Source organism: Sturnus vulgaris, chromosome 22 (genome assembly GCF_052056855.1).
Source record: "Sturnus vulgaris isolate bStuVul1 chromosome 22, bStuVul1.hap1, whole genome shotgun sequence".
Lineage (NCBI taxonomy): Eukaryota > Metazoa > Chordata > Aves > Passeriformes > Sturnidae > Sturnus > Sturnus vulgaris.
In genome coordinates this window covers 9,415,295-9,543,282 of record NC_142264.1, presented here as the reverse complement: position 1 = coordinate 9,543,282, position 127,988 = coordinate 9,415,295, and the positions used below count along the sequence as shown (strand labels likewise).

The window sequence follows — 127,988 nt, the reverse complement described above, 5'->3', positions numbered from 1 at the left end:
GAAATTGGATTAATTTCTCTTTGCTGGAAGAGCTGAAGCAGTTGCTGAGGCCTGAAGGATTCATTGTGGGTGAGGAGGAAACAGAGCTTGTTCCCAGAGCAAACCTGATGCCAGCCAGCACCAACCCTGAGGCAGCAGGGTCAGAGCAGGACCTGCACTGGGAATGCTCCACTCAAAACCTTTTGGTGACACATCTGGTGGGAGTAAAGCCTTGACTGAGCTTTCAGAAATGTGTCCCAGTGATGGATTCACAGCAGACCAAGCCCCCATCCTGTGCCCCTGCCAGCAGCTGGGCTGGGGGAGCACCCCCAGGTGTGTCTGCAGTGACTGCACCCAGGGGACTCAAGGCAGGGATTTGGGAACCAGACTCCCTCTGGAGAGGGGATGCCATGGAGGGGGGAGGATGTTTGGGGTTGTCAAGAGCTGGTGGCAGTGGCACTCCTCTCCCCATGGGACTCGGTGCAAGCAACAAACTCAGCTTAAAGTGGCCACATGAGCTCTTAGAGAATCTGCAGTGGGATTTAGAAAGAGGGGACAGGTGGCAGCTGGAAGCACCTGTCCAAACCCTGCAGCAAGCCCTGCCCAGGCTGGGGGAGAGTCTGTTCTGAGCTGTGGGACTCTGGCTCGTGTCCCATCGGGTTGTGACAGCTCCCGCTGTGGCTTCTCAGGTTTCTGTCCCTGTGTGGGGCCGATGTGTCCGTGCAGCCCCTCCGGGCTCTGCTGCACAGGCAGGGACAGCCAGGCTGGGGCGGGGGACAGCGATGCTCCTTCCCTGGCACACGTCATTCTGCCTGCGTGTCGTTCCCAAATTAATCTCATCCTATTCCCTCGTGCTCCCTGACCTCCCCCAAGGTGTGATTTTCCCTGTGTGCTGCCCGAGGGCTGTGTTTGAGCTGTCGAGATGCGGGGGCTTGGCTGCGCCGCTGGGTTCCACTCGCTGTCGCTGCAAGAGCTGGTGAGAAAATCAGCAAACAAGAAATACATGGAAAATATTCTTCTCTCCCTCCAGGGCTCCACGTGGCAGAACTGGCACCTGCCACTGCCACTCTCCTGAGAGCCCCACCAAAAAAAACCATGGCCATGGGCTGCCAGCTTTCAGCATGGGACAGTGGTGTCCCAGGGCAGGAGGCACTGGCACTGCCAAGGTGGTGTCTGATGAACAGAATTTTGGGATGTTTTGCTGGCACCAAAGCTCTGGCTCCCATAAATATCCATTCCCAGCTGATGGCTGGTTCTACTCCCACTAGGACTGGTGGGATTTGCATTTGTGCTCTTTGTCCCTGTCCCCTCCTCATGTCATGGAGGGTGTGACCCTCTTTTTCCGAATGGCCTTAATTTGGGTTTTGGAAGAGAATATACCATAAATACCCATATGTGTGCCAGGATGGTTCCTGGAGGGTCCTTGCAGGCAGGAGGAGCAGCATTCCAAACACTGGGAAGGCACCTGTGGCCTGAGCATCCCTTAGCTCAGACATGGCATTTGCACACGGCAGAGCCACAGTCACCACTCACCACTGCCACCAACATCAGCAGGGACAGCTTTTAATCAAGCTTTATGCACTCAGGGGTTCTGGACAGGAGTGAGCTTCCCTCCAGGAGGCAGCTGGGCCCCCAGCTCTGGAGAGGCAGGGGTTTATCTGTGAGGACATTTGTGTCCATCATGCCCTCCAGACAGAACTGTGCTGAGTCCTGGATGGCACAGAGTCCTCTGGCACCAGGCTGAGGTGCTGGTGAGGAACAAATGCTGGAAGTGCTGCTTGAAATCCTGATTTTTGGGAATTTGTCCCTGGCAGTTTGGCTGCCAGGGAGGGAGGCTCAGCAGCGCCGCTGTCCTGGCAGGGCCGAGCACAGCTCCCCGTGCAGGGGCTCATTTGGGATCAGCAACAAAACCAAATGTGCATTAATTTTAAATGTACCATAAATGGCACATTTTTTCCTTGGATGAGGCACATTGGATGTGATGCATAGCCCCAGGGGAATGTGTCAAGTAAGGCTGGTGCAGCTCAAGCAGCCCTGACCTGGGGTGAGCTCTGAGCTGTGCCCAGCAATGCTGAGCTCAATGCTGATGCTGGGCCCCTCTGGGGGTCACAGGTGACCCCAAATTCCTGTTTGTCCTTGGCATGGCCTGCCAGGGAGCTCTGCAGCCCTCTGGACCCAGTGAGGTGCTCTGTGGCACTGGCTGGGCCTGCAGCTGTGTTTGCATCCAGTGCAAGATTTTGCTCCATCTGCCACTGAGTGTCCAGCTCTGCGTGGGCTGAGCTGGCAAATCCTCCTCCCAGTGACCAGTGGTGGCTCAAGGCACAGACTTGGGGGAAGGTTTCAGCTGATCACTGCCGGAATGGCTGTTTCTGAGTTTAGAATGAGAATTTGTCCGGCTTGTGTGGGATGTTGGCCCTTGCATGGTTGGATGAATCAGGGAAGGACACGTGTGTCAGCTCTGCTGTCCTTGGTGTCATTATTCTCAGCCCTGTCTTGTCTTGTCCCTCCCCTCTCCCACTGCTGGGGGTCTGCTCCCTCAGTGTGTGACCAGGTTGTTGCTGCTGTTCCTCTCCCCAGTTAGGTGCTGGATGAGCTGGAAGTGGCTGATAGGTGACTTCTCTGCCTCTCTCCTCACCCTGAAACTACTGCCCCATGGCTCATCCCCAGCACTGTCACCTGGTGGCTGTAACATCCCTCCCCTCCACTTGCATCCTTGCTGGAAATAGAAAGCTTTTAACACAGCAAAGTTCAGAAAAGCTTCTAGAGCTGGGCTGGCAAAGTGATGGACCCCTGGGATTTCGGGAGTAATGAGCAGGAAAGAGCTGGCAAGGAGGATGTTGTGCCAGCCTCGTGGATCGGTGCCAGGGCTGCAGCCACGAGTGCTGGCACGGGGCTGCACAGCCCGGGCAGCCACAGCCACCCCGAGACTCGTGCTGGGACACCTGCCTGGGGCTGCAGGAGAGGGGAGAACTGAGCTTTGCAGGGATTGTTGGGGTGAGTGTCTCCCTTTCTGGAGCTCTTCTGTAAGCACTGAACCTTGTCATGAACTCCAAGTGTCAGGAAAGGTTTTCCAAGTGGCCAAGAGAGAAGAGAGGACAGATTCATCAGCTGCCCAGTGACACTGGGAATGAGCCTGCTCCCTGATGAAGCTGTGGGCAGGGTGGACACGAGAGCCTGGGCATGAACCACACATCCCATCAGCTCCACTCCACATCTCTGCAAGTGTCCAAGGCCAGGCTGGACAGGGCTTGGGGCAATCTGGAGATGTCAATGTATCAGGACAATGAGATGCTTTAAGGTACCTCTCAACTCAGCCTGATTTTATGATCACCAGAGATGGTCTGGGGGCTCCGAAAGGTCCAGCTGGGCTGGCTACACCGCTTGGCCCACTGGAAAGCTGAATTGTGGAGGATAACTCCCTTGGGGACCCAAATCCAGGCTGTGCCTGTGCCAACCTGGGAGCTGCTGATTTTTTCTGAGGCAAGGGAAATGTGGAAATGCAGAGCCCAACCAAAAGGCTGTTGAGTCCCTGCAGAGCAGCACCCACCTGGGAGCCCTGCACATGTCCCTGCTGCAGACAGCCCTGGTCTCACAGGACCCTCCTCCTCCTCCTCCTCCCCAAAATCTGCCCCTGGGTTCTGTGCAGATCCACGGGAAGCCAAGCACCACGTGCTGGGAACAGTGTGTCCTGGGGGGGCTGTTCCCAGGGCCAGCAGCATCTTCCAGCACGTGGGGACCCAGTGGGGCGAGAGCTCTGCCTTCCCAAAGTAGGTCACGCCATGAACTCGAGCGATATCGTGGGCAGAGCTAAAAATACCAGCGGAGCCGAGCGCTTCCCCAGCAGCTGCCAAGGGCACGGCCTGGGCTCGGGCTGTGGCCAGGAGAGGGTCACCAGGGCCCTCACCGGGGCTGTGGGGCCAGGCTGCATGAGGAGCAGCTGATAGAAAAGCCCCTCTGGGGCTGCAGGTGCAGAATCCACAGGAAATATCTCTCTGCTGATGGTGTATAAATCATTGCAAGTCACCTGGCAGGTGGGACCCTGCTCCTTGCACAGACCCTTCTGTGAGCCTGGGATCTCATCTCCAGCCTCCTCATCTGCCCCTCAGAAAATCCCCTCAGCTCCCCCTCATTCCATGTTAACAGCTACTGGCAGAAAACGATGGGGAGAGGAATGTAACCCCAGCCTGATGCAAGAGCTGAACAAAACAATTCTTTTTCTCTTGGGACAGTGAGTGTTTCTCTTTCAGTGTCATGCTTGTGGAGGGCACTGAGAGGATGAGGACAGGTGGTGCTGCAGGGACTGCATGGGAGGGTCCCTGTGCTGCTCTAAGGTGGAGGTGACAGCAGGTTTGAGCTGGAGCTGTCCCCATGACTTGCACTCCATGGGGTGTTTGCAGCTCAGGGACTTTGTCCATCTCTTCTCTGGGGGCTTGTCTGCCTCCTTTGCCACTCCAGCTGTCCCCTGGACACCTCTGGTGTCCTCTGCCCACCATTCCTTGCAGTGCAGGACTGCCCTGCTTTCCTCATCCTCATCCTCTGCCTCCAGTCTCTGCACCTGGGGCCAATGCTGTGGTTTCTGGAGTGATGTAAAACCAGCTGCTCTGAGTTACTTTCCCCTGCTGATGTCTAAATTTTCTGTATCCCATCTCCTTTTGATGAAACCTTTCCTCCCATCCTTTTTTTTGGATAAAATGTTTCCTCCCAACTCTTCTGGAACCTTTCCTCCGTTCCTGTTTGAGAGCTGGCCTATTTTAACACTGCCAAGTGAAAATGGGTTGTGCACAGAAAAGATCCCAGTCACTCTGTAGAACTTCTCTGTCATAATTATTCACTGCCAGTCCTTCTGCTCCCAGCAGCTGTATAATTTATCAGCTGTGTTTTGTGCTCATTCCTCAATCAATGATGAAAACATTGATTAGTGTCAGGCTGGGACTGACTCTGGCAGAATCCCTCTAAATCATCTCTGTTCACTGACGAGTCCTTGTTTTGGAGCTGGATTTGCAGCTCTCCATCCGTTTAATGTGGGCTTTATTGGGATTGTATAGCACTAAATTTGTAATTAGGGTGTCATAGGATATTAAGTCAAACACGTTGCCAAAAGCTAAGCAAATAATGGCTACATGGTAACCTTTATCTACAAACCTGTAATTTTCTCAAAGGATGAACTGAGGCTCATTTGACAAGACACTTTCCATTACACCATGCTGAGGGGTGTATTTTTAATCCCTGAATTCTATATTAATTGAATCCTTTGTGTCCTCTCCATTTTTCCATCTGGATGTGTTGTGCTGGACTGAGCAGCTGTTAACCAGGGCAGCTGAGCATCCTGTCAGCATCCTGCCAGAGCTGGCATCTCCCAGGCTTCCAGGCCCTCAGCAGCAGGAGGAGGTGGCTCAGCTCAGCTCAGCTCAGCTCAGCTCAGCTCAGCTCAGTGCACTGCTCGAGGGCCCTCAGGTGCAGCTCACACAGCTCTGCTGCTTCAGAAACCCCACAGATGGCACCCGAGATGCTCTGTGTTCTAATTAGACCACAGACAATTTCATCACCCTCATGTCTGACATTCCCATCCTTTCCAAACACAGAAGGGACCCACTGAGGGCTTTGGCACTAGCAAACCTCCTCATCCAGGAATGCTGGGGCCTCTCCATGCTTGGAGAACTTCAAAATTCACCTGGGCAATCTGTGAGCAAGGCAGTGTCCCTTGGACATCAGTCCTGCTCCAAGCAGGATGTCAGACTGGAGACACCTGAGGTTGCTCCTGACCAAAGTCCTTCTATGTTTGTCTAAGTCTATGAAATGAGTCTGTAACATCATTAGTGTTTCTTTTGTTTCTAATGTATTTAGTGGACAACTCTTTACTGGTTGTGCCTTTGCCAGACATGGATTTTCCTCTGTCCATTTTCCCTCCTCTGTCAATAGCTCTGCTCCATAGCTCGATGTGGCTGTTGCATATTGATCAGTATCTATTCTTCTCTTCCTCATCATATTTTGTGTCATTTTTCTTCCAATGGCTGTTTTCAGGATTACCAATTTACAGCATGGGCTTTCAGCCAAACTTACAGTTTCTTTACTCTGCAATATCAGCTTTTCTGCCCTGTCACAAGCTTGACTCAAAGAACTGCTGATTTCCCACTCTACAGAAGGTTTTTTCTCTCGAATTCTCAGAATTGCCACCATGTCCATGAAGTTTGTGAAGCTGCTGGTTCCATAAGTGATGCAGAACCCAGCAAGCCCTGTCAGGCCATGCAGGGTTAGGTGACTCTGTGGCATGTCCCAGGCAGGAGCAGAGTGCTGAGCCCATCCAGTCTGACCTGGTGCCCAAGGGAGGTTCTGCTTCACCTGGCCACACCTCACTGCAAGTCTGTTCCACTGCCTTACAATCCTCACACAGTTTTTCTCCAGGTGGAACCTGAATTTCCCCACCACAGTATAACCCCATTGCTCCTCGCCCTGTCCTGCCTTCAGCCTTGTACATAACCAGAGTGTGTTGCTTCAGTTTCCTGGGGTCAATCAGCCCCATTTTCAGCCTTTGCTCACAGCTTGCACTCTTGCACCATCTGACCCCTCCTGGTGCTCCTCCTGAGCCCTCTCCAACCAGTCCAAATCTCCCCTAAGCATCACAGGCTGGAGCAGTCCCAGCCCTGCACAGCCCCCACAGGGCTCTGGCACTGTTATTTCTCATGCTATGACATTCACCTGTTCTGCACAATCACAGCACTTCTGGCTCTGGTTCCACTGAAGATTTGCAGCAGCATCCAGCTCTTTTCCTGCAGAATGGGTGATGGATTGAGCTGCTGCCCATCCCAAGCTTACTGCTAAATCCCACTCAGCACTGCTTTGAATCACTATGAACCTTTCAGGGCTGCTCTTCTTCCTCTCCACAGGACAGCTTGGAAGTGGGGCATGAGCAGGGACAGCAGAACCTGAATGTAGCTGTGGCCACTCCTCTCCTGTGCCTTGGGCTATTTTGGTAGCAATTTTGTTATCCTTGCCAACAGGGTCTAAGCTAGAGGCTCTTTACTGCCTGTGCCTTTGTGTGATGCTCCAGCCAAAACAGATGGCACCTATTTTGTTACACCCTCGCCATGGCCGGGATCTGCTGATGGCCCTGAATGTGTGTGCATCCCTCCTCATCCTCTAGCTGAGCTTTCTGAGTCATCCTCCCTGAAGGTTTCTCCGTGCTCTGTCCCTGCTCCTTGCTCTGGGCAGGATCAGTCCCCTGACTGCTGCTCCCTTGTTCAGCCTCATGGCAGAAGCACCGTGTCACAGGGGGCTGTTCCTGCCGTGGCCTGGGCTCCGCGGAGAGTGGGAACTGCATTTCCAGCTCTTTGGGTGTGCCCTCAGAAGCTCTTCCAGCTTCCCTCAGGTGTGTCAACCGCACCCCTTGGTGGCTGACCCCACAACTGCTTGGTGTCATCTGCTGGAAACACCCTCGATCCAATGTCTGTGTCACTGGTGAAGATCTTTGACAGCACTGACCCCTTACAGACCCCTCAGGGACACCACTTGTAGTGACAAGTGACATTGTAGTGACTTGTAGTGACATCTGGACATTGAGCCATTGACCTCTGAATGTGACTGTCCAACCAATTCCTCATACACTGTCCATCCATCCAGTCCATATCTCCCATTAAGACAGAAGGATATTGTGGGGGACTGTCTCAAAGGTCTTACAGAAGTCCAGACAGACAACATTTGCTGTAGTCCCCTTGTCCACTGATACAGATGATCTGAGCCCTTCTGCCAGCAGATGCTTCATTTCAGTGGTTTCATTTCTGCACTTTTAGGTACAGCAAGGGTTGGTGCAGGGTAGGGCTGGAGGAGAGTTTTGGGAGTGAGGTGTTTCCAGGGACACAGTCACACAAACTTTCCCATAATCATAACATTTTTCCTTCCATCTTAGATATGACGCAGTCACTTCAAACTTCAGCCCTTCTTGTGCTGCGTGGTGCCAATGTCAGGACAAAGTCAGGCTGATATTTTGCCAAACAATGAAATACTGAGATGTGGATGGAGCAAAAACTGAGTAATCACTGAATCATTGAGCAATCAATTACCACCCGATCTGTTCCTGGAGCTGTTTCTGGAACCCCGACCTTGAGGAACTTCCATCATAAGAGCCAAGTCCTGCACCTCCCCTGAGCTTTCCCTGGGATCCCTGGGATAAAACATGTCTCTGGTAGGCACAAAATTAGTTTCCCTTCACCAGAAAGGTGGTCAAGTGTGGGAACAGGTTACCCTGGGAGGGATCCAGAAAGTGCCTCAGTGTGGCCAAAAGAAGTTGCTGTGCCAGATTTCCAGCAAAGACCTCCAGAGAGCCTTCACACCAGTGCTTCCAAAATTCTGTGGAGCAGTTAAGGAGTCTTTTCTCTATATGGCACATCCATATTGTTATTTCCTTTGTTATATCAATTTGTTTTATTATTTATTGTATTTTATTCTGAGGCTTATGCCAATTTGATGTAGGCAACAGGACTGAAATGACATTACCACCCTGCTCAAATCCTCCTTCCTGCTACAGCTCATGCTCCTTGCTTTTGTTTCTCTCCATCTGCTGGATCATTTTAAGGGGAAAAGAGGTATCTAATATTATGCTGCTCTTGAAATGCTCACTTTCCTGTCAGCTTTCCTGACTCAGAAACATGGTCTCACCCAGAGTCTTTCTCTCCTGGGCAGAGGGAGTTCCCTTGCAGGGATTTAGGATCATGCTTTTGAAAAGATCCCGCTCAAGGGATGGACACCAACCACAGCAATCACCCATGCTGAGGCTGTGTCATTTCTTTGATTAATTGGTGTGTGCCCAGTGCAGTGGTGGAGCCACCACCCCTGGAGGATTTTAAAAGATGTGTAGATGTGGCACCTGGGAAGATGGTTTGGTGGTGGCCTTGGTAGTGCTGGAGGAATGGTTGGACTTCGTGATCTGAGAGGCCTTTTCCAACCTCAGTGATTCTGTGATGCTGATACTTCACGTTTCAAGCCCTCAGTCCTGACAAGGCTTCCATTTGAGATACAAATCTAATAAATAACAGGCATGGCTGAGTGCTGAGACATCTTTGTGGCTTGCCTGTGACCTGGTGTCACCTGGCCATTGTAAGGCCAGTAAGGACCAGATGGAGCAGCCCTGTCAAGAAGGCAGCTCGAGATTTCAGCCAGCAGAGTAATAACTAATTGAGTGATTTCAATCATGAGATCCACAGAAGGAGAGCAAACTCCGCAGAGTAGAAGGAAATTGCATCTTAGAGTAATCTGAATGTGGGTAGATAATTAGGCCTATATTTCATGGGAACATTTGCTGGGCAACATAATGAAAAGGCCAGCAACATAATTTTCTTTAAGTAGTGTGATGCCTCCCACTGGGGTCGTGCTGTGCCAGCACTGGTGCTGCAGTGCAGGGAGCAGGAAAGGCAGTGCCCAGGCAGATGCTGTGGCACACTGGTGCCAAGCTGGAGCCTGTCCTCCCCATCTCTAATGTCTGCTCAGAGAAAACTGCTCAGGCTCCTGCCTTGCAAAACAGTGGGAACCCCACAGCCCCATCACTTTTCCATCTCTCCAAACAACACACAAAATCTGCTCAGGTTGTGTTTGCAGAGCCAGGCAGACCCAGTGCTACCCCAGGACTCTCCCAGTGGGAAGCCAGGCTGCTGCTACTGACCGAGTTTGGAGCTGCTCATGCTCTGAGTCCTTGCTGATCCAGCCTGGGAGGTCAGTGGAGGTTGAGGAAGCAGCTCTGGCGCTGGGATTTGAGGAATACCCGGCTGTGTGTGCCTGGGAAAGGCTCTCATCCCCAGCAGGAGCACGCTGTGCCCTCCCAGCCACGCTCCCTCTGCCAGACACAGGCTGCTGCTCTCACCAGGAGGGTGCACCCACCCTCAAGTCCCCCCGGACTATGACTATGTGTGGGAAGTAAGCCCCCAGGACCTTTTTTCAATGCTTTTTTCCAAATTTGGGATAAAAAGCTTTTCTTTCCCTATTCTCTGCCCTCAGCTGAGCACAGAGCCTCCCTTCCAAATCTCCAGTTTGGGAGAACTGCTCTGGCTTGCTCTGCCAGGACCTTGCTGCCTTGTGCAGGAGCAGACAGATAATGTAAAACAGTATCTGACCTCTTCATAATGCTGGCAAAATTAGAAGACTTGGGAAAATGCTATTTTCCCAAGGAGGAAGGAGGAGAGAGTTTAATCTTTGAGCACAGGTAGCCCTTTGCTCAGAGTCTCAGGGGGCTGAGTTCCCCTCCCAGCACTCGGGGACATGTCACGTAGCAGAAAGCAGGGCTGAAAGGTTGTACCCAGCCCTGGCAATTACTGATTAGGCCTTTTACTAAAAATAGCTGGGGGTGAGCTGGCCAGCATGGGGTCTGAGTGCATCCCAGCTGGTTCAGAACTGTTCACCCAGGGACTGAGATTACCTTTGGGACTGGTTTTGAACAAGCTTTGCTTGCTTTGGTGCCAGATGCTTGGCCATGTAAGAACAGCTCTATACAAATGAATCCACTCAAAGAAAAAACGTAATTCTTGGCAAACTCCAACTTGTTAGCTATTGATATTGCTTCAGTGATATATGGCCTAATTTCAATTATACCAGTGTTGGGAAAGTTATTTTCTTACAGTGCCTCATTAGAGTGAAATTTGGACATGATGCATTTAACAGCAACATCTTGAAGAGACTAAACTGGCCATGCAGGAAGGTGGAGAGGTGATACTTGAGTGACCTTATGGCACCCAGTAGGCCTTGAGCTTCTTAGGCACTTGGTCATAACCATTGTCCTCAAACTCTTTTCCAGTGCTGTGTGAATAAACCTCATCACTCCTCCAGCTGCCTCAGTGTTGTGGGTTTATCACCAGCTCTCAGGGCTGCTGTGGCTTGTCAAAAGAGCTTAACTGGGGCAGAGTGTTTAAGGACAGTGTGCACATCCATTTGTCTTCTCTTTTCAGTCTTGTGTTTTGTCCCTTCAGTATGAACACACTCGGGCCAGTATTTTTGTGCAGAGCAATGGAAGCAGAGGGCAGGGAGCTAAAAAACATCCCTGCCCTGTCTTGTCTGTGCCACTTCTTTGGCACATCGTGTTCCTGGGGAAACATCTGCACCTTGGCTTAAGCTGTGGTGTGAGCCCTGGGAAATGTCTGTGGAGAGGGGTCTCACTCCCTTGGCACTGCTGACCCTGGCACTTTGCCCTTCCCAGGACCTGAGTGACTGACTGTGCTCTCTGCAGGGACCACAAACAATCCTGAATTGTCCAAATCAATTTGGACCACAGGAACTGCAGTCATCTCACATGGGCCATTAAACTCCCCCTTTTATCCTGGTTTTATGCTTACCACACTGCTGAGTCCCTTCCCTTCTCCTGGGTTTATAGTCTCACAAAAGCCAGGAGCCAGCATGAGGCACAAATGGAGCTGAGCTGGGCAGGATGATATTCAACTCACCCCGGAAAAAAAGAGGCTGTTTCTGAGGATCAGTGCAGAGCCCAGTGCTTGAGGAGCTGGGATTGTTTTTCTCCTGTCTTTATCTTTGTAATTATCTCCTCTGGATGTCCTCAACCCATTGCTTAGTTATTTGCTATCATGAGGTCCTTGTATAACTCTTCAGTGTCTCATGTATTTATAACTCTGAATGCCTTAACATCAGCTGCAAGCTTTGTCTCTCCTTTTTTTTTCAAATTAATTTTCAGGATTATTTCTGAATATACTGAAGTGAGCAGAGCCCTGCCCAGGTCCCTGCGGGGCTCCTTTCCAGTCGTCCCTCCATTCAGGAGCATGCCTATTGAGAGCTGCTCTTTGGGAATCTTTTAACCAGGTATTCATCTATTTCAAGTATTTTTTGTTAATCCCATGGTAGCTGCATTCGTGTAAGAAACTCTTGTGACAGACCTTTTGGAAATCCAGGCAGACTATACCACACATTTATCAACCTCTGTAAAGAGCTGTAATATGCTTTTTCAAGCATTCCTTTTTTCCAGAAAAATCAACTTTCTTTTCTTCCCAGTATTTCAAATGTATCCAACTCTGCACTAATGAGATTCTTAGTGACAATTTCACTTTGCCCAGGAGGGAGCCTCAGACTTCAGGGTCTGTCTTAACCCCAAACGCTTTACATTTGTCACCTTGAAGCTCTCAGACAGTGAGGCTGTTACACACAGTGATTACATGCCACAATTAAGTAATTAAACTGTTTCACCTTTGAGCTCTCAACTGGGCACTTAGGTGAACCATCTCAGCCTGGTGCATTTGCACTCTCTAGTTTGGCTATTTATTCCTCAACTTCTTCTGCTGACATTTGAACATGAGCCAAATCCAATGCCACGTCCATATAAAGATGACTTTTGGCACAGGAACATCTCCAAGCTTTTCTTCACTGACTACAGATGCAAAATATTCATTGTTTTTCTGTTCTGACCTTATCTCCTACGAATGCTTCTCTTGCACCATAGCCAACTTCTGACTCTCCAGCTTGACGTGCTTGAAGAAGTATTTATTATTGTTTGCCTCTCCCTTTTGCAGGTTGCTGCTGTGACTGGTTTTGGCTTGCCTTATTTCTCCTTTTTTGCATTTAAATTGTCAGGATACACAGTTTTTGCTCATTTAGACAAAAATTACTTTTCTAAACATAAGAATAATACTCCTTAAAGTCTGAGTATCAGAATCTGATCTGAGACCTAGACCTAATGAGGTTTGAGGTTCTGGGTTTTCTGCTGGCAGAGATGTGCTGTTTGGTTTGACAGGATGCAGAGACACCAGATTTCAAGTGTGATGCAGTTCTCTGGACAAAACCCATCACTGGTTGGGATGAACTTTGCCTGGCTTGGGCTTCAGGGCAGTGCACCTTCCCCAGTGGAAGGAAGGAACATTCCTCTGGCCAGCTGTGGTTATTTTGGAAGGTGTTTTGGAATGAGAGTCCCATGAGTGGAGGTTTGAGGCTCCGCTGGAGGGGCTGTGATGCTCCTGGCCCCCTCAGCCCGTTTTTCCTGTGTGTGTGTGTGTGTCTGGGAGGCCCTGTTGCCATGGAGAAGCTGTGGGAACTGTCTGCCTGGCTCGCCTGACTTTTTTCCTAGCACGAAGCAAAGGCATCTCTCCAGCTGTAAAGAGCTGGCTGCCTCCTCTTCTTGGGTAACCAGACCCACAAATGCCTGAGATAAACAGAGTCACAGAATCACTGGGCTGGAAGAGACCTCCAAGATCATCGAGTCCAACCCATGCCCCAACACCTCAACTAACCCATGGCACTGAGTGCCACATCCAGTCTTTTATTAAACACATCCAGGGGTGGTGACTCCATCACCTCCCCGGGCAGACCATTCCAGTACTTGATCACTCTTTCCATGAAAATTTTTTTCCTAAGAATCCAACCTAATTTTCCCTTGGCACAGGTTGAGAGTGTGTCCTCTGGTTCTGTCAGTGCTGCCTGGAGAAAGGGACCAACCCCACCTGAGCACAGCCACCTTTCAGGGAGCTGTAGAGTTGATAAGGTCACCCCTGAGTCTCCTTTTCTCCAGGACAAACAACCCCAGATCTCTCACAGGGTTTGTGTTCCAAGCCCCTCCCCAGCCTCGTTGCCTCCTCTGGATGTGCTCAAGCATCTCAATGTCCTTCCTAAACTGAGGGGCCAGACCTGGACACAGCACTCGAGGTGTGGCCTCACCAGTGCAGAGTTCAGGGGAAGAATGACCCCCCTGCTCCTGCTGGCCACACCATTCCTGATCCTGGCCAGGAGCCGTTGGCCTTCTTGGCCACCAGGGCACACTGCTGGCTCATGTTCAGTCGGTGTTCACCAGTGTCCCCAGGTCCCTTCCTGCCTGGGCACTGTCCTGCCACTCTGTCCCCAGCCTGGAGCACTGCAGGGGGTTATTGTGGCCAAAATGCAGGACTCGGCACTTGGACTTATTAAGCCCAAAAGCAGGGAGGAAACCCTAAAAGAAGTCAGGGAAGAAGCAGAGAGCAAGAGGAGAATGTGCAGGGATTCTGCAGGGCTCCTGAGGTGCTGCAGAGTGATGGAACTGGGTGCTCCTCCAGGGCACACAGATCAGCACAGGAGATTCCCAGTGGATCTATGGAAATCTTTCCCTGTGAGAGTGGCTCAGCCCTAGGACATGGACCAGAGCATGGTTTGCATCTCCATCCTTGGAGGTGTTCAGAACCCAGCGGGCCAAGTCCTGAGCAGTCTTCAAAGTGAGCCCTGCTCTGGGCTGGACCCTCCCCATCCTCCAGGAGGGAGACCTTGTTGGGGAACGGGCAAGGGAGAGCAAGAGGCACAAGTAAGAGCAGTCTGAACAAGAGATGGAGGCATCCATCTGGATGCTTTTTAATTCTGGGAATCAACAGCACTGGGCACAGCTTCATGGAGACTGTAACTGCTTGCATGGCTCTAGTTATCTACAAGTGGCTTTTTTTTTTTTTTTTTCAGTTACTCATTCAAAACAGATGGGTTTTTTCTCCTTTTCTGTTGTAGGAACTCTTTGGTGACATGACTGTACAGGGTAAGGGGATAGTCATGAGTAGAAATTTAATTGGAGTCATATTCTGGGGGGAAAAATCCAATATACTGAGGTTGGGTTTTGTTTTGTACATAAAAAATATCACTGTGAGCAACTTTGGGGTGCTTCCAGGTAGATCTGGTGGGAATTGTGTCATGGATAGAGCAGACTTGACTGTTAGTTTGGAAGGTGAGTTGTATTTTTAAGGAATAGCATTTGCCTCAACTGGCAAAATATTTAAACATAGAAATAAAGAACATTTCCCCCATCTAGTTTACACACAGGGGAAAAAAGAGTTGGGAAGTATAGGTTGACCTTATTTGTTAAGTATTTCTATGTCTTTATTGTGCACACAGCTTGGGCCTCAGCAAAGATACAACTCTGAAAATTTGTTATTCGTAGTGAATTGTTCAGATTGTGATAAAATTCTGCTTGGTGAGGTGTTTGTATTCTGCTCCTCGTGTCCACACAAACCAGGGGAATTGGGTACCTTCTCCATCTCTTTTCCTCTCTCTATAGAAATTAGTTCATTTTTCAATGGCTAGATTAATAGACCAAATAGACTTAATTTGTTCAAATCCAATTATATTTTCTTGCAGATTTTACTTTAGAGTCTATGGAGAGAGAGGACTGAAGCTTTTCCCCAACTTTTGGTCTCTTCATGCACAGTTTCTGAAGAACATGAAGCTTATGCTACAGCCCTTCCTCAGGTACAGATAAGACAAGGTGTGCCTGTCACTCCCTCCTTCAGCTGCCTCTTTCACAAAGCCTGTAGGAATTTTAATTATCTAGAAAACTTCTACCCCTCTGTCCAATGTCATTGAATGAGTGGCTCTGAGTTCCTGGGATTCCCGAAGTCACCTGTGGAGTCAGGGGGACAATCCAAGTGCTTTTGCTGTATGTATTATGAATAATGTGTAAGAATTTGCTTCCCCACTCACTTAAGTGCCCTAGAAGCAGATTTATAAAATACTTTCCCAAGGAAAAACACTTTTCCAACCCTCCCTAGGGATCAAAACCTACACCCACGAAATTGATCTGGCTGGACCCCCTCTGCTGTGAAGAAAGGCTGAAGGAGTTAGGAGTGATCAGATGGAGAAGGCTCTGAGGAGAGCTTCTTGCAACCTTTATATATTGAAAGGAAGTTTATAAGGAAGATGGAGGGAGACTTTTTATCAGGGCCAGGATAAAGGGCAAAGGAATTGATTTAGGATAGGAAGAAATTTTCTGTTATGAGGGTAGTGAGGCCCTGGCACAGAGTGCCCAGAGCAGCTGTGGCTGCCCCTGGATCCCTGGCAGTGCCCAAGGCCAGGTTGGACATTGGGGCTTGGAGCAGCCTGGGACAGTGGGAGGGGTCCCTGCCATGGCATGGAGTAAGTGGTCTATGAATGTTCCTTCCAACCCAAGCAGTTCTGTGACTGTGTGAATTGAAAATCCTCCAAGGCTGGCTGATTGATCAGCTCCTTCTGTTGGGTTTGTTTTCAAGCACTCGATGACTTCAAGGCGGGTGTTTGCTCTGACAGGTGACACTGGGCACAAGGAGGTTTCTGAACATCGATGTCCCCTCATGGCTCCACTGCCTCCAGTCACTTTGGGAACAGCTGTGCTGCCTGCTGTGGGACAACGGTGGGGAGCAGTGCTCAGGGGACAAAGCCAGCTGTGTTTGTGTCACTCCTTCAGAGCTGTCGTGTCCAAACCCCGGTAGTCCGACCTTCATGACTGTATCCACCCCACAGGGGGATGCGGCTGCACTCATACACTGCCCTGCTGTGAAAAATAAACCCTGTGTGAAACCTTTCACCCGGCCTGCCAAAGGCAGTTTTGTGTCAAAATGACTGATTTTTTTTTCAGGTTGTACATCTGCTTCCTGACAGGAGCCTGGAGGGAGCGACCCCTGGGCCTCCCTTTGCAGCCGAGTCTGACGGCTGTGGCTGGATGTTCCCTCAGGCAGAACCGTGGGATCACAGAATATCCTGAGCTGGACGGGTCCCACCAGGATCACCCAGGGCAGCCCCTGTCCCTGCCCAGACCCCCCAACAATCCCAGCCTGTCCATCCCTGGCAGCGCTGTCCAAACGCTCCTGGAGCTCTGGCAGCCTCGGGGCCGTGCCCATTCCCTGGGGAGCCTGGGCAGTGCCCAGCACCCTCTGGGGGAAGAACCTTGCCCTGAGCTCCAGCCTGAGCCTGCCCTGGCCCAGCTCCAGCCGTTCCCTGAGTTCTGTCCCTGTCACAGGGAGCAGAGATGGGTGCTGCCCCTCGGGAGGAGCTGCAGCCCCGGAGCTGTCCCCTCACGTTCCCCTGCTCCGCTGCAGCCGCACACCGCCCATGCCGGGGTCCCGCCGCCCCGCGCGGCCCCTGAGTCGGGGCCCGCGCCCCCTCCCCGGCCATGATGTCAGGCGGGCGGAGGAGGTGCCGCTGGCCAAATATAGCGGCGCTTCCTGGGCGGTGGGGCGGGTTCGTCCCTCCTTCTCTCCATCCCTCCCTCCCTCCCTCCCTCCTGCCGCAGTCAATGGGGCGGCAGCGGCCGCGGTGGAGCGCAGCGCGGGCTGGGGCCGCGGGCCGGGGGCCGGCATGGCGGGGCGCTGAGGCGGCGCGGCGGCGAGGGGCGGCGGCGCGCCCCGGCATGGGCAGCCGCGGGGCCCGGCGATGAGCGCTCCCCCGGCCGCGACCCCCCGCGCGAATATGGGCACAGCCGTGTCCAAAAGGAAGACGCTCAGGAACGAGGCCATGTCGTCCGTGGCGGCCAAAGTGAGGTGGGTGCCGGGGGCGCGGCGGGCGGTGTCTCGGGGGTCCCCGCGCTCGTCCCCGGCCGCCTCAGGGGCCGTGCCGGGCTGGGATGAGCCCCGAGACCCTCGGGACGGTGCGGACACGACCCGGGGTTTGTCTGCCAGGACCATCCCGGGGCTGGGGAGTGGCAGCTGCCGGCTGGTCTCTGTCGCTGGCCGCCCCGATCCCCCAAAGCAGCCGCACACTCGCGGCCGTGCCACCCTGCACCCCGCGCACCCTCTGGAGAGGTGACTGTCTCCAGAAGCGTCCTCGCCGCCGGCCTGGCCACAGCACCCGCAGGGTTTTTTTATTTGCTGGGTTGGCAAAGAGCGTGTCAGAAGTGGATTTGTTAGGGATGGATCTCTATAATCTTCGGGAATTCGGAAGCGCGGTCAGTTTGCTCGGTGGTTTCTCCGCGGCTGAAATGCCTTGTGCGTGTCCGAGGGCAAAGTCAGCAGCATCCTTCAAGGGGTCTCGCTCCTTTGAATGGAAAAATTGCTCCGTGAAAATCTGCACCCACCACGTCTGCCCTCCCCAGTAGTGTCCCAAGCCTCTCCATGGACCGGTTACGGGATTTGGGTTCTATACTGTGCCTGTTCTGCATTTATATTGCTTGTCCTACAGCGTAGCATTTCGCTCACTGCCTGGTCCTGATGCTTTTCATTATCGAACATGGGAAGGTCTGAGAAAATACATTTGCTGCTTGATGGTACTTAGGTTTGAAAAGCTGTCAAAGATGAGCTTTGCCTTAGTGACCTTTCCCAGATGAAAGGACCCTTCTCCCACGCTGCAGTGCAAGTGTCACAACAGTCACCGGTGACTATTTGGGGACACTGGCGCAGCTTTTTAGCTGCTCCTTCAGCACAGCTGTGCAGGGGGTAGGTCTGTCACTGTCTCTGCTTTAGCTAGACTGTCTCTTTGCTGCTGGGGAAAAATTGGGAGAAATTAAACTTTTCAGCTGCATTATGTAACACCTTTGTGTTGTTAGACAAAATTGCATTAGAATAACCTGGAGTGGTGTGTAGGACTCAGTCCGTGTTGCTGAAAGATCTCAGTCACCTCTCTCTGTAACTCAGTGTTACAGCATCTCTGCTGTACTGGGAGGAAGGAGAAGTCTTACGGCTTGAAGAGATGCAAAGCTGTCTGTATCTTGCCATCTGTTTGAGTTGTAAAGAAATCCATCTTTCAAACTCTGGAGTATCTCGAGGGAAAGCTCTCCAGGCATCCAGGCAGAGCCTGCTGCTTTTACCCACGTTCTGTTGCACCCTGTACATAACCAGGAATGAAAACATTAATGCTTTCCATGGCATTCAGAGATTTGGAAGTGGGATTCTTTGTGGTGATGTCAGCCAGGTGCATATACAGAAATGACACGTAAAGCACCATAAGTGCTGTGGTGGGGTTCTGGGAGTGGGATTAGGCAGTCACACAAACAACACACTCAGTAATTGGTAGGATTTCAAATGGTAGTGTGGGTGTTTGGGAGCGACTAATGTGTTTTGAATGTAATGACTTGTTAGCCTACACCAGGGTGGGCAGATGCTGCTCAGGCTCTATCAACTGTGTGGAGTCCAGGAGGTGCCTCGGGGGTTCTGCTTTGCTCCATTTCTGCTGTGACTGCTGACAAGCTGCAGGTACACGTTTGTGGGAGCTCTGAGGTGTCTCTGGATGGTGTGAATTAAGGTGGTTTGACCAGAAAATTTATGAGTGATTTGGGTTGGGTCCCCCCATAATGCCCTTGAGGAGCGTCTGGTCACATAGACCACGGCACAGGACAGGTGCTTTTATGTGTCTCCCTGTTAATGCCCATGCTAGAAATTCCTGATCCAAAAATCATTTGAGGAGGTCAGGGAACATGCCCAGGGGCTCCTTGCAGAGCCCCTTTGCATGGAGAGCGTGCTGGTGGTGACAGGTGCTGTCCATGTGCCTCCATCCTGCCGCTCCAGGCACGGCTCAGTCTCTGGTCCCGTGGGCTCTGTCATGCTTAGAATTCCTACAGTGGCAATGACCCACCTGCTGGAAGGTTTCCTGGAGCACATCACACACAGCTCTTCTGCTCTGCCCTGCGTCCTCCTCTATGTATCTCTCACATCCTTATGCACAGCAAGGGCTCTGTAGGACACTGGATAAAGCTACAGAGAGACTGTTCTGTCCACTCCATGAGGGCTGGGCGCTTGGGTCACCTCTGTGGTAGCACTGCTGCAATGATAATGTGCCCTGTGGGTGTAGGCAGCTGGGGGATCCTGTTCTTGTGCTGCAGGAGATGCCCTGGGATTGCTTCTTTGCATCTTCTGGGCTCTGTCCTGTTCATATTTCTCATTACTTCTCTTCAGAGAGAAAAATCATCTCCTGGAATTCCGCTGCAAGTCCAGGTGATGACAGTGTGTGTTTCTTAGGTGTGGCTGGAGTGTGTGTGCACACTTGGCTTACAGAGCAAGGAGCAGGGCTTGTTCGGTGGTGTGAGTAATGGGATCCAAGCAGGAGGTGCAGGCTCCCTGGGCTGTTAAATTAAAACCTCTGCGGAGAGGCTCAAGGGAGTCTTGTGTCCCAGGAGCATTAATTAAGCTCCATGCAGCTTGTTGTGTGCTGGGTCTTTTAAGTAGCTTCTTACAAACTAAGGATACAATTGCTCGGTGCCAGCACTGTGGAGAGCACCCAGGATGCTGCTGACTTTGGTCTCTGTGGTCATCTCCTCCTGGGGGAGTTGCAGCGCCCTGCACACCTGGGAACGGGCTGTGCTTGGTGCTGCTGCTCTGATCGCCTCTGAAGGGCTTGGATGCAAGATCTCCGTGTCAGGAGGGATTGTTCCCTCCCGGCGTGTGCTTTTATTGCCCTGCAGCTCCTGGGCCCCAGTGCTGAAGGCAGGGCTGACGCAGTTGTCCTTGAGCGGTGACCTTGGTGCTGCCCCTCTGCTGACAGCCTCTCCAGGGTCCTAGCTGTGGATGGCTGACCTGTGCTCCTTGGCTTCCTTAGAATTTTTCCAGGGGTGCAGATGAACCAAAGCCCTTCAGAAATGGGCTTTCGTTGCCCTTGCTGCCTTGACACCTACAGGAAAACGCTGGCACCCCAAATGAGGCAGTAAAGCAGATGTTTTCCTGCAGCTCTGCTTTGTATTGTGCTGGCCTACAGCTGTTCTTTGGGAGAGCGTGACGTGAGAGCAAACAGACATGAGGCTTTTGCTGGGTGTTCCAGAACCATCTCTTCTTGCAGTAGTTAGCACAGGAAATACTTGAGTACAGAGTGTGTTTCGTCTTGCCCAATTCCATCACCTTGGCATCTAGTCCAGGATAGCCCACAGAGGGATAGGAATGTGGTCTCACTGCCTCTCTTCCTGCCTAGAGAGGGATGAAGAGTGGCTTTGAACATGGCATTAGTTGCTATGGAGGGCTCAGTTTTTCATTGATGAAATGCAGAGGTAAGTGACCATATACCTTATCCCAGGCTTCTTGCTGCGTGAGTGATTTTTGGCTTAGCTTGGGGTTCTTCATGGAGTCTAGATTCTTCTTTTCTGCTTGTGAATTTTCTGATGAGTGGTATGAACTGTCTCTTTGATTGCCTTTTTCTTTTAACTTCTGCCTGCTCTTCCTCTCTTCTCCTGTCCAAACTTTGTGATCATAAATTGCTCCAGTACTCTGGGGTCTGTATGACCCATTGCTGACATCCAGTCTCCCTTTACTGGGTGTGAGAATTTTAAAATTAAAATTTTCCAGCTACCATTTCTCTACATAGATATTTTAAAAAACTAATTTTTGTCAGGTTATTGTTACTATTAGGCTTAAATAACGTAGGTGTCACCAGTCTTTAGTGACTGAGCTGTTAACTCTGGATGTGCTGGAGGTGTTCCCTTCTCTGCTTGGTGACAAGAGCAGGGTTGCTGCTGTAGGAGGACGTAGGTCCTGATGATGCAGGTCTCTTCTCTCCTGTATGCCTCAGATACAGCACTGTCAGATGCTGTCACAACAGATTTCTGCTGCAACTCCTCTGGGCATTACTTCTGAAGGAGCACGAGGAGGTGGTGGGTGTTCTTTATTTTTCCATGTAATACTCCTGAATAGTCCAGGTTTTGCTTAGCTTGCTGCTGTGCTCTAAATGGAGTTATCTAAGGTCTTTTCCTGTATCTCTGAGTGTTTCAATCTGCATTTCTTCACTCTCTAAGTGTCAGTTTGGTGGATAAATTTATGTGCATCAGTTTCTCATAGCTGCTCGTGTGCATCAAGGCCCCTTTTATCCCGCTGATGTGATTATTTCAGAGACATGAAGGCCATTGCTTGCTTATTACATTGTAATTGAGATCTCTGTTATTTGGCGGCTTTGCTCCTTCGAGCAAATCTCTGTCTAGACTGTCTGTGCTTCTTCACAGTTCTCTTGCAGACCCGAGTGCTGCTCTGACATCTGAGGCACAGTGAGTACTGGAAGATGCCCCCAGAAGGGCAGCTGCCTTTGCTGCCTGTGCTGTGCTGCCTTGTCTCCCCTTCCCTCCCTGGAGCCGTTCTGATGGAATGCTGGAGGAAATGCCGGTGTTTTCTGAGGCTGGTTAGACTGAGCAGCACAGTGTGCTGGAGCCCTGATCCCTGCTTGATGTCCTTTTGTTAAATCAAGCTGTGCTGACTGTGTGACATGCAGGTCTGGTCTGCCACTAAAATGAAAACCTCTCTCCAGATGAGTCAGGGCTAAACTTGTCCTGTCATCAGCTGATCACCCCTCAGTGCTACCTGCTCATTTGTATGCAGCTTTTGCAGTGTCATACACTCAGGGTTATAGCTCACCGGCCCATGGAGCTGTAAGGCACCTTGTACTTCATCTCATTTATGTGAAACAAGTTTTCATTTTTCATCTCTTGCCAGTTAAATTATCCCAAGGTGTCTCTGCTCAGAGCCCAGTTGAAGGGGTTTATATCCAGTGCTGTCCAACGATGTGATGGGACTTCAACTCCATTGGCAATAGCGGAGGCAGAGCTGAGCTGAGAGAAAAGTCTGATTGTGTGACTTGTGGTAGTAGATAAAAGAGAGAGAAAACAACGAGATGAATAGAACAGCTGCCATCTGTTTGAATTTTGCCCTGGCTTTATTTTGATCAAGCCGATGGGTAGCCAAGGAAAGTGGAGAAATGGCACAATAACAACCCAGGCAAGTGCCGGTGAACTGGAGTGACTGGGAGGGCAGGAAAAGAGCACAAAAGGCTTGGCAAGGGGCAGGTAGCCATAAGGAGCAAGTGTGGCCATCAGAGTCCCCTTGGCAGAGGGTGTGTGCAGACATCTGCGGGAGATCCACTGAGCCGTGGCCGAGGAGAAGCCAATGGCAATCAGAAAGCAGGAATGTAGAAGGGAACCACTGAGATAATAGGCAGAATAATTAGTGTGAAGTTTGCAGTGTAATTGGCTGGAAACCCCCCGTTGCACACTGTGCTGTGCAGGCAGGGCTGGGGAGCTGTGCCCAGTGCCCACATTTGTTTGCTCTTGGGTTGGCTGAAGGGTCTGAGAACCACGGGGTGGAACGGCCAGGACAGAGCTGCAGGTTCAGCCTGAGCTGCTCTGTGCTCCTTGACTGTGCTACTGACCTGCACAGGAGCTCTGGGGATGGCCTGTTCTCTGGGTGTGACATGTGCTCTGGCACCTGGGACTGTACCTTCCTCCCTCCTCTGCTCGGGGAAAGCAGAGTGTGAGGTTAGAGACACTGCAGCACCTTCCAGCCTGGGCTCTTCTCTGAGTGACACTGTTTGCACCATGGAGTAAGATGGGCTGGAGGGCTGCAGTGCTTCTCTGCTTCTGTCTTAGCCAGTTGTCAATTTGGATCTTAGGAAATGCTTTGTACTGGTTTTTTGAGCCTGTGGTTTGCAAGCTAAAGGTGAAGCATTGGTTCAGATTTTCAGACAGTCAAAACAGCCTCGGGCATTGGCAAAGAGATGAATGGAGACAATGACAGATGAATTTGGAGCTTTTGAGCTAGTAGCAGGCTATCATCATATTTCAGCATTTTTTGTGTAAATCACCATGTTCTCTCACTGATAATTTACCTGAGAACTTGCTTGCTGGTTTTTTTTTTCTACATGGAATGACTGCTGAATGTAAAAGAGAAGCTTCAAAATTTTTTCCAGTGGTCTAAGTGCATGCCCTGTTTGTGAATGGTGTTGGTGATGCCTCACAAGGACAGACATTTCTGTGGGATACCTTGGAGTTCCAGAAGTTTTGGTGGAAGAGATCTTGGAATCTCATGCCCAGCCATCTTATTCAAGCTGTGCTGTTACCAGTGGTGTGCAAGATCAGCCATGGCTTTGGCTGAGCTTTAACCACCTCTGAGATGGAGTACAGGAACAGCTCGGGAATTCTCTTGCAGCTGAGTAGCCTAATATTAAAATAATAGAATTGTTAAGGTTAGAAAAGACCTCCAAGGTCAATGAGTCCAGCTGCAAACTGAACCCTGCCACATCTACCACTAAACTGTGTCCCCCAGTGCCACATCCACACTCCAGGGACGTTGACTCAAGCACTTCTCTGAAGCAGCCACACTCCAGTTCCCAACTTTGCATGAGTGTGTTGCTCCAGGATCAAGTCCTGCTTTTTGCTTGGGCAGAAAGGCTGAGGGTGCCAGGAACATCCATGAGGTGCTTGTCTTCCTGGATGGGTGAAATGGGAGATGCTTGTCCTCCTGGATGGCTGAACCACGATGGTCACCCCTTTGCTCTTCACAGTGGGGTTTTGAGCTGGTGGTAGAGCTCCCCATGTGACAGCCTGTGTGTGACCATCTCTGGGGGTGTTTGGCTCTGAGGAGCACAGTTTGGGCAGCTGCCACCCCAAGCCGTTGTCTAAAGGTACAGCCTGGGACTGGACACATAGAAATCCAAAAACAGGGAAAATCTCAGTGTTGTCTGTTAGTCTGAAAAGATGCAAAAGCTGAAACCTTTTTTGTACAGCTCCAACTGTGCTGCTCCAAAGCATTTTGCATTTGACTGTGCTGAAATTTAGTCCTGGGGAGATTAAATTACTCTTTCTTCATCGTTCATATTGATCTTGTGTTGCCGGCTGTGGATGACAAATGGACTTCCCACTCCTTCCAGCCCGAGTCGTCTGGGAAGTGCACTGGAGCCTTGTTAACTGTTTTTCCTCTGGGAGGTGGTGTGTAAAAGCAGTGGGGAAGATTCTGGCTACACAAGTTGGGATATGCAAAGCAGAAGGTGGTTTTGGAGGGCAAAGCCATTTTCCACTTAGGTGTTTGATGGTCATTATGAGCCTTTTGCAGCAGCTTGAACTGGAGAGGGTGTTCTGAGGCTGAGCACCTCTGAAGGAGGAGGACAGTGGATGTGATGCCTCAATATGGAGAGTCTTCCCTGTTACAGCAAGTCTGGTTGTTCCCCAGGAGATGCTGATGTGCTTGAGGGCTGAGGGTGCTCAGCTCTGTGTTTCTTGGCTTGGCTTGGCTTGGCTTGCCAAGGAGGTGAGTGGCTGTTTCACCTCCTTCTTTGCCAGTCTCCACCTGGGCCACCCAATGGCAGCTCAGCCCAATTGGGATGCTGCAGACCTTGGAGAGATTGTTATACAATACATGGGAAAATGGGTGGCTGGGGAAAACCTGGCTCTGGTGTTGGCTCTCTTGAGGCACAGTTCTATTGGGTACAGAAGAACAATCATGGCATCAGGAAATTACAAATGCCCTGGCAGTTGGAGTCTGGAGGTTACTGTATTCCATGCCTTGACCAAGGATTCCTTTCCTGTGTGGGTTGCAAGCAGAAAGCTCTTCCCTGGTTGGAATATTCATAGGTCTGCTCTCTTACGTAGGCCTGGATGTGTGATAAGGGTTGAGCTCACCCTGCTTGCTTGATTCTTAATATATTCCAGTAAAATCTCGGTCATCCGCAGGACTGGAATCCACCAGAGAAGCAGGATCTGCATTTGTGGGAGGTTGTGGGTGTCTCTCAAACAAGCTTGTCCAGTAATCCAAATAATGACATAGCTGGGGCATGAGAACTTAGGGATCAGATAGGTAAAATGGGCATTAGCATCCACATCTGAGCTATGATGGCTCCCAAGTGGGAGCTTTTAGGACCTGTAGGAGCCTGGAGTGGTGGTTGGCTCTGGGGTGGAGATGCCTGGAGGGGCTTAACTCAGGGGCACTGGAGACAGTAATCCAGATCCTGTGTGCGTCACAGATTTCATGCAGGTGCATTTCAATTCTATTTTTTCATTTTTATAAGAGAGAAGCTAAAGCTTAAACTAGTCCTGGACTTTTAGTCTAGCTCTGTTTCCCCCATTGGCCAGGGAAACACTGATGTTCCACCAGAAGCACTGGAGCCCTGGTGTGTAATGAGGAAACCTCACTGCTCTGGCAGTGTATTTCCATGGCTGTCACTGGAGGTGAGGGAATGGCAGCTGCAGGAGCACAGCAGTGCTACTGAACTGTTCCTTCTTTCCTTGGCCTTTATGCATCACAAATCTCTCTCTTTCTCTCCTTGGCTGCCTCCTGATGCTGGCACACAGAGCTGCGAGGGCTTTTGGAGAATACCTTTCACAAAACCATCCTGAAGGCAGAAACGGCTCAGGTAAGAGAACTGATGTGCCTTGGTTATGTCCATGTGTGCCTGCACCTATGGTTAAGAGCCTTAGAATGAAAGTGCATTTATTTATCTGTCAGAAACAGAGTGAGATCTCAGCAGCAGAGAGGCAGGAGGAGTTGCCCCCAGGGAGAAAAGGCAATTTGGTGACCCAGGGTTTGGATGGGCTGTGGGGATGAGTTTAGTTAGGGGACAAGGGCCCTGTCATAAATTCACCCCTGCAGCTGATGTCTTTAGGAGAAGTTGCAGCTGGGAAGTGACAGCACTGCACAAGACTTCTGCACTGCTTTGTGACTCCTAGGTCTTGATTTCACTGGGATAGCAAAAACAGGTGAGTTATATCCTGTTCACTGATGTGAATCCTTGCTGGCAAAGGTGACATCTGGATTTATTCCCAGTGTTTGCTTCAACAGGGGTTAAACTGAAATTTGCTTAGATGAGGTCACTACATGTGCTGTCTAATGTGTCAGTATTTTCCATGTAGATATTGTCCCCATCAGCTTATCCTGAGTTCTTCTTGATGGGCAGGAGAGCTCAGCATAAACTCACCTGACTTCTAACAGGGCTGTGTCTTCTCTGTGGCAAAAGAAAGTATTATGCAAGCAATAAATTCATTGCAAAACCTACAGAAAATCCTGTGGAATCCACAGAAAGTCTGTGTGAACAAGTAGCAAATTGTTCTGTGCTGTTGAACTGTTGTGTGGGGGATAAAGTTGTTAAATAGAATGTAAGGTAGAGTGATGTTATCATTTTAGGTAAGCTGTGTGTGTTTAAGCCTGCACAGGAGATGCCTCTTGCTATAAGAGCAGTCACACAGTCTTTGGCAGCCAGCTGAGTCCTTTCCTTTTTTCTTGGATCTGTTCTAATGACCTTCAAGTTGTCCTTGGCTGAATCGTGCTAATGTTGTGAATGCAAAGGCTCTAAGACAATGTACTGAGGTTTTCTTGGTTTCTTTTCATTAATAACTCCAGTGACACTTCATTTAAAATTCTTGATCTGAGAGCAGCATGTGGAGGTAGGAAGGGAAGGGGAGAGAAAGGCTGGGGTTTGGTGCAAACCTTTTTTTTTTTTCTTTTCTCCTTCCATCATGGCCATTTCTGCAGCTGCTTCTGTCACCTGGAGTCTTTGCCAGTCCTTTTTACAGCCCCCCTACCCCAGTTTCCAACAGGGAGAAGTGTTGGCTCCTGCTCACTTTGTAGTGCCCTTGTAGTGATGCCTTTAGTTTTAAGTTTTCCTGTTCTCCTTGGATGTGCTTTTCTGATGTGCTGGGGTGATGTAGACAAAACAGTTCCTATTCTAGTTAAGAACTCAAGGGCAGTTTCTCCAAACTTCAGGCCCTAAGCACAAACTGCGTGGAAAGGTGGAGGGTGGGTTCATGCAAATAAACCAGAACCTATCAAAGTGTGAGATTTTGTGACCAACCCCTCCTTTCCTTCCATCTTGGAGCCATCCAGGCAGGGGCCACCACTGTGGCACTTCTATTGCTAGGGTGTGGCTTTTGTAGGCCTCACAATAAACACCCATTTTATTTCCTTAACTCTGTGTGTAGCCTCTGTTCCAGCTCCTCAAGGCATCAGTGGTACCCGTGGGGACATGTTGGGGCCAGGCAGAGAATAGAATGTGTGATGGAGACAAGAGGAAGTTGCAGATCTGTTCAGGTGCCCGAGGCCTGGTGCAGGGACTGGATGTGATGTGCACTCAAAAAGCTGCTCTTGAGCTCATCCTTGGGGGACTCCTGGTTGCTCTGACTGTAGGTAAGCAGGGCATGGAAAGGGAGCTGATGTGACTCCTGGATCATGTGCCACAGCCAGGCTGTCCAGAGCAGCCTTTCAGCCCTGCCTGTGCTTGTGGCATCCATAAGCTCTCCAGGGAAGCCTTTTCAGCCACTGCCCCTTGGTGTATCAGCCCTGAGATTTTTTTTGAATCCAGGAGAATTTTAGTTGCCACAGGCAAGAATTAAGCTGTGAAAGACACACTTGGAAATACCACAATACTTTTGGGATCCTTAAGTATTGACTTGGAAAGAAATAAAATTCCCTAGAAATTACTCTATATTCTGAGGAAGAGAGGAGGGGAAAAAAAATCGTAATTTTTAAGTCATCTTTTGAAATTCTGCAATGTATAACTTAACACAGTCTGTAACACTTCTTTATAAATAACCCCAGTAGGAAGGTTGCTATCCAATAAAAAACACTGCAAGTAGAAAATTTGGCTCCTTTTAGTTCATCCCAGCAGCCCAATCACAGGGAAGTCACGTCTTTCCTTCCTGCAGAAATTCCATCTCAGCATCACTTGTGCAGCTTCTGGAGGCTTCACCTTTGGCTGGGCAGGATGCTGGAGCTGCAGCATGAGCTGTCACCCTGTGACTCCAGGGCAGCAAAGGAAGGGTTTCTGCTGCAGAAGTTAAGGCATAGTACAGATCCAGTGTTGGAACCCAAAGCCAAAGGGAATTTTAAACTTTCTGTGCTGACACTGACCCCCAGGAGAACACTGCTTTTGACTTGAGGCCTTGGAGAAGACTTCCAAATTTGAGTGATGGAGCTAGGCTCATGAGTGTGTAGTTAGAATAAAAGGGTATAATTTCACATAATGAAGAATTTGGAATTTAGAATTTTTAGAATATAATAGTAGGTATAGGACAAGATGGAGGATTTTGGGTGTTGTCTCTGTCTTCTTCCTTCTTCATACTTGCAGGTAGTAGTTTTTGGTTGGATAATGCTACACTGCAAGTCACAGGAGTTCAGTTATTGGGTCAAAAGTAACAATAATACAAGTGTTAGTTCTTTATTGAACTGTTTAGCTTTAAAAAACTTTGTGACTAACTAGATTCACCTCCATTTTGCTCACTTTTAGCTTGTACCTAGAAGTGTTGCACAACACTCTACTTTAGGTAAGATTTAATAAACAACGAAACCCAAACATTAAAAAATTCGTCTCCTTCATGTTTTTAATCCTGACTCTAAGTGAAAACAAAAGAAAATAAAAACAAGCCACTAATTAGGTAGGGCAACTAACCCATTTACAGTCCAGAGGGAGTGAATTGGCTCCAGCTCCTCAGAGAGCAGGCAGGGGCAATGTGAGCAGGGAGGAGCTCACCTGCAAAGCCCACCTGTATCCTGTGGTTGAATTCCCATTGCATGTGTTGGTGCCTTAGATCCTGAAAGCTCAATGCTCCAAAGAATCAAGTGCCTGTGTCTGTCAGCTCTGAGCTTTCCCCTTGAGTGTTGTGCCTGGTGGGACAGGCCTGTTTCTGCTGTCATAACCCCAGCTGTGCACCCAGTGCTTCTTGCACTGCCAGCACACTGAGCTGGGATGAAGGCTCTGGCCTAAATATGACTGGAAGGACGCAGGCCTTGATTCAGTCCAGAAAAAAATAGTTTAAGAAATGTTTAAAGTCACTGTTGAATGCAGTGAGGGAAAAGAGTGTGGATTTTGAGGAGCAGGAAGGTGGTAGAGCCATCAGTGGGGCAATGAAGGCATAAATGGAGGAGGGAAGGGCTGGATCCTCCTTTTCTGGTACCAAGAGCTGGCACCCTTCTCTCTCCCTGTGCAGGACAGTCCTCATGCAGAAAATGAGGCAGGTGTGAATCTTTGGGATGTCAGTTCTTTGCTGCTTTATGTGCTGGTTCAGCTCCTCGGCAGAGGGGTGAAGCTCTGACACCCCAGGCAGCCCCAGGAGATCATGGAGATGTGGAAGGAGATGCCAAGTGTGCAGACACTGCCTCAACTGGCTCCACTTCTGCTGCACTTTGTTCTCTGAGGATTGTCCATTTTAGTTTGCCTTTTTGAATCTTTTTAGTCCCTTCAAGGAAAGGAAAAGATATGATGGCTTTTGCATCCTTCATAACTTCACATTCCACAGCTGATCAAAGAGCTGCTGCTTCAGTTGTAACTTTTATTTGTGGTGGCTGCTCTGCAGAGTTTGTGTGTTTGTGTGTGGAGAAATGGGGGAGTGCTCATGAAGAGCTGCAGAGGGATTGTAGATGAGCAGGACAGGCCAGCTGCTCGTCCAAGGGCTGACTTATGTGCCAGGCTGTGTTTACCTTCTGTTTTCAGTAAAAGTGCAGGGTGTTCATGCTCTGCTTGCTTTGCTGGGCCAGGGGGTGTGGAGCTGCACAGCTGCACGGGGTAGAGAGGCTTGCAGGTGTTGCAGGGTGTACCTGGAGGGAACAAAGGTGAGGGAGAGCATTTTTTGGTTACAACTTCTGATTCTTCCTGATGTGAGGCCCTAGAATTTCATGGCTCAGAAATGCTGTGTGACTATTCCTATGCAACTCTCCAGTGTCTTATTCTGGAAGAGATTTTTCTCAGGTAACTGGGGAGGTGCATTTACCTCTCTTCTTTCTCAGGGGTTATGTCAGGGATGATGACAATACAGAGTTTTCTGCCGTTTGTTTCCCCTTTGGAGCAGGGCAGTTGCCTGGTGGTGGGCTATGAATGCAGAGGATGATGGGGTTGTCCCTTTGGGATGACTCAGATTTTTTTCCCCCTGATCTTTAAAATATTTTGAAGAATTAGAAAGAAAGGAAGGGTTGGACCTTGCTGCAGGTGACAGGATATGGATGTGTTGAGGGAGCTGGTGCCAGGGTGGTGATGCATCTCCTGCTCTCTTCCTGCCTCTATTAATTGCTGGCTTATTCATGCAGGCTGGAGGTCTGGGAAGGTTTCCACCAAGAGCACTCTGACATACTCAACATTCATTCTGCCTCCAAGGCTGTGGCCAGAGTCTCTGCTGACTTTTGTAGCTTTCTGGTACCTTTTAATGTAGGAGTGGGTGTCTCTTAGGACAGACTTAGATGAAAGATGCAGAAAGGGATTGAAATATTGTGAAAGAGAAGTGTAAAAAGGCTGCAGAGAATAAAGATTGAAGAAGTAATCACTCAGAGTCTCACAGAGCTCATGGAATTTTGGGCATTCTCCAGCTTAGGTGTCAGAGGCTCCACACTGAGATATTGCATTAGATTTTATCTCCATGTTCTGGAACTGTGAGAGGAAAAGGTACCAGGGCATGGGGCAGGGACATTAGAAAGGACAGCAAGCAGAGCCTTTGAGAAATTCCCTGGTGCTGGGGAGCAGAGGTCCAAGCTGGGATTCAGACACAAGGATCAGGAGGCAGCTGTGGAGGTTTTTTCCTGTTACTTTTTAAATCTGTTTTGCTCAGTGGGGTTATTGGGAGGGCAACTGCTGCTGCTGGAGTGGGGGCTGTAGGATGCAGCACTGGGATGCCCACTGTGATCAGCTGCTCTGGGCAGGCTATGTGGGAAAGGCTTTGAAAACGAGAGAGAGGGAGAGCTCAAATGTGAGGTGTCCTTGGTGCTGCGGAGGTGATGGGCCTCGGGCAGGAGCTGCTGAGCAGGCCTTGAGCCAAATTCTCCATGGCTCCTGCTAAACCAGCATGGCTACTGGTTTGCATCAGGACAAATCAAAGGGGGCAGTTACCTGAAACTGGAAAAGCTTCTTTTAAGCTCAAAAAAAAGTTATCTTTGTGTCTTTCCTTTGATTTTTGCATGTTTCAGTCAAGATTGTGAGTGTGTAAGGAGAAGAGGGCCCTTGTGAGCTGCCCCAAGCCGGGTGGCAGTGGGAGGGGGTGGCTGTGAGTGTGTGTGGGGGGAGCAGCCAGGCACAGAGGAGCTTCCTGCTGCTGCCAGAAACTGGCATGGGCTTAGAGAAACCCCAGGTGAGGCTTCACAGGTGCTTCAGGCTGAGTAACCTGTGAGCTGAGCTTTCTGTGCCACCAGCAAGTAAAGCTGTAGCTGTGCAGTGCTCTGAGAGGGACATTCCATTTCCTGGCTTTAGACTGTGGAGCTGCCAGCCCAGCCTGCTTCAGAGGAAGCACCAGGTTGGCCTTTTTCTCTAGAGGATGTTTGCCCTGTCCCCAGGACAGACCTAGCAGTGCAGCTGGCCCTGCTCTCAGTGTATCCCTGTGCTGATGAGGTAGAGGTGCCTTTTTGGGAAGGGCCCATGCTCTGGAGGGAGGTGTAGGTGGCCTGAGCTCAGGACAGAGCAGGGATGGGAAATATCATCTCTGAGGGCTTCAGGTCACTTCCAGCATCAGGCAGTGCAAGGATGGTGTGGGTGTGTCCTGAAACTTGCTGTGGAATCTGTTGTTGGCTTAGAAAGGGAACAAAGGCTTGGGTCAGGGTGTTACCATGGAGATGCTGAGGCCGGTGATGGAGCTGCCACTTTGCTCCTTTGGGTCGTGTCTCACAGTAGCAATTTCATCTGTTCACATTAATGTTACAGGCCAGACTAAAAGGTTACTGACCTATGAGACTCCAGGTCAATGCTGTCTTGAGTTTGTTTGTTTTTGAAGCCCATTTGAGCAGGGAAGACTAATTGGAACCATTTTGTCATAGTTAAGTGACCTTCTGGTTTCTGAGAGCAGCTCCCTTCCAGAAGCAGCCTTTGCCTGTTCCCTGTGGCTTTGCAAGGAAGGGTGTGACGTTCCCTCTGTTTGTGTGACGTTCCCTTCTCAGAGCAGTGGGGTTGGGGTGTCCAATGAAATCATGTGGGGCTGGCTTGGTCAGGCCTCAGGTAACCCACAGTGAACACTGTGCAGGTCCTTGTGCACTGTTCAAGAAAGACAAGGAGCTGCTGGAGAGGGTCCAGCAGAGGTTACAAAGTTGATGAGGGGTCTGGAGCATCTCTCATATGAGGAGAGACTGCCAGAGCTGGGTCTGGTTAGTCTGGAGCAGAGAAGTCTCAGAGGGGATGTGATTAATGCACATAAATATCTGCAGGGGGTGTCAGAGGATGGTGCCAGACTCTGTTCAGTGGTTCTAGTGACAGGACAGGGAGCAGTGGCCATAAACTAAAACACAGGAGATTCTACCTCAGCAGGAGGAAGGGAAAAAGAGCTCTGGATCAGGTGCCCAGGGAGGGTGTGGAGTCTGCCTCTATGGAAACATTCCAAACTCACCTGGGCACGTTCCTGTGTCACCTGCTTCAGGTGACCCTTCCTTGGCAAGGGCTTGGACTGGATGATCTCCAGAGATCCCTTCCAACCCCAGCTATTCTGTGGTTCCATCTACTCACTTGGCTCTGAAGCTACTGCATGGCTGAAATGCCACTGTGACCTTTTTTTTAATTGTTGTATCTCCCATTTTTATATCCCTGCCTCATGCTTCAATAACTTGAACAAAATGCCCATTTTTTCCCATGATTATTTCTTGGTCACATTTCAGCCCTGAGCCCAGCAAGGTGGGCTGCTTGTCCTGTGCCAGGGCTCACATTTTTGGGAGAACAGAGCTGGCATGGGGAGAAGCTCTGCATTACATCTCTGAGAGGGAGCAGAGGAGACCAGGACCTGCCAGCACACCTGAGGGACAGTGACAGGCGTGTGGGAGGAATTGAGATTGCAAGAGAAACTTCTCAGCTGTGCCATTTGAATGGTTGTTGGGGGTTTTGCAGCAGCCTTGGCTCTGGCCAGAGCACCTGTCTGCTCCCTTCAGTGAGGGAATCACCTGGATTCCTCCTGGTGCAAGGTAAAAACATCATTAACTTCATTCCTACTTCTGTGAGCTGGGCCATGCACGTACACCCAGAAACTTTGCATTCATCTTCAGCAGCCACAGCAGTTCTTTGATTTAAAGTTGGAACTTAATTGTCATAAACATCAGGTCCAGAGAGTTCCAGCTGAGGAGGAAAAGGGAAGAAAGATCTGTCTCTCTGAATTTTTTTTTGCTGAGATGACAGATGTTCTTTTAATACTTTTATCTGGATTCCCCTTTGCTACTTTGCCTCTGATGCTGGAGCAGAGGCTTTAAATCTAAGGTGCTTTAATCATCAGTTTAGCTGCTAAATACAGGAATAAATTTGGAGCTTCTATCTGTGCCTTGTGGCTATATTCTGCCTTGATTTATAAACTTCTCATCCCATGGGGTCATAAGGCAGTCTACAGGAGATAGAGTTTGGCTCCAGAGTTATGGATGGGCATCAGTCAGCTGGGGCTGATCCCAGCGTGTTCCCTGCTCTGGAGAAAAGTGGTGACAGTGACAGGAAAATGTGCAAGTCCTTTCTCAGTTCCCTAAGTCAGAGTGAGTGCTCAAGCTAGACTTACTGAATGAAAAAGGATGTATTGTAAGTATCTAATACTAATAAATGCCTAATTATCAGGAACTACATGTACTGAGAATGTGGGTTCTTTTTTTCCCAAGACACTGCCAGTTGCCCAGCACAGATTATCACTGCTGGCAGACTTTGGTCATGCATGTGTCCTGTGTCAGGCGAAGAAAGAAATGTCAGACAGAAGCAAGTGAAGCCAAAAAACCGAAAAGTTGCAGTACATAACGAGGGGGGTGAGAAGTGGTTTGGCCCTCAGTTCTGGATGTCAAGCCCTGCTGGATTTGGCCCAGGTAGGCAGGGAAGTGATGGAAATACCACCTGGATGTTTCTGTTTGTGGACACACAATCTACAGATAAGCACTCTGGTCTTCTTCCCTCTGTCTTGCTGCACAGTCCCGCATGCACAACAAATCCACGTAGAGCAGGAATCAAGGTGAAAAGAACCCGAGGAACCTGATTTATCTGGTGCTGAGTAGCTTTGCAGCTGAGTGAGACACAGATGCTGCTGTGAAGGCAGGTGGGGGAGCAGGGTCATTCCCAGGGCAGCTCCACCCACGGCTGGAGAGGAGGGAGCTGTGCCAGGCTGCCCAGTCACGCTGGCCAGGGCTGCCGTGGCAGGTGGATGGAGCAGCTGGAAGTGGGAGAGGTGGCAAGAGCAAAGTGAAAATGAAAAGAAGGGAGCAGCAGCTCGAGGAGAGGGTGTTAACAGCAGCCTGCTGCAGCTGACTCCAGAAGGCAGCTCCAGTCATTGCTGAGCTCCCCTTAGTGTCCCTTGGTTCTCCTCAGCTAGCATCCCTGTGGCTCAGCACTGATTTCTGGACCAGCCTTGACTTCTTTCCCAGCAGAAGCAAACTATTGACCTCAGATGTCATCGTGGCAACTGGTGCAGTGCTTTGGCACCTGAATCCTGTTCACTGCAAGCACAGACAAGGGTCACTGGTCACATCTTGGGGCTGCAGGTGTGTGACCTCGTGTATGTGAGTGCACACACAGACTCCTGAAACGGTGTGGATTCTGTTCTACAGGCCAATAATTCATTATGAGGGATGTTAGAATCTCTTTTCCTTCCACACTATTTTTTTTCTGCAGATAAATTCTTTATTAACGACTACTCTTGAATAAAGCTTCGTATTCCCTTTGCATATGAAGTTCCTTCTCCAGTGTGTAATTACTGAAGGTGTTAAATTGAATGAAAATGAAGAATTATCCAATTGTTTTACAAAAAGAAAGCACATTGGTGTGCTGGCAGCCCTTTGTAGTGTAGATCATGAAAACTCCTACATAGGTGCAAGTGAGGAGGGGACACGTAAGGTAGGAAGAAAGTATTATCCTCACATTTTGCATGCTAGATCAGGTGGGTAGTTTATGTCAAATATATCTGGTCAATCCTGACAGGATTTCAATTAAAAATTGACTCTTACTTGAAACCAGTCATGGCCCCCTGAAATGTCTGTAAATTTTATGGAGCTGAACAGAACTTAGTGCTTACAAAACAGACTGGAATTGGTCTCTTTGCTCTTGTGATCATCAGCATTTTCAGGCATATTATGCTTTGAGGACTTCATTTTTCCATTTAACCACAGATCCCAGGGCTCAGGAATTCCTGGATCTCTGAATTCCAGAGCTGTCAGTGTGTGAGTGAAGGTGACACTCGTGTGTGTTCCCTCTGAGGAGGCTGTGCATCTTCCATGCAAGTATCAGTTTCAGGAGGAACAGGGGCAGCTGTCAGCCACGATTTTGTGGTGTCTTAAGAAATCTGTAGCGTCACTGTGCCCACACAGATTAGTAAATTTGACAAGTTGAGACAAGTACTTGGAGCTGGCCTTTGTTTTTAATTTTAAAAATGGCTTGTTTGGCACTATTAGCGAGCACAGATCTTGGCAGATCTCAGGGAGTCATTTGGTGGTGTTTTCCCAAGACATGCCCACTCTAGAGCACAGTTAATCCTGGAGCTGGGGAGGATCTGAGCTGCTGGAGAGCAGATGCAGGGGACCTGCTGCCTCTTGAGGGGTGACACATGGTTTGAGAGACTCTGGGACCTGTGAGCACTCTCTGCACTGTTTTGTGACGCTGTACCCTGCAGGTGGATACAAGCTTTGGGATGACAGCCTGTGGAGCACCTTCTTCCACTGCAATGGCCCTTGTTGTCCATCAGCTCCTCCTGGTGCAGGTGCAGATGTCCACACTGACCACGGGGCAAGCAGAGCCCTGCCAGCCTTCCACATTACCTGGGCAGTATCTGGGGGGCACTGCCCCTCACTGTGCCTGGACGTGGATTTTTGACTTCATGTGAAGCCTGGACAGAGCATCAGCTGCAGGTTTAAAAGGCACAGCTCTTTATTCAGGACTCCTGTAGTGTCTCCTCCTGGCCAGCTGCACGAGTTACACAGCTGCCAGCTCCAGTATGCAGAGACTGTGAGGACACAAATGAAAGCTAACCTGACTTGTGCCAGCCTGAACAGCCCTGACAGTCACTTCTTGAGCAGAGTGGCCAGACACTGAGTTATTTCCTAGTGGTGCTGGAGGAAGTTGTATCTTAAGCAGAAAAATGAGACAAGGGTGACACCCTGTACTGGTACCAGCTCAGTTCTAGTTGCAAACATAGCAGAGGGAGAGGCCTTGGGCATGTGAGCATGTTCCAGGATGGATTTCAGATTCAAAAGCTGACTGTGTATGGCCTCAGCCTGGGAGGGCTCCTCTCAGGGGGGCACAGGTGCACTTCATGGGCAGCAGAATGTGGCAGCAGTGAAAGGCCCATGTTACACACACACATCACCACTCTTGTCCAGAGATCCTTCTCCTCTTCCTCCTTCACTTCATGGCCAGTTGCAAGGCAGTCAAGCCTTCAAATTGTGATGAGTTCTTCCAGGTCATGACTCAGTAGCTAAAGAAGTTCTGTTCCTTAAATATCCACTGAAGTAAAGGCTGGGATTTGCTTTCTGCGTCTGTTTTAACTGCTTCTGTCTGTGCTGGACACTAATGATTTCATTTTTTGGGTAGTAGTCACATAAATAATACATTCCCTGCTGAGCCTTTTTGCCAGTCCCTGAGCTGCTTCCCATCTGAAGGGAAGTGTAAGAGGTAATTAACAGCCACTTGAAAAAGGATTAGCAGGTGGGTGGGAGCTACTGTTGGGTTCATGCATGGAATTGCCATGGAAATGCTGAGATTTCCTGGCACTTCATCCAGTGTGTGGGCTCCAAAGATAGTTGCACTCATGGGCCTCTCTCCTTTGGATCTTCCTACCCTGCGAGGGGAGCAGCCGTGTTTCCTTACAGGACAGCTCCCACGGGCCGAGCTGTGGCCATCTGTGACACCGGGCCGTGCCGGGAGCGGGGTGCTGTGCTGCAGCTGTCAGCTGAAGTCTTGCTGCATTTCTTTCATGTCAAACCACCTGGCAGAAAATCAGGAGGGAAAAAAAAACAACCAAACCTTGTTGGTTTGCCCCTTTGCCAGTGTTCTGAAAGAGCTTAATATTCCAAGCATTCAGAGTTTGGCACTTGGAGAAGGTGATGCTGGTCCTTTTCCTGCAGGCTGTGACCAGCTCCATCACAGCCCTCGTGTGCTGAACAGGGCTGCAGCTGAACCATGAACCATGTCATGCATGGCAGCATTTTCAGGCTGTGCAATTTGCTTCTACGATTGTTGGGTGGCCACACATGCTTAAAATATTGGGCCTCTCTGTGAGAAATATCTCTTATTTCAATGCCTGCTCTGGAGGTTTTAAAAGGTGGTGATGGGCACACGTTCATCTGAAACAGTTTCTGCAGAGACCTCTGTATCTGTGTCCCCTGCACAGCAGTAGCATAGAGCCTCCTGAATCTGCCGGTGTCTGTGGGGCTTTGCTTTAAGGAAAACGTGCCTTTTGTTTCAGATCACCTGCTAGCAGACTCCTACATCGGGCAGGAGGACTCCCCTGAGATGCAGCAGGTGGCCCAGAACAAGCGCAGGCTCTCGGTCATCTCGGACGGCAAATTCGAGAGGAGCTTCACCGAGGAGCAGGCGGAGAAGATGCCGAGCGAGGGCCCCAAGCCACGGGTGTACACCATCTCTGGAGAGAGGCCCATGCTGTCCGAGCACGAGAATGACAGCATGGAGCTGGTGGTGATGAAGGGAGCTGCCCACGAGGAGTGTCACCACGGCCACCACGCGCACGGCGCCGGCGCCTCGCACGGCGTCCGGCACTGCAAGGCCTGGCCAGGCGGCCGCCAGGGCTCCAAGGAGTGCCCCAACTGCAGCAGGCTGGCTGCCCCTTCCCAGCAATCCATTGAGCTGGAGCAGCACCCACCTGGCGAGGCTGGGTGGCACAGGAAAAGGCTGGAGAGGATGTACAGTGTGGATCGAGTGTCTGGTAAGTGAGTGCTGGTGACACTCATCTCATCCCAGCACAGGGGTTCTGATCCCGGGCCTGCCTGGTACTGCGGTGTGGTCACTGTGCTGCAAAGAGAGAGAAAGGACAGCAACACACACGGAGGTTTTTGGGGAAAAAAGGGCAATTTATTGTACAGACAGCCCGGATTTAAAGTGTGTTAGTGCAGCCAGGACAGGACAGGAGCTCATTGGACAATTGGGAAAAACATCCCTGGGACAGCACCTCAGGATGTGTCCCACGGGAAAGACACCAGGGGTTAATGTTGGTGATGAATTCCACTCTGTTTGTCACCATGTTCTCACCCTGGGAGACTCCTCCCTAACTGAAGCTGCAGTCAGCTTGTCAGCCTGGGAATGGAGCTGAGAGTCAGGAGAAATCCAGGCCTGAAAAGAATTTCCAAGCTGTAATTCCCCAGCTCTCTAAATGTGTGTGTCCACACTGCGGGGCAAAGGATTTTCCTGGAAAGGGGTTGTCAAAGGAGGAGTTTGCAATAAGCTGAGCTCAGTTGGAGGCCAGCTTGTCCTAGCTCCTGGTCATCAGTGGCTGCTCCAGGTGGTTTTTGTGACTCCATGCAGCTCATTTTCTGTGGAGGAAGAGCAAAAGAGGAAGGACTCTGTCAAAGCATCCATGCTCATCCCAGAGGCCATTCAGAACAGAATCCTCTCTCTGCCTCTTGCTGGCCAGGGGAAATTTGTGAACTGCTCTGTGGGAGCCTCAGGTTATGGTATTCTGTACTTCTGTGTGTTCCCAAAATTCTTGTTTGCAGGGCTGGAAGCCACTCATGTAGTGCCACCTCATGGGCTTCCCACAAATAGTAGCAAATAACAGTGTTGGACTTTCTTCCCTCCTTTCTTCCCTGCTCAGTGTTCTCAGGGAATAGGGCTTGTAATTATTCCATTGCATTAAAGAAAAAAAAAAAAGAAAGAAAAAAAGAAAGAAAAAAAGAAAGAAAAAAAGATTGTCTTTAAAAACTGAACCATTAATCAAATATATGTCATGGTCTGTGTGCTTTGAATTATAAACTGATGTGCAGTGCTTTGCCTGTGTGTGGCTGGCAGAGTCTGGCCTAATTTGTCTGATATTTTCTGTAAACATACATCAAGGCATTTAGAGCAGAGAGTCTGGCCAGGAAAGGTCACAGTTTTCTCCTTGAAAAGAAGCTGTGTATAAGGACTGTGGAGATCAAACTGTCCAGCTTCCTTGGTTCATGGTTTTCTGGTAAATGCTACAGTGATGTTTACTACAGGTAAAATCATGGAAAGTTTGGGTCCTGGACCATATTTTCATACCTAGATACCTGAAGTTATGTGGCTACATGAATATATGGCCTAAACTGAAGAATAGTAATGAAAAAATAGCTGATTATGAAATGTGTGGGAAAACTGCAACCCCTGGAATCCTGTGTGTGATTTTTAAGCATTGTTCCTCTGTTCCTTCACATCAGACACTGCAGGGGCCCCATACCAGCTCCTGTGAAGAAAATGAACTTGATCCCAGCCCAAACCAGCACACCTGGATAAATCAGAATTGCACTTTGCACTGTGGGATTGAAGGAAGTTACTTGATACAGAAGCAGGGGAAAGCTCCACATCATTAATGGAGGAGTTTAACCCCTCATAGCTGGAGCTGTGTTTGCTGAGAAACATGTGCTGGCAATTCCTGCAGGGAGATGCTGCTACTGGGCCTTGGAATTCAGTATCTGTTTCCAACCAGGCAGCCATTTCTACTGGGGCCAGTGATCAATGTGGAGTGGAGATTCATCTTCCTGAAAATGTGTCAGAGTAGTTACTTAAATGGGAACAAAGTGGCCAGTGCAGGACCTGTGGATACCCCCGTGGGCATTCCATGTTTCTGCAGCTCCCCTGGGTGCTCATCTCAAGCCTCTGGGTCCTGACATGTGAGGCTGCACAGGCAGGGCTGTGTCCCCAAGCCCAAATCCCAGCACTGGCACCATGGAAGGAGAATTCCTTCAGCTTCTTTGTACTCTCTGTCCAAGTTCTGCCACTCAGAGATAACCCCAGAATTGAACAGCACAAGTGCCACAGGTTGCAGGAATTCCCTGACATGTCCTTCCTGCCTGTCTAGCAGGGAGAAGGGAGCAGAGAGGAGTGCAGGCAGGAGAGGCTGATTTCCCCAGGGGTTCACCTGGCAGTGCTGCTTCTCTTTGCATTTACATCACAAGTTGCTGCTGCAAACCAACACTTATGGCAGCCAGGCCCCATTGGCATCACTGAATCTGGATTTTGGTGCTGAGTTTCTGATGCCTGACACCATTCCAAGGAAGCACAAGCTGTCCTCTCCTGGGCTGCTCCCAGCATCTGGTACAGACACATCCACTCATGGACAGAGGTGCTGGGATTTGGGTGCAGTGGGGAGTGGCTAGAGATGCTGGATGTGGTGGTGGTGTGCACCTCCAGCCTTATCAGGCCCTTGGCTCCTCCACTGTTTCCTCACAGTTGATGGTGACAAGAAAAGAGAACAAGCTGCTCTGCCTGGCCAGAAAGGATGTGCTGCCTGTTCCTGGCAGCAACAGCCTTACCCACAATCTGAATTTTAATTCGGTGAGGGAGCTCTGGAGCTGAGCTGCACTGCCCAGTCTCCACCTGTGAGCTCCTCTGCTGATGGTCTACCCTCTGAAGGGTCCCAAATCCTTTATTCTGCATTGAGTGCTGTGTGGAGGACAGGGATATTTTTCCTAATTAACTCCAGTCTATGAGAAGAGGAAAGAAAGCTCCCAGCGATGGTGCAGGCAAAGCCTCCTAAGGATATTGGCTGTTGTTCATAAGTTCTGCTTTGAACCAAAGCCTGTGGCTTAAAAGCTGTAAAACACATTAAGAGATTGTCAGTCCTTTGAGATGAGTAGTCTCTGAGAAGCCTGTACAGAATTGTTGGCTAAAAAGGAATTTGTACAACTTCTCCTTTGCCACTTCTGTGGGTTGGAGGCTTCAAACGAGTAACTCATTTACAGCCTGAGTTATTCTGCTTTGCTTCTGTCTCTGTGCTTTGGAGAAGAGCAGACTATGGGACTGCATCAGAAGTCTTTAGCATACTGGAATGCAGTTTCATTTAACACACATATTTCCTTGGAGTTCCTTTAAACAAGACTTGATGTAAACTGTGAGCTGAGAAGGAGTGTGGTACAGCTTTCTTTAGATTTCTTGGAAGCTGCACTTCAAAGGAAGGCTCCCCAGGTGCAGTTAGCATTTTTTGCATCTGTAATTGCAGCCATTTCCTGTACTTTCAGGGAATAATCCGTAGGATATGATGATCTGTACAAAACATTTGGTGAGATGGCTTGTCTGTAGTAATTATGGCTGCAGTGGGCATGTGGAGTTTGACTGGGCTTGGGCCAGCAAAAGTGAATTAAAAAATGCCTTGACAATGCCAGAATATGAAACATTATCAGATCTGAAGACTTGAATGACTGAGGCAAGACACAGTCAGCAACATGGAGCAAGGCATTAGGTGAGGGAGCCACAAATTGGGTGTGAAGCAAGATGAAAAATCAGGGAGCCCCCAGCCCCAGGGATCCAGTCCACTGAGATGTCATCAATGTTGTGTCAATATATTTCAATACCCCTCTGATTCCCTGCCTGCCTGACTCCAGCCTGAGAGTTGTCAGCAGGAGCTGCTGCTTGGGCAGGGTCCTCCTCCTGGTCACCACACACTTAATGGGTGACTTACTTTGCTTTTTGTCTTGGTGGTCATTCAGTGGAGGTGATGCAGTGTTCTAATGCCCTGGAATTAGGAAAAAAACACAGTTGGTTTGGGCAGGGCAGTTTCCAAAGAGAGGTGCCTAAATCAGCTCGGTTACCTGCAGGTTGTGGAGCTGATGGGTGGTTTGACTTCCAAACCAGGGGAACTCCTGAAGGCCAAGTCACCAGGAGCAGGTGTGAGAGGGGCTTACTGAAACTTCAGCAAAAAGGGATATTTCAGGCTTACTGTTCTGAGTGGAAAGTAAATGCTCTTCATCTTCTCCTGGGCTGTATCAGAAAGAAATGAAGGAATGGGACCATTTAAATCAGTAAAGGAAAAGGGAGAGACAGGAAAATGCTTTAATGAAAAATGTTTCTTTTCCCTGTTTTTTTTCCCCTGGTTCAAATGTCAGTTCTGTAATTCCTGGATTATTCTAATCTCCAATGCTTAAGATAGAGCTTTTATTCTCCACTAATAGCCTGATAGACGAGCTTAGCACGAATTTACAGAACACTCAGTGGCAGTGTGCATTTATATGAGGAGGATGAGATTTGAACTCCAGTCAGGGCAGGATGCTGAAGGAAAGTCCTGAGAGAAAGAGCTTGGGAAGGAAATGTGGCTGTCTGAAGGATGTCTGTGCCTGCTGGGTGCTCAGGTTTTGCTCTCTCTGTGTCTCTTGCAGATGATGTCCCCATACGAACCTGGTTCCCAAAAGAGAACCTCTTCAGTTTTCACACTGCTACTACAACTATGCAAGCGTAAGTGAAACCACTGCTGTGGCTTTTGTTCTGTATCTCAGAGTCCAGACGTGCTCAAAGCTGAGAGCCTGGAGCAGGAATTGTGTGTTTGGCATCACTGTTGAGGGATGAGAAAGAAAGAAACTTGTCTCTTGTTAATTTTCTTTCCCACTTACTGCTCTCATTTGTTTGGTTTTATCTTCTTTAAATCCTTGGGTTACCCTGCTCTTCTCTGCTTCCCTGATTTTTTGTTGTCTGTGACACTGTGGCCTGGCTGCCTCTGCAGAGCAGGGTCCTGTGGATCACCAGCTGAGACCTCCACCAGCTGCTTCTGCTGCACACACTTCCCAAGGGAAGGTTATTTCAGGCTTGCCCTGCATCCCTCACTCCAGAGTGGATTCCTCTGGGATAAGATGTAGCCCTGCAGCTCTGCCCTGGTCTGCACGTGTGAAAAAGTGTCAGTAAAATCCCTGCAAAGTATGAAGGGCTGTGAGTTAGGAGGAGCCTTTCCCTCCACACTCCATGCAGGTTTGGTGCCCCTGGGTGCTGTATTTTGGGATGAGGCAGCTCTCAAAGGGCTGAGGAGAGTAAGGGAAGCCTTGTCTCCAGGTTGTACCTGGCTGCCTTCCTGCTTTCAGGTATTTCCTACCTGACTGGAAAACCAAGGCAAGCAGTGGGGGAAACGAGATGCTGTTCTGCTTTCCCAGGCCCTTCCCCTGCCTTGTCGCATTTTCCCTGTGTGTTTCTTCCAGTGTTTGGGACACCTTGAACTCTCTGTCTCTCTCTGTTTTCTTCTTGTCTAATCTGATGTCCTTTTTGTACTTTTGTTTCTCTGGCATTTCTTCTTTCCCTTGTGCTTTTTCCTCCCCAAATCCTGAAAAGAGACTGATTATTTCTCTTGGGATAACCCAGACTGGATCAGACTTGGAAGGATTCATGAAGGGAGGACTGAATCTGGAGTTGAGGAGTGGAGTAGCTGCATCTCACAGAAAAAAATCTAAAAATATTGGCTGATAACAGTCAGTGGTATTTCACAGTTGTGATCTGAACCACAAACCATGTGCAAAATCAGCACATTTGGACACAGCTTTTGCTGTCTGAATTTGTATTTTCTGGGTAGATTTGTTGCAGGATGATGGTCCATGGCTTACAGGGCTTGAAGGCCAGTGTGGGGTTGGTTTGGGGAATGATGCCCTGAGGGAACCCTTGAGGAGCACAATTCCCTTGGTTGATGTGGCTTCTTGGATAACATTTCTGGAGCTTCAGAGCTGCCTCTGGAAGTGACAGAGAAACACCTCCAGAAGTTCAGGGCACCTCCCCAAAGTGCTGGGGTGGCTCCCCAGGTGCCTTGGCCTCTGCTCCAGTGTTTCCATCCTGCTGTGCCCACTCCCTTCATGGAGCAGGCAGTGTGGGCCAGCTTAGCAGTGTTTGTCATGGTGGGAGCAGCTCTCCCTGCTCCAGGAGCTCTGGTGCTGCAGCCTCACAGGCTGCACTCAGCTCTTGGCCATCTGCACATTCTCTGGGTTTCCGTGGAGCTCAGTTTGCATCCAAGCCACATGTCAGCCCTGCCCCAGGGAGGATTAAGCTCAGTCAAGGAGGAGTCTCACTACTGAGAAATGTTTAATTTAAAAAGCAGTTTCCTTCCACCTAACAAGCAATACTCCTTCTGGAGTGAGAATTCCCTCAGAACACTGGCTGGGGCTGAGCACTAATAAATTCCTCTTCTCTCTCTTTTTCCCTGCATCTCCTGGAATCTCTAGCATCTCGTAAGTATAATCTTAATTTTTTTATTTCCTTGTCTGTTGGTGTCCTGGATAAACTCTCCTGTCCTGTCCATCACATTCACTCGTGCTTTCCCTGTGCTAGGGGCTGGCAGGAGGTTAGGTAGCTACACCTGCTAGACCTACCTGGATCCCACCAAACCATCCTCATCCTCCGAGTGCAGCCCTCAGTTGCTGGCACACTTTGTCCCTCAGGATGCTGCTGTGCAGAGAGGGTGTGGCTGCAGCTCCCAGGTGCATTCTGCAGAGCAGGGATGGTGGCTGCTCCTTTGGGCCACGTTCTGATGTTTAAGGGAGTGAGGAGCTGTGGTTTGAGTGCCCTGACCCACACGAGGTGCTGCCCAGCCCCCTGGGCAGCTCAACCTGTGTTTTCTGCTGAGAGCTTCCCTCTGTGTGTCCCTTGTCCTGTCCACTTCCAGGCCGTGGACTTGGTTAATGCCTTGAAATGGTTTCCCAGGGCGTTCAGGGGCTACGCAGAGAGGAAGAGACGGAAACGAGAGAATGATTCTGCAGCTCTTATCCAGAGGTAGGGCCCCTTCCCCGAGCTGTGACTGCTGTTGCATGGGCCCTTGGGGTCACTACTGAGCCCTGCTGGCATTGACCGTGGCTGTCCCTGTCTCTGTGCTGTCCTGGGGACGCTGGCAGTGGCTCTGCTGGAGCTGAGGAGGTGAATGATGCTCAGGAGAGCTGATCTCCATCTTCTTAAAGAGCACTGTCTAGTTGCTTTTAGTGTTCCACATGATCTGTGCCTCAGGCAGAAAAATATGTACTTTAAAAATTAAAGATGTAATTTCCACATTCCAGCTTGGAATTCCAGATCATCACGGAATGGCTTGGATTGGAAGACATCTAAAATATGATCTAGTTCCAACTCCCCTGCCACAGGCAGGCGTTTATTTGAGGTTAGATGAATATGTGCCGTTGCTGCATCTACAAATGCACCTCAAAAATCTGAGACCTAGGCAAAATTGACATCTCTAGTGACCAGGAGTCAATTTTTAAGTTTTTTTTTCAATAATAGAAGAGAAATCAAAGTGGCTGGGAACTGAGTTGTTGTCCAGAAGGGCCTGGTTTCCTTCTGTAGGCTTCCTATGGCATGTCACTTACAGTAGGAATGAGAACTGGTTTGATTTTTTAAATGTGCCAAGACTTGTGGCAGCCTACTGAAAAGGATAAGACAGTATCTATGTCATTGGTTTAAAACTGCCATAATCACTTCAGCACTGTTCAAAACTAAGTGGGAGAAAAACATCAGGTTTTCTTAACTGAGAAATATCTTTTTTTGGCAACTTCAGAGTAGTGAAGTTTTTTTCATCAATAACAAAGAGAAATAAAAATCCAAACTAAAGACACTCTAAACAAGTAGACAGTGTATCTTTAAAAAGAGAGATTTCTCAGAATTTGTTAGGCAGAGGCAAGTCTTGGTTAGAAAATGGTTTGTGAGTACAGGAGCAGTTGTGTCACTTGATGGGGCTGTGTAGTCAGGAGAGAGGACAGAGTCACCTGAGCCATGTCCAGCGTGTCCCTTCTCCTGCTGTGCACCTGGGCAGGGCAGGGCAGGCAGCCTGGCTGTGCCTGTCCTGTTCCAGAGAGGAGTGGGACAGCACTGGGGGGGACAGCTCCTGCAGGGAGCAAGGAGAACCCTGCTATGCAGCCCTTGGTGGGTGTTTTAGGGTTCAGCTGTTCTCACACAGCCCCTTCAGTGCTGAGTCCTGGTGTCCAGGGAGGCTGGATTGTGTGGTGTGGCCACAAGGGTGGCCACTGCCTGTGGTCACTGCGCTGCAAAGAGAGAGAAAGGACAGCAACACACACGGAGCTCTTTGGGGAAAAAAGGCCAATTTATTGTACAGACAGCCCGGATTTAAAGTGTGTTAGTGCAGCCAGGACAGGACAGGAGCTCATTGGACGATTGGGAAAAACATCCCTGGGACAGCACCTCAGGATGTGTCCCACGGGAAAGACACCAGGGGTTAATCTTTATTATGAATTCCCTTCTGTTTTTCACCATGTTATCACCCTGGGAGACTCCTCCCTAACTGAAGCTGCAGTCAGCTTGTCAGCCTGGGAATGGAGCTGAGAGTCGGGAGAAATCCAGGCCTGAAATGAATTGCCAAGCTGCAGTTTCCTAGCTCTCTAAACGTGTGTGTCCACAACTGCCTGTGGAGTGAGGGCTGCCCAGAGCTGCCAGAGAGAAGAGTGTGAGAGGTGCTGTCAGGAATTTGGATAATGAAAAGACTTCTGGGCAGAGTGTGGTGACCCACTGCAGTGTCTTGGAGCCCCTCTGGCTGGGATGGATACCCTGGAGGTGCCATGGGCCATGCAGACCATGAGGCACACTGGAGGAGAGCTGTTCAGAAAAGAGAGTGATGAGGACATTTCATCGCTGAAACTTGAGGGATTCTGGTTTGTGTCATGATGGGCGAAGGGATCTTGTAAGGGATCAAATGCCACAGGGTTCCTGGGTGCAGTTGCAGGAGCCAGGCAGGAAGGCTGGGCAGGTTTGGGGAGCCCCACTGCCCATGGGCAGAGCAGCTTTCCCAGGTCCAGTCCTGTCATGCTGAGATGCAGGCACAGAGGAGCCTGAGGAGCCAGGCAGCTGCAAGAAGCCCTCAGAAGGATCTCGATATTCACAGCTCAGCCACATTAGGAGGCAGACCCAGACTTGCAGTACTTTTCCAAAGTGCTGTTTTGTCAATAAGAAAATAGATGGAGCTAAAGATCTTTGTCCCATTCTGTGAGTATTTAGTGCAGTGGTTAATCTTGAAAAGCTGGATTCTCCTTGGATCTTCTCTCAGCAGTGTTTAGATGGTATTTAGGTCTCTTATGGGAGAGCCCAAGCTGTCCAGGCAGCTGGGAGCAACCTTCTTCCATGGCAAAAGCTGCTTTACCCCTCTTCCCCCAGCGTCTGAAGAAACTCCTCTGTGGAGAGGACAGCTGGGCATTGAACAGAAAGGTGGGTTTTACTCCAAAATGCCAAAAGCCCAAAGGATGTGACAGTGGCCTTGGGCAATTAACATTGGTGCTCAGTGTCTGGTATGATATGAGGCTCACAACAGACCATAAAGATTTCCATATCACATATGTCTAAGGCTTTTTTGTGTAAAGAACAGCCCTGGATCCCTTAAAAAGTTGTATTTATTTGGATTTTAATCTCATGCACTGTAAGACCCCAGAGGGCTTTGTACAAAGAGCCAGGCCAGGGATGTGTCTAAAGGGGAACTTGTCTGATCCACAGCACTGAATCTTCATGTACTCAAGTAGAGACAAAATAAATCCTTGGGAAACATTAATAGCCCAAGCATAGACAGAAGTTTGGCATGGAATAATGCTGCTCCTAGCTGCTGTTTTTGTTTCTTGCTGAATTTGGAGCCTGATGACAACAAGGGATCCCAAGTCAAAGAGGGGAGGTGCAGGAGGTGACATGGGTTCTGTCCCATGAGGACTGAGTTTGTGTGGATCTCCCAGACAGGAACAGATGTATCCCAGTTTCTCTGAACAACTTCTTGTCAGTGCTGGAAGTGTCTTTTGGTCGAATCAGTTTGCTAAAGCATCTGCATGGTTGTGCCATGTCCTTACTCACCCCACTTACCTGTGTGTGAGCCAGACAGCTTGTGACTTACCCCTTTCACCAGCTGTGGTGTCTGTTGCCTGGTGTTTGCCCTGTGTGTTGAGGGGCACAAGGAATCCAGGAAGGCTTCCCCCCTCCAGGGGCTCTCTGTCATCCTGGGGCTGCACTGTGGGGTGAAGCCACAGTCACTGAATAGATTCATGGAGAGGTGATGCTGCTCTTGATGCTGATTCTCCCTGTCTGCTCTGGTGTCCTGTTTGTTCTGTCCTGTTCCTGCCTCGTGAGTGATGAGAAACTGAGACACTGGTCCCTTGCACTCGGAGGGGCTGGGCAGAGTCCCTTTGCCGTGGCCTCTCAGGAGTGGCCAGGACATTCTGTTTCACACAGACCTGACTCTGGGGTGTAGCTGCTCCCCAGGGCTTTCCCCTGGAGCTGTGTGCTCTGCAGGCCCGTGGAGACAGGCAGCATCACTGAACTCTGCTGTGCAAGCAGGGAGAACCTGCTTTGGTCCTCCCCAGCTCTGCCTGGAGAGCAGCAGGGCTGCATGGTTAGCAGCAGCACAGGAGGAGCTGTAGGAGCTGCTGTGTTTGGGAATGAGCACAGCCATGAGTGTGGGGTGTGCAGAGCCTGAGCACCCCACGTTCCTGCTGGAGAGAGGAGAGCAGTTACTGCTCTTTACCAGGAAAAAACCAGGAGAGAACACTGCCAGCACGGGCAGTGGGTGTCCTCAGCAAATACAGCACAGGTAAAGCTTAACCAGAGAAAAAGGAAAGCAGCCACGAGCAGGGGGCTGCCCTGTGGGACCCCACTTGCCCTGTACCACCAGCCCAGGGAGCTCAGAACAGCCCCACTCAACAAACATCACCATCCCCAGCACTAAATCACTGCAGGCTGGGGACCTGGGCTCTAGTTTGGAATGCCCAGAAGGAAATATGCCATCATCCCCATTTTGTTTTCTTCCTCCCTGTTTTCACAGTCCTGCTGGGCCCAGGTGTAGTTTTGTGTCACCCTTCTCAAAGGTTGTGTTTGGCCTTTCTTTCAGGAATTTTCGGAAGCACCTCCGCATGGTGGGGAGCCGAAGGGTTAAAGCACAAAGTAAGTGAGCACCTGGAATTGTGGATGTGGGGTTTGTGGGAATTCTATCACATTCAAATGTGAGTTGAAAGGACCTGGCTTTGGGCTGGAGAGAGGATTTGACCTGTTGGTGCCATTTTACCCTACAAACAAGAAGGCCAGGTGGTTGCAGGTGTCCAGGACGTGTGGATTCCTGCAGCAGCCTGAGGCTGTTCCCAAGGACCCTCTGCTGTGGCTGTGGGACATCCCTGGTGCAAGGCATGGAAGGAAAGCTGCATCATCTTTGTCCCCTGTGTGGAATTTGGTGATCACTGGTGTGGAGGCCAGTGAGGAGAACCCAAGCTGGGAGTGCAGCAGAGCTCCTGGCCTCTCTTTGCAGCTGTGACCAGCTGTGGCTCCATGTGCCACACAGACTGCTGGCTGTCCCCTCCTCACTTGTCTTACTGCCATCACAGCAGGACCTGGGGGAGACTTACCTGGTGGGAACTGAGATGATGGTGGAAGGAAGAAAGAAGAGCATCAGAGAAGAGATTGGAACAAGGGGCAAATCAGGGAGTGTTACGCCTCACTGGGAAGAAGTCACCTCTTAGGACTACAAAATGGCAGTTCCCTTTCCCTGGGGAAGGCAATAATCCTCCAAAAGTTGATTGGGCAACTCCCTTAGTGCTGTGAAAGTGGTGTATCCTGCTCCTGGGAGCTGAGGATTGCTCCAGAAGAGAAAGCATCTTGTTCTTCCCACCTCCTGACCAGGCATCATGTACAGAGTGCCCACAGCAAAGCACTGCTGAGTTCAGTTTGCATTCTTTCCTTTCTCATATGCTGTGGGAAGTGATCAGCAAAGAGCTTTGCCCTTTCCAGAGTCTTCATTGGCAACTGAGTTAGCACTGCCTGATGTGGACAGGGCTCACCTCCATGAAACTCAGGCATGCCTCTGTCTGAACTCCTGGGTCATGTTTTCAAAGCTTTCTTTCTGTGCACAGTAGCTAAATGCCTGGGTTTTACTGAAAGCTGAGGATGGAGATCACCTGAAGATGTGGTTTGTCTCCCCAGACACCCACGGTCACCACACTTCAGCAGGGGACAGGCTGCCCTTGTGATGCTGACCTGCAGTGAATTCCTGTGCTGCTGTTACTCAATTCCCTGCTGCACACTCTGTCTGCCACCAGAAATAGGTATTAGTGCCCATAAGTGGCTGTTAATCCTGCCATAATGGCTCTCACTTGGGCTTGCCAAGTCAGACATGGTGGTTGCCAGTTCCCAGGAATTTGCCTGCGGTGCAGCCGTCTGAGCCAAGCTCCCTGGGTTGTGCTTTGGAAATGCTGGTGCAAACAATACAGCACTCCTTGGGAGGAAAAAAAGCTGTGAGTAGTGCTCACAAGAGCACTGCAGGCAAGCAGAGGCTGAAGGATTTCCTCTTTTGCAACAAAATGTAGAAAGCATGAGCTTTCCAGAGACGTCTCCCTGCTGTTTGGTCCAATTCTGACTGGGGTGTCAGTAGAGCATTAAGGGAGAGCTGACTGGAGAGCTACAGCCTTCTTCTGAGCATGCAGGTGCCATTAGCTGTGCAGTGCATGTTTCTGTGAGGCCTTGGAGTCTGAGCATTTGCACTGGACTGGCCTTGGTTAAATTGAGGTTTGAGCTGTGTGCATTTAAGGAGAGACCATCAAGTGTTGTCCCTTTTCTGTGTTCCATGTCCCATCCTGTGCACAAGTGGGCACTTTGTCTCTGCTGTGTGGAAAGGACTCACGTTTGGCAAGTGGAAGGACCAGCCCAGGGGAGTCTGTGATGTGTGGCTTTGGTGGCAATCTGCTGGATGATTTGTTTGCTGGCAGCAGCAGAGGTGCTTTGGGATCTGTTAATGTCGTGCTCTGGTTTTATCCTTTAGCATTTGCCGAACGGCGTGAGAGGAGCTTCAGCAGGTCCTGGAGTGACCCGACTCCCATCAAAGCTGATCCCTTCCATGACTCTCGAGAAAGTGAGTTCTGAGTCCTTTGAGCTTCCTCCTGTGGGTAAACCCTCCAGTAGTTGCTGACTGGAGTCCCACTGGAGTAACTCCTCTGTGCCCTTCTGTCCTGTCTGTGATCCTTTTTTAGTTTCCTGAGATCGGAGCAGGTAACGCTCCAGGTGTATGTACCTGTTCATCTGTGTGTCCCTGTATTTATTTGTAGAGCACCACTCATCCAACCTCAGGTTATTGAGCAGTTGCCAAAGGGTACCCAGTGTACAGCTCTCTTACAGCCCTGTGTTCCCATCATCCATTATCCTCTTGGCACCAAAACAACCTCTCTGGAAGCTCACCAGTCCAAGGCTGCCTTTACCATAGTGGGGCTAACATGGCTTCCCATGCAGGAGCCCCTTCTGAGCTCTTTCCTAGCCTGGAATAGCTCAAGAATACAATTGAGATAGAGCTTTGATTTTCTGCACAGGTGATAGCTTGGGGCAATCTGATCTTCATTTGGGCTGCCAGGAATCCCTCTGGGAATCCCCAGTAATGCTGCCATGTTCTGCTTGAGGGGTCTGAGATGCTGTTGTGTTCATTTACAAGAAGGAATGCCAGCATCTTCTCACTGTATTCTTATAAAGGGAATGGCTGTTTTACACAGATTTTATTGCAAGCTTGTAGGCAGGAGCTTGGTGGATATGAGTTTGCCCATGTTGAAGTGAATTTCACTAATGAAATGATCTGATCTAGCAGGTAAGCATGAGATCTGGCCAGATAGGTGTAGAAGACCCAGGTTGAAGGGGGAGGTGTATGGAAGGCCAGGTTCAAAACATGACCCTGTTGTTTGGCAGTCTGACTCCTCCCTGCTCCCTCAGCTGCCCGGAGGCACATGGAAAAGCCATGGAAAAGCCATGGAAAAGCCATGGAAAAGCTGTGCTTCACACAGGCTCCAGGCACTGCTCAGCGACATTTGGACATCCCCAAAGGCTCAAACAGTGGCACCTCAGTTCTCTTTCCTCAGTCCAGCAACCATCTCTGTTTTTAACCTTTAATGGTCAATTATATTCCTTCCAGATGTTTTTTTCCCCAGGAGCATTGAAGGCCAACAGGTAAGGTCAATTTGAAGAGCAAGTTCAAGTCTACTGTTGCAATATGACTGTGTTTGTTGCAGCTGTCGTCACGCACGCTCTAAGACTTCTCTGCCAGGATCAGTCTGACCAACAAGACAGATTTTCTTTTTAATCCCTCAAAAGATGTAGTCAGAGCAGTAATTACTAGAAGGAGACCAGCTTTGAATTCTTTGGACTTTTGCTTACCAGCCTGGCAGTGCTGAAGTGTAGAGAGTCTGTCTGTGCTCTGTCTCCTTCCCCATTTCTGGAGTGACAGGGTGACTGTTGTGACTTAGCATTTGAAAACCAAGCTTGGTGACTGCAGAGTGATGAACTTCTGTGACACGTGGTGTGAGCTCTCTGTGCACTCTTCATTTGTTCCATGTTTGTCTGTTCGAAGACACCAGCCCCAGAGTGGTGTCTGTCACTCTGTGGGTGACAAGAGGGCACGAGTGTCGTGGCACCTCTTGTGAGGAAGCTGCCAAGGCAGGCTGGAGTGGGGAAGGCTGTTCTGCCCTTGTAATGCTCCCTGTGTTCTGGCAGGCCATGACCTTCAGGATTCCTGTGGGACTCTGGACGGTGACTTTGACTTGAACTGGGAAGCAGAAAAGGAACTTGAAGCCATGGCATGTGACGGAGAAGACTTTATTCCACCAAAAATAATGGTGAGAGTTTCCAGCTTATGCTCTGCCTGTCCTTTCAGTGCTGCTAAGTTCAGGATCTTCATGGGAAGTCTGTTCTATAGGCACTGCCTCAGGTGTCTGTGAGGGTCAGTCAGATGAACCAAGACATGACATGGGTTCAGATCTGTTACTGCTGGGGGTAATGCGTTGAAAGAAAACTAGAAGGAGGGATCTGTAGTCCAAATCACAGCAGGACAGACACCAACACAGAACCAAGACAGCCTAAGGCTTGTTACCCTGAAAATAGAGACCTGAGCACCACTGCCAGCTCTGCACCCACAGCAACGAACTGTGGAATCACAACAGAGCTCAGAGCTCTGGTTGCTGCTGGAGCCAGCTGAGGCTTCAGCCAGAGCTGTCAGGCACTGTCTGACACCTGCAGCCCTGTGCCTGCTGTGCCTGGTGCAGTGCCAGGCCTTGGCTGGACCCTCTGCAGGTCCCACCAGACACTGAACACTCTCTGCAGCCAAAAGGAGGTTTTGCAGGAGTGATCCTTGCTGGGATACAGCATCCATGGTGATGCACAAGCTGCTGCATCCTCTGTGCATCCCAGTCTCCCTTTCCCAGACTGTTCTGGGCCCAGTGCAGCCTGAGGGCAGAGCTGTGTGCTCATGGATTGGGAGTCAAGGAGATGGTGACACTCAGGGGCTCTTGGCAGGCATGGGGTGCTCTGGGCTGGGAGCTTTCTGCTGGGATGTGGATAGACTGGGTTAGCTGTACCTCGAGTAATACCTGAGAACAGCTGAACAGGGCACTGTTTTATGGCCTTTGTGCTTCTGTCCAGACTCTACTGCCTTCTCCTCATGCTGTTGCACCTTTTTTCCCCTTTGCAGCTCATTTCTTCCAAGGTGCCCAAAGCAGAGTATGTCCCAACAATTATCCGCAGGGACGACCCCTCCATCATCCCCATCCTCTATGTAAGTAAATCAGTTCTGCTGTGGATGAGAACAGGAGTCATAAAGAGACTTTTTTATTTCCCTAGTTGCTGTTAGGGTGACTCCAAAATGCTGATGTGATTTGGAAAAGCTGTCAGGAAGGAGCTTGGGGGTGTGTGGAACCCAGCTTTGGGGTCTGGGGTAGCTTTGTGGGGTCTAGGGGGAGCAGTCAGGTGGGTGGAAATGGCACACGTGGGCTCTGGGCTCTGCAGCCCAGCCAAGCTGCATGGGAGGATTATCAAGGGAAGGCAGGGCAGGCATTGCCAGGCTTAGGGCTCCTCCTTATGCTCATCCTTGGGATAAGCAGCACCTCAGAGCCTGGCAGTGACCCACCAACCCCATCACCCCACGTGCAATGGGACATCCCTTCAGTCATTAATTGAACTCTGACTTTTCCCTGGCATTCTGGCCTGAGCAGGTGTCTGAAACAGCAGTGAGGAGTCATAGGTTTCTTTTTCCTAATTGCTGAATTTGGAAGGGAAGGTGAGACTGAGCCCAGCAAGGCCAGTGTCAGTGTGCAGCAGGCAGTGCTGCTGGGCCTTAGCCTTGCTGCTCTTGCCTCTCTTCCTTGGAGGGTTGTTCAGTTGTCCTGATGACCCTGCTATGGCTCAGGCAGCTGTGTTGGGAGCTCAGCCAGCTCGGACAGGGGTAAAGCCAGAGAGAGGCTGCAAAACGTGGGCCAAACAGGCACTGCTGATGTTGGCTGCATCTGAGGGACAGTCTGTGCTTTGGATGTGTCTGCACATTCAGCTTCAAGCCTTCAGGAGGATTTGATCTTCATGGACTGTTCAGTCTTCAGCTTCTGTGCTGAAATGTAATTTAGGGTGAGGGTTACTGCTGCTGTGACCAGCAGCCAGCAGGTGGTGTAAATGTGCTGTTAAAGCATCCTTGGGATGGGACTGTGTGGTTATTAGGGAACTGGTGGAGTGACAGTGAACCTTTACATGTCTTCTGTCTTGGTTTCCAGGACCATGAACACGCCACCTTTGATGACATCCTGGGTACGTGAGTGTTACCTCCTTTTATCTCCTGCCCGTTGCAAATGTAACCATCAATATTTAAGTCACTCAGCTGCCCTGAGCTTCAGCTGCCACTCACAGAGGTGTTTTTGTCACCCCAATGACCCCTGACAGTCAGTCAGCTGCTCTTGGATGTGCTGTTGTAATCAACATTCACTTCTGTGGCCTGTTTTCTGTGCCTAACTCATGGTTTGTGGCAGAGGAGCTGAGGCACAGGGCAGCAGGTGCCTGTTCATTGTACCTGTGGTGGGGAGTGGGAGCAGTGACAGAGGGCCAGGAGGGCTGGGGCTGCTCTGGAGCTGTGGTCACTACAGAGCAATGCCTGGTGCTGTTCATCCTTTCTCTGCCCTGTCCCCTGCTGACATTTCCTGCTCCCACAGCATCTTTGGCAGGTATTGAGCACTCCTGCCAGCTCATCTTCCTGCCCTCAGGACTAAGTGTAAAGAAATAAGATTAATTTTGAGCTTTGTCTGTGGTTCATCTTTTCCAACTTTTTTTTTTTTTTCCCCAGAGGAAATAGAGAAGAAACTTAACATTTATCGGAAAGGCTGCAAAATTTGGAAGATGCTGATATTCTGCCAGGTACGTGAAAGTTGTTAAACACTTGGGTGATTTGTTACAGATTTGTCTTTTTCTATGAGGAAAATGACATAGAGGAACCAATCTTCCAAAGTCAGTTTCCATTAAAGTTGATGCCAAGGCACAGCTTTCACTTCCCATTTCCCAGACATGGAGCAGTCTCAGGTTGCTGTGACAGCAGGAAATGAAATCTGATTTAGTGGGGTCAAGTCAAGAGCTGGACTGATTCTCTCAAGGAACCCCAAACAAACCAGCACTGACCTAGAAAGATACCAGAGACAAGAACAAGCACTTGCAGTGTCATAGTTATGGTTTCCATCCAGCTTCACTGTGACAGTGACAGTGGTGTGTGTTGTGGGCCAGACTGGCAGATGGCTCAGCTGGGAGCTGGAAGCCAGAGGACACGGGAGAAGGGTCAGGCCCTGCTGGATTTGGGGGTTGCTGGGGATTTCCTTCCCAAATTTGCTGTTCCTCGTGGTGGTCAGCTGTGGACTTCTGGGCAGCTGTGCCTTGAGAAGTGAGGGAGGTGACCAAACTGAACTCCCTCCATGTGCCCAGTGCTGCAGAGGAGCAGCTTTGCTGCACACTGACCTGGAGATTGTGTCTTTTAATGTTCCTGGTGTTGTGTCAACCTGTTCATGCCTCCTGCTGCCCAAGTCCAGTTCCTCTGCAGTGCTGCTGTCCCTGCTGGGCTCAGCTTCTCTACTGCCCACTCCCAGCATCCCCCAGTGACAGGGACTTTCTTGTCTTCCCTATTACTCTCCAGCCACCCACAATGGCGTTTTTAATCTATTATTGTGCCTTTCTAGAGTGATGCAGGCACAGAGCAGCAAAAAGCAGGGAATCCAACCCCCAGCACAGTGCCCGTGTGTGGATGTTCCCTGAGCGTGCCCGCAGTGCGGGGCTGCCCTGCTCCCTTGTGGCACTTCTGGGAATGGCTGGGCAGGACAGGAAACGCATCCGGGGTTTGTTTCCTCAGGGCCTGTGCACAGGGGTTTCCATCTGTCCGTCTGTCTCTTGCAGGGAGGCCCCGGGCACTTGTACTTGTTAAAGAACAAAGTTGCCACTTTCGCCAAAGTGGAGAAGGAGGAAGATCTGATCCTGTGAGTGGCTGTGTTGTGTTCTGGGCTTGCGTGGCGTTTTTCTGCTGGGTTTGCTCAATGTTTGCAGCACGTGGTGGAGCAGGAGAAGTGAAGGGAGCTGGGGTGGCTTGGTCAGGGGATGAGGAGGCTGAGGAGGCACTGAACAGCAGCTCACAGCTCATTCAGGGACAACAGCAAAGGTGGCAGAGCTGAGCTTGTCCCTGGAGTGCTGCAGCCCTGTCACTGGGAGATTTATACTTCTATCTGTTTAGTGTTTATGTGGATAGAGACTGTCAAAAGAGGAGGAAAAAAAGGATATTTCTTCTACTGAAAACAACTTTGCTGCCCACAAATGAGAACATGCACCCCGAGCCTCTGGTGCTGTGATACCATTGCTAAGCTGGTGACTATGGCAGAAATCCAGAGTGTTCCCCCACAGCTGACTCTGGCCAAGGGGAAATGGAATTTGTCTCTGCAAAGCCTGCTCAAAGTCCAGCCTGTTACTGAGGAGGCTTTTCACTAACATACCAGCCTTCAGCTGGGAGTGCTGAGCAATTTTGCTGCTCCTTGCAGAGAGTAGAGCTTTGCTTGTTTTGCTGCCTACTCGCTTGTGCTGGCTCAAACTTGCTTGGCTAACAGTGCCTGGCTGTGGGGGAGAGGATGTACACCAGCCTGTTCCTACACAACTTCTTGTTGGCATGAGAACTGAGTATTAAAATCAACATCTGCTCAGCAATCTCATGCCCTGGCACAAACACTGGCTGTGGAATTCTCCAGCACGTGTGCACATCCACGATTCTGAGCACATCCCAGGCATAGCTGCTCCCAAGCTGATAAACCAGGGATCTGCACGAAGCTGTAAACACAGAGCTGAAAGTCTGGGAGCTTGGAAATTAACGTCTTTATCCAGCTTGTGTGTTCCTGGGAGGCAGTGCTGAGGAAAGCTGAGGCTGCAGTCTGGTTGGAACACCCATGGAGGAATTTCTGGGCTTTAGAGCCTCCCAAAAGTCTGCTCCAACCCTCTGCCCAGGGGAGGGGATCGTGTTTCACATCCCTCAGGCACCAGTGCCTGGTCACAGTCAGCACACATCAATTGGGGTGACTGTGAGCAGCACCAAGCACAGGCTGACATGGCTGGGCTGTGTTGTCTCACTCAGAACAATCTCTCCAGCTGTTCCCTGCTGATTTCATGCCCTGGAAATGAATCAGTGCACTGATAACCCTCGTGTTCAGAAAGGGCAGTTGTTGCTGGAAATGGGAGAGAGGAAGCTGGAGGGGATGATTGGTAAAACTCATTCCAGAAGCATTCCTGGGGGACTTTGCTCCTTCCTCCTCACCTTGGAGCTCCCTTGGCTCCATGGGCTGCTCCTCCTTCTCTGCCACCTGACTTGGACCTGCTCCTCAGGCCCTGGATCTGCCCCTGTTCTTTCTTGTCTGAGATCCAGTGGCTCTTCCTGAGCAGTTTCTGCCCAGGCTACAAACCTTGTGCCGTGTCTAAGTGCTTTGTGCACACATCCTTGGCATTAATCATGCCTATGTGGAGAAATTTTTTTTTAATCGTGTGCTCTGTTTTTTCCAGCTTCTGGAAGAGGTTGAGCCGACTGATGAGTAAAGTCAATCCTGAACCAAATATCATCCACATCATGGGCTGCTATGTTCTTGGAAACCCCAATGGGGAGAAGGTAGGAGCTTGTGGGTCACCCCTGGAATGTCAGGGAGGTCAGAGTCACACTGGGAGCTCTAAACCTGCCTCTTCTGCTGGGTGGGAATGTGTGGGAGATCCACCCTCTGGACTGTGGGCAGGGGAGGAAGGATTAGTGATGTGTAGGACAAATAACTGAGACCTTTGAGGAGAAGAGTTGTTCAAAGCACTTGGTTTATTTATTTACTGCTGAGATAGATGTTTTAAAGGACATGGGTGGAAGGTTTTCCAGAAAAAATGTGGGCAGTTCTGGGTGCTCAGGACTCACCATTGTTTTCACTGTTAACTCTGATATGTTTTCCTTTCAGCTATTTCAGAATCTGAAAAACTTAATGAATCCTTATAGGGTTGCCTTTGAGTCTCCACTTGAACTATCAGCTCAAGGTAATTTATTTCCTGTACAAAAATGCACACACACACACAGACACACACCTTGCTAACCAGTCTGTCTCTTTCAGAGAGCATCTTCATCAAAAAGCAGTTTGACTCCCTTAAGTCCTGCCATGGTCTTTGTTTAGCTTGTAACCACCTTGTGTAGTTCAGCTGCTGCTCCTGGCTTTTCCCTTGCAGTTCCTGCATCTGTTCACATCATTTCAGATGCCCTGTTTGTTGTGCCTGAGGCTGTAGAGCCTCTCCTAGGATCCTGGCAATGCAAAGGAGACAGCTTTCCAGGCTGAGTGTAGGAGAATCCATCGTTATTAGGGCATGAGGAGTCTGGGGGGGAAATGCCCATGGAGCAGAACCTTTTCTGTAGCCAGGTGTGCTGGGAGCTCTTCTCCAGAGCTCAAACCACTGGCACCAAGTGAATGGTGTCAATAAGCAGCTGGGATATGGCCCATCAGAGCCATTCTACAGCTCAGTGTGCTGGCCCTTTTCCCTTTTTTGTTTCCTGTAGCTCAGATATTTCAAGGAGCTACAGGATTTTTCCTGTTTGTTAATCAATGTCAGTAATTCACAGTGCAGTTTCACAAGCAACAGATTCTGAGTTTGCCTCTGTTCTCTAATCTTTGCTGTAGGTCTTGGCAGATAAAACCATGCAGGATTCAGCTGTAGGCATTTCTCTGCTGCCCCCAGCTCTGGTCTCAGCACTGCTGGATTTTTCTTACCTCCCTTCATCCTCAGGAATGTGCAGGAGTTGAGCACATTGGTGCTCAACTGTGCAGAGCTCACAGAATCCCAGAGTCACAGATTAGTTTGGATTGGAAAGGTCCTTAAGGATCACCCAGTTCCAGCCCCTCCATGGGCAGGGACCTCCCCTAGCCCAGACTGTTCAGTTCTCTGGGTGTGATCAGTTCAGCTGCACACGGTGCCTGCACAGCTCCCAGAGCAAACACTCTCAGATGTGTCCAGGAGCTGCTTGCAGGGAAATTCCCAGGTTTGTGGGCAGCACAGCAGGCCAGGCAGTGGTTCTGTGTGCAGGCATTAAAGCAGCTGAGCTGAAGAATACGTCTGAATTTATCCCCTTGATCAGTCTGGGACGTACTGAGAGTGTACCCTTGTAATCCTTTGCAAAGTCATCTAAAACTAATCTTAATCAGACCTCACAAGTGAAAATCCCCTCCTTGAGCCCTGTCTGCAGGGCAGGGTTGTTTGCCCTTGTGTTCTCAAATGCAGCTCCTGGCTGCCTGTGAGACTCCCATCAGTCAGAGGGGCTGGGGGACACAGCTGGCACTGGTGTGTGCTGGGAGGTCATTGCTGGGAGCACAGGAGGAGGACAGGGATGGCCTGGTCATTTAAAAAAAAATGTATTTTTTAATCTGAATTTTCAGTGTTAATTATTTTTAGTGTTTCTTTACAAGGAGTTAACTCTTGGTTTACAACCTCTGAAGTCCCTGTGCCTCACACAGGCTGTGGCTGATCCTGTCCAGCCCCCAGCTCCCCTCAGCACTCAGAGCAGAGAGGTCAAAGTCTGGAGAGAGACTTTGTGCTCAGTTCCTGCCCCTGGGGACAAACCCTGCCAAGGGATTACAGGAGCTGTTCATGGTTGAGGAGATCTAAAAAGATGTTTGTTTCTCACGGGCCCCTCCACGTGCTCAGTGTCAGTGTTTGCCATGGATGGGTCGCTGTGTCCTGCCCCAGCCAGGCTGGGGGTTTGTGCTGCCGTGTTCTGTCCCCTCTCCCTCGTGCTCCTTGCAGGGTGTGACCTCTGTGCCTCGTTTCACTTCTAGGTAAGCAAATGATTGAGACTTACTTTGACTTCCGCCTTTACCGCCTCTGGAAGACCCGCCAGCACTCCAAGCTATTGGATTACGATGACATTTTATGAGCTGGAGAAGACTTTGCAAGAGGAAGCTCATCACCAGTGTCCAAGAAGTCATGCTTTATTGCAGAGAGACTTTTTTATTGGCACAGGGAGCCCTTCACAGCCCTACAGGAGGCAGCAGTGCTAAAGGGAGGGAAGGAGGAGCCCTCGGAAGTGTCGGGAGGAAAAGTGTCCTGGGCCAAGAGAGACTGGAGGGAAGGGGTGACAGTGACACCTCGCTGGCCTCAGTCCGAGCCCTGGGGCCTCAGGAGGAGCTGTGTGAAACGAGGACAGGATGGAGTTCCTGGCAGAACTGAGCTGTTTTGGGTCAGAATGGGCCAGATTTGATTCCAGGTCCTTTTAAAGACTTTTGAAGCTCAGGTTTTCTTACAAAAAAACACAAACCCAGTTAACCCATGCACTACAGTGAAGAAGTCACCAGAGCACAGAGGAAGCAGGGGGTTGTCCTGGTGGGACTTTCTGTGCTGGGAGTCCTGGAGAGCAAGGACTGCTACACCTACTCCTGCAAGCTTAGAGCAAGATCATCCCGTTTCCATGTGAATATATACTGGGATATAGAATTGAAATATTCTTTTTTGTTTGTTTGTTTTGTTTAATAGAAAATAAGTGCAATTTTTATAGCGAGGGAGGGGGTAAAGTCCCTCCCCATATTTAATTAGTTAAAAATAACACACCATAACCAATAGATGAGGTATTTTTGGTCTGCTTGAAAATATATTCAGAATGGTAATATATCTTCTGTAGACATATTTAATCACCAGCAAACATGGTTTTAACATAAGTTAGCAGACCCTGCATGTCTGCTGCATTGGTTTGGTTCCTTTCAGAGTAGCTGTGCTGCACTACCTGTACGTGCTCTCACGAATGTATAGTTCTCCTCCAGTTAGCCACAATTTCATTACTTTCTATTTTGCTGCTTGCAAAACTATGGAACTTTAGTTTTGCTGAAATACTTTAGGTTAGAAACACGGGACCTGGCTGGGAAGCCTCGGTCAGGCTCGCTTTGGTATAAAAATGAATTAGAAATTAATAGCCATGGTAATTAATTGTTCATGCCAGTGTTTTGCTGTGTGTTGGGAGAGGAGCTCTCTTCGTGTGTGGAGACCCCTCTGAGGGGGTCTGAGCACTGAGGCATTTGGGAGAAATGCTTCTGGAGGGACACAGCACAGGCTTGGAGCATGACTTTGACTCCTCTCTGTTCACTTGATTGCCAGTTGTTTGTGCATAACCCACCCCTTTTCTCCTGACCTGTTTCTTGGTCTGAGCTGCTCAGCCCCTTCCTGTGTAGGACAGAGAAAACCCCGAGCTCTGTCAGAGCAGCCTGAGAGCCCAGGTCTGTACTTGATATTTAATGGTATCTTTTGGAATCTATTTATTTTTGTTTGGTTTGGTAAGGGGGTGCTTTTTCAATCTTGGAGATGGGGCTTTTTTCACATTCTGCTGTCCTTTCAGAGGACAAATAGTACTTAGAGCCTGTGTAGGTCACTGGCAATTCTAGGAGGTTACACAAGTTATTTCTTTAACAAGCAAAGGAAGTGACAGGGAAGGGTTACCTTATTTTCCTGATATCTCAAATTTGTTGATTGTGAAGTGAAGGAAAATACATGTAAAAATCTTCTTTTAACTACTTACAAAGAGAACTTGGTGTTCTGATCTGTAGAGTCCTCCTTCCCCTGTGCCATACCTGTGGTTGTGATTTTGGGGAGCAGGCCCCTGGCTAGAACTGCTGAACCCTTTACATTTAGAGCAGTTTTATAGCAAAACTTTTGAAGAAATAATGTACATACAGTAAGGAGAGGAATAGGTGGAGAGAGATGGTTTTAAAGCCACACAGACAGGTGTGGGCTGTTGCCTCCCCCAGGCTGGGAGCTTTGGTAGCCACGTCTCATCCCTGGACTCAGTCAGGCTTGTCAGACTTACAGTGAAGGGGAGAACAGGCACCACTCTGTAGCTTTTGGGAAAAAAATGCCAGAAATAAAAAGAACCCCAGATTTATGCCAATTACTGTTTAACATTGGAGCTTCCACCAGCTCTGCAGTGAGAAGTGGGAGCCAGAGGTGCAATGAAAGCACAAGTCATGTTTTCTAGAGAAGGAAATGGTTGCGGGAAGATTAAAATGCTGACACAAAACTCTCTCCCTTTCTGACCCTTTCACCTCCTAACTGGAGACAGGCAAACTGTTCTTCTTTCTCGAATCCCAATTCAGTGAACTTGGTAGCATGAATGTAGCATTGTGGAACTATTGAAAATCTTACTTAACCCCAAAGGGCCCATTTATGTATCCACTTGAGTGATTTCTCTGTAGAACTGTTGTATATCCTCACTGACCACTTGTAGTACTTGGGGTGCAAAGTAGAAGGTAGATTGTACAGTAATTTCTGTGTTGGAATGGACTATGGACTGTTCTGGTACAGTTTATGGCATATGACAACTGATGAATGCATTTCCCTCCAAAGATCTATATTCCTCATAGCTTGTGATGTTTATGACATGAACATAATTTTTCCTTTGTAGCATTCATTTGCCTAAAGAGATGAAATTCTCTCAGGGCTGTGACTGGAATAGAGTTGTGATGTTTGATGTCCTGTGTGTGGCAGCATCCTTGGAGTTAACCACTGGTGACAGGAACACTTTTATTCCCCCTTTTCACTGGTGGGGTTTTTCAAGTGGCTGCTCGGAAGGGAGGGGGTCAGCAGAGACAAATAAAAATAGTAGTTATTTAAACTTGAGAAGCAAAAATAGAGCCTGGAACTTCCTCAGTCAGGCCAGCCTGTAAAGGATGAGCCCAGCTTGGTCCCAGCCAGGACAGCCCCAAGGCCCAGATTTTCCTCACCCCTGTGCCCCTGCAGCATCCCCTGAGGTTCTGGGGCTCCCTGCAGTGCCCTGCCCGGGGCAGCTGTGGCTGCTGGGCACACAGACAATCTCTCATTCCACTCCTGCCTGTTCCTGCAGCTCTCACCACCCTGCTCTCGGGGTGTGTCTGAAACCAGTTCTGTCCTGTGCCACCGGCAGTTCCGTGTGCCTGGGCTGGGTGAGCACAAGCAGCTCCATCCCCACTGCCCTGTTCCACCCAGAAGCTGCTGCTGCTCCTCTGTACTCTGGAATTGCTTTAGAGGGGCAGGAGAGTTCACTGGTTCACTGGAAGAGAAGCAGATTGAGCCCACATGGCTGAATTGGGTGCCAGCCCAGGCTGTTCACCAGCCACAGGTGAGGGTTTGTGCTGGAGGCGGTGCTGGATGTGACCCCCAGCCCTCGGCTGGGTAAATGTGTTATCACACCTGTTAAATGTGATAAATGTGTTATGGCCCAGGCTGGCAGTGTCACCTCCAGGAGAGGAGAGTGGCAGGAAGGCCTCAGCTGTCCCAGCCCTGCTCACGTGCTGGGAGTGGCCCTGAGGATGCTCTCTGGTGCCTGCAGGGAATGTTCACTCAGCTGGAGAGTTCTGGGGGATCACAGATCCTGTGGATGTGGCACTTTCAGAGAGGCTTTTCTCTTTTCCTCTTGTTTGGCTGGGAAGGAAAGGGAAGAAGAAAATTCAAGTTATCCACGGGATGTAGAAATAGGTAGAAACAGATAAAGCTTTTTGCACCTCTGCTCGTGCTGCAGCCACCAGCTTCCCTTTGCAGCTAACCTCCAGGCCTGGGGTGGAAAACATGAATTCCCAGATAATCCCTTCCTGTGTAAAAAAAAAAAAAAAAACAAAAACAAAAGCAGAAAAATCCTTGTAGCTCCAGCAGGACATCTGACTGCAGAAGGTACCCAGCCAGCTCATCCTGCCTTTGTGAGGACTCTGCTGTGGGATCCCACCTGCTCCCACCTCTGGAGCCACCAGAGCCAGTGGAGGGGCTCGGCCTCTGTGCAGGAAACTCCTGGAAGGAATTTATTCTCCATTCCTCAGCCTGGACTTGCTGCCTGGAGCTCAGCACAGGGTTCCTGCTTCCAGTGGTGTGTCCATGTGCTCTCGTGTCCTCGCCCCCAGGCTCTGTCCCCAGCTCTGGGGGTCACTCTGTGTGCAGGGAAGTGTTGGCTGGATGTGGTGTCCGGCTGGGGATCCTGGCACAGATCCACCCCACAAACAGCTCCTGCCTTGCTGACCTGGGCCTGGCAGTTCCTGTTCCCAGGCTCTGCTGGCAGGGCTGCTCTGCACCCTCAGCAGCACAAGTGGGGTTGGCTGACAGAATGGAAAATGCTGGTTGTAAACAGCCAGGCCGGCAGGATCTGGGAATGGGAGCCTCTCCTTAATCCCGGCCCCATTCGTAATCCCACTGGAGGTGGAATGGCAGGCCTGCTCTGCTCTCCTGGTCTGAGTGTAAACATTCAGCCCCTCACAAGCCAGTTGGAGTCACACTTGGTTATTATTAGTGTCTTAGTCCAGGATAAGTTATGTTATTGTACGACTGAGAATCCTTCCAGGGCCCTTCCAGTTGGCACCTGCTCTCAGAACCCTCCACCAGGGATGTGCTGGGCCGTTTCCTCCTTCCTGGGGAACCAGGCCCCACTGCCCACTACCTGGGCTCAGGTAAAGCTCAGCTCAGGTCAAGCTGAGTTGCTCTGTGCTCTGGGTTTTGCTGTGCCAGTCCCTGGAGCTAGGGACAGCCCTTCCTGAGGATCCCAGTGTCCTCCCAAGGGCTATTGAGTGGTGATACCATTTTCCACATCATCTGTAAAGACTGTGTAATCCTGTATTTTGTACCACTGACTACAGCCTATCCCTGGCTTTCTGCATCTTCCATGCAAGTGTTTTTTAATTCTCATTCTGGAAACACAAGCCAAAGTCAACTGGAAACTGTTAACTGGCAAGTCAGCCTGTTCATGATCTCCTCTGTGGGAGCTGAGGGAGTAAATGGGTGGTTAAATGGCCATGACCCTGATTGGGATCATTGTTATTCCCAGGTGATCCTGCTGTGTCATCGGCACAGTTAATGGTAGATAACCTCTTGCTGGGGCAGTGCATGATCTATCAAAGAGCACCAGGAACCAGCAGCAGCTTTGGTTCAGAAATAACTTCAGCCCAATTTACTGCCAGTGTGAGAAATGTAAAGACTGAAAGGAATAAACATTGTGGACATTAAATGTATAGAATCTGTCTGAAGAGAAACTACATTGCTTTTTTCCATAAATGTTTAGTAAATATTAAAGAACTAATGCAACCTAATAATTTTTTCACACTATTGTATTGCTTTTAGAGTATCCATAAAAGTGGCATAGTTAAGGACAAATAAGACCCATCACGAGTTGTTGCCCTATATTCCGAGAATGGGGATAATTACTCAATTCATTGGACATTCCAAGCTTATCTCAGCATCCCAGTGGCCTAGTGACAATCACAGCAGGAGTGCCCTATAAACCTTTAGCAGGAGGAACCTCTCCACCTGCACTGCTGAGCTGAGAGAGACTCCCAAGCACCTGATGGAGCCACGTGCTGGTCCTGTGTCCCCAGGTGCTGGTCCCGTGTCCCCACATGCTGGTCCCACGTCCTGGCGTGGCCCCTGCTGTGCTTTTTCCCATCTCTACAGCCACTCCCTCGGGCACAGCCCCTGCCCTGCTCCCCTCTCCTCCCAGGGTCCCCAGGGATGTGTTGGCTTGTACCTGGGGAATGTTTCTCACCTGAGTGACTGAGCTGCTGCTGAGGCTGTGGACTCGTCACTGGACCAGGGGCTGGTCACTGTCACTGTCCCCTAGTCCCTGGCTCAGGACCAGCTCAGGTGCACCTTGGGTGGATTCAAAAAACTTGAGTGGAAAGTGGGGGGTTATGAGATCATTGGTTTGTAATTTGTATTTTTAGTGCTAATTCTCCATTGTAGTAATGCAGACCCACCTACAAGGTGCTGTAAAGGTGGGGCTGGTGCAGAGCTGGGAATTCAAGGACAGGGATCTTTGCCCTTACCTTTGGAATGCCCTAAAAACCTCAGAGACAAACACAGCCAAGCGAGGCCCCTGAGCAGGGATCCTGCTCCCTGCTGTGCCCCTGTGCTCAGACCTGACTTTGCTGAGGGTTCAGGTGGGGGTGGCTGAAGGAACCGAGCAGGTTTGGTGTTCCCCATCCCAGGGAAGCAGGCTGGAGTCATACCCAAATGTGCTGAATAGGCTGTAGCTTTTCTGCTGTGTATTTCCTGTTGTTCCTTAATAACACTATTCCTGGAACTGGGGTGACTTCAGTTGTGATACCAAGCAACAAAACAACCTTAGCTCTCAAGGGCTGGGAGCCAGCGCCCTTTTGGGATCCTTTTCCCCTCGGAGTTCAGGAACCAGTTTTCATTTCCAGCTCCCTTTGCTTCTGCAGAGTGAGGGGACATCAGCAGCTTTCTGAAAAGAAAACTCGGTGCCTGAATAGCGAGGAGAAAAGGAAACAGTGACAATGGATCTGGTAAATATGGAGGAGGGTAGATTATGTCCAGTAAAGCCCCTGAACTCTGAGATGATTGAGCGAGTTTCTTTCACTCAAATGAGAAAAAGAAGCAACATTATCAAAATGATGGGGGGAGCCCCAGACCACTTCAGTGGAATTGATCAGTTGACAAACCTTGTGAAGATAAACCACTCTGCTGATTCTGCCTCTGCTCTCTGTGGAGTTCAGAGGGAGCTGACAGCGTCCTGCTCCTTTCCCAAATCCAGCTTGAGTGCAGGGCAGTGTAGCTGCAGCCATCCCTGCTGGCTCCAGCACATCCCAGCACTCAGAGCCCTCCTGGCTCTCCCAGTAGGAAGCTGAAGGCAGAGCAGGGGCATAAGGAACTGAAAATGAGAGAGCTCTGGGGTTGGAGAGCCCAACCTGGGACATGCCGGTTTGGGCCCAAAATGGTCTTGAGGTTTATGGAGAGTTTTGAAAACAAAGACTGTGGTCTCTGAAGTCTGGATGAGCCCTGGAACAGCAGGATGGCTCCTTGGGAAAGTGAGAAGGAGGTTCCATAGAGCCCAGCACTCTGGCTGGGGTTTCTGGCTGCTGCTGCTGTCCAGGCATGGGGCCAACCCTGCCTGACTCAGGAGCCCTCTGCCATCTCTGCTGCCTCGGGTTTCTCTGGGGCTCTGCTGCTTTGTGTGGGATAACCAGGCCTCGAGTACATGAATATATCTAGGGCTAAAGACATGATTTAATAAAAAGAGATGTTTCTGGGAAAACTGGTTTTGGTCTCATTTGTTTTTGTTGTTTTTGTCGTTCTCTGGCTGAGTTTATAAACCCAAAAAATGGCAGTTGGCAGATGCTGTGTGAGGGAAGTGATGTGTGATGAACCTGTGGTGCAGGTGAGGGACCTACAGGCACTGGGCACCTCTGTATGGCAGCAACTGAGCACACAGGAGCAAAGCTCCAGAGGGACAAGAGCCCAGGTGCAGCTAAAAGGGGAAGAAAGCAAAAAATCCTGATAATTTAAACAAGGGACCATCTGAGAGCCACAAATCCAGTCTTGAGGATAGGACAGAGATAGCTCAGTGATTCAGGTTCCAGCAGCCTCTGCAGCTTAGTGAGCATGGGGTGCTAAGGAATTTAGAGCGCATTAGGGATTGTGCCTCTTCCTGGGAGGAAGGCTTATCCCTGAGCACCCTTCCAGACACAGAAACAGAGCCCTGGAGAAATCAAGGGGAGGTTAAAGGCCTGGTAATCCCCCCGGGGAAAACAGACCGGCTCCAAAAGACAAGGAGGGTAGAAGGCAATGAATGAATTCTGATAAACCACTTTCTCTCCCACGGGCCTGTTTGAGTGAATTGCCAAAGGGAGCAGCCCTGGCTTGAACTCCCAGCTGCAATTTTCCCCTTATCTCCAATGCTGACAATCACCTGCATGTTCATCTTCTGATAAATGTGGTAACTGCAGCCCCTCAGCACAAAGAGAAACAGGCTGGACAGCTCTGTCATTTGAGCAATTTTTCTTCAGCCCTGGGATGTCTCAACCTCCATTTCTCCTTCTTCCCTATTTGGGGATATTCTCCATATGCCACCACCACAGTGAGGTGGGACATGCCGTATTTACCTCAGCTGTGTGACAGATGACAGAAATCACTTTTAATCCCTTACCACCCACTGCACAGCCTTGTGGCACCACTGGTGCCTGGAGGACCTTGTGCCCAGAAAGATGTTCTTCATCCTTTATCCTGGAACCATTCCATGTGTCCTGGTTTTAAATCACCACCATGAGATACAAAATCAAATTTGCTGGAGAAGCCCAGTTATAAGGGATTACTTTTCGCTATTGCTTCTCCCTTCGTGCTCTGTTACACGCAGTGGGTGATGGACACACACAGGAGTGGGAGCTGTGCAGACAACCTGAGTTTAATGTGAAATCACAGAGTCGTGCTGGGCCCTGCTCTCTCCCTGTCCCCTCGTCCCCTGGCTGTACTTGGGGCTGTTCCTCAGACCCAGCCTCTGTCGTGGTGTATCCGCCACGTCCCCTTGAGGCTCCGCAGCCACATCAGCCGTGCCCCGGCTCTGTGCCCCGCGGTGGCACTTTGCCATCAGAGCCTCCCAGCGCTGGCCTCTGTCATCATCGCACCTGGGTTTTGTAATCGAGCATTCCTTCTTGTGTCAAAATACGAGCGGGATTCCCGGGAGCCTCTTAGTACCAGCACCGGGCACTCGGCCGGGGCTGCCCGCGGGTGCCAGCACAGCGGAGCAGGGGATCAGCTCCAGGGCACGGCTCGCCGGCCAAGTCACACTGCCCAGCCCTTGACACTTTCACTGACTCAGCCGAGGCTTGGAGCACTTGACAGAAACGATAGAAGGCTCTCAAATCCTGACTGGCAGGGGAGGGGATGAATAATGGCTGGATTTATTGTTTTGTTCTAAAGGCAGGCGGGCATGCAGTGAAACTCACAGATGTCAGGTTCAATGCCCACAAAGGGAGGTGTTTTCTTTGCGCCAGGTGCAGCAAAACTGTGTGGGATTCATTATTTCAGGATTTACGGGCTTTACACAGGCTCAAAAGCCAACCAGACAAGACCACGAAAGAGAAATCCATTGAGATCTCCGAGTACAAAGGCACATTGTTGGCTCTGGACGTGCCTGAGCCATGAGTCACCAGAGGCGGGGAAATGTCTCTACCCGCTTGCCCCGCTCTTTATCCTCAGCCCCGGGCAGCCGCCGTGGCCCGGCGAGGGCTGGAGGCAGATGGTGCGTGATGGACCTGAGCTGGAGGGGGTACGGCAGGCCATGCGTGAGCCTCGCATCACCCTGGAGTTATTTAAGGTGAAAGGCACGGAGCTGCCTCCTCCCCAGAGCGCCGCTTTGCAGCAGCCCAGCTCCGCAGGGCACGCAGCCCACTTGGGCGCCCGACACGGGCAATAAAAGCTGTTTCCAGCGGTATAATTTCCAGGTCTCGTTTGAAGAGGGTGTGCAATTGCTCTGTTGTGGCTCGGGAGTGCAAAGGTAGGAGCCTTATCAGCAGGATACGGAGCTGCTCCCCGTAAACACACCTGCGCTTTCGGCACCAGCGGGGGCAGCCGCCCGTGCCGGGCGCGGCTCCGGGACCTCCCCCAGTCCTGCCCAAAGGTTGTTTGATGTCACAGCGTGCCGTGTGCCCCGGCTCTCCCAGGCGAGGATTTGAGAGGTGTGGAAAGCGCTGCGCTGCCGAGCCACCGTTTCCTGATTGCACACACTTCCCAATGACACCTGCGGGCGGCTGATAAGAGGCGCTGACTGGAAATAACGCCGCGGAGGCACTTTTGTGTCCAACGAGCGGCTGTCAATGAATCACTAAATCACTGAAACACTGAATAGCTGGGGTTGGAAGGGACCTCTGGAGATCGTCCAGTCCAGCTCTCTTCCAAGACACGGTTACCCGGAGCAGGTGACACAGGGACGCGTCCAGGTGGGTTTGGGATGTCTCCAGAAAGGGAGACTCCACGACTCTCTGGGCAGCAAAGAAGAGGAAAATGGGAAAAATATTCTCCCGCTCTGCTGTCATGTGCCATGGAAAACTCCACTTGTGTCCATCAGAACTCTCCTTAAAACACTCCTCTGACAGTCCGAGTACCACAGACAATGCTCCAGAGTCCGGGGCTGGTTCCCTGCTCCTGCCCAGGCACCTGCTCCGCCTGCGACGGCGGCCGACATCCCCAGGGTGACCCCGCAAGGCAATTTTCGATCCTGTCCTCGGCTGGCACCAGACGGACCAGTCCGGAATGGGGGAATGGGCAAATATGGGTGTTTTGTGTGTTTTGGGATTCTGTGTCGGTCACCATGGCTCGTGTCCCGGGCCGGGGGTCTCCTGTGTGTGAGGGGAGGGCGTTCCCAGCCCGGGCATGCGGCACCACCCCAGGTCACAGCACCGTGCCCCGGACTGTCCGGCAGCCCCGGGGCCCTTCCCCGGGCAGCGGGGGCGGAGCGCTGACCCCGGCCGGGAGCGGAGCGGCCGTGGCGCACCCCCGGCCCCGCCCCGGCCCCGCGGGGTCGGGCCTGCCCTGCCCGGCCCGGGGGCGGGGCCGCGGGGCCGCCCCGGTGCGGCGGGGCCCGGCCCGCAGAGCCCCAGCGCCGCCGCCATGAGCAGCGCGGAGCCGCCGCTCGGCGCCGGGCCGCGGGCAGCGCCCGCCTGGCAGCGGGAGATCCTGGAGCGCAAGCGGGCCAAGCTGGCCGGGGCGGGCGGCGAGCCCGAGCCCCCGGCCGGGGAGCGGCTGGTGGTGGCGGAGAGCCTGGGCCCGCTCCGCGAGAACCCCTTCATGCGGCTGGAGAGCGAGCGGCGCCGGCTGCGGCAGGGGCGGCCCGGGCCCGGCGGCGCGCCGCGGCCCCTGCAGCAGCTGCTGGACCTGTACAGCGCCGTGCCCGGCATCCGCACCATCCGCGCCGACAACATCCTCATCATCGAGTCCCGCACCGACCCCGCCGCCTGCTTCGCCGCGGGGGACGCGCCGCCCGCCCGCCGCCGGGATCCGGCCGGCACCGACCCGCTGCGGGAACTGCTGGCCCGGCGCGGCGCCGCGCTCGCCGAGATCCGCGCCGACCAGGTCGTCATCTACGAGACGGCCGAGCCGCCGGAGCCGCCCGAGGCGGCCGAGCCGGGCACCGTCAGCCGCCTCCTGGAGAAGTTCGGGCAGCGGCCGCGGGGCCGCCGTCGCCGCGTTGGGGACGCGCTGACCGGGACCGGCGGGGTCGCGGCTCCGCCGCAGGTGGGACCGGGCGCTTCCCGGGCCGCTCCGCCCGCTCCGCCCGCGGGGCCCGGCGCTCCCCCGCCCCTCCAGAAGGGACCCGGCTTCCCCCGGCCAAAGCCGGGACCGGCATCTCCGCCGGCGGTCCCGACCACTCCTCCGCCGCTGCCGGCTCCCCCCCGAGCTGCCACCCCCCCAGCGGTGCCGGTGGCCCCCCAGCCTACGGTCCTGCAGCCAGCTCCCCCCCGGGCAGTCACCCCTCCGCCCGCGGCCCCTCCACGGGCTGCCACTCCCCCGCCCACGGTTTCCCCTCGGGCTGTCACACCCCAGCCAGCGGCACCTCCCCGGGCTGTCACCCCCCGGCCCGCATCCCCTCCCCGGGCTGTCACCCCCCGGCCCGCATCCCCTCCCCGGGCTGTCACTCCCCAGCCCGCACCACCTCCTCGGGCTGTCACCCCACAGCCCGTGCCCCCCCAGCCCACCCCGGCTCCCCCCCAGGCTGCAGCCCCCCAGGCGGTCCCAGCTGCCCCCAAGGCTGCGGCCCCTCAGGCCAACTGCTTTCTCCACAAGATCAGCTCCAACTCCTTCACGGTCACACCCCGGGGGCAGCTCCCCAGCGCCCGCGTCCCCGAGCCCGGTGCTGTCCCCGCCGGCCGCCCCGCAACGCCCAAGGGGCCACCAGTGCCATCCACCAGCCCTTCCCATGCCAGAGCCAACGCCAGGAGGCCAAAGCCGGAGGAGGCCGAAGTGGCCGTGTCGCCCCTGCCCAGTGCCAGTCCGGCCCCCAGTGCCACCGGCGCCGTTCGGCCGCTCTCCGCCTCAGCCCCCCGGGCCGGGGACTCCTTCGAAATCCTCCCGGCCCCCAAGCCCGACTTGGCGGCCATCCCAGCCCACGACCTGCAGGCACAGGCTCTGGCCAAGCTGCGCCTCAATTCGCGCAATTCTTTCGTGTTCGTGCCCCGCCGGGAGGGCAGCCCGGCTCGGCCGCCGGCCCAGATTGCCAGGCCAGGGCCACCGCCACCGCCCTCGGAGGAGAAGGCACCCAAGGAGCCCCCGAGGGCTTCCGCCCCGGAGCAGGAAGAGCCCATCACTTCCCCAGCGGCGCCTCTGGATCCCTCGGTACCTGTGACTTACATCGATGACATTGTGGAGCCGGACGGCGGGGAGCCGCTTCCCAGGGCTGGCCCGGCTGCGAGGACGGGGAGCTTGGCGGATCAGCCTGGAGGAGCTGGCCCTGACCTGGAGATGGAGTTTTCCTCCGTGCCCCTCTACAGGCCACACTCTGCCCCCCAGCAGAGGGGAGGCAGCACCTTCACTGTTGTGCCCAAAAGGAAGCCCGTGGCTCCAGGGCTGCAGGCTGATGCCAGCGGAAGGCCACAGCGGGAGGAAGAGGAGGAGGAGGAGGAGAGCAAAGGAAGAGGCAAAGCCGTGGAGAACGCTGATGGGCCCCAAGTGGGGATATCCCATAAAAAGCGCTACCCCACGGTGAACGAGATTGAAGTGATCGGGGGGTACCTGTCCCTGGAGAGGTCCTGCATGAGCAAGACGGGCTCGCGCCGCAAGAAGGTAAGCGGCTGTGCTCAGCAGGCAGGCTGCACCTGGCCCGCTGCTGCTTTGGGTTTGGCTTCTCATGAGGCACCCCTGGGAACACGGGCAGTGCCAGAGGCTGCCCTCAGAGCTGGCTGAAGAGGGGGTAAAATGGACTCAGAAGTGAAGCCTTGGGGCTGGTGGAAAACAGGAGAGGGAAGGTGGAACTCCACCACATTCATGTGAAGGATATTTCAGAATGGTGAGGAAGGAACCAGGGATTAATATTTCTCATGGTATCCAATATTAGGATAGTTTGCAACTCTTTGCAGGCCCAGTGTCTTGTTTGCTTTTTACCGTCTCCTGGAACTTTAAAAGGAGCCTGAGGACCACAGCTGGGAGATGGGACTTGTCATATTAAAGAGAATTTGTCCTCGGGGAGGGGGCACTGGGTGTTGTCCCACAAAGCAGCTGAGGGTGGGATATGCCCTGTGATAACTGCAGGGCCTCTCCCACCCCATTCTTTCTTGGAGATACGATAATGGAAAGTAAAGTATTTCAGGAATTTAGGAAATCAGGGGGAGGTTCATGGATTGAACAGCTGTGGGCTTGCCCTCCCTCTGCTCGCTGTGTCTGAGGGGTCGGACATGTTGAGCTGCCCGTGGTCACTTGGCATTGGCATCTTCCCCGCATTAGTGATCTATTGATAGAGGCTCAAGAATTAGGTCTCGATTAGGCAGAAAGAGATCAGCAAGAATTTAACTCCCATTGATAGGATTACACCACCTGCTCGTTCTGAATGTGCAGTTACAGCTCTGAAGATCCAAGACATGCTGATTGCTCCAAATGCCTTTGGAGTGAGTGAATGCCAGATTTTCTCACGCCTTGGGGAGTAGTGTAGATCCTTGTGAGCCCTAAATTGAGAATTAATCTTTGTAGGCCTTGGTGAAATGCATCTGGACATGATAAGGGGAGTGGGGGACAGTTGTTTGGCTCTGACACCTTTTTCCATAGTGGGAATTGTTGGACATTTCCGTTACCCAAATGAAGGTAGATAACTGAGGGACTGAATGCACATGGGTGCCTGAGGCGCTGAGCATTATCATTTGAGGAAATCTTTGAGCAGGATGCATCTCATTTGAAGGGAGGCAGGGAGTGCTGCTTCCCTGGCTTAATGCTGTCAAATTCCTCCCTCAGCACACCAAGCCTGTGGTAATTTGATGGTGACTAATGCAGGGAGCAAGTCTGGAGCATCTTGAGACCCAGAACAAGCAAATGAGCAGGAGTGTTGATTCTTGCTCAGTGCTTCTGAAGTTTTCCTTGTTTTTCTACAGGGAAATGCTTGGTCAGACTGGAATTGTTCTGCTGCTTAAACACCTGCTGGCTTGCACTTATTGCAGCTGTTTTGACTCTGTTCAGGTTCAATTTGGGGTCTTAGTTGGATTAAAACCAAATCAGGTGTGTGGTGTAAATGCTGAAAATACAGCATGTTATACAGTTGTGAGTGCTCTTAGGATGGGGCAGAGGACACACAGGGATCTTGTCCTCTTATGGGATCATCATATTTGGGCAAGCCCTACTTCTGATGGAGCTGAGTTTTCTGATCAGGGGATGCTGTTGGGGCACAAAGAACAAAGCCTCAAGTAAAACAAATTAAATGGTGCACAGTGGAAGGTGTCCTTAATAGTACAAAAAAGAGGGAGATGAGCACAAGTCCAATGCAGTGACTGAATTGGTTTTTGGTTGGTCAAACCCAGAGAAGTCGTGGCATGTCCTGCCTTGGAGCTGTCTGAAACTGGCCAGGGGAAAGCTTTGAGCGACTGGCAGGTCTGTCCTGCTTAAGGCAGGAGTTTGGGCAAGGACCTCCAGAGGACTTTTCCCAGCCTAAAATTTTGTGTGATAGTGGTTAACTACTGTTTTGTGTGTCAGTGGTGGATTTGTGTGACATTGGGCAGGTCATGGAACTTCTCTGCCCCTGTTCTTATCAGCTTTAGAGCATTGACTGCCCTGCTGTGCAGCTGAGGTGCCAAATACTGCCAGGTGCACACACAGCTGCTCCATAAGAGCTGTATGTGGGGTTGTCCTGCAGGAGAACTTGGGTAAACATTTGGTTTTTGAGAGGAGATTAAAAGGCAAAGGAGGAACTGCCTGTTATATTTGTAGAACTCAGGAAGCTGAAACAAATAGGAACCCTTTTAAAGTAAGATGAAGCTGAAGGAAAGTAGTCAAGTTAAAAGTTTCTGGGTGAAGTTAAATGTGGTATGGGAGAAACACCCATTTTTCTTTCAGTTCCCTTCCTGCTCAAAGTCAAGCACAGAAAATGACTTTGTAGCCAGGATCTAGAAGATGCTGATGGTGGAAAAATGGAAAGATTTCTGTTTACTCTTGACCTAGAGGATGTTTGTGGCTTTTACTCTGGGTAATAAGGCTGAGTGTTGATGCCTGAAAAGGAAGGAGCTCATATTAAGATGCATTCCTTGGTTTCTTCCCAAGAGATCACTCTGTGTCTCCAAGGCAACCAGCCAAAAACAAGAGTTCTGTTTTGTAGCTGTGTCGGGGTTTTCAGAAACTTGATTTTGGCCTGAATTGGGCAGAAACAGACTGTTCTTGTGAGCTGGGAGCTACAGTTGTTTGTTAAAACCAATCCCCTTTCTCTTTTGGGGTGTCAAAACCTGATGCTGATTTTAGTGAGCAGCTTCCTGTGTCTTTTGGGGTGAACAAACCCTTCTTGTGTTAAGCATCTTCCTTTCCAAACCTTGCTTTTGAAAAGTCTTTAATTATGTTCCATACTCAAGAAAGTAGCATTTAGTGAAACTTCAAGAACTTGGAAAAGTTTAACTGTTTGCTGATGCCCAGCAGGAATCTGGGAGATCAACAGCAGGTCAGCACACCTGGAAATGCTGTGGATCAATGGGTGTCTGTGCAGTCAGGGGTAATATTTGGAAGGAAGGTCCTGCCAGTTGGACCCCGCTGTTCTCTGAGATGCAAATGCTGTTTTTCTTCAAATGTAGAAATTCAGCCTCCCTTTTCCATCCCCATGTCTGGCCACTGATTGCCTGACTGTGGTAGAGGAGCCAGCAAAATGGAGCTGACGTGGTCCCTGTTCTCTGATCCACATCCTCCGTGGCTTTTTGGGAGGGTGGCTGGGACAGGCTGGCAGTGGGTTCCAGCACTGCTTTGCACAGAAGGAGCTCCAGCCCCTGCTCCTGGCTGCTGACAGTGGCTCTAGGACTTGACACTTGGCTGTGGCCTGAGGGATGCTGCTGCTTCAAGGTCTTTCAGGATAAACAGCTTTATTGCTCCTTCCAGACCTTCAGATATGTGAAGCAGCTGTTACTTTGGGGGTTGGAGATGGAGATTGGTGAGGGAGAGGAAGATGATGTACTGGAAATAAAAATCTGTTCCCAGCTCTGTTGTGGAGCTGCTGTGGGGGGACAGGGGCTGTGAAGGTCAGAGTGGGGCTGTGTGTGATGGGATACATCAGGGTCTGCAGGTAGAGGGCAGAGTGCCAGCCCTGCTCACCCTGGAGCTGGAGCTCCTGTGCTCCTGGAGGGGTTCAGGTGCCCTTCAAGTCTGTTCATCTGCTCCAGGGCTGTTTTGAGACCTCTCCAGGCAGTACCAACAGCCGTTCAGATAAAGCAGTGGGGGTGGGACTCAGACTGAGAAGTGTGTTTGCAGCTCCAAAGGGATGTGCCAGGAGCTGCTGGGCAGCTGCTGGAGGAGCTGGCCGAGCTCTCAGAGAGGACAGGATACATGTGCAGGGGTGGAAGGAGACCTACTGACCTTTATTCTAAACTGGGAGTGGGGCAGAGGATGCAGCACACTGTTGTTGACCTCTGCTCAGGGCTCCTCTTTGTTATTGCAGAGAAGTAAAGGCATTTCAGCAGTGCCAGGAGGAAGGGAAGGCTTTGCTGCAGGATGTGGGTCTTTGAGATCACAGAGGATAAAGGCTTGCTCATCTGAGCTGACAAGAGTCAGTGATGGTTTGCTAGAATTACATCCAATAAAGTTGTTGGCAAGATAGAAATCTGGGTTTCTGCAGAACATGTGGTTGGCATGTTGGAGTGAGAGCTGGGGAAGGACAGAGCACTGCAGAGCCAGCTGGGCTCCCTGAGAGCAGTCACTGGCTTTGGGCTTCAGGCTCTCCTCTTGTTGGAGGCTGGACTCTGCCCTGACCCTGCTCCTTCAGTGTGTCACTCCTGCAGTGCATCCCGAGTGTTTTCCTCTCCAGGATCCAGTACCTCTGGAGATCCTGCAGGGAAGGTGAATGAGTTCTGGCCAGGCCACCCAAAGTCTTGTGAATAATAGGACCTGAGAGCCAACAGACACCAGGTTGTTGATGGATTTAATGTTTTGTGCTTGTCACAGCTGGCAGTTTGCCGTGTGCTGGCAGGCGAGTCACAGCCCAGTGTGAGCAGGGATTACAGGAACTAGGCTGGTGGGATCCAAACAGTTGGAGTCTAAAGCTAAATTGCCTTCAAAGATGTTCAGCCTGAACTTCAAAAAGTTCCAGCTTACATAAAGTTTAGCATGGTCCATGTCCTAATCTTTTGAGCTGCGTAATGCCTGAATGTGGCTTCCAAATTCCCACTTAAAAGTCTATCAAAAATTATTTTAAATACCCTCAGTTTTGATCATTGGCAGCAGCTTTGTTGGTCTAACCTGCTGAACTCCTTGTTCTGTAGTTTTCCATCTGTTTAATTCTGCTGGAGATGGTCTCCTTTGAGAACCAGGTGTAGGCTTGGGATGCTGGTAGGGATCAACATTTCCAGCTGTTGCCCGGGCCTGTTTGGAGCAAGTCTGCACAGTGTGGAGTCTAAATACTGATGGCTGCCTGAAGTGTTTTTTTGCACAAGTAAATTAACCAAAACACAAGTAAACTAATCTGGTGGTAGAAGAAGAAACCTCTGCAAAAATCCCTTTGATTATGTCATTTCTGTGTTTTGGAGGGGTCAGGGCAGAGATTTGTGTTCTTTAGCTCTTGGAGAACTGCGAGTTCCTGTTCTGTTTTCTGTCTCTGGCTGTGCTCTGCTGGGGCAGATTCATCTGCCACCTTTAAGGAGGGGCCATGGCTGTATCTGACATGGATGTATTGCATTTTTAGGAGATGAGGTCAGCAGTGATAAGTCATGCTCAGGAAATAAGTGTCTTGGATGATGAAGTGCAGTCCCTCCCCTGCGGAGATGATCTCCATTATCTGTCAGATAGCAGCGGGCTCTTTCACCCAAGCAGGGCCATTTTCCTGCCCTTTGCTAATTCCACTGATTTTTTTTCTGTGGAGTTGATGGCTGAAGACTAGAAATCAGAATTTGTTGCAGTTACAGCTTTGAAACCACTTCACAAGCTGTCCCTGAGGCTGTCAGTGGGGCAGAGGGTGGTTTTTTTTGTTTCCCCACTGCATGCCAGCACCTTGAAGTGCTGAGACTTCGTTGTATGAAACCCTGGCAGAGCAGATTAATCAGATTTATCTCATCTCTGTAGTGGGAAACTTTCTGTGACTGAGGCTCTGCACGGTCTCACCAGTCCCATGCTTCTTCTCATTCTGCACTGACAGTCTGAGCTGGTCCCAAATTCCCCTGGTTCTCTTGTCCCCATGTCCTGCCTGCTGCTGTCAGCACTGCAGGGACAGAAGGGCTAAAATAGAAACTTACGCAAATAAGAGCCGAGCCTGGCTTTGAAGCTGGTTAGGACGTGCCCAGGGCTCAGCCTGCCCCAGAGCTTGAGAGAAGATTTGAAGTACTTTGTGCTCTGAACTCTAATCACGAGGATTACAGTTAACGTTTTCCTAATCAGTTTCCCTAATCTGTGGACCAGATTGCAGATGGTTTATCATTTCCCTCTGTCTCAAGGCTTCAGTTTGTTTTGGGTTTGGGTTTTCCTTCCCACTCTGGTTTTTCCAGTACATGGTCATAGTGTTCTGAGAAGAGCAGAGAAAGGACACTGGGGTGGCTGGGGCAGGAGTCCTGCTGCTCTGTGTTATGTGTGGGCAACAGTAGGGAAAATTAAAATATTTAGTTTCTGGGTGCAGTGGCAGTAAAGAAAATCTGCATAAGAGCTGTTGCAGCTCACCTCAGGGGTTGTGCTCACCCCCCTCCTAAGTGAAACCTGAATTTAAAACCTGTTTACAACCCAGACTCTTCCAGTGTCTGCAGCAGTCTGTGGGGCTGGGAGGATATCCCTGTTTGCCAGTCTGTGTAGGAAGAGTCACATGAAGTGTCTGTATCACACAGAGCAACTTCACAAACATCCTGGGAAAATCTGAGCTGGAGGAGCTCAGTGCTGATGTTTTCTGAAAAGTGCCCTTCGGATGATCTTGAGAACTTGGCAGGATGGAGCTGCTGCTTTGTGGGCAGTGCAAGAATGTAGGAAATATCTCAGACAAAACACTTGTGTGTGTAGGGAAATGGTGTCGCTTGCAGCCGGTGAAAATGCAGCTCTGAGGGCAAATCCCTGAGGCTCCTGGTGAACCTGCTGCACTTGCTTCTCATCAAGGATGCACGTTAAAAGAGAGGGAAAGGGTAAGAGAGACATGAACTCTGTTGTGCAGGTGATACTGCTCACATCATGGGAGCCTTTAGGTCCTGAATGAGCTCTTTGACAGGATGGGAAGAAATTCAGCTCCCAGCCTCTCTCTATTTCCCATGGAGCATCATCCCATTCCAGCACCAAACCCAGGTATTTTTGTGAGCTGCTCTGGGCAGTCTGGGTTGCACAGAAATGTTTGTGGGTGGCAGCTCCCAGCGCTGCACCTCGTTGTAGCTACAAATGGGCTGCTCAGAGCTGCCTGTGAAATCCTCTGCTGTTTGCTCTGTGTGGTTTTTATGAGGACACCAACTCTTGATACTAATTGTACCTTGATTATCCTGCTCCCTTTGTGTATTCAGATGAGATTTGTTTCATACTAGTAGGGAGATTTGTCTGGTTCTTAGGGGCCAAGTAACTTGTGAATTCTTGTTAAGCTGTGGGAGGCTCTGGCTCCTCTGCCTGCAGATGTGAGGAGGAATAAAGGGCTCTCAGGGTGAATGGCTGCTCTGTGCCCTGGCACACTGGGGCTCCAGCTGTGTTTTTGTGGGCACTGGGATCTCCCCTTGTCCTGCTCAGTGAAAGGAAGAGTTAACCAAGCCACCTGCCCCACATGCTCTCGGGGCTGTCCCTACTCTGTCACTTCTCATCAGGAATTTGAAACTTGCCCGTGTCTTGCACAAGGAGTTTAATATTTCGAATCTCCATGCATTGCTCCTATCTGCCATGTGCTTCAGCATATTGATTACACAGAGCTGGCTTTGTGGGTTGCCTTGTAAATGGAGACTTTCTTGTTTTGCCTTGTGGCTTGGGAGCTGGGATGTGATCCTGGAGGAAATGTCTCCTTTGCCAGCCACACAGGGCTTCCCTGACGTGCTCCTGCTGTAAATCTTTAGTGCTCTTAGCTCTACTCAGTAACTCACTGAGGTGCAGCTAATGGCTGAGCAAAAGTCAGACACTCACAAGAAACACTTCCTGGAAAATCATGATCAAGTGATTCTGTGGGGTCACAGCCAACTCCAGTTCCCCAAAGCTTTTCTTTTTGTACAGAATAACAGAAAAGTACATTTCTGAACTGCCATCTTCAGTTTTCTGGGCATACTTAGAATGCTTCAGCCACAGCAGTACAGGCTTAATCTGATATAGGAACCAAGCCTCAAGTCCCCTCTGTTCCTAGGGATACTTGTCAGGGAAAAACCCTTTCTTTCTGTGTCAAGGAAGGGCTTTAGAGGCACAAAAGCTCCTTATCTTCTGGATGATAGCAAATGCCTTGATGATGTGCTGGTGCTTCTGCAGTCACCACGGTACTGTTTCAGGCTGCCCACATAGTTTGTGCCTGGAGTTATTCAACAATTTGGGCTGACACATGACTGTTTTCAGAACAAGTACAGACACATAGACAAGTTCATTGCTAACTCCAAAAAAATGGCTCATTTTCCCAAAAATCCTTTATCTAAAAGTTTCTTTTAAAGGAAGCTGTCTAGATCATTGACTGCAGGCTACTGTGAAAAAAACTGAAGGTCTTCCCTGCAGAGGTTTGGAATTTATGAACTGCTTTTCTGTCTCCTTTTACTAAATCTGCTGCTCTGTGGGACTGGTCAGATGGAAAGAGCAGGGTAAACCCTTTGGGGATCTTTGTTCACCATAAAATCTCTGCTTCTACTGGGATAGAAGGGAGCTGGGAGGTTGTTCTGTGTTAGAATCTCCTCTTTCTACAGGTCCTGAGCCTCCACCCACCAACCCAATGGGTTTGGAGTTGGAGCTTTTCTGCCCTGCTCAGGGCTGTTTGCAGCCTTCCCTGGGATGCTCTGTGTGCACAGACTTGCTGACACTCCCAGCTGGCTGCAGTTTCAGGTATCAGGTGTGATGTCTTGTGCTTTCTTCTTCTTGACCAATCTTTAGCTAACCAGTGCAGCAGCAAATGTGCCTGGATGTGAGGTGGCACAGGAGCACAAGGTTGTTCAGAACACTCTTTTTGTGTGTGTTTGATCTCTGAGATGTCGACCCCTGCTTTGTGTTCGTGCTGGATTGTTCACCCTTCCTGCAGATACCAGCCAAGCCCTCATGTGATGCTGAGAGGATGCAACTTCCTTGTGGGGGGAGAGGAGGGGCAGACACCAATCTCTGCTCCCTGGGACAGGGACAGGAGCCAGGGAACGGCTGGAGCTGGGCCAGGGCAGGCTCAGGCTGGAGCTCAGGGCAAGGTTCTTCCCCCAGAGGGTGCTGGGCACTGCCCAGGCTCCCCAGGGAATGGGCACGGCCCCGAGGCTGCCAGAGCTCCAGGAGCGTTTGGACAGCCCTGCCAGGGATGGACAGGCTGGGATTGTTGGGGGGTCTGGGCAGGGACAGGGGCTGGATCCTGGTGGGTCCCTTCCAGCTCAGCTTATTCTGTGATCCTGTAATAGATCAGGTGTGAAAAGCTGCTTTAAGTCACACCCAGCAGCACCTGGCAGCCCCTACATGTCCTGGTGAGTCAATGCAGCCCCTGGGTTTGTCACTTGGGAATTATTGAGGACAGAGAATGATTAGAGGAAAATCAGTACATGAAGAGGACAGGTCTTGATCCCTGGTGCTGCTCAGCTGTTTGGATCTGGTGAGGCACTTGGTGGATTGGGATGTGCTGGAGGTGCTGTGGGATGGCAGCAGGGCAGGGATGGAGCCCAGCTTGTGCTTCAGCACTTGCCATCCCATCCTGCTCCTCACGGGCAGAGCAGGGATGGCAACTCTGGCAGGAGCCCTGGGTTTGGGAGATGGGAGCCACTCACAGGGAAGGGAGATGGGCTCAGTCCTTCTCAGCCCCCTCTTCTGGGCTGCTGTGATGGGGATCAAATGCTGACTTGGATTCTCTCTGCTGGAATATAATTATTGGATGATTTGATTATTTTAATGCCTTGAACAATTACTTTTTCCTGACTGTTACAAGATGAGGATTTGGATTGCCAAAGAGGTTTCAGTTTAAAAGGTGTAAACACCCTACTTACCACTTTGGCTTTGGCTCATCAAGCAAGCAGCAAATGTAATAATGGGTGGAGAAGAGAAAAGCCGAAGTAAGGAGATTCCTTCTGAAGCTGAGGATGCAGATTAACCCCTGGAGACATCCAGAGAGGTCCCAGGTGTGTGAGAAGCCTTTGGCTCTCTGCTCTGCCATTATTACTGCCTTGCAGACTTTCTCATCTCCTTTTCAGAGGTGAGGTGGCTGCTGACTTGCCATTGCTCATGTTGTAGGTTGGGTTCTATAAATCAGTTTGGTTTTTTTTAAATAAATCTCTGTATATGGGAGCTCTTTGGTTGCTGGTCTGGGTGCAGCCTGAGTCCTGACAGCCTGACACAAGATTGACTTCCCTTTTCTAAGTGAGATCTTCATGACTACTCAGATTTACGCTTTATTAGGCAATATTTGCCCAGGCTTTTCTTTCCTGGATCTCCTATTACTCATTACTGTTCAAATCCTAGCAAATAAATAAATGATTTTTGCTATGGCAACAAGAACCTATTGGTTGAAGAGCACAATATTTCCTGAAAAGCCTGCTTTATTCTTTCCAGTGTGTCTGATTGCCGGGCAGAGTATTTATATATTTTTTATATATTTATATATATATGTATATATGGGTTTGGGTTGGACCCTAGGTTTGTGACAGCTATGGGTGAAGCCTCCAGCTGAACAAAGAGTGACAAATCCCTGCAAACATCCACAGCTGAAGGGTGCAGAATTCTTCCTTGCCACAACTGGCAGCTGCTGCTGGGGCAGGACCAGGGGAAGCAGTGCTGAGACAGGCTGAGCAGAGGCCTCTGGCTGGGCTCCAGCCAGCTTGGCTCTGCTGGGACACACTTTTCTTCTAAAGAAACGTCCCCTGTTGCCTTTTGTGTTCCCATAAAGGTCTGTGGTCTGGCAAGGCACTGCTGGCTGTGCAAACCTGTTGTCTGTGCCATGACTGGGCTCTTGGTTTTCCTTTCTAGCTGGTTCCTGGGACTGAAGCTGCCTGTGCTCCTTGCACACAGCACTCACTTGTGCTCTGTAGCCACTCACAGCATTTCTCTGCCTTTCTCTGCCCCGTGTGTCCCCTGGGTTTGCCTGAATGCTTCACCCTCCCTGTTCTGTTGGGTCAAGCAGAGCTGCTTTGTGCTTCCCTGAAACCCCATTGTGCTTAGAGAGGGGAGCTCTGGTACTGCCACAGCAGGTTTTGGGGTTTGGGGCTCTCTCCCCACAGGCAGGGCTGACTGAGTGTCCCAGGGTCCATCCTGTGCCAGTGCCTGGTTGTGCCTCGTGTTTGCTCTGCCTGGGTGTGCCCAGGGCTTCATTGCAGCAGCCTTGGGGCTCTGCTGGGAGCAGGGGCTGGGATCTGCTGTAGGGCAGCTCGGTGTGGTTTGGGGAGCTGGTGTCACCGTGTCCCTGTGCCACACACCACTGCCTGTGTGAGCCTTGCAGGTGATCCTGGCCCCAGCTGTGCCCTGGGTGCCAGGGCTGACTCTGTGTGAAGGGCTCCAGCATTGCCCCCTGCCTGAATTGGTTGTGGAGAGTGGGAGATGTTGAGTTTGGGGCTGTTGGTGCTGTCTCTGGGCTCTGTGTGGGGTGTGGGTGTCTCCAGGCCATTTCTGCTCCATTCTGCTCTTTGGATTTCTCCCTGATGAGGCTGTTTTCTCCTCCTGCACTGCATGCACCTTTGGTCCAAACTGGACTCAGAGTCATTTTTCTTAGCGATTTCCTCCAGATAGGAGAAAACCAGGAACATTTAACTCTGTCTCCCAAGCTTAAATTCTAACCCCCAAGGCATATCTCTCCTGTCTGCTTTGTTTTCCATGTTTAGCCAAGTACTTCTTGCCCTTCAGTGCCATTGGCTTGTGTGCAGTTTCTGGTTCTGGGATAGCTCCTGGAGCCCTGGGCACGTCTACCCTCGTGGCCTCTGTGCCTGGCAGTGTGGCTCATCCCCACAGGACAGACACCACATTGTGAGCAGTGACAGCCTGGCTCGGATCAGGGAGCATCTAGGTCAGCAGCAGGGATGGGAAAATCAGGGAGCAGCAAGTGGGATGCTCTCAGCTTCAGGACCATTTAATTCCAACCCCTTTTCTCTGAAATAGAATCACTCTTCTCCTCGTGTGTCATTTGGGGTGACTCAGAGTGACTGGGGCTGGGGCAGAGAATGGGGAAAGGCAGCTGGTTCCCTCCATGCAGTTTCCACCCTGCCTTCTCCTGGGAGCAGGGAAGGGAGCCAGCCTGTGTCCAAGGTCCATCCTGCCCTGGGGCAGTGACACAGAGCTCCAGCTGTGGGTTTGCAGTGTGGAGGAGCTGCAGCTGCTCCCTCTGTTACCCAGATTCGAACTAAGCTCCCCTCCTGCTTTGCTAAAAAGCAGCAGTGAAATGCTCCCTGTCCTGCTCTGATCCCTGCAGAGCTCCAGGGCCCCTGTGCATGGGCAGCACAGGTGACCTGCTGGCAGCTCTGGCCCTTGGGGACATCCAGGTGTGACACTGGCAGCCCCTAACAGTGTCACTCCAGTGCTCTGACTGCTGCTGTGACAGGGAATGGGTGCACCTGGGCAGTGTGGTACTTGAGGGCTGCTTGGGGCCAGGTGCCACTTGCCAGCCTCTGGGGATTTTCTGTATGACAGAAATATGGGATAAATGCGCTGCACTTGCCCCTGGCCAGTCATTACAGAGTATCTGGAGAGATTAGAACCATCGGGCTCCTGCCACCTGTCACAAGCTGCCACGTCCTTTCCATTCTGTTCATAACCCCATTAGCTGAATTTTAATTGTATTTAGAAGTAAAGGGATCACAACACCCTTTTAGACAGCTGCTCCTGAACCTTGAACTGTGTTGGCTAAATACTTCCCTAGTTTTGGCATGAACATACTCCTGGCAAGCTTATCCTCCTTGTTTGTCTGCTGGCATCAGCAGTTCTCTGCTCCTTGGTGGTTATTTTCTGGAGTACTTACAAAGAGCTGTTATGCTTTTTTCCAACTTCACTTTTGCTGGTGTGAAGTTTTTGCCAGTGAATCTCCTCTGTACCTGTTGAGGTGAGCTGTAACCAGATCCCTGGAGCACAGCAGTAGATAATGATTAGTTCAGGTAGGGCTGCAAGGGAACAAAAACCTTCCCTCAGCTTTTCTTTTCAGCTTGGACAAGCACATCTGGAGTTACTTCCATCATCTGCTGGTGTTAGAGGGAGGAGAGAGCCAGGCAGTCCCTATTTCCAGCAGAAATGCCTTCCTTCATTCCTGCTTTATTTAAGCAGCATTGTAATGATGATTACAGTTCTGTAGCCAATCCCAAATTTTCTTCCTCAGGTATTCACAGGTGATGAACTTCTCTTAGTGCAAGGTTTGCTCTTAAACAGGATTCCATTTTTAGTGTTTTTGCTCTCTAGTTTTCTTCATGATCATAAAATTCTGGTTAGCCCTTGATGAACTCTTGTGTTTGAGTCACTTTCATTTCTCAGTCTCCTAGTTACTGTGGAAAGGTCCTTAGTGACAATACTAGATAAAATTGGTTTCAAACCAGAACCTTTAAGGCCTCCCCCTTGTCAAGTATTTTCCCTGTCTGCTACCAGCTGTTACCATCTTTCCTTTAGCTGCCTCCTTCTTCTCACTCCTGGTTTTAAGCCCCGTTTAATGCAGCTTAAATAGCTCTTTGCCAAAATGTCCTCTCAAGCCTGGAGTCCTGATCATGGATGTTTCTGTTTTCTGGAGCTTGGATACACAAAGGAGTTGCCAGGAATTAGCAGTGCCACCTTTCCAACATGTGGATGCTTTCCTGCTTGTGTCTCCCATGAGAGGCATGGTGCCGTGGTGGCAGCTCCCCAGTGTGAGGTGCTGGCAGAGGGCACAGAGATACTCCAGCCCCCTGGGCTCCTGCCTCCATGCCATCCATTTGGCTCTGCCTTTGGGGTTTCCCTCAGCGTGGCAAGAGATCCACCAAGGCACTTGGGGAGGGACTGGGGGATCTGCAGTGGCTGCTTTAAACCAGGGGCAGCCCTGGCATGTGCAGTGGTCTGTACCAGAGCCAGCGTGGGGATCAGTGGGTTCTTGTGCTTCTCTCTGATAATTCTCCTTTGCTGTTGCCCAGATGAAGATCTCTTTCAACGAGACAAGTTTGCAGACCATGTTTGAGTACCCCTCAGAGAGCTCCCTGGCGGAAGAAGATGAGGAAGAGGAAGGACATGCTTCTGAAACAGAGGAGGAAAAATCTCGTACCTTTTACATTCCACGCCCAAACAGCACTTTGCATCCCAGTACTCCTAACTCAGGTGAGTGGGGCACTGTGTTGGGACCGTGGGGTTTCTGGTGGTGTCTGACATTTCCCACAGACTCTTAAGGGCTCCCCATGGGTGGAAATGCTAATGGAGCTGAACAGGGAGCTGCAGTTGGGCAGTTTCCAGGCTGTCTCTGCTGGGAGCCTGGTCCCACTTTGTTTTGGGGTGGTGAGGAATATTTACCTCATGTTTCTCCTTCCAGCAGATTTATCCAGCTACACCCCAAAGCACTCCGTGAAGTTCAGCGAGTGGCAGGAGCAGAAGTATGAGGGTCCTGCTGCAGAGGGGCCCCTCCCAAAGGAAGCTGATTCCCATGGGAACCAAGTCATGGTGAGGCTATAAATAAGCAACTCTTGTGCTCTCTTGTGGGGATGGGACAGGATATACCTTTCCCTGCACACCTGTGTTTGTGTTCCTGCCCAGAGAGCTGTCACTGCTCCCAAAGGGACCAACACACCAGCCCACTGCCACCACCACACCTGCCCCTCCTCAGCTGGGTGAAGGAGACTCAAGGCAGCTGGCACACCCTGTGCTCAGCACAGGAAAGATGGATCTGTTGGAACAAGTCCAAAGGAGGCCATGGAGATGCTCCGAGGGCTGGAGCCCCTCTGCTCTGGAGCCAGCCTGGGAGAGCTGGGGGTGCTCACCTGGGAAGAGAGGCTCCAGGGAGAGCTCAGAGCCCCTTCCAGTACCTAAAAACTGCTTATAAAAAACAGGGAGGGTTTTTTTTTTTTAACATGGGCAGGTGATAGGATAAGGGGGAACTGTTTTAAAGTAAAAGAGATTTAGATTAGATATTGGGAATAAATTGTTCCCTCTGATGGCAGTGAAGTATTGGCACAGGGTAGCTGCCACTGGATCCCTGGCAGTGTCCAAGGCCAGGTTGGATGGGGTTTGGATGAGATAATGGAATGTGCCCCTGCCCCTTGGTGGGAGGTTGGAGCAAGATGGGTTTTAAGATCCCTTCCAACCCAAACCATTGCAGGACTTTCTATACTCCAGGGCACGTTTGGAGGGGGGGGTAACTAAACACACCCAGTTATCCCGGGCAGGGTGCCAAGGCACCACCCAAGGGTGAGGGAGCTCCTCTGGGCCGGCTCTGACGGCAGCGCGGTGTCCCTGTGCTCTGCCCACAGCTCACCCCTGCGGAGAAGGGCGGGCTCTCGGATTTCAGCAGCGAGCCCGCGCTCTATTTCTGAGGCTGCTCCGCGGTGCTGCAGCAGCGGCTGCTGGGCAGGATGGGGCAGTGCAGCCGCTCTGGGCACACGGGAACCGCCACCGAAACGGCCCCAAAGCGCGGCCGTGCCCGCATCCTGCTGCCAAGGATGGACCAGACGCTCTCGGGCATCTTCGGAGAATATTTGCACTGGATTTTGGGACCGAATTACTGCTTTCAAGGCGTATGATTGATTCTGCCTGTGGCCTTGCATATTCCTTGTTCAAGATCAGCTGCCAGTTAGACAAGTGTGGGAAGGACATCTGGAATCCCGGGATGGATGTTGTGATTTTTCTCAGTGCCTGTCTGAGTCCAGGCACTGTGCAGAGTCTGCACAGCTCTTGCAACCCTTTTCCCCAGTGGAGAAGTGGAGCACTGGGCAGTTAGGTGGGTTCACAGCGTGCCTGTGATTTGACACATTGGGTATCAGTTTGGAAAACCACTGAAGGTTCATGATTTGTCCTTGGCATGTTTCCAGCTCTGGTTTCACTGAAACATCGTGGAATCCATGTGCCAGTTCCATGCTTATGGAGTTCACTGAACACCCTGAGGGAGGGATGGGAAGAGCAATGAATGCCTTTAGCTTTAGGTGTTATTTTTGCACCAATCAACAGAGAAATGTCCAGACTGCCTCGAGCTTCTTGAAGATTCCCAAACATTGGCCATAACTTTGGTCTGTCCTTCCCAACTCTGGCATCCAGTCTCTGGGAATTGCTGGTTATGCTCCACTTTGCCAGCTCCTCTTGTTGCTTTACTCCAGATCTGATTGATCTCTTTTTTGCTCCCTTCAAGCCACACTCTGTTCCTCTAATCAAAGCACGGGAGGGCAGTTTCACTCCTTTCTTCTGCAGAACTTGAACAAGGAATGTGGATTATTTTTGTATTTTCTAGCATTTTTATAGTTCTATTGTAATTGTTTAATGCAGCCAATATGCAAAGGAATCTGCTAGAATCTTCCATTCAAGTTTTCTACTACTGTAAACTCAGGGTCAAAATTGCACTCTGGAACAGATGGAGCAGTGCTGCTAATGTGATTTGTACTTTGGGATTAAAAGAGATGTGGTGAGAACAGGTCTGGCCTCTTTGGGATTTATGGAATGAGTGGTACCCCAATGTGGGGCATGATCCAAAGGAACAGGCTGGTATCTTTGATTAAATTTGATGGTTACTGGTTTGTCTATTATAGATGATGAATGTCTGTTCAAGTGACACTGGTCTGTGAACTGAAAATGCTCTGCATACCTTGCACTTGGCTTGGTGTCTGTAGTTGCAGCAAGGGAAAGTTGTTCTGCTGAAAAACACAGGAATAAATGTTAGAACATACCTACTTGTAGCTTCCCTTCTGCCCTGGGTGCCTAAATACTTATGGAAAGATAATGCAAAAAAAAAAAAAATTAGCTACTCAGTAGTTTGTTAAATGTTGGCTGGGGGGCCACAAAGAAACATTTTTCACCTCCTTGTCTGTTCCAAGCTAATTTGAGATCTGCTGCCTGTGTGACTTGCTGGGAGCAAGATGTGTCTGCAGTGCATCTGCCTGGGACATGACACAAGAACCATGGAGTTCCATGTGTTGAGGCTTCTCATTAATACTTCAGGATAAGGTGCTGAGACTGGGGTAGAATCAGGGGAAATGTGAGACTGTTGGTGACTGCTGGATTTAAGGGGTGACTTTCCAGCAGAAAAGGTCCCAGTGAGCGTGGAAAAGCCCAGGCCAGTTTAAGGCAGCTCTGTTCCTAGCACAACTGCAGGTGGTAAAGCAAAGCTGCTTTCAACTCAAGTTAGGGACAAGGGGTCTGAGCTAGCCCTGGCTTGGTTCTCCTGTGCCTGTGTGGGCAGGATAGCTGGGGGAGTGCAGTGTGCTGCTGGCTCTCTGCGCCTTCTCCCGGCGATCCTGCTCCACGCTGGAGCTGATTCACACCTCACTGAGCACTCCTTTGCACTTCCCAGCTTCGTGCTCTAATCCCTGCCCAGGTACTCGGGCTGCCTCCAGGCAGAGCAGGGTGAGGGCAGGAGCATCAGGTGATGGGTCACCTCCTGGGCTGTGCCTCAGGATCGCTGTGCTCAAAATGAAGGGTGTGTTTTTGTCAACTCCTACCCTGATCTGTAGCATTCGAGGGTCAGCTTTAGTGGATCTCTGACTAATACCAAAGCACATCTGGAAGGAAAATCTACTTCTGCAAGACAAAAGCTTTTATTAAATGTTGCATCCTTGTACCACACCAGCAGCTCTCTCTGGCCAGCAGGACTTTCCAGGCTGAAGAAGAAGTTTAGGAACGCTTTTGTCGACGTAGTCGTCCTAATGAAGCACTGTGTGGCTCGATGGCTTTACCAAGATCCCCCATTTCCTCCTTCAGCACATCTAGCAGTGTCTGAGAATTGTCCAGTATCTGGGAAAGAAATAAAAATAGCTTATTTTTACATAAACTGTTTCTCATGAATTCCCTTTCAATTCATTTGATCTGCCTTGCAGCAAGAGGGGTTCTCGAGCCCTTCAGCCTCTAATTCCTGATGATTTATTATACTGTCTCACTGTGGGAATATCTGTGGGAGAATTTCTCTGGTTTGTGTTCATATTCTGAATATGAAAGGCCTTAAGCAATTTGTCTGCCTTGGACTACGATGCAGAGAACTTCCTGAAGCAGACTGGGATGTTTCTGGTTGGTTTGGTGGGGCATTTTTAAGGGAGATTTGGTACCTGGGCTTTTTAGATCAATATTAAATTATGCTCAGCTGACCCAGTTTCAACTCTTTTCCACTGTTAAAACTGCACATTTTGGGTTTCTGGCTTCAAGACTAACTCAAATCTACAGTGACCTTATGTCAGACTGTTAGATCTGTTAATAATTTTCTCCTACTTTAGCTCACTGTGTACATAATCTAACATCCCTGCTTCCTGTGCTTTAGGCTACCACATATTGAGGAGACCTTGCTGCCTGTCCATCTCACCAGTTAAAAATTTTAACACAGTAACAATTTTAACACAGTAATTTTAACAATTGTAACCAAATGTGATGGTTATACTCCCAAAAATAATTTCTGTTCCTGTTGAGTTTGTGTAAATCACCAAGTGATCAGAGAGGAGCTGAGAAAGTGCCCCACAGGATGAGGTGCTGGAGGAAGGTGAAATCCTGTGGGGGCTGGCAGAAGGCAAGGAGTGACAAACCAGGGATGTACATCCACAGGAAAGCAACTCTGTTACTTTCTGTCTGTAGAACACCAGCATCTCCTCCTCTTTCTACCTCCTGTGAGTGTCAGTTCATTTCAATAAACAGGAATTCGTCTGTAGCCTGAGGGTGTGACTTGGATCTCAGGTAAGGTTTCTTTTTAAAGGGGCTGTTTTTGTACCTTGCAGCATAGTTTTAAAACTTTTAAATTTTTATATGAGTTTCCCCCTTTACTTCAAGCCACCTGGTCTTAAAGGAGGTTGGGGAAACAGCTCCAACTTAATCTGAAAAGTGATTACCAGGGGAATGCACTGACTTTGAGAGAGGAAGAGGAACTTAAACAATAGTTGGTCACATTCAAAAAGGCAAATGGGAGGAGAATTTAGGCAGCAGCTAATAGGAGAAAGGTGTTTCTGACACAAGCTCTGCCCAGTCACCAAGAGAAGGAAGATTGTCACCTATCTGAAAAGATGTTGGGAAGATCCTTTAAAAAAAAAAAAAAAAACAAAAGCTCTTGGTGTGTAATACAGAAGTGACTTCAGCTGTGCCTCTGTCTGTGGGGATCAAGCAGTCCCTGCCTGGCAATAACACACACAGGGAAGGTGAAAGGGTAAAGCTGCTCCAGGAATCAAATGACGGTGCCAGCCCTCATGCTGTTTGCCTCCTTCCCACCCTTTACTGCTGCAACAATTCGACTCTTTAAATGACATTGTTCCCTTAAAGATGAAAGAAATAACGCTAAACATTGGACAGGAAGAGTGGCAGGCCAGCAGCTCCATCAACACCATCGTTCTCTACCTGAATTAGTATGATTGTGGGACATGGTCTCTGGTTTCCTCCTTTCCTCCAAACCATGGGTCTGAGATGGTAATTTTTAAAGGTCTGTTTTCAAAAGCCATTTTTGATGTATTTTGACAATAAACTTTGCCCAAGCCCAAGAAGCTTCAAAACAGCCCCCAATACAACCCTCTTGTGATGGGATCTGTGTGCCAGAGCTGTATCCTAGGACTGGAAGTTGTTTGCCTGCAGTGCTATGACCCAGAGAGGTGCTTCCAATCGACCTTCAGGTAAATATAGACCCATAAACATATACAGATATACATCTATAGCTATCTCCTAAATCTCCCCTGAAACAGTATTAGGTTGGAGCTCAGGGCAAGGTTCTTCCCCCAGAGGGTGCTGGGCACTGCCCAGGCTCCCCAGGGAATGGGCACGGCCCCGAGGCTGCCAGAGCTCCAGGAGCGTTTGGACAGCGCTGCCAGGGATGGACAGGCTGGGATTGTTGGGGGGTCTGGGCAGGGACAGGGGCTGCCCTGGGTGATCCTTGTCCACCTCAGGTTATTCTGATTCAGTTATTCCCAGCAAAGCTCGCTGCCGTCCCTCCTCATCTCCTCACGAGGAAGCTGCACACTGCGATGTCCCCTCCTCTGCTCCAGGCACCGAGCGCCCTCAGCGCTGCTCGCTGTCAGTACCTGCCCGGAGGCCGCGTCCATCTCAGCGATGGTGCGGTCGATGTGTGCTCGGGCGGACCGGAGCCCCGCCAGGCTCTCGCTGGTTTCGGACAAGCGCCGGGAGAGCGTCGCGATCCGCGCCTGCAGCCGGCCCCGCTCCGCCTCCTCGTCCCGGATCCGCCCGCTCAGCTCGTCCCGCCGGGCGCGGAGCTCCGACAGCCCTGCGGGGCGGCACCGTCAGAGGGGCCCGCGCAGCCTGCCCGGCCCTGCCCGGCCCCGCTCGGCCCCCGGCCTCGCTCACCCTCCCGCAGCGCCGCGTGGTGCCCCCGCAGCGCGGCCCCGGTGCCGCTCATCGCCGCGGCCGGCGCCGCTCCGCCCCTTCCTGCGGCCCGAATGGAGCTCTCGGCCGCCTGGCACACGCTCAGCACCGCGCTGGTGCCGCCCGCCGCGCTGGGGCTGGTGAGCGGGCACCGCGCGGGCCCTCCCGGGTCGTTGCGCTCCGCCGGGCCCGGGGCAGGCCCGACCCGCCGGCCCCGGGATGCTCCGGCCTCGGCTCCTCCGCAGCCAGGCCTCTCCGGCTCTGGGTCCGCGGGGCGGGTGGGAACGGCCGGGGCCGGGGGGAACCGGCAGGAGCTGAGGGAGGAGCGGCCGGAGCTGCCGGCGCTGGGGGAACAACGGCCGAGGCTGAGGGAGAAACGGCCGGGGCTGGAGGAGGAACGGCCAAGGCTGGGGGAACAACGGCCGGGGCTGAGGGAGAAACGGCCGGGGCCGGGGGAGGAACGGCCAAGGCTGGGGGAACAACGGCCGGGGCCGGGGGAGGAACGGCCAAGGCTGGGGGAACAACGGCCGGGGCCGGGGGAGGAACGGCCGGGGCCTGGGAGGTGGGGAAGGGGCTCCTGGGTGTGGTCTGGGGGCTGTCAGGGAAGGGCCGCGGGTCCAGCCGCCCTCTCTCCCTAACACCCCAACCAGGAGCGGGATTAAAAGGCGACCACTTGCCTGGCCGAACTGTGCCTCTGCTCCCTGTCCGTCTGAGGGAGCTGGTGGCCAAGGAAGGGTTTTGCTCCAGAGCTCGGCATTTTGGGCACCCAAGGGTGGCTCGTAGCATTCCCATCAGCACTTGTGTCCTGCAGCAGCCACCAGCAGGGACAGCAATGATGTGTGTTGGTGTGAGGCCTGAGCTTCCATCGGTGGGCTGAGACCCCGGCAGGTCGCCATGGAAGAGCAGCATTCCCCCAGTGCAGTCTGACAGCAGAGTCCCTGTGTGCTCTGTCAAATGCTTAACTCGTGTTCTCTCTGCTTTCCAGGCAGCCCCGAGGCCCGAGGCTGCGGGGCCGCTGCAGGATGCCGAGCTCCGGGCAGCCCTGGACGTGCTGCGGTGCTATGACTTGCACTCCATCGTGGAGGAGTGGTTCATCGAGGTGCTGCAGACTGACCTGCAGGCGAATATCGCCCCCGAGTTCTGGAACTGCATTGGCCAATATGAGAGCACGGCCGAGGAGCCCCAGTGCGCCGCGCTGCTCCTGGATGCGTTCAGTCTGCTCAAGTGCCACCTGGAGCCCTACATGAACAGCCTGGAGCTCCTGGAGCAGTGGACCAAGGCAGGCCTGCTCCTGGGCACAGGTGCTCAGACACTGCAGGAGAAGGTCTACACCATGTTCAAAGCTATCCTTTTCTTCTCCACGACCAAATCGTTCCAGGAGATGATCCAGCAGTTCTACAGCCGTACATTCAGGATATACATGCGGCAATGGAAGAAAGGAGAAGATGGAACGAACGAGTGTGAGAGCAGCATGAGTGAGACCGAGCAGGAGAGTGACCCAGAGGAGGGTGGAGGAGAGGGCCAGCTCTGTGCAGGCTGCAGCAGCAAGAGGGAGCAGTGCTGGTGCCCTGAAGCCATGGAGCAGTTCCAGCAGCTCAATGACATTCTGTAGGTGTCTCACGGGGTGGTGGCTGTCACTCAGAGCAAGGGAGGGTCTGGGGGCAGCAGCAGGTTTTATTGATCCCTGAGAACAGGAAGAGCTGTGTGAGGTCAGGCTGTGTCATGGTGGCGGGTAGAAAACTCAGCATGGACTTTCTGCTTTCAACTGGTGGTTGAACAAGAGCACATCTTTAGACAGAAAGTTCCTCTTCCTGGATATGGGAGTATCGGAGTATCCTCCTCTTACTCTGAGGCCTCTGACCACAAAGAAGCAAACCAGTGCAAGGTGTCCCTACCCTTGTCAGGGGTTTGGACTAGATGATTTTTAAGGTCTCTTCCACCCCAAACCATTCTCTGATTCTATGAAACTCTTCTAAATGAAAAAGCTTTCGATGGCTATAAATGTCTGTAAGGAAGATGTGATAGCAGTAGTGCCATGTGTTGCATATGTATGCATCTGTGTGGGCTATCAGAGCCTGTGGCCTGAGCTGGGCCTGCCTCTGTGGAATATAGAGGGAGGGTGGTGCCTTCATGTGTAAGATTTTCTTGGTTTGCTGGTGCCTTTGCTCCCACACGCTCCTGACGGTGTCCCTGTGCCCGCAGCCGCCGGCTGAACTTGCTGGAGAGGGTGAGTGCTGACGCTGTCACCACCATCTTGCACAGGATGATCGAGGAGAGGATGGAGCAGCGCTGCCGTGGGGAGTACGAGCACTCCTTCCTCAACGAGTTCCAGGAGGTAAGGCAGGTGTAGGGCAGTGAGAATCCTCCTTGGGAGATGCGCAGCTCTTGTTGTTTTTTAGCAGCTCAGGCTAAAAGCAGATTCCAGCTTGAAATGCCTGGTCCAGGGCTGTGACTTCCACCACGCCTGGCAGGAGAGGTGGCTAAAACTCCTCATTTTGGCTGATGCTGGAGGGGCAGGTTTGCTCTGACCTGTGCATGAGGGACTGTCACATTTCACCTCATGATGTCTGTAGTGATGAGGGAATTTCTGTGGTTCCAGTTTACAAACTACAAGATCAACAAGTGCCACCTGGCCTGCAGAGGGCCTCCCTCTGTGTAAGTGAGCCTATAATTAGAATTTCTGTGACTATTTCTAGTCCTCTTCCTAACTCCTCTGTAAAACTGGAAGTGAGGATGAGAGAGGATACTCTGGTATTGATCTCACCAGTGACCACACAGAGAATTAAAATCTTTCTTTGCAGCTGCCCAGTTGTTTTGCTGCTACTTCAACTAAGTTTGTGTTGAGCTGTTTACCCTCCACGACTTTAAAATAAAATTCTTCTCCAGGTTATGGCTCCTCCAGGACAATTCTGAACTCACTGCTCCTTGCCCATGATCTTGCCTTTGCCTGTGCTGGAGAACCAGGCCTGCAGCCAGGTTCCCATGCAAGCCAAACACCCTGGATCCTTCACTCTTTGCCATGCCAACCGTTTTTGTTGCCTGCAAACATCAGCAATCTTTTTGTGTTTGTTTCCTTTTGGTTGTTGTGCAACACTTCCTTCACTGCACCTCGTGTGAAATGCTTTTGGATGACCTGGAGATTGTTTAAGGATATTTTCAGAGCACCACAGAAAACACAACTGAATTCTGCTCATCAGATGCTGCTCTTGCTTCCACCTCTTATTTGGCCATAGAATATTGGAGCATGTTGGGATTAGAAATAGATAATTTTAAGGAAAAAAAAAAAAAAAAGCACAGGCCTGGAAATCTAAAGGTTAAATAGAGAAGTCTGAGAAACAGCTCACTGAAAATTACAGGTGCTGAGGGCAAAGCCTCTTTGCCAGCACAGCAGCAGCTGCCTGGAGTGTCAGGTCACAATCAGGCTGTAACAGAGCACTCAGGGAAGATAAACTCAGGGGGAAGAATAGGTTGGTTTGATAATAATTCCTTAAAATCATGTTGCTTTGCTTCAGTTAAGTCCTGTCCTTTTGTCCTTTAGGGGAATTCTTTATCAGCTTCTCCACAGTTTTGCCCAGATGTTTGTAGTACTCATGTTTGTCCTGGCAAAACTTGTGCATTTCTTCAGTGTTTCCTCAGTCGAGTAGATAATTAAAAATAAACATCAGCAAACCAAACATTGACTTAGCATTTTTGTTTCAGGCTGTCAGAATCTATTAAAAAAATACTAATATCCAGTAGTAGAATAGTAGTAGAGCACCTTGTAGTATATTGGTACACAAATACTATCCCAGGAAGTAGCATATATTTGCTAATTGAGTATGTTTGAAATTTGGCAATTATACATTTCTCATTAAAGCCTAAATATTTAAAAAAATAGCCTTTTTATGCTCTCTGTTCAGGTTTTTATTTTATAACTCAGTGATGAGGCTGGTATTTGGATTTCAAATGTCTGAGTTGTGTTGGGTGTCTGTGACTTCTTGGGATATCTTGTTTGCTTTTCACTGATTTCAGGAACCATAGAAATTCCGGGCCAAGGATGTTGTAATGGGCAATTTTCTCATTTGCTTGTGAATGGGACAGTTCTGCAAGTATAGAATGGGATGAAACTCTGCAAGAATGGAATAGGCTGCAAGTTTTGGAATAAACCCTGTCCTTTTTGGAGCCCAGTGCCTGCACACAGTCCCTTATCTTCTCACACCCAGCTGCACAGTCCATATCCTGTGTCTGTAGTTAAAGTTCCAGTTCTTTCAGCTGGGTTTTCCCCAGCTATAACCCAGGCTGGGGCACATTTGAAGAGCAGCTGGGGGTGATGCTGTCCCGGTCCAGCTGTCCCTTTTTGCAGGCTGTGGTGGCTGCCTGGGGTGGGTTGGGATGTGGCTTTGCATCCAGCTGTGTTCACATCTGTTTCTCCCTTGTTGTGCAGTGGATAGAGAAGGTGATTGGGTGGCTCAGCAGGGTGTTCCTGCAGGATGGTCCCCTGGCTCAGTCCTCCCCAGAAGCCAGCAGCACCCTGAAGCGCTGGCGCTGCCACGTCCAGAGGTTCTTCTACCGCATCTACGCCAGCATGCGCATCGAGGAGCTCTTCAGCATCATCCGAGGTGCTTCACCCTTGGGCTGGGACTGGGTGGCTGAGAGATGTCTCTGATGTGCCACACTGCCTGCCCCTGCCTCCCCTCACAGCCTGCCTCTGCTCCTGATCGCTGCTTGGTTTGCAGATTTCCCAGAGTCAAAGCCTGCTGTAGAGGATCTCAAGTTCTGCCTGGAAAGGACTAACCAGAGGCAGCAGCTGCTCAGCTCCCTGAAAAGTGCTCTGGAAATGAGACTTCTGCACCCTGGTGGGTTTTACATCCCTGGCTGTGTCCTGACACTGTGAGGAGCCTGGGCACTAGTGGGGATCTACTTGGAGCTGGTCTGGTTTCCTGTTGGAGGAGTGAGGGGCAGTCACTGTGCCCATCACACATTCTTTGTGTTCCAGTGGGCAGGGCAGCAGCTGATGATATCCCAGCCCCCTTTGGCCTCATTTTTACACTATGGTCAGGAGCACAAAGTTTAGCTTTGGCCCAGGTGGGCAAAGGCTTCTTTGCACTGTCAGGGCTCAGCTCTGAGCCTCTGTTGGTGCTCAGAACTGTTTTCTCAGGCACATGGATCTGATCTGCCCCATTGCCTTGGGCAGTAGAACAGCAAACCCTCTTCCTTCCACACCTCAGATAGAACAGAGGGCTTGGACCATTCAAACCCCTTCTATCCAAGCCATTATTCTGTGCTGCAGGACTCTGACTCCCTCTGCTCCTCTCCTGTAGGAGTCAACACCTCCGACATCATCACTCTGTATATCTCAGCCATCAAGGCCCTGCGGGAGCTGGACCCTTCCATGGTTATCCTGGAGGTGGCCTGTGAGCCCATCAGGAAGTACCTGAGGTAGGAGGCGTGTGGGGCAGTCTGACACGTGCCCTTTCCCTCCCCTTCCCTCACTTGCTCCATTTCCATTTCCATGGCAGGACTCGGGAGGACACGGTGCGGCAGATCGTGGCTGGCCTCACGGGGGATGCTGAGGGCTCGGGTGACCTGGCAAATGAGCTCTCCAAAGCTGACCCAGTGACCCTGGAGAACGGCCAGGAGAGTGATGATGACATCTCAGAGCCAGGGGACTGGGTTCCTGACCCAGTCGATGCAGATCCAGGTGAGATGCCAAGCCCAGCAGTCCTGGAAGGCAGCTGGTTTCCCTGCTGGCCTTGAGCAGCTCATTTGCTGGTCCTCTGGAGCTGGGCTGGGGCAGGTCCCTGTTCACGTCACACTGTTGTCTGCTGGATTCCACCAGGGAAATCGAGCTCCAAGCGTCGCTCCTCAGACATCATCAGCCTCCTGGTGAGCATCTACGGCAGCAAGGACCTGTTCATCAACGAGTACCGCACGCTGCTGGCTGACCGGCTGCTGCACCAGTTCAACTACAGTGCTGAGAGGTGAGGCTGCAGTGCCCACAGCCAGGGCTGCCATGCCAAAATCACCTGAGGTTTCTTTTACCTGCCAAGTAAAAGGGTAGAGCCTTCAGACTCAGTCCTGTCAACGGCTGTTTGTGAAGCCAGGAGTGCCTTTTGCTATTTCCTTTGCAGCTTTGAGTTTGCCTCTAGAATTCCTTGCTCAGTCCTGCCCTTGGCTTGTGCTGATAGAGCAGCATATAGGAATTTGGAGGCACTGACACGCTCTTAGCTCCATTCCATGTGTTGTGATGGCCCCCCTTCACAGAAGGTTCCTCCTGAACATGAGGAAGAACTTTGCTGTCAGGTGACTGAGTAGTGAAACAGGAGCCCAGAGAGGCTGCGGGAGTTATTCCAAACCCATCTGGAACAACCCTGAATGACTGCTCCAGGGGATCCTGCTTGAGCAGGGAGGTGGAACTAGATGAGCTCCAGTGCTTCCTTCCAGCCTGAACCATTCTGGGATTCTGTCTTCAGAAAGCTGCTGGCCTAGAGGAGATGGCTGTTCCTCACTTGGGTACCAGGAGCCATCCTGGGCAGACACTGTGCCTTGCAAGGCATCCTAGGAAGAGCACCCTTGTGCCAAGAACTTCCTTTTTTGTCTATGTGGTGAAGAGGGGAGGCCAAGCCAGGTTTGTCCATCCAAGGGCCCTGTGCCTGACCTTCTGTGTCTCTCTCCAGGGAAATCCGCAACGTGGAGCTGCTGAAGCTGAGGTTTGGTGAAGCTCAGATGCACTACTGTGAAGTCATGTTAAAAGTAACTCCTTTTATTTTTTTAATTCAAGACCTGGGTGTTTGAGCCCATTGAGGAAGGGGAGGGACTTGAGGAGTCACCCCAAAACGGTCTTTTAGGAAAGTGGGCATTCCAGAATGCCAGTGAGGGGCTGATTTGTGACAGGCAGAAGTGCATTTAAATCATGCCTGGTTTTAAGCTCTGAAAGTTGGATTATCAGCTCTGGGGAATGGTTGCTCTGGTGCTGCTGTCTCTCCTGCCATTCCTGTAGTATCCTGGCACTGAAGAGCTGGGCTCATCCAGCTCCTCTGGGGTTGGGACTCTGGAGTTTGATTCTTTTGGAGCACTCTAGGAAGGCGTGGTGGGCCTTCAGTGAAGACGGTGTTGAGTTGTAACCCCTTCCTCTAACATCCCACAAATTTTTCTGAGTATGTAGCAGACTTCCAAGTAGACACACATGATTATGTCCTTTCCAGTGTCCCCATCATGGTTTGGAGAGAACAGTGTTCACCTGGTTTAAGCCTGTCCTTCACTAATGGTTAGCACTGACTCTGAAGGGAAGGAGCCACCCCAGCCTCCTCTGCCTGTTGCAGGACATGGCCGACTCGCGGCGCATTAACGCCAACATTCGGGACGAGGAGGAGAAGCTCCCTGAGGAGGAGAGGCCTCCCTTCAGCCTCGTGGCTGTGATCCTGTCCAGTGAATTCTGGCCACCACTCAAAGAGGAGAAGCTGGAGCTTCCAGAGCAGGTCAAGGAAGCCATGGAAGCATATTCCAAGAAGTATGAGAAATTAAAGGTGAGCCCACCTTAACCCTCCTTATGAAAGCTTTATCCAGTCCACTTTAGCTGCTGATTGACCCACACTGTTACAGTGGGGTTTGCAATAACCCAGCACTTCGTGGTTCCTGCTGGGAGATCTGCTGTGAGCAACTGCTTCCACCTTTTCCCAGGCCATGAGGACCCTGAACTGGAAGTACCACCTGGGGCTGGTGAGCCTGGATGTGGAGCTGGCTGATCGCACGCTCTCGCTGTCCGTGTCTCCTGTGCACGCTGCCATCATCCTGCACTTCCAGACCAAGAGTGAGTGCTGGGAAACCCCTTCTGTGCATCCATGGGTGGGAAATCCACATTCCTTGGGCACCTGGAGGCTCTGAGAGCTCTGGCAGGAGGACCAAGACGTGGTGCATGAGTTTGGATCTCCCACAGGGTCTCCAGCACCCAGCAGGGCCACGGCTCTGCACCCCTATGCTTGTTCCTGGCAGTGCCTCCCCTGCCTTACCCAGCTTCCTGACAAATCCTGGCAGGCTCGGGTGTGGGAAGTGTCCTGTTCTCCATCTCCTCTCTGTTCTCCATGGTCTCTGCAGGCACCTGGACGCTGACAGAGCTGAGTGAAGTGCTCAAGGTGCCCGTGACGTCTCTGAAGAGGAAGATGACACTGTGGCTGCAGCAGGGAGTCCTGCGGGAAGAGCCCGAGGGCACCTTCACCGTCATTGAGGAGGAGCAGAAGGACCAGGTGGAGAAGGTTGTTCTGATTGACAGTGACGAGGAGGGGGACTCTGCCATGGCCTCACAGGCTGACCAGAAGGAGGAGGAGCTGCAGGTACCTGTCCCTGTGGAGATGCAAACATCCTGTATTTTGGGTTTGGGGAATCTGATCAAGATTATTAATTCAATTTGCACTGTGGATTCATATTTTCCACTGCAAGTGGCTGAGTCCAGCACAAACATTTGGGTTTTGAAGTGGGTATCTCTTGGTTAATCTCTTGGTGCTGGATCACAGCCTTTCTTCCAGACAAGTGCCCAGCTGCTGAGTCAGGGATCCATTTGGAAATCTCCAGATTGGTTTTTTCAGTTTAAAAAAAAAAAAAGTCCGAGACATGATTTCATATTTGAAAATAGTCATGACTTACTTGGATGCACCCGAGCAACACTTTTTGGCACTTCTGACTGCCCAAAAGACTTATCCAGCACTAACAGCTGGATCTCTGCCTTCTCTCTGTTGTGGTTCCTGGACATTTCCAGTGCCTTTCCTGCCTGTGAGTCACACTGTGTGTGTGTGTGTGTGTTGTGCAACACAGCATTGTCATACTGGTGTTCATCCACAGAGGGTCATGCGTGTGCTGCACGTCAGATCCCACTGTCTGACCCTGTGTCCCTGCACTTCGCTGCTGTTCTTGGAATGCCCTGTTTAAAGGCCCCACACTCATGGCTGGGAGCAGAACTTATTGCTAGCTACATTCCTGCCTTGTTTTTGGGGTATTTGCTTTATGCTGTAGTGTCAGTCATTCACTGTGACCTGTCCCTTGCAGCTATTCTGGACGTATATCCAGGCCATGCTGACCAACCTGGAGAGCCTGTCCCTGGAGAGGATTCACAGCATGCTCAAGATGTTTGTGATGACCGGCCCCGTGGTCACTGAGATCGATATCCAGGAGCTGCAGGGATTCCTGCAGAAGAAGGTCCGGGACCAGCAGCTCATCTACTCGGGGGGTGTCTATCGCCTGCCCAAGAACTGCAATTAAAGAGCTCACCTGAGTGTCCCTGCCCCCCTGGGCACTCCTGCCTGTGCCTGAGCTCTGCTCCAGAGTGCCACCAGCTCTCAGTGTCCTGCTGGGGGGGTTTTCTGTCCTGGGGGTTTGCTGTACCCCCTTCCCCATACAGGTGTCACTTTCCACAGGGAGGCAACTCACCAGCAGCCTGGACACCCCACAATGTCTGGGTCTGCCCCCACATTCTTTCCTACCCTACATCAGTGCCTGGGCCCACCTCCCTGGTTAATAAATAACTGTAGGCTCCTTTTTCCAATGGTGCCAACTCTTTTTTCTTTCCTCTTGGCACCTCTCCATGCTGGAAGGGCAGGCAGGAAACTCCCCAGTCTGCCAGGCACCGTCCCCCTTTCCTTGGGTCTCCATGTGCAGCCCCAGGAAGTTTTGGGAGGGGGCTGATGGCTCCAGCTGCTGTCTGGGGCTCTGTGTGTGGCTAAAGCAGTGCCTTGCAGATGGATGTGATGAGTGAGACCCTGCCCAAAACCAAGGCTTGGTGCTGTCTCTGACGGAGGGAACAACTGCAGGGTGCCCTTGTTTGGGATTCTTAAATTGTGTGGAATCATTTTATTGTGGGATGAAGAATGCTTTAGATGGATGAGATGCAGCAGTTCTTCAGGGCAAACTGGTTAGTCCTGGGGAGGTGCAGTGGATTATCCAGGCCTGGTGGGATTGCTTTGCCCTGGCACAGGTACCTGTCTGTGTCCCAGCACCACAGGGCTGCCCTCGGGGACGGTGTCCTGGGAGCCTTCAGAGTTGTTGGCACCACACGAGGAAATTGGGTGGGACAATCCCAGAGCTCCTGGTTAGACACTGTGCCCCCCACCCAGCTATGGAGCAGTTTCAGGATTGTATCACATCCCCACTCCAAAACCCACGTGGGTTTTGTTCATCAGGAGGAATATGCTGGGAAAATCTGGCTTTTACTAAAAATATGTTTTCTGTGAAGCAATGAGTTTCCACAGAGTCTTTCTCCTCCTCTGCTGAATCTTCAGTCCCAGTCTGTGAGTGCTGTGGCAGCTGGAATTGAGACTTCACAGAGCCACAGGTAAGACATGGGAGCAGCTGTGAGTGTGCCCTCCCATCCAGGTGTGTGTGAGACCTGTGGAACATAGAAATCAGCCCCCATTTAACACTGAACCTTGTTTTTCAGTGCCTAAAGCCCACGAGTCCCTGTGGCATCCCTCCTGCAGCTGCAGGCAGCAGGGTGCAGCAGGGTGCAGCAGTCTCTCCCCCTTGGGCATGTTGGTGTTTTCCTCTGTGAGTAAAGCACAATTTCTTGATCCCCCTGGGGCACTTTGCTCCAGGCTGGCAGCCATGTGGCACTGGAAACCTGGTGCATCTTTGAAGGTTCTTTGTGCTGAAGAGGATCTGGTGATAACTGAATAAACCCCAGTCTGTGATTACGTCAGATAAAGCCAAAAAAACCCCAAAGGGCAGCAAATCCACCATGGCATCAGCAGGGAAAGGATGGACATCCATTCCTGAGTTCTAAGGAACCTTTCCCTTTCCTTCTCTCTCGACTCTCACCTCTCTCCACTTTTTTCTTTTTTCTTTATTGTATTTTATTTTTTTTCTTGAAAGAACACAGCACATGGAAGGATGTGGAAGGGCTGGCAGTGGGGGTCAGTGGGGTCAGTGCCTGCCAGCCCAGGATGTGCCAGAGTGTCTGGGGTGTGCCAGCCCCATCCCACAGAGTGTCCCAAGGAGTGTCTGGGTGTGCTGTGGCTGTGACGGGGCAGCAAAGAGGCTCCTTTTGATGTGGGGAGATGAAAGGAGCTGCCAGTTTGGAGCAGAGCTGGCAGCAGGGCTGTCCCCACACACCACAGAGCCACTGCTGGGACATGGCCCAGGGTGACTCAGGGCCTTGGCTGTGTCTGCTTTGCTTATGGATGCAAAAATATTGATTTATTTACGTGTTGTGCAGGTGGATTTATTGCTCTGTCGTGCTTCCTCACCCGCAGTGCAGGGGCTGTGGGGCACTGAGTGTTCCTGTACCCCATCCCAGCAGCGTTCTCAGACTCTGGGATGAGATGAGGGACACTCCCAGCCCTTCCCAAAGCCATGGCTGTGCCCTGGAAGGGCAGGGGATGAGCATCATTCCCATCCTGCCTTTTCCCAGCTCCTTCATGCTGCCCCAAGGGCTGGACCCATGGGGTGTGATGAGTTTGTCCATCCTGAGCCAGAGGATGAGCAATGCCACCACTGAGAGGACCTGGAGTCACCTCTCTGCCCATGGGAGGTCCCGGCCTGGTGGAGCCAGAGCCACCAGCTGAGCTGTGCTGTGGTTGTTTCAAAGTGTTACAACAGGAAAAATTCTGGTTTAATGACTGTTTCAGCCTTCATGCAATATAAAAGTTAATTGAAACAAGCTGGAAATGTGATTTTTTTTTCAGAGTGAACAGAGGAAGCTGGTGGGGAAAAAAGAGCTTTGTGCTGTTCCCTGTGCCACTTGCTGTGCAGCCTTGTTGCCTCAGGCTGGAGCTGTGTCTGCTGGCCAGGGCAGTCCCTGTCCCAGGCTGTCACCTATGCAAATCACTCCCACTCCAGAGGAAAGAAAGAAAGAAACGTATTTATAGCTCAAAAATGCGCATAAAATCATGGAACCATAGACTCACAGAATGGCTTGGGTTGGAAAGGACCTTAGAGCTCATCTCATTCCACCCCCTTCCATGGGCAGGGACACCTTCCACGAGCCCAGGTTGCTCCAAGCCTGTCCAGCCTGACCTTGGACACTTCTTTACTCCTTGGATGCTTGGGAATGGCTCCAGTTCTTTGGGTGTGTTACAGAGCCCTTGGTGGATGATACAGACCCTGCTGTGGCCCTTGGGAAGGTGTCAGAGTGATTTTCTCCAGTCTCCACTTGTGACACGAGGTGCTATTGATGTCCTGGGGATGCTGGTGGTGGGACACTGTTGGTGACAGCAGGAATGCTGCAGGCACTTGCTGCTCTCCATATTCTCCATATTATTTCCCACATTTTCCATTTTTTTTCCAAATGTACCCCTTCTGTTTTTCAAAGCCACAGGCTTCCCAGGTGTAGCAGTGCTGGTCCCTGTCCCCTCCCACTGCCTGCTGCTGGGCCTGGATGTGCCTCATGGCATGGCCATGACCTTCCTTTGGCCCCACAGATGAGGGGCTTAACCTGCAAAACCCATTTTTCTTTGATTTTGCCTCTTCTGTGTTTTAGCGAGGTAGGGATGGAGCTCAGCTGGAGGAGAAAGAAGCAGCAGATTCAACTTGGATTTTAGGAGTGGTCATCTGACCCAGCACCCCCTGAATGGCTTGAAAACAAGAAATGAGATAAAAATCCTCTGCCACAGAGCACTCCCCTCATTTACCTTGGTCTATTTATAAACTGTTTGGAAGGGTCACGATAACCCAGGCAGGATGCGGGGGACATTCCCCAGCCCAGGATAAACTGTTTGGGTTATTTTGGACGTGTTAAAGCTGCTCACAGAGGCTGGAAATTTTTGCTAAGAATGAGATTGGGAAGAGTGAGGGGTCTGGCTTGATGGCCCCAAGAATGCATCCAAGGAATTTAGGATTCAGGAGGGCTGATGGTTCAGGGCGAGCCCGGGGATCAGCAGCAGCAATTCGGGACAGATCAACACAAGGTGAGTGATGTAAAAGGGAAAAAATCCACCCACCAGCCCAGTCCAGAGCTGATGTGGCCATGGAGCTGGGGGAGGGGGTCACACTGCGAAAGGACAAATCAATATTTGCAAAAAATATCTTTGGGTCCAGGAATGACCATCCAGGGCTGGATTCTGTACCCCTGCCAGGGGCTGCTGACTCTCCCTGTGTGGGTCCTGCCCACTCTGGATCAGATTATTTAATGATATTCTTTTATTTTTCCCTGTCTGGGGCTGCAGGAGAGGCTGGCTCCAAGGTCAGTGCCCATGGGGGTCCTCGGGGGTTTCTGTGTCCCAACCCTGGCCTCATTTCCCCTTTTCCACTTGCAGCCTCTTACTTTTAGTTTCAGGGCTCCCTGCCTGCTGCAGGCTTTACATCCATGGGCCATGATCTCTACATTCATTTTCTTGCTGGTTCTAAGCCCGTGACCTTTTCAGCTGCTTTTAATTTCTTTTTTTTTAATCAGTTTTCTTTTTTTTTGCAGAGTTTCTCTGGGCAAGGCCAGTGCTGCAAGTACAGCACACTTCATCCTGGAGCTGCTGGGTCTCACTCTGGACCCATTCTGAGCTCTGAGCACCCCACAGCTTCCCCAAAGGGACCCTGGGTGCTTCATTCACCTCATACTGGTTTCCTGGGGTGCAGAGGGGGAGATGCCTGTGTCTGGGATGCAGCTGCTGCTCCTCAGCCCTAGAAATGTTCTGGCTAAACAGGCAATGTGCAAAAACTTGAAGGAAAGCTCTAAAATTGTCACCTATGTTGGTGCCACCCGAGCTCCAGCAATGCCTCCTGGTGGGCACCAAACCCAGAGGTGCCCAAAGCAGTGAGTACCAGTCACAGGCTGGTACCAAAATCTCGGCTCAGGGCACTGTCCCCCTCTCCCTGGGACATTCTCTGCTCTCTCTCCGTGTGGGAGAGGCTGTGTTTGTGCAGGATTTGCATCCGTGGCTGCAGGAAGGGCTGTGGCACCTCTCGTCCCCATCCTGGCCCCAAACCCATTTCCTCCCCGCGGGGCCCTGTTCGGGGGGTGGCCTTGGCACCTGCAGGACACGGGGGACAGGGCTGGTGGCCCCGAGGCTCTAGGGGACAGGGCTGGTGGCCCAAATTTGCCCCCACATGGCCCCTCCATGCACTGTCCCCCCATTGCACTGCCCTGATGCCCCCGTGTGCCCCCCAAGGCACAGCTCCCCCATGGACACAGCCCACACATCCCTCACCTGCAGGCAGCCCTCTCGTGGCAGTGAGAAAAAAAAACATTATTTCTGTACCTGCATGCCCCCCCACTCAGTGTGTCCCCTCCCCACAGGACACAGCAGCTTGCCCCCTCCAATTTGGGGTGCTGGAGGTCCCCAAAGCCCCGTGGGGGAAAGGGGGACACACAGCCCCCACACCAGGGCCGGGGCAGCTCAAGGGGATATTTGGGCTGGGAACATAAGCAGGTTTTCCATCATCCTGTCCTCCTGTCCCCACAGGGATCTGACACCTCCTGGTGCCATCAATGTCCCTGCCCTCCCCAGGTGCTCTCCCGCATTTTGTGGTGGCCGCTCCAGACCCAAACTGTGATTTTGGAGTTGGTAGCAACACCAGGACCGTGTCCCCAGCCCTGCATCAGCTTGTCTCCTGTATGGCCACTCCATGGCTGGCAGTGGCTGAGCTGCCACTCAGATCCTCATCCCCAGGTGCCATCCAGCTCCACCAGCACCACGGGGGTCCCAGGCAGGTCAGTCCCACGTCCCCACTGTCACCAGGATCTCATCACCCTCTGCTCCAGCAATGCTCTCTGTGTGCAGCTCAGGAGGGGTTTAGAATCCCCCTGTGCATCTTCCACCCTCCCTGGGTTTCCTGCTGTGTTCTGGAGGTTTTCTGTCCCCCTCATTACCCCAGCAGCCCATGGAGTGTTGAAATGGCTCAAACTCCTTCCCACTTAGAGCAGAACAATTTTTGTTGGGCTGTTGATGTTCACTGGCAGCCCTTGAGGGGGGTGGCAGCTTATTGCTTCTCTAATGTTGAATATTTCAGAGCTTTGAGGGGCACAGTGTTTTGGGGGTTTTTAATGGTTGCCAACTGCTCTGCTTGGGAGAAGCTCTTCCTTCTCAAAAACCTGAATTAGCCAGAAGAGCATCTCCCTTCATGGCTGCTCCCAAAACTCCTGCCAAGCTCCTCTTAATGGGATCTCTGCTTTGGGTCAGCCCTGCCCGGCTTCCTGACCCCGAGGGCAGCTCCCAGCTGCAGAATGTCAGCTTCAGCTGGGCCCCTGTGCCTTCGTGACACAGAAATCCCCACATTTGCAAGGATTTGCCAGGCAAATCCCACTGGCCACAGCAGAGGTACGTGCTGCCTGGCACAGGGCTGGGGAGACTTGCTCCCCTGAGGTGGAGGGGAATAGCGTGCATCACAGCACCAAAACCCATCAGATTCGGGCGGTTTTCCCCCTTATTTTTGGTCCTTTGCAGCTGGGCTCCCAGGGTTACAGCTGAGGGCTATCAAACAGGAGTTTAAAATACCAGCAAGAGATCACATTGGGCTTCTCTGGCTTTACCAAATGGGCTTGTTTGTGGGGGAAAAGCCTTGGCCAGGTTGTGCGAGTGCAGGTGAGACGTGGGACCTGCCAGGGTGTTCATCAGGGCTGACGGCAAGGGGAATGCAGTGAGGAGGAACCGCCGTGATGAACTTTTGTACTGCTGGATGAGGAAAACCCTCACTGCTTCCTGCTCTGAAGGGATGGAGCGGTTTTCCCCGGGGAGTTTTTGTGCCCACACCAGAACCTGGTCCCACGGCCGCTGTGCAGCCTTGCCCTGGCTGTCCCCATGTCCCCATGTCCTCCCCGTGCTGTTTGGACAGAGCAGCCAAGGGGCCGAGAGCTGCAGGAGGGCTGGGGGCAGCAGAGCAAGAGTGGCTGCAGCAGGACCTGCCCAGGGTCCATCCAGCTACTCTGGACTTGCTGTTTTTTCCAGACTCATTCTTTTTTATGGACTCACCCCTTCCCCCCAGACTGACTCGGTTTTCTCCCTCTTTCTCCTGTAGGCAAGGGGAAGCACCCAAACACCGCGTCAGCCCCGGTTAACCCCTCTGGGCAGCGTCACCGCTTTGACCTTTAGGGTGGCGGGTTCCGGGCTAGTGACTAAGGCCGGACCCGCCGCAGGGTGGGGATGTTTAGCCCGGGCTCTCGGCACCGTGCGGGTGATGAGCTCACCCCGCTGCCCCGTCCCGGCCGTGTTGGCTCGCACGGTGACGGCAGCGCCGGGGAGGGCTCAGGGCAGGAGGGGGACACGGAACCGGCCATCCCATGGCACGGCGAGAAGGAAGTGCCGCCCAGGGCCACTCCTCCTCACCATTTCCTCTCCTGGTTTCTGTACGGATGAGAGCGGAGATAGAGGAGCTGCCGGCCCGTCCGAGGCCGGAGGCTGCGGAGAGAAGCGGCGGTGGCCGGCGCCGAGGGGACACCGCGGGTAACTGCGCTGCCATCGGCTCCCCGTCCTGCTGCCCACCCCCAGGGGTCACCAAGGCACCCCAGGGCTGCTTCCAGCTCCATCCCTGCCACCGCCTCCTGCTCGTCCCCAGCCGCTCCTTTCCACCAAAAACCGCCTCGGTTTTTCAGGGATGCTCCAGCTCCCGATGGTTTGGGATGCTTCAGGCTCTTCTCTCCGCTTGCTGTCCTTCCCCTCGGACTTGGCTTTGGGGCTTTGGGGCCTGGCAAACCTTGGGGCTGGGCTGGTGGGGTTTGGTGGCGAACAGGCTGTCGGGGGGGTTCTGCTGCCTGTCACTCTTGTCACCGCTGTCACCCTTGTCACCGCTATGACCCTGCGCCGTGTGCTCGGGGAGGGTGGGCGCCTGCACCCGCCGTGAGTCAGACCGAGCTCGGACCGTGAATCGAACCCAGCTCCGGCCGTGGGTCGAACCCCGTTCCTCCGCTCGTTCCCAGACGGGGCCCCGGGCAGAGCAGCTCGGGATGCCGGGGCTGTGCTGGCCCTGCCGACATTGCGGGTTTGGTTTCTCCTCCCAGCCCTGACCCCTTCATCTGCAGCTCCCACAGCAAGGGGCTGCTTTGTACCTTCCACCATCCCTTTTGGATGGAGGGTTTGGCTCCAGCTGGGGGTGGGGGGATATCAATCTTCAGGATTTTCCAGGTTTTCCTAGCAGCTTTGCTCATGCAGAGGGGCTGAGTTCGGGGTGCAGCCTCTCCAGTCGAGGGTACTTTTACCAAGACCACGGTTCTCCGCTGGCCTCTGCTGCCACCAGGGCTTTTGCCGCCTGTCCAGGGTCTGGTCCCATCCTGCTCCCCTCTCCCAGGCTGCCTCCAGCTGCCCACACAGGCTCCTCTGTTGTGGAAACGTTGTTTTGGATTTGCAGGGTGCACGAATGCAAACACTGCAAGAGCTACAGCAGGAGAGCTGGAGGCTTCCCAGGAGTGTTTCCAAGTGTGAGTTTTCCTGCTGTGTCCGAGCTCGGGACAGAACAGTGATCAGCAGTGTTTACACGAGCACTGGGATGCTGCAGACTGAATTCCCGGTTTCTCTTTCCTGTTGTTTTCACCAAATATTAAATTAAGCTGCCGAAAGTGCATCACTGCAGGCTGGCACAGCCTCCTGCCCAGCCCTGACCCGACGCTGGGTGTGCAGGGACTGCTCTTAGAAACTTCCAGTCCTGTAAATACCAGCAGGTATTAGGGACTGAGTCATGGCATTAACAGGATTATTATATTTGTGACTGGACAGATTCCTTGCTCAGGATGGGGTTTTGTCCTTCCCCCCTGCCTTGCTTGGCTCATTTGGAGGGCTGGGCATCCCACAGTGGTGAGATGGATGTGCTGATGGGCTTTTGGGAAAGAGGATCTTGAACATCTCCAACTGGTGAGCACTCAGTCCTCTCTATTCCCCACGGGTCTTGTAGGGGCTTCGGGCTCTCATGGCAGTGAGAGAGCAGGCTCTGGGCTGTGAGCAGCAAAATCGCTTCATGTTTCAGCTGCAGCAGCACCTGGCTGTGGCCTGGCAAGGTCCATGGGGAGTGCTTGGGGTGTCCCGTGTTTCCCTGCCAGGAGCAGCCTCCCAGGCTTGAAGGGAGCCTATGAAAAAGAGAGAGAGAAAATTTTAAGCAGGTCCTGTTATGACTGGACAAGAGGTGATGGTTTTAAAGTAGAAGAGAGTGGCTTTAGACTAGTTATAAGGAAGTTTCTGAGAATGAGGGTGGTGAAGCCCTGGCACGGGTTGCCCAGAGTGGCTGTCCCAATCTAGGCCAGATTGGAGGGAGCTTGGAGCAACCTGGGCTAGTGGGAAGTGAATGAGGTGGTCTTTGAAGGTTCCATCCAGCCATAACTATTCCACGATTCTGTGATCCTTCTGTTCTCTAAACTTTTCCTGTAAATTTCCATAGCCTCTTCCCTGGCATTTAGCCAACTCCCTCTTCACCTGCAAAGGCTTGGGGCTGAGAAAACTTCACCCTGTGTTTGTGGAGATGTGTGGCAGTGCCTGGGGGGTTTTCTCATCCCTGGCTGAGCTCCATGGTGTTCCTGATCCCTTGAGTCCGTGCTGGTCTGAGCTGCAGCAGCTGCTCCCAGTGGCTTTGGAGACAGTTGTCCCTTTGGGGACCTGCAGGTGCTATGTGAGCAAGGCCATGCAGGATGGAGAGGAACAAAGGTGTGACTCCACGGTTTGTGGGGACAGCCCAGGGCTCCCAGTGGCATCCTTTGGGTGGCATCGCAGTGATGGTGGCATCCAGCCCTTCTTCCTGGTGCTACCTCAGGGCCTCCTTGTCAGATCTTGTCTGGCTGGTTTTGCTTTTGCACACCAAACCCTGCGTAGAGTCAGGAATTAGGTCAGCAATTAGCACTCGGGGTTAATTGCTGCACAGAGATGAAGACTGGATGCACATGGTCCCAAAATCAACTTGTGCAGGGAGTGGGAGTGAAGCTTTGCATTTCAGAGCAGCCAGGAAAGGTGTGGGGTGAAGCAAGGAGGCAGAGGGAACATTTCCAGTGCCTGTGGCTCCCACACAACCCCGGGGTGCCCAGGGGCTCGCTGGGTGACGGAGGCAGCTTTGTGCAGGGGAAGTAAAGCCTTGTCCAGAGCGTGACTTTGTGCGGGTTGGTGGCTTCCTGCTGAGCTGGAGCGAGTTAATAACAAACCTCCAGACCTCCTTGTTCTCTTCAGAGTGGTGCTTTTGGCAAGGCTCAGTGTTGATTTTTTAAGGATGGCTGATGAAAGTGGCTTTTCCTCATGCTGCCTGTGCTGGCTCCCTGCTCTGGGGCTGGCAGTGTCACAGCAGCAAACTGTCCCTTGTGTGAGCGCTGCTGCAGCCCAGAGGTGTCAGAAAATGCCCTCCCACCATGACACAGCTTCTGCCACCTCCGGCCTTGTGCCAGGCAGGGCCAGGGCAGCACGTGGAGGTGTCATGGGGCTGCATCCAACCCGGCAGAGCTGTGCTCTCCCAGGGGCTCCCTGCTCTGTCTGTCCCTCTGTCACATCCCTCTGGCCTCTCCTGCTCCTTGTTTGCCAGCTGAGCTTTGTCCATTCAGGTGGTTATCCCAGGATGACCACATCCCTGAGCTCTCCTGTGGAGCTCCAGGGTCTCATGTGTCACCCCCTGTGTCCCTCCCATGTCCAGGGGTGTGTGCGGGTGCCCAGGGCAGGGAAGGACAGGGGGGTGGCAGGGTTGGGGTTCAGTGGGGCTGCCCCCTCCTCTCCCCATAGCCATGTGCTGCTGACAGCTCAGGCACAGCCAAGCTGCTTCTCTGCAGCCCCTCTGAGCCTTCCCATCCAGGGGCAGCTCTCATCTCACCTCCCTGCCAAGCACATCCAGCAGCACAGCCAGGAAAATCCTCCCTGGGCGATGCCACCACAGCCAGGATGGCAACTACAGCAGGTTACTGCCACACCCCCAGACATGTCCGTGGGTGGACAAGCGACTTCCCACAGTGTGTGTACGTGCCTGTGTGCATGTGCTAGCACAGAGGTGGGGCTTTGTGTCTTCCTTAAATTTAGCAGGTGTAGGGAAAGAGGATTGGGCAGCTGTGGTTCAGAGCATGGGTCAGTCTGTCCTGCTGTCCTGCTGTCCTGCCTCCTTCTCACAGCAGAGCCTCTGGCTTTGGTCCCAGCCACCTCTGACCTTCCCTCCTGCATTTGAAGGCAGGGTTGGGCTTGTGTTATAACATCAATTTGCATTAATTGACACTGAATTTAATCTGTAGTTTTGCACATCTGTCCCATCTTCAGAAAGTCAGCTTAGGTCTGAAAATCTCTGCCACCTTGCCATTGCTGATTGCTGCAGGTTTCTGGCCTAATTCCACTGTTATTGGTCACTTCCTGATGTTAGGAAGGTTAATTTTATATAATTCCTTTTCTTTTTAGAAAGAAGATGATGTGAATGGGCTGTAAGAACCCGACGAGATGGAGGAAGCCCTGCCTTGCTCTGAGGTGGATGGAAAAAGTGTCCTCAGGGATCTGGGGATGGAGATGCCCTGCATGGAGAACAATCCCACAGGAGACACATCTGGAGCAGAGAAGGATTCAGGAGAGGTGCCCTGTGCTGAGTGCAGCACAAAAGAAGAGGCTCCTTGTGACCCAGGAATTGTCTTCACTGAGGGCAGCGTGGAAGGAGAGACGCTGGGCAGTGGCAGCGATGGGGAAGGGGAAATTCCTGGCAGTGGCAGTGACAGGGAAGGGGAGATTGCTGTCACCGACAGCGATGGGGAAGGGGAAATTCCTGGCAGTGGCAGTGACAGGGAAGGGGAGATTGCTGTCACCGACAGCGATGGGGAAGGAGAAATGCCCTGTGATGCAAAAGAAGAGGCGTCTTGCTCTGAGAGTGACGCAGAGGAAGTACCAGATGCTGTAATCCCTGCTGCTTCCAAGAAAATAACTTCTATTTCCTCTCCCTTACGGGCCATCGTCCGCCTGCGCCGGCGCTATCGCGGGCTGAAGAAAAGCCGCCTGCATTTAGAGCTGCCTCGGGAAAAGCCTGCAGAGTTTGTCCACACCAGGCTGCTTCAAAGGCAGCTGTCCCTGAACAGAACTTCCCTGTACAGCCCTTCCATGTCCTTCTTTAATCAGTCTGGCTTTGAGAGCTCCCAGTACTTCACCTTTGACACATCTGTGGAACATTACTCTCTGAAAAAGTGCAGGCGGAAAAAGAGCCGGAGGAAATCCAGGATGGTTCTGTACCCTGATAAAACAAAAAAATACCTCCCAGCAGAGGAGAAGAGCAAGGCAAAGCGCTGCCTCCTCTTGCTCATTGCCATTATCTTCTTCCAGATTCTCAATGCAATAGAGAACTTGGATGATAACCTCCAAAAATACGACCTCGATGCTTTGGAGAAAACCATGCACCGGGAAGTCTTTGGGCAGAAGGTTGCTGTGGAAAGTATTATGGAATTACTGAAAGATTATCTGGCTACCCACATCCACAACAAGCCTCTGGTGATCTCTCTGAATGGCCCAACAGGGGTTGGGAAGAGCCACGTTGGCTGGGTGCTGGCCAAGCATTTTCGCTCTGTCATGGACAATGACTTTGTGCTGCAATACTTTGTGATGCATCACTGCCCCAGCGGGGTGGCTCCCCTCACGTGTGAAATAGATCTGTCTAAGAAGATTTCTGACATGGTTACCAGGGCTGAAATAGAGGAAAAGACCCCAGTGTTTATTGTGGATGAGGTTGAGCTCATGTCCCCCATCCTGCTGGAAACTCTCAGCCGATTCTTTGAGCCCAATCAAACCAACGAGTTCCTCAATGCCATCTACATTTTAATAAGCAACCTGGGAGGTGCTGAAATCACAAAGTTCGTTCTCCAGAATGCATCCACTGAGCTCCTGCATCAGCAGCGGGGAGCTGAAGAGCTGCTGAGCATCCTCCAGCCAGCCCTGGTCAGTGTCCACCCTCTGTGGAAGGCTGCAGACATCATCCCCTTTGTCCTTCTGGAGAAGTCTCACGTCATCAACTGCTTCCTGGAGCAGATGAGGAGGGAGGGGCTCTATCCTGACCAGAAGCATATTGAAAATTTGGCAAATCAGCTCAGTTACTACACTACAGGGGAGAAGCAGTACTCCAGAATGGGCTGCAAGCAGGTTGTGGCCAAAGTCAACCTCCTGTAGGGATTTACTGCAGAGACCAAGCCCTGCTCTTGGGATTTGCAAAGTTCTGTGCTCATGAGGAGTGTGTTACAGCAGGCTGTGCTCAAGGTGTCCTTCCCCAGGCCTGCACTGGCTCTGCCCTGGTCCAGGCAGAGGGGTCACAGCCTGGACAACCTGGTCCCTGTTCTCCTCCAGAGACTTCACTTTTCCCTCATGTTCTGTGAAAAAGGAAGGACAAGGAAGCTGGAGCCACCTCCCAAAGACTGCAAGATGCTTCATTCCTCACATTCTCATTTGGGATTCTTGTCATTAAGGAGCTTTGAGGTGCAAAAGCTGCAGGATATAAATAAGATGAAACAATCCCTGAGTCACTGGCCCTGCAGAATATGTCACCTCATGTGTTTCACTCTCTCCAGGCTCACAATTCTTTGCTCTTCTTGGTCCTGGCTGGTGTGTGCAGGGCAGGGCTGGACACCTGGCACTGGGACAGTTTGTGGCTCCTGTCCCCCCAGATGTGCAGGCCTGCCTTCCCCAGCTCCTACGTGACCACATCCTCTGCAGAACACTTTTTGGACCTGTTGCTCTTCTGAGCTCATTCCTGAGCTCACCTTTGGCACCTGCAGTGAGATTTCTGCCCTGCAGGTGTGTTTGGGCTCGCCTCAGAGACTGCTCATCTGTGCCAGATGGTGCAGAAATAACCTCTGGATTGTTTCAGGTCTGGTGGTGACACCTCATTCTCAGAGCTCTTCTGCTTTTTCCTTCTGGGGACTCGTCGTGGTCAGTCATTATCTAGAAACCCCAAGCAGCAATTGATGGATCTTGAGCAACACACACTGGAAAAGACAATTTGGGCTGATGGAGTGGGAACCCTGGACTTGTTCCCCGTCCTGAGAGGCCAAGAAGAGGCTCTTGGCCACTGAGCCCCAGGTGAGATGAGGCCTGGGAGCAGCTTGGGAAGAGCACACAGCCATGTTTTGAGCAAAACTGAGCAGGTATTTATGGCATTGTTTTCTCAGGTTGTGGTTTTGTACAAGATTTCTACAGCTTGCTGTGAATTCCCAGACAAGAAACCCTGTGGATGTTTGCACTGGGGTTTTGATTCACCTCTTTCTAATTGTTGGTCTCCAAAGACTCTGTCACATACTCCAGCTTCCAGAGCTATTGTCAGGAATAAACCCAAACTACCCCGAATAAAAGAATTGAAAGTACATTTCTTTCATTTGACTGAAATGTGGATTTCCTCCCAGATTTCCCTTCTGGAGCCATGTGGCTGCACTGCCATGCCTGTGCTTCCCAGTGGCTCGGGTTGGGAGCAAGGCCAGAGCTTTGTGGTGTGTTTTTTGCAGCACCTCGATGCAGGGTGGGTGCAGCAGCTCCAGGTGTGCCCCTGCTGAGCCCAATCCCAAACCCACACAAGCAGCAGTGCCAAAGGCTGGGTGCTGCACAGCTCCTCCATCCAAGCCACCTCCTAAATTCAAGTGGCCTCAAAAACCAACATCTGGGAGCTGTTTTCACAGCTTAGAGAGCTTAACTTAAGCAGTAAGCTTAGCTTACTGCTAAGACATTTGGGATGCTTTTATCCTGGATAAGAAACCACTCAGGGACCAGGATTCCCTTCCTCCTACAGCTGGGAGAGGGGCAGATGTAAGTCCTGATTATTTCAACAATGTCTTTTGTTTATAAATGCCCACCCAGGGGGTGTTTGGTTGTGCCAGAGGTCCCTGGATGCCTCCACACCAACCATCACCTCTGCAAAAAGGAAGAGTGACTTTGAATGGAGCTGAGCATCTGCAGAGTTTGTTTCCATCCCTCTAAGACTCTCCTGCCCCCAATCAGGGCTCCTAGCCATTTCTGAGTTTTCCTGAGTGCCCTGTGCACCTTGATGACCTGCCAAAGCCTTTGTGTCTCACAAAGCTCCTCTCAGTGCACAGAATGGGGCTCAGCTTCCTCCTGCATGAGACCCCACCTCATCCCTCAGCCTCTGGAGGCTCTTGTCAGACAGCAAAGGAACCTCCAGGCTATGGAGAAGACTTTTCCTGCCAGAAGATAGGATGCAGGACTCAAATCCCAGCTCAAATGGCTCTTTAGGTTGTCCCCAAAGGCTTCCTCAGTTGGCAAAAGCTCTTCCTGAGTCAGGACACATCTTTGTTGTGCTTGGAGCAGTGATTTGTGGCAGGGTGTGCTCCCACCCTGCTGCAGACTGTGTTTGATGCCCTGGATCAGCAGTTCCAGCAGCACTGGGGTGGTTGTTCCTGTCACTGCTGGCTCGTGGGGACACAGGCAGGTACTCTGCACCCTGCAACTGCATCCCAAACCACAGTGGGGTTTGGACCAAACTCCCTTTTTGCATTTGCCCTGGGGAAAGTGCAGGGTGATTCCAAACAACTCTAGTGAGGATGATGCTGTTACTGCCCACGAGAGCGGGGCAGTGAAGGAGAAGAGGGAATAGGAAATAGTTCATGTCTTGAGAGCACAGACTGTGACCCCCCAGCCAGCTGCAGCTTCCCCAGGGCTGGGTTCAGGACAGGGGGTCCCGTGGGCAGGAGCTCACATTGCTCTGATGTGTGAGTTGGGAGGGGTTTGTTTTATTTCACACAGTGATTATGAAGTGCTGTCCCCAGGCCTGAGGGCTCGGAGCACTCTGGGCAGGGACCGGGGCTGGGGTTCCCAGGACACTCCTGCACCAGGGATGGGGGAGCATCACTGGGATGTGCCCTGTGCTCCTCCTTGGCCATGGCCCAGCTCCAGGCAGAGGAAGGTGGGTGGGTGCACGTTCTGCAGGAGCTCTGGATAACTTCAGCTGCCTAAGGGAGAAGAGCTTTGGATTTAAATATTCCTAAAAAGGACCTAATCCCCAGCAGCCTCCTTTAATCAAAGCAGCCTGTCTGAAGCTGCCTCCAGAGGTGGGTGCTGGCTGGTGGGGCCAGCCTGGCTGCCAGGCTGAGTCCTCCTGGGATTTCCCTGCACTGGGGGAAGGTGAGATGACCCTGGAGCAGAGCTCTGTGTCCCACAGCACAGCATCACCCCAGCCTTGCCTGGTCCCTGAGTGCTGCTGGGGCTGCTGCCACTGCTGTGTGCCCACCCAGCAGGACTTGTCCTCTCTCCCGAGGCTTCTGGCTGTCCCTGAGGCTCTGTGGTGTTGGCCCAGGGCACCTGAGCAGTGTTTGCAGAGAGAGGCCAATGAAGGGGTGCAGAGGGATCCCATCCCCATGTACACCAGTGACTTGTTCCTGTGCTCAGGGCAAGGAAAAGCTGCTGCCAAGCCCTAGAAGGGATTTGTTCCTTTCCTTCCAGCTCCTGTGGTCACCACTAAACAGGTGAGATGCCACCAGGAAAGCAGATTTTGGTCCCAGTGATGGCAGGGAAGATCAGGGCTGCAGCAGAGGAGAAAAGAGCAAGGACAGCCCAGGTAGGGCAGGACTGCAATTCCTCCAAGGGGGCAGAGGGAATGTCTGCACCACGCAGTGATGGGATGAGTCCTGGAAAGGTGGAGGGAGGACAAGCACTCCCTCTGCTTGGGAAGGAGGAGGAGGGACAGGCAAATACAGGAATGAATGCATTACCTGTGAGCATCCTGAAGAGATGGGAGAAATTACATCCAACATTTTTCAAAAATAGTTGTAACCATAGAATCTAGTTTCTTCCTCTTACAGGATACTCAGAGAATAGCTGTTAATAGTTACTGGGATGAACTGGAAAGAGTTTTCCAGAGCTGTGGAAACGAAATATTCCATAAATGGTGGGAGAACAGAGTCAGACGGACAAAGGGGAAGGGGGGCTGAGAGGCACCCAAGCACTACAGGAGACAGGCTTGGGATGGAAATCATAAATTGGAGGAAAGGTCTGAATGAAGGTGCTGCAGAGGAGAGTGGGGGTGATCAAATGCACGTTCCAGGATGGGGAGGGTGAAGGGCTGGAAGGAAAACACGCCTGGGGGCATCGCAGCACTCCCACTCGGCAGGAGGGATTACACCCCGGGGCCCGAGAATGGCAAACATCCATGGAAATGTATAAATATAGGTGTGTTACATATGCGAGGGATGAAGTAATGCCGGGCCACGCTGGAGCAGTGTGGCACCATATTTGGGCACCTCTGGGGCAGGGAGGGAGGCAGGGACACCCCGGTCCTGTGCCCCCCCAGCATCCTGCCGGGAACGGGAGCGCGCAACGGGAGCGGCGGAGCCCGGGCAGGAGTTTCAGGGAAGAGCGATAAGAGGTTTCAAATATGTAAAACACGGGCAGAAAGGAGACAGCGGTGCTTGGTTCTCCCTCCCTTCCTTGGCAGGGTGTGGGGCTGGCTGCGGAGAGTGAGGTTTATGTAAAACTTTGGGGAAATTGCTGGAGCTGTGGGCGGGCAGCACCGGAGTGGATGGAGGGGAGAGCTCCGGGACTCCGGGGGGTGCTTTGGTCACAGGACTCTGCTCAGGGCTCCCAGGAGGTCCCACTTTGCCTTTTCTCTGTCCCCGCTCCTGCCTGCCAAGGGTCCAGCTGGAATTTCCCCCTGCCCAGCGCTGAGCCGTCAGAGATTGCACCAATTTAACATCATTCCTCTGCAAGAGATGTGCTTCGGTCCCTAAAACACCTGGATTCAGGTGCGAAGTTTCGGGCAGCTGCATCTGGAAACTGCCAGCCTGGGGCAGGGGGGTGAGATCAGCGAGTCCCTGCTCAGATGGATTCATTTCCAGGTGGGATGGGTTGGAGGCACGGGGAGAGCAGCCAGCGCTGAAACCGGAGTGTGCAGATTAATGATGTAATAAACTAATTTAGAAACTCCTTTACTTCCCCTTGACACTTTACCCTCGTCAATTCAATTTATCTGAATTATCGATATATATTAAGTATTATTTTAGGGTCTGTACCTAGAGCTACCTCAGGGGACTCGTATCCATCAGTGCCTGCAGAAGGAGCAGCCCTCCCCAGCACATTTTGCATTCTCCATTTGCAGATGTGGAGCTGCTGGTCTCTCCCTGTTTCCCTGGGCAGTGACAGCAGCCCCTGCTCCTCCTCCAGCTCTGGAGGTCACAGCAGAGCCCCCCACAGCTCCATGCAGGATACAAACAGCCCGGGATCTTCTCTGGATGCTAATTTGAGTTCTGTGCTTCCTGTGATGTCTTATCAGTTGATCCCTCAGGGTGGAATTCAGCTGCCCTAATTTTGGTAACTTGAGGAAGCCTGAGTAAGTCTGCCTGGGATTTCCCCATCCCTGCCTCCTGAAAAAGCCCAGGAACCCAGGCCTGGGAAAAAACCACCTGGAAAACTTCCCCTGAGGTGAGTGGACATTTTTGTGTCCATCAAGTGATATATAAAAGAATGTAAAGCATTAATTGCAGCCAAACCCTCTGTTTTCACCTGTACCTTTGCCCCTCTCCTGCTCCTGTCCAAATGCTCTCACTCAAACCACACCCATGTGGTATCTTTTCTGTTCTTCTGAGAAAAAAAAAAAGTTAAAAAAAATTTCAAAATTCTGCAAAAAGACATTGCCAGAATTTATGGTTTACTTTTAAACTCCCTGAGCCACCCAACACAATTTTTGTGCAGCAGTAGTTGCAGGTGTGACTGTGAAATTGAGGAATGCTGTGCTGCATTCCCACCCAGCCATGCCCAGCTGCCAGGTTTTCCAGAACTGTGGCTGCAGGAGTTTTTGCCCTCTCAGCTGGCACAACCTGGTGTTTTTATCCTGTGCTTTTCCTGCCATAGCAAGCACGCTGTCCAGTTTTCCCTGAGATGATTTCATACACCCCCTGTGGGATAAAGATCCCTGAGCCATGGGCTTGCCCTGCCTTCACTGAGAGCCTGCATCTCCCTGGGTGCCGTGGGGGCCTTGGAAAGGACTTCTGAGCTTTTCCTTCCAGGATAAGCTGGTCCTTGGCTCCAAGGCTGCTGCTTCTGTCTCCAAGTGAAGAAGTTCCTTGGGTTTGCTCCAGCTGTTCAGGATGATGGAATGAGCATTTCTGCCCCTCCCTGCACATCCTGCAGCTCAGACAGCACAAACAGCTCTGGATTCCTGGGTGGCTCGAGGTCAGAACACCATGCTGAGTGTTGCAGAACTCTTTGGCCTGATGTGACCTGGTGTCCTCAGCTCCATCTGTGCCGTGGCCTCCGTCACTTCCAGCTGCAAAAGCCACTCCTTGGTGCTTCCTTCTGCCAAACATCCAGCACTTCCAGCTCTGAGTGCTGCTCCTGATGCAACCACAGCTCAGTTCTTGTCTTTGTGGTCAGTGAAATGCACTGAAGTCTCTGGGTGAGAAAGGGTGGATGAAATTCAATTCTTCAGATCCAACTCAACAGGTATTTTAATTTCTCTTTGCACCTGGTGGGCAGAAGATCTGCTGCTTGCAGGGCTGATTCATCTCCTCACCTGAGGAGGATCCAGTGACCTGCTTGGACAAGCTCACCTGGGAGTTATAAATACATCCCTGTGTAACACTGACATGACAATAATGGATAATGGAGATTAGAAATAGGAACAGGATTTGTCCCTACAGGTCCCCCCCTCTTCCTGGGTTTCCTCTGAGGCTGGGTTCCTACTTGCCTCCCTCCAGCTGGGAGTTGGGCAATGCTGGGGAGATGGATTAGGGGGGTGAGAGGTGGAAACCTCTACGTGATGAACAGGAGGTGATGCCAGAGCTGGAGGCAGCCCCTGGGTGCCTGTGCTTCAGGAGCTGCCTGTTAACTTTACCAGGGGGACACAGCTCAGGTGTTGGGACAGCTGGAAAAAGCTGATTTGATCTGTTTTCCTCCTTGGGTGTGATCCTGATTGAAATAAAGAGAGTTGAATGTAATACTGAATCTTTGAGCTTTGTCTTTAGCATCCACCCAACACCCAGGTGTGCATTTGGGGCAGTGCCTGTGGCACTTTCTCCTGGCCTGAAACCCCATGGTCTGGGAGGATGTTACCAATCCCCAGCCTGACTCACTGAGGTGTTGGGACCAGGGTGGGTGTGAGGGCCCAGACACCACAGGACAAAGCAGCAGCAACCCACATGAGTTATTTCTTAATAGTGTGCTTCTTTTAAACCACTAATGTGCCTTTGTTCTCATGACCATGGCCCAGTCACTGCCCACCCCTGTCTGGGCTGGTGAAATGTTGTCAGCAGCACTATGTTTGCCACCAGAATTAAGGGATGAGCCATCCCAGCCCACTCCAACCAGCTTCCCTGAGAGATGGTCACCCATGAGGCCACCAGGGCCAATTTTTACATCTCAGGAGCTGCCTTGCCGTGAGTGGGGGATTTTGGAAGCAGCAGTTTTTTTCTCCCAGGCTTCTGGACTTTGCCTTGTAGACGAGAGGGGGAAGAGATTACCAGAAACCACTGAAGTGCTGTCTGTAAGCCCTGGCTGTGCCTCAGGTTCCAACACTCACCTGGGCAGCACAAGGGAGAGCCCTGAGGAAGGATTTTCCAGCAGCAAATGCCTTGAGGGGACCCACAGGCTCCAGATCCAGGTTTGAATGGGGGTAGGGGTGATTGCAAAAGCCACCAGCAGTGCTGGCACGTGGAATTAATGCCCCATCACCTTGGATGTATTGAGTGGCACATTCCTACAAGAAGGACCCCATGCACTGTAGTCACTGGGTGACTTATTTTATTTTACTTTTGCCTAAGTTTCCAGTGGAATAAGCCTGAAGAGGGAGGGTTTTCCCACTGTGACAGCAGGTGACACAGTGGTGATTTACAGTGCTGGGAGCACAGGGATTGATGTCTTGTGACTCAAAGCCAACATCACTTTGGTCTTCCTAGAAGCAGAAAGCAAGAAATGCTAGGAAGCCCAAAGGGCAAGAGGAGATGTCAAAGAATAGCTTTAAAATTGTCAAAAGATAGTTTTAAAATTGGAAACTTTGCCCTTTGCTGCTTTGTGGTGGCTAAAGACTGCCTAAAAAGACTTAGGAGTGACCAAGTTCTATTTGTCTGATCTGGTGGAAGGTGTCTCTGCTCACAACACAGGGCTGGAACCAGATGATCTTTAAGGCTCCTTCCAACCCAAACCATTCTAGGACTCTGATTCTATCATTTGATTTTACAGGAGCCATCCAGAGATGACTGCCCAAGATCTTTTTACAGAAATCCATCTTTCATTCCCTCCTACTTGAGGTGGCCCACAATGACCAAGACACATGATGTTTGTAGCTAAATCTTCCAAATTCATGACAAAAACCTGAGAGAGCTGCAGCCCTTCCCAGCAGGTTTGTGGGCACTCAGCCCTTTCAGGCTCTGTTTAGTAATTACAAGGCACAAAGAATTTGAACATGAGTGATGTTTTTTTCCTTTTCTGGGCATATCTGAGATGGAGCTTGCCAGAGCAAGTGCTGAGGTTGCTCATTTTTCTGGGGCAGAGTTGCTGAGATTGCACAGGGTCAGAACAGAAACTGCAGTCTCTCATCTGCATCCCTCCAGCTCAGGGCCAGGCTGGATGGGATGGGAAGGCAGGGGACAGCATGGTCATGCTCACATTCTGTTCTTTATAGCAAATGCATTAATTTAAATGAAGGACACACTCTCAAAAGCACTGAAATGTCTCGAGGCAAAGCCTTGTGGTAGACAGTGGTAATAAAAGAGAACAGAAGTGGGGAGGGGAAAACTTGGAGCGTGCCCTTACACCGCTGTTAGCAGCCAGTGCCCCTGGGCAGATACTGGGCAGATAGGGGCTGCTGTGCTACAGACATTCCAGAGCGATTTCTGAGCCACTGAGCTCCTCCCATCATCGCTTCACTCATCAAAGTAAGTATTTATAGCACAGGTAGGAGCAGGGGGAGAAATCAAAGAGGAGCTCCCTAGAAAGATGCATAAATCACTCCAAGAGTTCAGCTCTGGGACTCTGCATTTTTTGCTTTAATGAGAGTGAATAAAAACTCTGGTGTTACTATTAATATTTCTGAATATTATTTCGGAGCTCTGATTTTTGCATTAAAATAATCTCTGAGGTATTTCCATAGAGTTCTCCCAGCTTTCAGAGCACTGCCTGCAGACTGCTAAGGACATGCCGCCTTACACCAGAGAAAACATTTTCTCCAGCACAGATCAGCTGAAAAACAATTCAGAAAATCTGTCCAGGTCGGTGTTTGCTGCCCAGGCTGTCAGGAGACCTTCAGGCCCCTCAACCAAGCGGAGCAGGAAAGCCAGAAAGGTGCTGTACCCAGCCCACGTGAGAAAATATTTGCCACGTCAAGAGAAAGATCCAGTCAAGCGGTGGCTGCTCTTCTGCGCTGGCATCATCCTCATGCAGGTGTTAACGGAGGCTCCCGAGCAGGACAGACCGGCTGGGGGGCACAGCCCCGGGGAGAGGCTGCTGTGTGCGCCAGGAGCTGCACGGAACCGCTCCGGAGAACCCTCAGCCATTGCGGGAATCGCTTCCCCCGCAGCCCCGGGGCACCGGGCACCGCCACAGCGCGGCTGATGTGACACAGAGAGCGCAGAGCCGAGAGCGCAGAGCCGAGAGAGCAGAGCCGAGAGCCCAGAGCTGAGAGCCCAGAGCTGAGAGCCCAGAGCTGAGAGCCCAGAGCTGAGAGTCCAGAGCCGTCCGCACGCTGCAGCCGGGCCGGCTGAGAGGAGCTGCCCTGTCCCTGTCCCTGTCCCTGTCCCTGTCCCTGTCCCTGTCCCTGTCCCTGCTCTGTCCCTGCTTGTCCCGGTCCCTGTCCCTGTCCTGCCCCTGTCCCTGTCCCTGTCCCTGCCCTGTCCTGTCCTGTCCTGTCCTGTCCCTGAACATCGGGACAGCTTTTGAGCTCCTGCCGCCCTCCAAGGGGACCCCGGGACTCTGGATGGTGACACGGGCCCGGGAGTGGCCACAAGAGGCGTTGATGAAAGCCCAGCAGCAAGAGCTGGGCAGTTTCTCCTGCTGATTTGTTTGTGACTCTGATGAGAGACTCTGGGTTCCACTACTGCAGCAAAAGGCTGCAGGAATTAGAATTTCCCCCCTGAGCTGGGTTTGTGCCGTGCTGACCTCCCTGTCACTGCTGCAGGACTTGTCTCAGCGCTGTATTTGTGTCTTGTGATTTAGTTTCAGTTCTCAGGAGTTAAAACTGAGTAGCTCAGCTCTCAAAGTAACCACAGAGCAAAGCTGCCCAGTGCTCTTTTCCCTCGGTGACACTGTAAAATAAACTGCTGAGACCAGATTTTCACAGCGTGTTTTACGATTTAGATTCTAGAATAAAGATTTTCTGTCCATCTCAGGGAAATAAAACTGTCTGAGCAGCAAGGAGAGTGGGGTGGGAGCCATGGACATCGACTGAGGCGCTGGGAGAGGTCCCTCAACCTGGGGCAGATACTACAGCTCTAGCTGGGGAGAGGGGGCAGCAGATGAACCCAGCACGGGGATATCTTATTGGGAGAACCCTGGGACATCCCTAAAACCATGGGACATGCTGAGAAAAAGGGTTGATCGAGGGGTGGTTGAACTAGAAATCACCATGTTCCCTTCTCACACAGTTCCACCATTTATTTCTGTGCTGAGCAGGGGGTTCCTGGGTGGTTCTGTGCACGAAACACGGGATTGTCCCAGCTCCAGGGCCGTGCAGGTGTGGGGTTTTTGGGGACAGTGATGATGTGTGGGGGCTGCACAGCAAGGGCAGCTCAGCCTGGGGCAGCTGCCTCCAGACAGGAGCAGGCTGTGGGAGCCAGGAGTGAAGGAATCTGCCTCAGGATCTGCCCTGCTCATTGCATACAGAGAGCCACTCACGGCTCCTTGCAGGAAATGCAGAGTGCAGAATTTCCAGTGGATGGTATTTTCAGCCCACTGGGTTTTATCAGACAGCCCCTGAGGCTGGGATTCATCTGCCTTAATTTAGGCATCCTGAGGAAAGTCTGAGTAAGGCTTCCTGGGATTTTCCCAGCCCAGTCTCCTGGGAAGAGGCTGCCTGGGGAAAGGTGTGTGAAACCCCTTCTCCAATCCCTGCCCATGCTCCAGACTCATGTCTCTCATTATCAGAGCTTCCTGCCATGAAGTTCATCCCCAAAACACCACGTTATGTCTGTGCAGCCCAAGCTTTGCCCTCCAGGTCTCCAGCCCAACCATCCACACTGCAGAACAACTTCAAACTTCTGCCAGGTTGCTCAGAGCTGTGTCCAGCCCGACTTTTAAAATCTCCAAGCCTGGAATCTCACCACCTCCTTGGCCAATCTCTTACACTTGCCTGGGACTTATTTCCAGTAAATTCCATGCCACATGATGACAGACCTGGTGAGCCTCACACAGCTGTTCACTGAGCAGAGTGTCCCAGAAAGCAGGTGTTTTCCTGGGAACCAGCAGTTATCTCCTCAGGTCTGGATAAAACCAGAACTCAGAGGTCTCATAGTGACCCACAGCAGGTGGGTGTGACCCAGGGATGGAGGAAGCTGGGTGGCACATGCAGTGAGGGTTGGCAAAGCCAAGTGCAGCACTGCAGCAGACCAAGGCAGAGGAGAACAGGGGGCTGTTCACTGATGGTAAACACAGAGATCTGTTTGCCAAAACAAACAAACAAAGAAAAAAAAGAAACAAAGAAAAAAAAAGAAAAAAAAGGAACTGAAAAAGCGGAATCACTGAATCATTACGAGATTTTAGCTGCTTAGTTTCTACTGGGAAAAAAGTGCCAAGGCACTGTCTGGATTAAGGAGCAGCTGGCATACAACTTTTGCAAATAGTGATTCAGTATGAGCCCTTCAGAGGATCTCCCTTGTGTAGCTAGGGGAGAACACACAAACACAAGGAACAACTGATTGTGAAGTTTTGTAAAATTCAGGAATTATAAATGTTGTTGGAAATATAAAATACTTTTAACAACGGTGCTGGTGTTGATGTCTCGGAGTCGGTGGAGGAGGCAAGGTCTTCCCCAAGCCCAGCACATGCAGAGGCATCACGAGAGGGCAGCAGAGACAGGAGCTGAGCAGGACACGCAGGCAGTGGCTGCAGTGCTCCAGACACCAAATCTGGTACAGGTACAGAGCATTGCTGAGGATGATGCCGGTAGGAAACCAGAATCTGTCAAAATAAACGAGCGTGCTGGGGGCGTAACACAGCAGAACAGACACAGATCCCTTAAATAGAGCATCCCCCATCCCTGAGTCCTATAGGTGGGAGGTTTTATTGTTCAAACATCGTGAGATGGTGAGCTGAGGTAAAGCACAGGCTGCCTTCACCAGCTGCCCGACACTGAGAGCTGAATGCAACCTCCAAAATTCCATTTCAGCCTTGATAACTTGGATGAGCTTGCGAAGGGACCTTCACAGTCAGTCATTGCATGAAGTCTGGTGGCTCCTGCCATGGCCAGCCCCTCCTCCTGCTTCTTACATCCCTGTTTGCCCCAACACTTGCTTTGGGCAGGGTGCAGCACGGCCAGGACAGCTCAGGTGAGGGCAGGAGTGAAGGACACTGCTGGGAGCTCCCTGCTGGGAGTGAGCCCAGCCCTGCCCAGCCCTGGGGCAGCTTCTCCCAGGCCTGTGCATCACCGAGGCCATTCAGAGATGTGTTCCAGCTCCAGCTGAGTGCACAGGGGCTGAGACAGCCCCAGGATGGCTTTGGGAGCCATGGAATGTCCTGGAAGGATAAAGCACCTGTGCTACACCCTGACTGGTAAAGCCCCATACCCAAACTGGCTCTGTGGCAGGCACAAGCCAGGACTCAGTCCTGAGCTGGTATTTCCAGCCCTGCTCAAGGCTTGTGGCTCCTGTGCCTTCTCTGTGGGGGAAGCCTCTTGTACCCCAGTGGTGTACATGCCACAGCCCCTTCTTTCCTCATACAACCCCTCCCTCCAACTTCTTTCTGTATCCAAGTCTCCTTAGACCATCTCAGCCACCCCATCCTGCTGCCCCAGCATCCCCCAGCCCTGCCCCTGGGCTCCAGCACATCCCTGCTGGTAAAATCCCTTGGCCTTTAAAGAAACAGCACCCAGATGTGCACTGGGAGCAGCCCCGGGACATTTCCACTATGTTCCCTACCTGGAACCGCCCCTGGGGAGGGTGAGGGATGCAATACCCCAAAGCAGGCCAGGGACCATTCTGGGAGATTGCCATTACATGTGATCACAATTGTGACTCAGCAGTGTCCTCAGGAGAAGCTTAATTTAGTACTAAAGATGTGTCTTATAGGACCATGCACACTGGAGAGCCTAATATTTGCTTAGACTGGATATCAAGAGAAATTTCTTCTTCTCTGAAAGGATGGTCAGGGATTCGAACAGGTTGCCCAGAGCTG

General features: G+C 51.4%; 5 protein-coding genes across 8 annotated transcripts; 4 read left to right on the top strand and 1 right to left on the bottom strand.

The window, feature by feature from the left end:
* Window positions 1-16,946: 16,946 nt before the first annotated feature.
* On the top strand, window positions 16,947-62,938 carry NSMF (NMDA receptor synaptonuclear signaling and neuronal migration factor). Of its 4 annotated transcripts, XM_088177663.1 has the most exons (15): window positions 16,947-17,195; window positions 25,679-25,740; window positions 37,691-38,167; window positions 42,567-42,642; window positions 44,860-44,928; window positions 49,013-49,065; window positions 50,930-51,019; window positions 52,639-52,760; window positions 53,612-53,695; window positions 54,681-54,714; window positions 55,244-55,314; window positions 56,335-56,414; window positions 57,973-58,075; window positions 58,404-58,479; window positions 60,264-62,938. In XM_088177663.1, exons 1-15 carry the CDS (start codon window positions 17,089-17,091, stop codon window positions 60,359-60,361), a joined length of 1,602 nt encoding a protein of 533 aa, XP_088033789.1. In that variant the 5' UTR covers window positions 16,947-17,088; the 3' UTR covers window positions 60,362-62,938. The 4 variants fall into 4 exon arrangements, with proteins under 4 accessions (XP_088033789.1, XP_014736561.2, XP_088033790.1 ...); XM_014881075.2 differs by lacking the exon at window positions 44,860-44,928; XM_088177664.1 differs by lacking the exon at window positions 50,930-51,019.
* A 7,886-nt stretch (window positions 62,939-70,824) lies between these two features.
* Window positions 70,825-89,014, top strand: TPRN (taperin). The gene is made up of 4 exons (XM_014880969.2): window positions 70,825-72,993; window positions 86,541-86,721; window positions 86,930-87,057; window positions 87,864-89,014. The coding sequence occupies exons 1-4, from the start codon at window positions 70,825-70,827 to the stop codon at window positions 87,924-87,926; spliced, it is 2,541 nt and encodes an 846-aa protein (XP_014736455.2). The 3' UTR covers window positions 87,927-89,014.
* Window positions 89,015-90,112: 1,098 nt separating this feature from the next.
* LOC148221449 (uncharacterized) lies at window positions 90,113-92,933 on the bottom strand. Its single transcript, XM_088177626.1, has 3 exons — window positions 92,860-92,933; window positions 92,580-92,779; window positions 90,113-90,330 (listed from the first exon to the last, which is right to left on the bottom strand). The coding sequence occupies exons 1-3, from the start codon at window positions 92,909-92,911 to the stop codon at window positions 90,211-90,213; spliced, it is 372 nt and encodes a 123-aa protein (XP_088033752.1). The 5' UTR covers window positions 92,912-92,933; the 3' UTR covers window positions 90,113-90,210.
* Window positions 92,919-102,386, top strand: ANAPC2 (anaphase promoting complex subunit 2). Its single transcript, XM_088177625.1, has 13 exons — window positions 92,919-93,017; window positions 93,863-94,485; window positions 95,080-95,212; window positions 97,301-97,475; window positions 97,593-97,712; window positions 98,178-98,295; window positions 98,376-98,557; window positions 98,696-98,837; window positions 99,534-99,609; window positions 100,179-100,382; window positions 100,537-100,666; window positions 100,951-101,186; window positions 101,896-102,386. Exons 1-13 carry the CDS (start codon window positions 92,952-92,954, stop codon window positions 102,106-102,108), a joined length of 2,418 nt encoding a protein of 805 aa, XP_088033751.1. The 5' UTR covers window positions 92,919-92,951; the 3' UTR covers window positions 102,109-102,386.
* Window positions 102,387-109,092: 6,706 nt separating this feature from the next.
* TOR4A (torsin family 4 member A) lies at window positions 109,093-116,034 on the top strand. Its single transcript, XM_014881058.2, has 2 exons — window positions 109,093-109,211; window positions 113,106-116,034. Exon 2 carries the CDS (start codon window positions 113,145-113,147, stop codon window positions 114,843-114,845), a length of 1,701 nt encoding a protein of 566 aa, XP_014736544.2. The 5' UTR covers window positions 109,093-109,211; window positions 113,106-113,144; the 3' UTR covers window positions 114,846-116,034.
* Window positions 116,035-127,988: the final 11,954 nt, after the last annotated feature.

What these genes read in the sequence shown, in the direction of transcription:
- NSMF (XM_088177663.1), top strand. Translation starts at nt 17,089, where the DNA reads ATGAGCGCTCCCCCGGCCGCGACCCCCCGCGCGAATATGGGCACAGCC. An exon ending in TTATTCCACCAAAAATAATG is followed by an intron (nt 52,761 to 53,611) that starts GTGAGAGTTTCC and finishes TCCCCTTTGCAG; the next exon opens with CTCATTTCTTCCAAGGTGCC. An exon ending in ACTTGAACTATCAGCTCAAG is followed by an intron (nt 58,480 to 60,263) that starts GTAATTTATTTC and finishes TTTCACTTCTAG; the next exon opens with GTAAGCAAATGATTGAGACT.
- TPRN (XM_014880969.2), top strand. Translation starts at nt 70,825, where the DNA reads ATGAGCAGCGCGGAGCCGCCGCTCGGCGCCGGGCCGCGGGCAGCGCCC. An exon ending in CGGGCTCGCGCCGCAAGAAG is followed by an intron (nt 72,994 to 86,540) that starts GTAAGCGGCTGT and finishes GCTGTTGCCCAG; the next exon opens with ATGAAGATCTCTTTCAACGA. An exon ending in TCCCAGTACTCCTAACTCAG is followed by an intron (nt 86,722 to 86,929) that starts GTGAGTGGGGCA and finishes TTCTCCTTCCAG; the next exon opens with CAGATTTATCCAGCTACACC.
- LOC148221449 (XM_088177626.1), bottom strand. Translation starts at nt 92,911, where the DNA reads ATGAGCGGCACCGGGGCCGCGCTGCGGGGGCACCACGCGGCGCTGCGG. An exon ending in CCACGCGGCGCTGCGGGAGG is followed by an intron (nt 92,780 to 92,859) that starts GTGAGCGAGGCC and finishes GCCGCCCCGCAG; the next exon opens with GGCTGTCGGAGCTCCGCGCC. An exon ending in TGGACGCGGCCTCCGGGCAG is followed by an intron (nt 90,331 to 92,579) that starts GTACTGACAGCG and finishes TTTCTTTCCCAG; the next exon opens with ATACTGGACAATTCTCAGAC.
- ANAPC2 (XM_088177625.1), top strand. Translation starts at nt 92,952, where the DNA reads ATGGAGCTCTCGGCCGCCTGGCACACGCTCAGCACCGCGCTGGTGCCG. An exon ending in AATGAGACTTCTGCACCCTG is followed by an intron (nt 97,713 to 98,177) that starts GTGGGTTTTACA and finishes CCTCTCCTGTAG; the next exon opens with GAGTCAACACCTCCGACATC. An exon ending in CCTGCACTTCCAGACCAAGA is followed by an intron (nt 100,667 to 100,950) that starts GTGAGTGCTGGG and finishes TGGTCTCTGCAG; the next exon opens with GCACCTGGACGCTGACAGAG.
- TOR4A (XM_014881058.2), top strand. Translation starts at nt 113,145, where the DNA reads ATGGAGGAAGCCCTGCCTTGCTCTGAGGTGGATGGAAAAAGTGTCCTC.